At 36.8% G+C, this 144179-nt stretch overlaps 9 protein-coding genes, 1 long non-coding RNA gene and 1 other non-coding gene across 18 annotated transcripts; 5 read left to right on the top strand and 6 right to left on the bottom strand.

Annotated features, from left to right (window-relative positions):
* The first annotated feature begins 11226 nt into the window (after positions 1 to 11226).
* Positions 11227 to 17526, top strand: LOC127523656 (GTP cyclohydrolase 1-like). Its single transcript, XM_051914629.1, has 6 exons — positions 11227 to 13171; positions 14700 to 14809; positions 15051 to 15106; positions 15724 to 15755; positions 16157 to 16241; positions 16538 to 17526. The coding sequence occupies exons 1-6, from the start codon at positions 12865 to 12867 to the stop codon at positions 16665 to 16667; spliced, it is 720 nt and encodes a 239-aa protein (XP_051770589.1). The 5' UTR covers positions 11227 to 12864; the 3' UTR covers positions 16668 to 17526.
* On the bottom strand, positions 17416 to 19670 carry LOC127523660 (cysteine-rich PDZ-binding protein). The gene is made up of 5 exons (XM_051914632.1): positions 19516 to 19670; positions 19212 to 19277; positions 19050 to 19104; positions 18542 to 18645; positions 17416 to 18459 (listed from the first exon to the last, which is right to left on the bottom strand). The coding sequence occupies exons 1-5, from the start codon at positions 19529 to 19531 to the stop codon at positions 18395 to 18397; spliced, it is 306 nt and encodes a 101-aa protein (XP_051770592.1). The 5' UTR covers positions 19532 to 19670; the 3' UTR covers positions 17416 to 18394.
* A 164-nt stretch (positions 19671 to 19834) lies between these two features.
* On the top strand, positions 19835 to 26777 carry LOC127523657 (phosphatidylinositol-glycan biosynthesis class F protein-like). The gene is made up of 6 exons (XM_051914630.1): positions 19835 to 20070; positions 20319 to 20568; positions 21340 to 21431; positions 21514 to 21630; positions 23331 to 23439; positions 26310 to 26777. Exons 2-6 carry the CDS (start codon positions 20341 to 20343, stop codon positions 26421 to 26423), a joined length of 660 nt encoding a protein of 219 aa, XP_051770590.1. The 5' UTR covers positions 19835 to 20070; positions 20319 to 20340; the 3' UTR covers positions 26424 to 26777.
* Positions 25773 to 47057, bottom strand: LOC127523659 (rho-related GTP-binding protein RhoQ). The gene is made up of 5 exons (XM_051914631.1): positions 46543 to 47057; positions 45915 to 45973; positions 31425 to 31589; positions 27528 to 27623; positions 25773 to 27348 (listed from the first exon to the last, which is right to left on the bottom strand). The coding sequence occupies exons 1-5, from the start codon at positions 46682 to 46684 to the stop codon at positions 27193 to 27195; spliced, it is 618 nt and encodes a 205-aa protein (XP_051770591.1). The 5' UTR covers positions 46685 to 47057; the 3' UTR covers positions 25773 to 27192.
* Positions 47058 to 51033: 3976 nt separating this feature from the next.
* LOC127524174 (uncharacterized) lies at positions 51034 to 66125 on the bottom strand. 3 transcript variants are annotated; one of them, XR_007933016.1, is made up of 5 exons: positions 65309 to 66125; positions 59713 to 59796; positions 56288 to 56412; positions 56047 to 56084; positions 51034 to 51194 (listed from the first exon to the last, which is right to left on the bottom strand). It is a non-coding gene; the product is annotated as an uncharacterized LOC127524174 (long non-coding RNA). The 3 variants fall into 3 exon arrangements; XR_007933015.1 differs by lacking the exon at positions 51034 to 51194 and adding an exon at positions 53722 to 53868; XR_007933014.1 differs by lacking the exon at positions 51034 to 51194 and having other exon boundaries at positions 55957 to 56084; positions 65309 to 66122.
* On the top strand, positions 52336 to 60225 carry LOC127524173 (kelch-like protein 10). 2 transcript variants are annotated; one of them, XM_051915577.1, is made up of 8 exons: positions 52336 to 53267; positions 53417 to 53909; positions 55172 to 55591; positions 55835 to 56032; positions 56265 to 56414; positions 59313 to 59429; positions 59729 to 59820; positions 59936 to 60225. In XM_051915577.1, the coding sequence occupies exons 1-8, from the start codon at positions 53119 to 53121 to the stop codon at positions 60066 to 60068; spliced, it is 1752 nt and encodes a 583-aa protein (XP_051771537.1). In that variant the 5' UTR covers positions 52336 to 53118; the 3' UTR covers positions 60069 to 60225. The 2 variants fall into 2 exon arrangements, with proteins under 2 accessions (XP_051771537.1, XP_051771538.1); XM_051915578.1 differs by having other exon boundaries at positions 53146 to 53909.
* A 15656-nt stretch (positions 66126 to 81781) lies between the features above and the next one.
* On the bottom strand, positions 81782 to 83747 carry LOC127524060 (cytochrome c oxidase subunit 7A-related protein, mitochondrial-like). Its single transcript, XM_051915388.1, has 3 exons — positions 83564 to 83747; positions 82752 to 82886; positions 81782 to 82384 (listed from the first exon to the last, which is right to left on the bottom strand). Exons 1-3 carry the CDS (start codon positions 83633 to 83635, stop codon positions 82244 to 82246), a joined length of 348 nt encoding a protein of 115 aa, XP_051771348.1. The 5' UTR covers positions 83636 to 83747; the 3' UTR covers positions 81782 to 82243.
* A 1680-nt stretch (positions 83748 to 85427) lies between these two features.
* LOC127524129 (potassium voltage-gated channel subfamily G member 3-like) lies at positions 85428 to 92568 on the bottom strand. Of its 2 annotated transcripts, XM_051915510.1 has the most exons (3): positions 91691 to 92568; positions 87495 to 87568; positions 85428 to 87416 (listed from the first exon to the last, which is right to left on the bottom strand). In XM_051915510.1, the coding sequence occupies exons 1-3, from the start codon at positions 92311 to 92313 to the stop codon at positions 86923 to 86925; spliced, it is 1191 nt and encodes a 396-aa protein (XP_051771470.1). In that variant the 5' UTR covers positions 92314 to 92568; the 3' UTR covers positions 85428 to 86922. The 2 variants fall into 2 exon arrangements, with proteins under 2 accessions (XP_051771470.1, XP_051771469.1); XM_051915509.1 differs by having other exon boundaries at positions 85428 to 87568.
* A 1618-nt stretch (positions 92569 to 94186) lies between these two features.
* LOC127523621 (metastasis-associated protein MTA3-like) lies at positions 94187 to 132807 on the top strand. Of its 4 annotated transcripts, XM_051914537.1 has the most exons (19): positions 94312 to 94542; positions 96443 to 96510; positions 98465 to 98558; positions 100719 to 100845; positions 103380 to 103443; positions 103655 to 103772; positions 111123 to 111225; positions 112039 to 112138; positions 112239 to 112427; positions 115343 to 115417; positions 115563 to 115621; positions 115797 to 115918; positions 116375 to 116532; positions 119120 to 119342; positions 122948 to 123040; positions 123116 to 123298; positions 123389 to 123420; positions 125525 to 125649; positions 131607 to 132807. In XM_051914537.1, exons 1-19 carry the CDS (start codon positions 94515 to 94517, stop codon positions 131770 to 131772), a joined length of 2127 nt encoding a protein of 708 aa, XP_051770497.1. In that variant the 5' UTR covers positions 94312 to 94514; the 3' UTR covers positions 131773 to 132807. The 4 variants fall into 4 exon arrangements, with proteins under 4 accessions (XP_051770495.1, XP_051770494.1, XP_051770496.1 ...); XM_051914535.1 differs by lacking the exons at positions 122948 to 123040; positions 123116 to 123298; positions 123389 to 123420; positions 125525 to 125649; positions 131607 to 132807 and adding an exon at positions 94187 to 94305 and having other exon boundaries at positions 94477 to 94542; positions 119120 to 119590; XM_051914534.1 differs by lacking the exons at positions 122948 to 123040; positions 123116 to 123298; positions 123389 to 123420; positions 125525 to 125649; positions 131607 to 132807 and having other exon boundaries at positions 94275 to 94372; positions 94477 to 94542; positions 119120 to 119590.
* Positions 132808 to 133836: 1029 nt separating this feature from the next.
* On the bottom strand, positions 133837 to 136343 carry LOC127523622 (oxoeicosanoid receptor 1-like). Its single transcript, XM_051914538.1, has 3 exons — positions 136325 to 136343; positions 136145 to 136225; positions 133837 to 134877 (listed from the first exon to the last, which is right to left on the bottom strand). Exon 3 carries the CDS (start codon positions 134857 to 134859, stop codon positions 133924 to 133926), a length of 936 nt encoding a protein of 311 aa, XP_051770498.1. The 5' UTR covers positions 134860 to 134877; positions 136145 to 136225; positions 136325 to 136343; the 3' UTR covers positions 133837 to 133923.
* Positions 136344 to 137354: 1011 nt separating this feature from the next.
* On the top strand, positions 137355 to 137448 carry trnai-uau (transfer RNA isoleucine (anticodon UAU)). The gene is made up of 2 exons: positions 137355 to 137392; positions 137413 to 137448. It is a non-coding gene; the product is annotated as a tRNA-Ile (tRNA).
* The last annotated feature ends 6731 nt before the right edge of the window (positions 137449 to 144179 follow it).

Below are 144179 nucleotides of genomic sequence, written 5' to 3' on the forward strand. Positions count from 1 at the left end.
GCAGCCCACTTCGTTCTCATGCTGGAGAGACACTCTACACAGTCATTTGAAAAAAATATCCACATTCCACACCAAATTCAGTTTCTGTTCACAGACAGATCTTGCCTGTATACATGCCTGAGCTCCTCTGATAAAAGTCTAAGCTCCACATGAGATTGAGAAAGAGCCCTATCAACCACATACACGTTCAGCAACTGCAGAGACTACTTGACGTAAAGTATGCCCTTCTCAGATGATATGAGAAAACACATTAAATGAGAAAAGCATCTATATTATGTGAAATATGAGTACACTAAGTGGTAAAGTCCTACTGAGAGTTTATGACAACATTCCACACCCTGGATGGCAGACAGACGGAGATGATTGTTCTTCCCTGCACAATAGATAAGACAGATAAAGAGCTACTGCACTGGTGTGTTTTACTTTAGGTGCTCTATGAAAAAAGCAGCATCTCGGTTCAACACTACACTAGTCCTTTAAACCGCTAGGAACAATAAAAGCTAAAAGCCACAAATAATACGAATCATGATCCATGTGATAAAAAGAAAACCAAATGTAACCACAACTGTTTAAAAGTTTGGGGACAGTAAGATTCTTTTTTTGGAAAGTCATTAATACTTTTATTCAGAAAGAATGCATTAAATTGATCAAAAGATCATCAACCGAAGATACCTTTATAAAGATTTCTATTTCAAATAAATGCTGTTCTTTTGAACTTTCTATTCATCAAAGAACCCTGAAAAATTTATCATGGCTTCCACAAAAATATTAAGCAGCACAACTGTTTCCAACATTGATAATAATAAGAAATGTTTCTTGAGCCCCAAATCAGCATGATTTCTGAAGGGTCATGTGACACTGAAGACTTACGGCTGCTGAATATTTTGCTTAGCCATCAAAGGAATACATCATGTATTTAGAATGTATTAAAAACAGCTTTTTATTGTAATAATTTCACAATATTACTGTTTTTTTTTTTATCAAATAAATGCAGCCTTAGTGAACATGAGACTTTAAAAAAGTAAAAAAAAATAATCTTACAGACCCCCAAACTTTTGAATAGTTAATATACATTTTAATCTCATAATTTCTTAAAATAAATAAATAATTAGAAAATAATAATAAAATGTAAATAAATCTATTAGCATTGATATTTGAGACTAGTATGAACCATAAAATAACTTCCAGGTGGCTAAGTTAACTATAAACTTTATATTAGTTACAGCATTAATTTATGTTATGTTAATTTCAACATTTACCAAAATATTTCTAAAATCAAAAGATAATTCACTATGAACTAACATGAACAATTGTATTTTCATTAACAAGCATTAAAGAGGATTAAATAAATGCTGTAAAAAAATACATTGCTCATTGTTAGTTCATGTTAGCTAATGCATTAACTAATATTAAAAATGAGACCTTATTGTAGAACTACAGTGTCACTGATGTACTTAGTGTAGTGAAGCAGCTTTCTAGGAAACGACTGTTGCAATGGCTAAGCCCCGCTCAAGACAACTAAAATATCTGGGCAGGCCTTAACCTCTGCACACGGAAATATGCCAGCAGGAGTTTGCAGTCTCTCACTCTCTACTTATTGTCTTGCGTGTCAAGAGAATGTATTTGTGATACCTTGAGCTAGCAGATTATATTTCAAAAACTTGTATTCAGAATGAAACCACAATCTTCAGCACTGTGTCAAGAAGTCTGCAAAAATAGAAAATATTCCCAGGCATCCTCAATCTCCACAAACCACACTTTTTGGGAAACAGACCTATGAAATCCAGAGCTATAGTTTTAAGGAGGTTTTATGGGCCTGCTGAGGTTACACTGTATATCTTATGCAACAACGACCCACAACTTCCTTTTTAGGACAGATAGGCATTAAGCCTATATTGAGTAACATTTCCCACTTGATAACATATGGATCAACGACTTTTTGTTCATTTGAACATACATGCTGACCAGAATCAGAAATTAACCAGAGCTCAGGGAAAACTGCCTCCGGAAGTTACAAAAATATCCCAGGTATTTAAAATGTGGAGACACAGTAGATTTATCTGTTATTAACATTTGACATATTTTATAATATATATTCTAGGAGGTTCTACTCATAGATTCAGTATGGGTTTTGTTCCTGCACAGATACTGTAGTGACCTGCAGCTGTCATATATTGGTCTCAAAAGCATATTTTAATGTTCCATGTCTTATGATATCTCGTCTTATATGGATAATTTATAGCTTCATATTTAATTTCAAGACCTGATTCACACGTAATGGCCATAATTGAAACAGATTCAATTGAAGTTTTTGACATAAATGAAGAAAATTGTTTTTACATGGTTCGAAATAAAAATTAATACAAAACTTGCCAACATAAAGGTTATATATTTACATTAAACAAAAGTAATTTCTGACAATGATCATGCTCTCTGCTCAAAATTCAAAGATTGCAAATTGCAACCATGATCTATTCTGGTGTGTTGGTGTCCAATTTATCCATTTTACAGTCACAAATGGTTACATGTAAGAAATGTGTTAACAATTACCTTGACAACACAAAGGTTTATGTCATTAAAAGTAATCATACCACAGAACTGAATTCAGGTTGGTTTTACTCAATGGCCAAGCATTTCTATTGTTTGATATGTCATGTAATTTCAGAAGATGTCATGGGATACATCTTATTGTATTTGCCAATGTGCTTAAAAATCGGCCCATGCAAATAATTAGAGGCCGTATTTCACTAATATGCATTAAACTGTGATAAATGGTATAGGCTTTTGCAATAACACAGCAGCGAGTCTAAGTAGATAACGTTAGCCAATCCAGACCTGGAAATAGCGGTATTTTTCTAGATGCCTTCATGATTCCACTCCACATTTTACCTGATATTAAAACTACCATGAATTATATGTAGACCATAAATCTAAGTCTCTGCGGAATAACTCTTTTAAGTGTCTCTATACATTTCTTCTGGTTGCTTTAGTTCAACCGGCTTCGGACATTAGAGAAAAAGGGTCCGACTGAAAAAAAAAGCTAGTTAAAAAGCCATGGAACATGCGCGATAACATAAAATAATCGATGCGCATTCACAACACACGGAGAGATAAACTCACCGATCCTTTTGTCGTGCTCTTTTATTGCTTTTTCGGGTGTCTTCTTTTGTTTGCGAAAAAAATGCTATCAAGAATAGTCGGGTAGATTTTCCCGAGGCTAGAGACGGTGGTGGATAAAACACACGGACGGGAGACGACTGGGACCATAACTGCGATAATCGAAAAGCAAGCAGCAAAACGATGTGTCGATGAAATCGTAAACATTTTATATTTTGTATTTACATGGCCTACGATCCCCTCATCCCGTTGGCATTTCTTTCCCTGACGGCCGATATGGTCGCCAAGTGCAGCAGAGAAGAGAATCAGGAGAGGTGGTGGCAAAGCTGCTTTTGACTGACATCAAGGGACTCCAATTGCGCGAAGTTTTGTGTTCCGGCGGATACGGATGGGGAAAGACTTTGGAAGAAAGCGTCACTTCCCCGCTCGAATTCCAGCTAGTGATGGGAAATCTGAATCAATTCCGCAAATCGGTTCTTTTGAACAGTTGGTTTCAAAGAGTCAGTTCAAAAATGATTCAGACGTTCTTTTACGTAATTACGCCAAAACGTGGTGCCGACATCCCAACCGTAGGCACGTTTTGCAGTTTAATAGTGTTTCTTTATTATGTTTTATTATTAATTGCATAAGAAAACAATAAATAATATAGCCTACTTTGTGTAACTACTATTGTAGACTATTTCCGTTTAGTTTGTTACTTGCAGCCACAATTTAGCTAATTTAATAATTTTTCATTTGCTTTACGTACTAAAACGAATTCACATTTTTACAGGTTTTGCACGTTTTAATTCAATATTAAATTCAAAACTATTTCGTATGTTGATAAAACTAAATTGTAAACATATTTCAGTTCGTTTAATTTGTAAAATGGCTAGTATTAAAGTACACTAACTTACTTTTCACCTCATCAAATCCTCGGTTCACTTTGAGTAGTTCTTATTATCTGCTCAATCTGATCAGTTCACAGTTTACTGCTGCGAATCGGGCATGTCCGAACAATTTGAGTTCCCGGACCTATTCAGTTCGATAAACGAATCGTGGAGACAGCTGTGAACCGGTTCAACAGATGCATAAAAATAGAGAACCGATTCAAAAGATTGACTCGTTCACGATTCAGACGTCACTTAATCCAACCCAGACACAGTAGTGATGGACGACAGCCTCAGGATTTAGCTAGTTGCTTGAGTGGCAAGATATAAACACAAATTAACTGTCTGTACTGACAACATAAAAGCAAACGCACGCGATAGGATTGTAACTTGCATAACGTGTTTTGATTCTTTATCTAGTGTAGGCTAATGTAGGGCGATTATGTAACTAGAGACACGAGTAACCACAGTGACACTTGTAATTGCACACACAGGAAGAATAATCCGGACAAAACTTAAAGATTACTTTTGAAATCGTCGAAATGGTTCTACGTCGTGAAATGGCTAGGCTATGTCAAAAATTTGATTTACTGGATTTTGTTCAGTTGTGTTATATGTGGGATTTGTAGGTGTAATGAAATCTGCTTGAAATTGAAAAAGGGTAATGAAATCTACTCTGTAGACTTCATCATCTTAAAGAAAAAATGAAATTATACTAATAAAAATTAAAAATAGTGAACAAAGGTAATTGAAGTTAGCTGGTTGCCTTGACTGCTCTGGAGAAGAAGCTGAGAGAAAACTAAAGTCTTGACTATCATGTGAGTGAGTCTCCCTTTATCCCTGGTTCACTGCATGCAGTCATGTGACATGGTTGCATGTTGTGTGACAAAGGCAGGCTGTTCTTTAAAATCCCTCTGTAAGTCACAGTGTCAAATGCTGGCCTTTACAACTACATTGAAGTTCATGTGTGCTTGGACTCTAAACACCTCCTTTTCATCTCCTTACAGTAGATACTCAGCATGTGTGGCTTTGATATTCATATGGCTTTCTGGATTACAGAAGCATGCGACTTTAGAAAGTCCAAGTCAGCAATATTCACATGAGCAAGATTAGGCAAAAAACGTTCTCCCACCTTATTACGTGATACAACAGTGCTTAGTACGTATTGCTATATCTTTGGAAACATTTGGAAGGAATGTTTTAACGGTCACACTTTATTACAAGCTTTATTATGCCAACCTAATGAATGGAGGTATATAGAAACATGCATGTGAATCTCATGCAGTAGCTTTCATGCTTTGAGTTTAGTGCATTTAAAGCCCCCCACCTCCCATTTCATGCAAAGTTATTTTAATTCACCTTTATGGAATAATTATAAAGATCAATTTAAAAAGCGATATACTGCCCTCTACTGATTTAATTGGTTTAAAACATAAAGATGCCCCTTTTAACCATAACGCACACAAATCTGATGATGTATCTGTACATTGCATTGTACATTGTATGCAATTAATGATTGGTAGTCTGTTAATTCAGTTTATTCTGAGAAATTGCAGTGTAAATAATAGTGAATTTTGCTATTATGCTGTTGTTGTTTTTTTTGTTGTTGCTGCTGTTGTTTTTTTGTTTTTTTTTGCTATCTGGCAGTAAACCTTAATTTTCAGTTACTACGCCAGTCTATCAAAGGTAGGACTTTTAAAACAGAAAGTGAGTTGTTTTAATAAGATTTTTTATGGATATTTTAGATCAATGGCTGTTAACAGTCATTGCATATGCTTTAAGAATTCATGTGAATGAACTGAGAAATCATAAGATCTTTGGCTGAAATACAAATTCCACTGAATTAAGGCATGACACTAGAGTGAAAGGCAGCATTAAAGTAAGGAAATACAGTAATAGTATTTAATAATAATATTTAATAATATGCCAAGAAGAAACAGAGTCTGTATTTTACAAATGTGTTGCCATGAAACAGGACCAGATTTCTATACACTTTATTGTCTACTCTGTTGTGTGACATTATGATGCTGTTTTGGAATTTACACTTACACTACCTTTACTCTACTATTCAAATGTTTGGTGTAAGATTTTTTTAATGATTTTTTAACAAGAAGTCTCATGGCTGCACTTATTTGATCAAAAATACAGTAAAGAATATTATTGTGAAATATTATTACAATATACAAGTAAAGAACTGTTTTCTATTTAAATATATAATTTAAAATGTTACTTATTTCTGTGATAGCAATGCTCAATTACTCCAGTTTTCAGTGTCACATGATCCTTCAGAAAGCATTCTAATATGCTGATTTGGTGCTCAAGATTTCTTATTATTATCAATGTTGAAAACAGCTGTGGTACTTGACATTTTTGTGGAAACTATGATATATATTTTTTAGGATTCTTTGATAAACAGAAAGTAAAAAAAAACAGATATTTTTAAAATACATCTTTTGTAACAATGTAAAAGTATTTACTGTCACTTTTTTATCAACTGAATGCATCATTGCTCAATAAAAGTATTAATTTCTTTCCCAAAAAAAAAAAAAAAAAAAGATACTGTCCTCAAACATTTGAATGGTAGTGGACATTAAAAAGAATGACCATGATATTCTTCAAAATTCCTCTTTAAGTTAAACTGAAGAAATAGTCATACAGGTTTGGAATGACATTTCATTTTTAATTTTTTCACTTACTAAGGTCATACAGATTTACTCTTGTCTTATATCGCCACGTGCTGAACGTAGTTGATGCTGTATACAATACATGTTCTTGTGAAGGGAAGCTTCTGTTTCAGAACACATGGTTTCTCATATGGCCTGTATCTCAAGTGTGATCGACACAGCTTTCGTTCCTCTCGTCATGAGCGGATAAAAAAAGAGTCCTGTGCGTGAAGAAATTCTCCACGCTGATTTGCACAGATATCTTTTCCCACTCTCTAACATCTCCTGTATGGCCTTACATGTGTATGTAAATTGCAGTTCATTTGTACATCACAAACATGTTTCATAGACCCATTCTGGTCAGTTAAAATTTAATATACACTCTCAGAAGAAATGGTACAAAAGCTGTCACTGGGACAGTACCCTTTAAAAAGGTTCTAATATGGACCATTTAGGTACTAATATGCACCTTTTTTATAAGAAAGACCTATAATTGCCCTGCGATGGGCTTGCCAAGAAAGACATGTTCCTGGATGAACTTATTTTGTTGATCCTGGAACAACATTCCTGTCCGAAAATTTTGTCTTAAAGGGATAGTACACCCAAAAATGAAAATTCTGTCATCATTTACACACTCTCAGGTTGTTTCAAACCTATATAATTTTTTTTTTGTTATGTTGAACACAAAGGAAGATATTTTAAAGAATGTGGGAAACTGAACAGTTCTGGGGCACCATTGGCTTCCATAGTATTTTTTTTTTTTTACTACTATAGAAGTCAATGGTGCCCCAAAGCGGCCTGGTTACAAACTTTTTTCAAAATATCTTCCTTTGTGTTCAACAGAACAAAGACATTTTTACAGGTTTAGAACAACTTGAGGGTGAGTAAATGATGACAGAATTTTAATTTTTGGGTGAACTATCCCTTTAACCCTATCCCCACCTCTAAACCTAACCCTACTCATAAGTTAACCCTACAATCAGAGGGAAATGATAGGTGAATAACACTGATGTAGAAGCTGTAAGCCTAAACTTGACATAAACTGTAAACTTGTCCCTCAAATCTGATTGGTTGATTGGAATGTTGTAGTATTTGGTGAAATAACGTTCACCAACACAACATATGGTTAGAGGTTTGGAAAATGGATGGATGGAGATACTTTACTTTTTAAAAAATTCTCATGCAGGGTAGATCTTGGTTTCAAAAAAAGCTTTTGAACATTTTCACCATTATGGCCCACAAAACAGATACAGTTCATTAAGGACACATGAAAGTCATGAAAACTAAGTTTACTACTACTAAAATTACTAAAACTGAAATAAAAATATATTAAAGCTTAATAGATATAGTAAAAAAAACTAATAAAAATTAAAATAAAAATGACAAAAAATAAAGGCTAATTCAAAATATTAATAAATACTATAAATAAATAAAAATAACACCAATCCTTGTTTTATTGTTCATTCTAGAGTTTTTTTTTTTTTTTTTTTTAAATATGAGAATTAAGAATTAATTAAACAACTATGTTAAATGCACAAAGAAAAAGGTTTTATGTAGCTGTTAAATAATTAATTTGGCAAAATCTTAAAGTGTGTATATCAACCCACTAATGCATGCAGGATTTTTTTAACAATCGGTTAGAAACTCTTCCTCTGTTCATGCACATGGGTCGTGAACAGCCCACAAAGCCTGGGGGGCAAGCATTTTGTTCACCTGGTCTCCAGAGTAACGGCTTATTTGATCTTCTTGCATGGATGCTGTGATTCATGCCATGCTCTGATATCTTGATCTTGTCATACACTGATGACGTCAGGGCTGTTAAAATCAGAACAGCATAACCCTTGCACAATGTCAAAGCAGGTCTACATTAAGCAGAGCACACAGCAGGCCTTGCCACTTGTGATGGGAATCCTGGCTCTTTTTAGTGAGCCATGCAGATCCTTCTTTTTAGCTCATCTATGAGAGCCGATTCTTTTGGCTCCCAAATGCATTCACACTTACTGGCTTTAACAAATCAGAAAAATTTAGAATTGTACTAAACCACATGATTTCCAGAATACCATAATTTTACATTATTAAATAATGCAAAAATATCAAACATTATTACTAAACATATGATTTAAATTGAACTATCCAAAACACACCATTGCAAAATCACACTCAGAACAAAGTGTGCCATATAACAAATAAAACGTAAATAGCCTGTCCAAAACAGCTGCATTAGTATTAACAGTGAACACTGTTGTAGCAACTCATAATGTAATAACAAAGCATAATGTAAAAACTGCACATGATGTAATAAGTATTATTAATGTAATAAAATGTTCATAATGTAATTATTTTCTCAGAACATAATAAATCTTGAGCTCATAATGTAATAACAAGACTAATCGACTTCAATGCTCTGCCATGACGATTTAAGCTTGATGTCGACTAGTCGCTGATTTTGACACCAACAACATGGCCACCTTGCAGAAGACCTTCATACTGTTTTGACTTAAAGGTTTAGTTCACTTTAAAATGAAAATTACCCCAAGCTTTACTCACCCTCAAGCCATCCTAGGTGTATATGACTTTCTTCTTTCTGATGAACACAATCTGAGTTATATTAATAAATATACTGATGCATCAAAGCTTTATAATGGCAGTGAACGGGACCAACGAGTATGAAGCTCAAGAAAGTACATTCATCCACATCCATCCATCACGTGGCTCCAGGGGGGTTAATAAAGGCCTTTTGAAGCGAAGCAATGTGTTTGTGTAAGAAAAATATCCATATTTAACAAGTTATGAAGTAAAATATCTAGCTTCTGCCAGACCGCCTTCCATATTCAACTTAAAAAAAAAGCGGAACTGACGTTGCGTCAGTTAAGCTCTTTTCACAGTTGAATATGGAAGGCGTAGGATGTAGCATAGGTGTTTTGAACTGCGAGAGGCATTACTTTCTTCGTAAGTTGAATAGATATTTTACTTTATAACTTGTTAAATATGGATATTTTTCACAAACACATTGCTGTGGAAATATAGATATCAGACAGTCCATTAAGAGATGAGACATGCTGACAGATAAAATAAATACATGATTGTGATAGCCTACATATGATTTGTCTGATTTCTTCAAGCCGTCGTATTTACCATGGTACCTTGGTAATAGCGCGCATAGTCATAACCACTCCCTCAAGCCCAGGCTGGCCCGCTTTGGACCAAGGTATTCGGCGGGCCGAAAAACCCTGGCCATTGGCCCCAAGGAAGCCCCAACAAGGCACGATCAAGCCCCGGAAGTGACAGTGGAAACGCGACTGGCCCTGGCACGCACTAGCACGCCCGCTTTAGGCCCGATAGTGGAAACACGGCTATTGTTTCCCGTTCACCACAATTATAAAGCTTGGATGCGTATTTATCAATATAACTCTGATTGTGTTCATCAGAAAGAAGAAAGTCAAATACACCTAGGATGGCTTGAGGGTGAGTAAAGCTTGGGGTAATTTTCATTATAAGTGAACTAATCCTTTAACATACTATATATTTTCTAACTGATCAGACTTAATGGTTTTCGTATAAATTACAATCAAAACTCCAAGAAATCCCATAGATTTACATTGGTTGTAATAGGCCTACTAATGCTAGAGTGGGCCATATGATAAGAAATCTTTGAAGTCCACTTTTACATAAGCTAAAATGACAAATAAATGCATACACCGAGAGCGCTCCACATGTTATGTTTGTTTATACCAGCTGTATAGGCTATTGATCTGGTGAATGCACGTTTTAAACAGTTTATTGTACAGTTAAGTTAATCGCCGTTCTAAACTAATGCGCACACATACAGACAGTAGCTCGCACATCACGTGCAGATCGCGTACACAGAAACATTCAGGAGCGCAGAAACTTACTAATAAAATATTTTAAAACTGAAAAGTTCTAGCATATATCCCTTTCGGTTTTTGAAGAATTACTAAAACCCACAGCTTCACTAGTAGAGAGACTCTATTCACACACGCAATCTCTCTCTCGCTAATGCATTCAAATAGTCTAAATGTAATCTTATGCGCTATCTGTATCTGATTAAGAATGAGCAGAAATCTTTAAGAAATATAATTAAGACCCATAGACAATAAAAGAACTGATAAAAAATAAGCTGTTATGTAGGCTAGGAGCAATGGGCAGCACTGTGTCGAGTCCGGGCTCGAGATTCAGGTTTCTCAAGCCATCATCAAAGTTTGTTCACAAACTTTAGCCTCTTGCAAATTGTGGCATGTTGCAAGGCATGTTGACGTCATCAGCGATTAGTCGACGTTGACTCGTCTTTAATCACATAACAATAGACTTCAAAAAATCTGAGGTTGTTCGACATCTACATTGTAATAGCTTTATTAAACAAAAACATTTGTATTCCCTTAAAGTACATTTTTAAAAATCTAAATCCAGTCTTAAACTAATGTTGATATTATTACTGTACATTAGACACTTGAATTAGGCTTTAGTTAAGAGAATATTAAATGTTTTAATTTGTCAACAAAAAGGTATATTATTAAATGAAAAACAATGTACAATACCAACATTGTGTATAAGGTATATGTTGTAAATAAATAACTCACAGTAATGTAATACTTATTACATTATGTGCAGTTATTACAAAATGCCTTGTTTTTACATGAGTTGCTACAATTGTCCTGTATGTGCATGTCACACCTGACCTGAAACGGTTTATCTCTTGAATTCCATTGTGATGTTTCCAAGGAACAAATAATTATTTTGGTCAGTCAGCCACCTTTCCAGTTCACCTCTAAAAGGTCAGTCTAACCAGAGCTCTACATCATCACAAGAAAAAACAAAACAAAAAGGGGTCATGTGACGCAATATATTGATGCAATGAAGCTGCTTAGTTATTTTTGTACAATGCATAAAGGAATAATCTCCTTTTGGTTATGATCTTGGATTGTGTGTTCTTTTGTACTTTCTGAGCAAGTTCATTTGAGTATAATGGAACTTTGTAAGTAAAATTTGCATAATTCCAAAACATTCATGTTAATTTATATAGCATAATTCATTCACTGTTCATGCATTCAATAATTTATTCATTCATTCTTTCATTTTTTTATGAAATAAAAGTCTAGCTGCATACAGTCATGATATAACCCACTGTAAACTATCCCAAGATTTTTTTAAAGCACCTTATCAGCCCACGCCTGACGTTCACATGACTGAATTTCAAGCAAAAATCACAAGAAAACTGACCTTTTTTGGGGAAACGAGCTTTGTCACAGAGATCAGTCTTGGATATGCTGGTGTGAGGAATAACCCTATTTTTAATATTTTTTTAGTCATATGATTTCAACAAATAAGAAAAAATACAACCTTAAAAACTTTTTTCAATGGACGATCTCTTTGATCAGGTTTTGCCTACATTATGGGAACCAAATGATAGAAATATAGGAATATGAGGAAATTAGGACTTAATAAACATACAAATTAATGATTAAATGTTTTAATATTCAAAAAAGTTTTGTGTGATGGTTAGATTTAGGGGTAGAGGACATCAAATATCATAAGCTCAGTATTATACACAATAGATGTCAATTGGAAGTCCCTATGTGTAGGTCTATTAGTGTGCACCTTTTAAATTAATAGGTCTTTGCCACTGAAAATTATAGCCATTTCACAACAACAAAGACAAACAAACACTATTAGGTCGAATTATTATTATTACTATTATTATTTTGATTATCAGGCTATTGTTTTAAACTTTCTAAGAATTTGACATGTCTAATAGGCTACAGCTTATGGGGTCTAGCTTATATGAACACGTGAGGTCATATGCTCAGACGTTTGACGCTCATTTGGGTCTTTACATTAAGACTAGTAAATCATGAATCAGTTTCCGCCGTTTGCATGACTGTAACGTATTATTAAATTACACCCCATAAAAAGGGTGTGACGTGTAAAACATAACGGAGCGCGTGCTCACACTAAATACCGACGTGCTCAATTGGACACAGCGATAGTGAAGGGCTCCTATAAATGCCACACTGAGTGGGAGAAACTTAGACTGCAACTGAATCTCAGCTCAGAGCATCACGACGATCACTCGCCGGTTGCAAATTTGAAAGAATAGACATCTGATTTCATTTACTACTATATTTTTCTTTTGAATTAAATATTAATAGTAATAATTTATTCTCTTTTAAATAGTAGCCTAATTTAAAGTACATTCAATGGAATACCAAAAGGCGGCAGAATTGAACGGTTTATGCAATGGTAAAATTGTCACAGAGTATCTCTGCCGTAATGGCTTTAGCGAGTTGACAGTCGACACGAAAAAAGTCGCTGTCCAGCACAAAAACGAAACATCCCGGAAAGAGGCGGAGGATGAGTCGCGGTTACCTGCTCTCGAGGCGGCATACACAACCATCCTGCGAGGTCTGGGAGAGAACACTGACCGGCAGGGTCTCCTCAAAACCCCTCTCCGTGCAGCTAAGGCAATGCAGTTCCTGACCAAAGGCTACCACGAGACCATCTACGGTAACTAGGCTATTATTTGGCATATTGTTATTATTATTCAGAGAATAATGGTATTATACAGTTTCACTCGATTTCTACGATTTCGTTTTGCATACAGGGATTTCAAACGGCGTTTTAGCAATTACAAAGTAAGATTACAAGTTAGCCAGCAGACACCGGTTTCGAAATCACTTCCACCGGAGGAGGTTACTATAGCAACAGCAGCTATGCTGCTTGAACACTTCCAGCTAGGATAGGCTACGCTCATTATTTGTTTCTTTATTATACGATTACACTTCAGAAATACACCTCAAAATAAAAAAATATACCACGTGTTTAAAATGTCTTTGAAGTAACCATGAAGTCAAAATGGCTTAAGGACTGTATTTTTTTCTGTGAAACAAAAGTTAAATGTGTCTAGAATTGTTATCCTAGTTTCCAGTAACGCTGGGATAAATTATAAACCAAGTATGAAAAATGTCCAGAGTTTTCATGTTATTTGATTTTTAACAAAAATTTAATTTGCCCCACAGGTGGGGTAAAAATGCCCCCACCCCACTCTGACAAAGCAATTTGCTTTCTACATTTACACCAAAATCAAAGTACAATCAGTTTTAGCTTAAAATTAAAAAGACAAGACAAAACAATTGATAAATATTAATTTATTAATGAACCATGCTGAAAATAAACTTATTTGAAAAATATTGTTAGCTTATGTTTACTGGCTAGCTAACTAGATAGCTGGTGCTACTGCTAACTTGAGGTACTTTTTAAATATAAAGTCCAAATATTTTTATTCAACCACCTAGTTAAATTACATTTGATGGAAAAACAAAGGATGTGATGTTCAGAACATGGTAACTACAGTAATTAGGATGGGGGCGTTAAAGTGGCTGGGGGCATTTTACCACACAGACTAGCTTTGAAAAAAAAAAAAATGCCAATAGCAATAGCAAACAACAATGATCCAACAATCCAACCAATTCCTAATGGACAAAATCAAGTCCTGCCCCAAATTTTCTTGTTTGAGAAACTGTTTCACTTAGATATACATCACAAAAGTAAGAAAAGACTATCGCAACTTCCCTTTCATTCCCTTTCATAGCTAACTGTGCTAGGGCCCCACATAATGCCAGTTATTAGCTCATCTCCAATTGGGTTTTTATTAGTTATATTTATGTATTTGAATGTAGCCCAAAATGATGATAACATTGATTAAATAAAATTGTTTATCATTCTGATCCAAATACAGTATGCAATGTTTAGGCAGTCTTTTTACCCATTAGTGTGTCTGACAATTCCACTACTTTGATGAAGGGTTGTATAATTTACTTATACGTCATTCTGGAATTACTCAATTAGTCAACATCAGATGCTGAAAGCAAGAGCTTCAATAGTCTGATTGGTGTTAAGGGCTACTTAAACTAATCACTTTAGTATTTGCCTCTCTCCTGAACTGACCTGATTTATGAGAGGGTTTTAATGTGGAAATTGTGTCTGGTATGTGTTAAGCAATTAACTTTTGTATATATTTTTTCATATTCTACAGATGTACTAAATGATGCCATATTTGATGAGGACCACGAGGAGCTAGTTATTGTGAAAGATATTGACGTGTTTTCACTTTGTGAACATCATCTAGTACCATTTTTTGGCAAGGTATGTCTCAATATCTGCTGATAACGTCAATGATTGTAATGCTTTTAGCCACTCAGTTCATCATGTTAATGTTATGCTTGATGTTGCAGTGCTAGACAAGGCTGTTTCATGGGTTGTGAGGGGATCATTGATGCATACATTTGTCTAGGCCTGGGAGAGTGCTTATAGTGCTGGCAGGTCAATGGGTACTTTTCAATGAGCAATAAACTGAGTAAATTTTTTTATGTTAATTAATCTGTAGGTTCACATAGGATATCTGCCAAGTAAAAAGGTTGTTGGCCTCAGTAAGCTTGCAAGGTGAGTATATATATATAACACACACACACACACACACACACACAATTTAGTGTGCCAGTCTCAGACAGTCTATAAAGGGCCTTGTTCTCACATCAGAGTGGGACTGAAAAAGTGAACATATTAGTTACAAGTGGCTGAGTTCTTCTGTTATCACAGCCCATTCACTTGAAGCTTAGATCCAAAGCCTGGCACAGTATCCTGCCCCATCTGAAAAACGCCAGACTAGCTGACCTCTGGCGCTGAGGAAATCCCCCTCAACTCCCACCTCCACTGTTCGGTGGTTGGGTTGTGGGAACCATTAACATTGCTGCCCTCACAAAATATCATGTGCAGCTTAGTGCTTCCTTTGCCTGAGTAAAATATGCCCAGACTTCATTTGCCACTATTCATCAGCTGCATTTATATCTATTACTAATCTTAATCACTAAATTGTCTAGAATATTTACCAATTACACTATAGTTATATATAAAAAAAACATGCAAGAATATTCTGCTAATATTGTCATTCCTTGCTCTTAAGGAAATAGCTACCTATTAAAATGGCTGTTTGATAAGTGCAACATTTTTGGTTGTTGGTGTGTTTTAACTTGCGCACTATTAATTTTGTCCCTCTTTAGGATCGTTGAAATCTACAGTCGCAGACTTCAAGGTAATTATCAGAAGATATCTAGATACTTACCAAAAGGGAGATTGACCTACACTACCATTCAAAAGTTTGGGTTTTGTAAGATTTCTATTTAGAAATTAATACTTTTATTCAGCAAGGATGCATAAAATTGATCAAAAGTGACATTTGTAATGTTACAAATAAATCTAGTGCTGTTTTATATATAAAAATAAATAAAATATATCAAAAAAATATAAAAAATATATCAAAAATCTTACTGACTTCTGAATGATAGTATAGGCATCGTTACTTAGAAAATGTTGCACATAGTCCTGTATTTTCAGTGCTAGCATCTCTCAGTCTCATACCTTACTATTGAATCCATGCTGCCCCTCATCTGTGTTTCTTCCTCAGTGTTTTACTGTTAATTTTGCTTATTGCAGTTCAAGAACGCCTAACAAAGCAAATAGCAATGGCAATCTCTGAGGCCTTGCAGCCTGTCGGTGTGGCAGTCGTCATTGAGGCAGCGTAAGTAGACCTATTTGAAAGACAAAACACTGTCTTATAAAACATTTGATCAGATTATGTACAATTATCTGTATGTAAACACACACCTAATACTGTAATATATCCTAGTCTCTCTCAAATATTAACACAATCAATGCAATTAGATTCATGTAACTTCAAAGCTCAGAATACAGTACTTTGATTCAGCTTCTGCTAAGTGACTGTCATGGTTGATGATTTATTCATACAATACAATGAGCATGAAAATGTGTATTTCAAATGTTATTTGTGACCTGAATGGAGGTTTGTTGTTGTAGTCACATGTGCATGGTCATGCGTGGAGTGCAGAAGATGAACAGCCGTACTGTGACCAGCGCCATGCTGGGTGTATTCAGAGAGGACCCGAAGGCCCGAGAGGAGTTCCTCGCCCTGACAAAAAGTGCATAGTGATCACACTTACCTGTGCCAACTCCATCAGTGTGTTTACAGTCAAACAGGTCAATGATTTTTCTCTACGTTTGAAACCCTCCATGGTGCTAAGAGAATCTCACTGAGCCCGAGCTGTAGATCTGTCCACCAGCTGCTGAAGCACAGCTGTATTGCCAACAGCTGAAACTCACTGTTTGCATATACTGAAATATAAAATGTGAATATTGAAGGATCAGTGTTACTACATGAACTACTACTTTTGAGAAAAAGACCTGCCACTGAATCATTCACACAGTTGCCTTAAAACTGATAGAATTAGTATTATATGTGTCATTTCTATTATCTCACTTGTTATTAACAATTACTAAATTAACATATTGCCTCAGATACTTGTTTAACATTATTAATTTTTGCAAAATGAAGATATTAGAACTAATTTGTATATAAATTTTAAAAACATTTTTTGTCATATACTCTGATTAGATAATATTCAAAGGATTATAAGCCAACATGATGAATAATTTATACTTATATAAGTCAATGAAAGGTTCTTTGTGATATATCTGGGGAATCATTTGTATGTGGTTAGAAATAATCAACATTGCCACTGAGATATTGCTTTTTTTTTTTTTTACATAATATATAGGTCTGAATTGTATAAAACAAAACAAAACATTTGTCAACTATGCCAACTAAAACATTAAAGCACCATTTATGGAATGCATTGGTCTGTTTTCTTATGCAAAAGACTGATTTCTGCAAGATGTCACAATTTTATTTTGCATTTTATTTTGTATTTACAGAGGCAAAAACAGTCTCACGTTGGTACAGGAGTCAATTCTTAATTTATTTGATCTTAAGGGAATGATATTATACAGTATCTAAGTATTGCTATGTTGTGCCTTCTTGCACTTAAAAATATGGCAAAACAATCAAACAGACTGTAAGAAAATCCGCAACGGTCTGGGTGGGTTCAAGAGACATCTAAAAGAAATCCAAAACTATATAATTTCAAATGATAACTGAAAAAGGAAACGACAAACAGATTTCCAGAAAACATCTGCAACAGTGTTCACAAAAAGAACCAATGGCGGGACAGTAAGAAGTGGAAACAGGCTATAAACATCACTGTACACTGAGCTTGTAGCGGTCTTATATTGGCAGGTCACTGTCTACTTGTTTCATATTTACATTAGAATCTGCTGTAGTGACACTGCCTTGGAAACGATAGAAAAAAATATAACTTCAAACAAGAGAGATAATATCTATATTTTTCTTAATTGGGGAAGAGGTGACATTTAAAAGTCAAAGTCTAAAGTTGAATAAGGTCCAATGACTAATAAGCCTAAAAAGAGAAATAAATTATCATGAAGAGAACTGATTTTTTTCATTATGCTTGGTAGTATTAAAAATGATAAATTATTTACTAAAAAAATGAATAAGAACATTTACAAAACATGTTCTCCAGCAAATATACTTAAAGAAGGCATCTACATTGTTCAAACAGTGCAAGCCAATATATTGCTCTAAGGTTAAGTGAGAGAAAAATACCATGGACATATTTTCAAATAAATACAGTCATAATCCAGTACACTTCTTTGGCAGCACTTTTACACAAAACACTGCAAATTAAACTCTTTTGTGAAGTTAAATGATCATTCTCAACACATGGAAGAGTCAACATAATCATTCACAAACATTGCCTTCTCAGCTAAACACGAAAACCTCCAGAAAAAGATAATAAATCAAACTGAGGTCTGTTTGTAGTTCTTGGTGTCAAGAACCTTCTTCCCACACATGGCACAAATTCCTGCAAAGTAGAAAGAGAGGGTGGTGAGAACATATAGATGTGTGGCGGAAACAAAACCGCATCTCAGCGCTAGCCGTCTCACCTTTCTTGTAGGCACATCCCTGGCAGTAGTGTGAACCAGACTGATGGACAGAGCTTTTGCATATTCTGCAAGTGGCAAATCCAGATTTCCCATAAGGATCAAACCTGTCAAAATGACATACATATTTTCACGATGTTCATCATAACTCACATTTAAGGTTGGCATGAAATGGAAGTTGTGATAGTGTTTTCTTCCTTATTGTAACATATCTGAGTGGAACAGCTTCTTGAACAAGACTAAAAATTATGAGGGAACTTAAAAAAATTATGATGTGCACGGATAAATTATTTAGAATAAATCAATTTTGATTTAATGGGGACTAAAGATTATGAGGGAACTTAAAATTATGATGTGTACGGATAAATTATTTAGAATAAATACTGCAATATCCCGTAAAAAATAAGAATTGTCGATTTTGATTTCATGGTGACTTTGCATGCATTACAATAAATACTGACCCAATAATACAATAAATATTATGATTTTTAAGCAATTCCAAGCAACACACCTGGCTTTCTTTGATGTCAGCATTTTATTTTCATTAAGCTTTCGACCACCACTCTCTGTAATATAATAGTTTTCAGGTTAGTATTCGGTGTTGACGAAGCATAAATACAAATGCAAATGGGAAGATCACAAAAAGCATGATCCAAGCTTTAATCCAACTTGCCTGTTGTGTTTCTAGCCCCATCTTTCCACGTATCAGGGGTGATGACTCGCCCCAGTTTCTTCTCACCTGCGGGGAACATCAAAACATGCTTGACTTGACGTCAGTTTATACATATTAATTGTTATCATCGTCGAAATACAGACGACGTTCATTACAGCAGACTGTTTTGTTTCCGAGTTCTCTTGCTAGTGTGATCTTGCTAGCGACCCAAAGCTACTGACTATACATACGAATTACAATATTAATGACTTAGACATTTGTGTACAATATGATTTACAATATGATTTATAATGGTACTACTTACACTTCTCGCAAACCATCTTCAAATGTGTCACAAAATCGTAGCTATCACGTCTAGATACTTCGCAGTTGTAAAAACGAAGCTAGACACACTGCTTAGCCTTCAGTGACGTATTATGAACTATTGTCAAAATAAAGGTCCTGACAAACGTCGCTCAATCTAGTTGTCTTTAGTAGCAAGAAGCACGTAAAATAGTGTGTAAGATGTTGAGAAGTAATAATAATAATAACAAAAAAAAAAACTAAATATATATAATAAAAATAAATATTATTGGTTAAATAGTTTTTATTAGTAGAATCTTTTATTATGTTTTGGAGTTTTTGATTGTTGGTGACTTCATTTTCCCGGAAATACACGTCTGTCATGTTTTGTAAATAAGTACTGTTTACATGTATTTGCAGTCTTATGGTATTCTGTCTACAAAGGTAAAACTTGAATTTGTTTAAACGGTTTAGGTGCTGGAGGAATCCGGTGATTCATTAGTTTAGGAAGTTAATTTATTGGATATAAACTACAACCAGGCACAACACTCCACTGGTCAGTCTTCAGTACTTCAAAGTAAGTCGAATTAATCATTGAATGAATCGCTCGTTTTAGTTGTGTGCAATAGTGTCCTTGCTTTTCTAACGTTTACTGGAAATGATGCTTTTATTGCCAGCCTCATTATTACGTTTCGTTAATATCTGTCTTTTGTGTTCTTTCTTTGACCTTAAATGAAATCATTTGAAAGACACGCAAATGGCTTTAACACTTCTTTTGCAATTATTAATTCATCCCATTAATTGACTCTAATTATTCTTTAACAGGTACCTCTATTTAACTTCCATAATGTGGGATGTTGAGATCAGGGGCATGGCATCCTCTCATGCCATTATTGCCTCCTCCGTCTTCATGGCAACTGTGATGCCTGCTGTGTTTTTGGAAAACTTCTCCGTTTATGGGACCCACATGGTTTGGCTGTATTGTGTGGCTGGGTCTGTTGCTGTGGTCAACATTGCAGTGTTTTGGCTTCTTGGCATCAGCCCACCAACAAAGAAGAACACACTGAGCTTCAAGGTAGAGATGGGCAGAACATTCTCCAATGATATGCAAACATAACTGATGACTATATAGAATGAACATTAAAGTCGGCATGAAATGTGATAGACTTTTCTTCCCTATAGAGTGGTGCAGGGATGACGTCAACCTGGGAGACTAATTCGCTGTGGTTCCTTCAAGATTTTCCTGTGGGTTTTTATAATGGGTTTTTTTCAGTTTATGAGTAAAATAAGGTCTGTGGTAAACGATTCTTGGATGTTTTGTTCTACAACATAAATTACACACACACTCCAAACGTTCTTATCTAGGTACTTAATAGAAACATACTAAACATAACGGCTTCAAAATTTGCATTATCAGTATGGATGTGTGTAATTTATGTTGTAGAACAAAACGCCCAAGTATCATCAACTTATGTTTACCACAGACCTTATTTTACTCATAAACTGAAAAATCCATTATAAAACCCCATAGGAAAATCTTGAGGGAACCAGTGGTGAGTTAGTCTTCCGGGTTTTGATGTCATCCCTGCACCACTCTATTGTGACGTAAGTATATGAGTGAAACGGCTTCGCAAACAATAAAAAATGTAAGGCGGGACTTCATTTTGTCCTTCAGGAATTGATTGGATTGTTGTGTTTTGCTATTGCTGTGATCTTATGAGAGTGAGGATGTCCTGTCCTTGTGCCTAAAAACACATCAGAGAAGAGATGTCATTGCACTACAATATTCCATAAAAACAAGAGTTGTCCATTTTGATTTCATGGTCACTTGTTATTTCATTCACAGATCAACAGATTGTTCAGATCCTGTCTGTACTTTCTACTGTCATGCCTCTTTTTTCATACTGTGGTGGTAATGTACGGCGCACCTCTGCTTGAGTAAGCATTACAGTACATGTTTGTTTGTTTAGTGTCCAAAAATGTGAAATACCAGATGTATAAGTCACATATCATAATGCAGGTCTGCCCTGGAGACATTTTCTCTGGCCGTGCTGCTGTCGACCCTCACTACATTGAGATGTCTCTGCATACTGGGCCCTAATGTACAGGCGTGGATCCGGGTTTTCAGCAGAGATGGGTAAATGCAGGATAAACTGTCTACATGAACCACTTGAATCATTGCTTGCACCATTTATGGTGTGGAAGAGGCTTTGCTGAGCAGTTTGTGTTATTGCTTCAGATACAGCCTTTAGTGGCTGTAGTCCACTAGATGGAGACCTTGGCCAACTTTGACAAATGGTGCAACAGATCTCATAGAGTTTCACAGACAAGGGATTATTGTAGGATGAATGATATAAATATAAATCTATTGATATAAAATAAATGACGCAAAACCATTTCGAAATGGCAGTCGCATTGCCCCAATCCCCATTTATGAGCAACTAGAGTTGAGTGTGGCTTAATGCGTTTTCTTCTCTGCAGGGTGGGGCATGAGCTGGGTTTCTCATTTTGTAATTGTATATATTAGTGTTTAATGAATAAAATCATTAAAGCTACTCTGTATGTAACATTTTAGCTTAAATGAACTATAGCTTCACATTGACTGAGGTGTTTTGAAACCAGACCTCAGAATGTTTGTACTAACATTTAGTGATGTTCCAGTGGTATGACAGTCAGAGATACTGTGTTTATACAGCTGCAGTATCTCTGCTTAAGCACTGCAGGAAATTTGCCTCTCAGATGTGAATACGCAGTTGTGCACACTTTCTGTTTTCATCGAACATTCATAGTCCTTTTGTATCCTACATAACTACATTGTATACCAGCCAAAAAGCCTCATATTTTATAACCTACATACAGTATTTTAAACTAAATTTGTCAATTTCATTTTTTACCATTCAAAAGTTTAGGATTGGTAGGATTTTAATGTTTTTGAAATCTCATGCTCAAACCACTGTTTTCTATTTGAAAATATTTTAAAGGGTTAATTCACCCAAAAATGAAAATTCTGTCATTAATTACTCACACTCATGTCATTCCAAACCCGTAAGACCTTCGTTCATCTTCGGAACACAAATTAAGATATTTTTGATGAAATCCGAGAGCTTTTTGGCCTCCGATAGACTGCAACGTTATTACCACTTTCAAGGCCCAGAAAGGTAGTAAAGACATCGTTAAAATAGTCCATGTGACTACAGTGGTTCAACCTTAATGTTATGAAGTGATGAGAATACTTTTTGTGCGCAAAAAACAAACAAAAATGACTTTATTCAACAATTTCTTCTCTTCCATGTCAGTCTCGTATGCTGTTCATGTTGTAAACACAGTGCTGCGCTTCCAGGTTCTATATCAGAACGCCAACTCCGGATTGGCTAAAGTATTCTCGTCACTTCATAACATTAAGGTTAAACCACTGTAGTCATATGGACTATTTTAATGATGTCACTACCTTTCCGGGCCTTGAAAGTGGTAATAACGTTGCAGTCTGTCAGAGGTCAGAAAGCTCTTGGATTTCATCAAAAATATCTTATTTTGTGTTCCGAAGATGAACCAAAAGTTCAAAAGAACAGCATTTATTTGAAATAGAATGTTTTTGGGAATTTGGGTTTTTTTTTTTTTTTTTTGATCAATTTAATGCATGCTTGCTAAATAAGAAATTAGTAAGAAATTAATAAAGTATTAATTTCTTAAAAAAAAAAAAAAAAAAATACTGACCCCAAACTTTTGAATGGTATATTCATATGAACACTGATTCTTGTGAAACATTTGTGCTTTATTCATATTAATTTGTTAGCAATAGCAGCAGCGTTATGATCATTAAGCATGTGTGAATTTCAGGGCGATGTCAGTGTGGGACACCTCTCTTCAGATTACAACTGGCTGTAGTGTGATTGGGGCCTGGCTGGGAGCTTTCCCTATTCCTCTTGACTGGGACAGACCATGGCAGGTTAGTGTGATGACACTATTGCAAAAAGAAATGTAGCAATTAATGCACATGCTTCTAGCTCGAGACATGTTGCTCAAGCGGGTGATGCAGGTTTGAGTCCCAATGCATCTCTCTTCCCACCCCCCTCTCTTTGCATTTCTCTTCTTTTCTGTGACTCTCCATTATATCTGTCTAGTAAATCAAAAGCCAGTCAAAATTTTGTCGCTATAATACATAGTTATGCTCAGTGAAGAGAGCAGATTTCTGCCGTGGCAGCAGAATTGCAGGTTCCTTGTTTCAAAGCTTCTGCTCTTATTCTGTATCAAACTTCAGAAAGGAGGAACATGCCAGAGAAATGATTTTGCTTTGTATAAATATTATTTTGGTTTAGCTTTCCTTATGTTTTTGCTGTCTATTAATAAAATGTGTTTTTTCAAATTCATATTACTCTGTATGCCAAAAATCATCTATTTTTGTCCAACATGCCTTAAAATTATAGTTCACCCAAAAAGTAAAATTGTGTCATCAGTTCACACAGAACACGTTTTTGCTGTTAAAAACATGAGACGCAGGTCAGTGGAATGCAAAAAAAGTGCAAGATCTAGAGATCTAGTTTTTTTTTAAAAGTTGAACTTCTTTTAACTTGAGCGGCACGTTTTTAGAAAGCCGTGTCATGCAAAAGACCAGCAAATGGTTAAAGACGTCCATCTAGCAAGTTTACATTGAAAAACAATGGAAAAGTAGTGCAGTGGAATGAAAAAAACACTCTTCTTACTCAGTCCTTCCAAACCTGTGCCTTTCTTTCTTCTGCAGAACACAAAATGAGACTTTGATGAACTATATTTGTCTATATAATGAAAGTCAATGAGGTCCAATGTTGCTTTGGACTCCATTGACTTGGATTAAATGGGCAAAAACCATAAAAACATTTTTTTTTTTTTATCATGTGTATCATGTCCATTATATATCGATATCAAAGGACATTTATCTCAGTATTTCATTATACTAGTGATCAGTGTTAAATAGAAAACAAATGATGTGTAGTTAACACCGAGAGCCTTTAGACAACATAGACATTCCTCAACCAAGCATGCAGGACAGCCATATACAGGTTTTGTTGGGAATGAACCAATCTTCATGAAAAATTTAATGTTCTCAAAGCATAGAAGGACTGCACTGGTACTTCAATTATTCATGTGTTGTACAGACATTGATCAGAGGCCAGTGTTTGCCCTCGTTTTGCCCTCAAAATGTCACACTGAAGTCTCCCATGTGTGCTTTCTGACACTCTCTCTACACACAGATGTCTAGACGAGGCCAGAGGGATGAGACTGACTCATTATGGGAGTGAGGAGGGAGGGGAGTGGGGTTGGCGTAGTGATGATTCCTAAGCACATGATGATGGTATTGTGAGCTAATGAGAAACTCTGGGGTGGTTGAATCCAGATGCTTTTCTTTAGAGAAAGGAACTCATGACTCGTGACTTCTCAGTGCAATGACACTCTATATTGCAACCCGTATCATAGTCTTGAGATAATTGAATAATCAATCTTGCTGACGTTTTTTAATTCTGAGCCACTCTGCATATCTTCAGTCATTTAAAGACCAAGTATGAAGGGAAGAAATCTCACTCTGTAAAAAGACAATAGAGGACAAGAAAAGGATGGATAGTGTTTATCAAATATTTTGTTCCTATGTTTCATATATGTGTGTATTTTAAAATATTATACACTGTTCAAAAGTTTCAGGGTCAACTGGGGAAATTAATACTTCTATTTAAAAAGGATGCATTGAATTGATCAAAATTGAGAGTTCTATTTCAAATAAATGCTGTTCTTTTGAACTTTCTATACATAAAAGAATCACAAAAATATTTATGGTTTCCACAAAAAAATTAAGCAGCACTACTGTTTAACATTGATAATAAGAAATGTTTCTTGAGCACCAAATCAACATATCAGAAATGATTTCTGAAGGATCATGTGACACTGAAGACTGGAGTAATGATGCTTAAAATTCGGCTTTGCCATCACGGGAATAAATTACGTTTTAAAATATAATAAAATAGAAAAAAAAGTTATTTTAAATAGTAATAATATTTCACAATATTACTGTTTTACCATATTTTTTATTAAATGAATGCAGCCTTGGTGAGCATAAGAGACTTCTTTCAAAAACAAAAAAAATGTATTGACCTCACTTTTGAATGGTAGTGCATATATTTTCTGTCCGTATAATTAGTTAATAAATTATTATAACAGAAAAATTGCATATTTTAAAATATTTTATGTGCAAGACTGAAATAAGGTATTAAAAAGCTATAAGAAGAAACAAGACTTAAAAAAGACAAAATATTAGAAAAACTTTTTTTTATAGTCAGTAAGCATTTTGAGGCAAGTCATTAATTTTACATTTTGTATATCCACTGCACATTGGGCACCAACAGCAAGTTTTTAATCATGAATTATGTTCACTCATAAAACCATTGTGCCTTTTGATTTTTAGATTTGCATTCCATATATCTACTGTTTATAAAGGCTTTTTTTGTTGCTCACAATGTGCTGGAAGCTTTAAAGACCACTCAGACCACTCCACATATTTGCATGGACTGCAGGAAATTCATTAAAAAAAAAAAAAAAGGATCAAATAACATTTGAAATCACCTTGATCATATGAAGCAAAAATGCAAAGCAGTCGGCACAGACCTGAGAGGCAAGGCCACCAATACATTACACTCAAAACTTTGTTAAAAAAAGAAAGAGGAAGAAAGCAGTTTAAAATACAAAATTTGGTTGGTAAAACACCACAGTGATTCTGTAGAATTTGCAGTCAGTCACTTGTGCTCCCGCAATATGACAGTTTTGATCTCATTTTGTGGCTCCTCTGTGCAGGTTTGGCCCATTTCCTGTACCCTCGGGGCAACTACTGGATTTCTGACTGGCCTTGTCGCTGCCCCTGTCTGGATCCACTGGCATCGCAAACAGCTCACCTACAAGCTTAAGTGAGGAAACGAAGGACACAGGCCACCAGAAAAACGGACAGAGAAAAAGAACCAGGCTCGAGTCAAAAACGACTGTCCATCCCAGTGCGTGCTCCAAATCAAAGAAATGACTCTGAGGTCACATTTACAACAATAAAACTTTTTTTTTTTTTTTTTTTTTTTTTTTTTTGAGAATAGATATTTAATTTGTTGTATGCTCATAATGGCAGTATATTTATTTGAGAATTCCCCTCTTCCTTCTGTAAATAAAACCAGTACTGACTTGAGACATTTTGTAAAAAGCAACTGTTTTGCAACCCAAATTAAGATGCCGAGTTTCCCTTTTTGAAGTTGAATAAAGTCTTACTTCTGTAAATGACAGATGGGTTTGGTTGTGCTGTTTAGGCTTGTCTGAGTTTCGTACTCGTGCTCGCTGATCCAGACGCGGAAATACAGTTTGATTGTTCATTAGAAAGGGTGTCTCAGACATCTTTACATTTCTTTCATTGTCTATTCTCTGTGCTTGTATGTTCAGTAAGTCATGTTGTTGTTTTCCTAGTATTCCATCTCAGTGATTAGTGTTCTTGTGTCATTTCTCCCTGAAGAATGTATCTTTTTGTCATTCGCCCATAACTTGGACTGTACGGCACCATTGTTCATATTTCACTTGTAGGTGACTGCGTCCATTGGTTCTCCTTACTTTAGCTCAGAAGTCAGATTGTAATCTGGTTGGTTGTCAATTGGTCACCATCAGTTCTTGCTTTCTTTCACCTGGACGCCCCTGAGCTGGTGTATCATGTGATGAGGCAGCAGTTGATGCAGCGTGGGCCCAGTCTTCGCTTGAGCGCGCCTTTCTTAGGAGCCAGAATGGCTATAATGGCCTCGTCGAACACAGTTTTCAGACCTTTCTGTGTCAGTGCTGAGCATTCAACATAACAGCAGGCACCAATCTGGAAAGGCACAGAAGATGAGACACCTTTTTAGACATTCACTGATAAAATTTAGGACAATTAAATAAAATTTAGATAAAATTTTTTCACTTTCCCTTTGACCCATGACTTAGTTTTCTCAGTACAAAGTTTCAGTTTTATTTTAATCTTGAGAAATAGGAAGTATCCTTTTCCCTCACCTCCTTTGCTAGTTTCTGGCCCTGTTCTGTCACAATGGGCTTCTCCTTCACGTCGTTCAGCTTGGCAATAGTCTTGGGATCATCCCGCAGATCAATCTACAGCCAAAAAAGGAGAAGGAGAGAGAGAGAAAGTCACAGTTAAGCAGACCCAACGTGAGGGGTTAACTGTATAAGGATGGAAGATGAGATTCCATACGATAGAGTTTGTTTTTAGAGCAGAAGGCTCCAGGAAATTCAACCCAAGACCAGATGGTGGCAGTCTGCAGACTCCCCTTTCACCTAAAAAGTACCACCGCAGTTGTCTAGGAGGGTCTCTGCCTTCCCTGTTTCCAATTAAAATTCCACTTCATCCAAGTTTGACTTTTTGCCAGCTACTCTCCACAAAAAAACCTGCTCTCCATACATCCACTGAGGTATTACCAAAACCACTACAGAGAGTTGTACATCCTTCACATCTTCCATTTAGACACATTTAAAGGTTTCCTTTAAATATGCCAATGTTCATGGGCTGGTTGACAGCAAAAGTGAAGCTTTGTAGGATTCAGGGTAGGGCTGCATGATTTAGGAAAAAAAATCTAATTGCAATTTTTCTAAAAAAAAAAATCTGACTATAAAATAATTATTATTACTGTTGTTGTTGTTATAATAATCATAATAATAATAATAATAATAATAATAATAATAATAATAATAATTAGTATTAGTAGTAGTAGTAGTAGTAGTAGTTGTTGTTTTAGTACTTAATAAACAAAAAATACTTTGAGCATTTAAAGGGGACCTATTATGCAAAATTCACTTTTGCATGGTGTTTGGACATAAATGTGTGTTAGCAGTGTGTGTACACAACCACCCTATAATGATAAAAATTCAACTACTCCTTTTTTTTAATCCCCATAAATCATAAGCAGTGTCTCAGAACAAGCCGTTTACAAGTTCCTGGCAATGTGACGTCACATTAGCCACAGGCCCCGCCCATGAATGTTGAAAGACACTGCCGTTTTAACAAAGAACCACCCTGAGCGAGTTCACAGCGAGTTGTACACAGTCTGCCATTGCTGCGCTGATGAGAATGTCTCCCAAGCGTTTTAGGTGTTCTGTAGCTGGATGGATTAATCCACATAGCACTCTCAATTTACTCCCGAAATCTGAGCCGCTGAAGACGAGGTGGATTCATTTTGTTTTCGAAGAAAATGCTCCCTCAACTCTACTGAAATTTGTTTATGTCTGCACGAATCAATTCACACCGGACTTCTTTATGAACAAATGTCAATACAAAGGGACAATACAAAACAGGGCTTGTGCTAAAAATTTGTTACTCAAGGATAGATCAGTACAAACTGTTCATGATCCAGCTTACAGTCTCCAGAGTGATACTGGATACGGCAGTAATGAAGGTAAGAGCACTTTATTACAGTTCATCGGATTTGATTTACGGAAATAAAGTTTACCAGTTTATTAAGCACCACCAGAAAAGGCATAAGGTCTTTATATACTTGTTTACTGTAAGTTGTAACGAGTGTTTCTGTGTACTTTGCTATGTATGTTGATGATAATGCAAGGGAGGGAGCAGGAGAGGGAGAGAGAGAGGGAGAGGGAGAGGGAGAGGGAGAGAGAGAGAGAGAATGGATAATATTTTAATGTACACTTGCACTGTGTTTTATTAAGCTCTTAAAGAGATTTTCTAGAGTGAATACAGACGCTTCATATTTTGTAAAGTACAATAAACGTTATAAAACTCATCTGTAAACAAGCTTGTACTAATATAGTGGATAAAAACAAGACAATATAAGTTATAATTAAACTCAAACTAAATTATACCTGTTCTATCTCCATGTAGCATATATTCACAGTTGCTGACATTATAGTGCGTCCTGACTGACTCTTGACACCAGAGAATGAGCTCTTGAAGCTCCACCCTCTTAGGCCAAGCACAGCAGCTCATTTGCATTTAAAGGGCAGACACTGAAACGACACGTTTTTGCTCAACCCCAAAAAGTGGCAATTTTTACATGCTATAAAAAATTATCTGTGGGGTATTTTGAGCTATAACTTCACATACACACTCTAGGGACATCAGAGACTTATTTCACATCTTGTAGAAGGGGGCATAATAGGTCTCCTTTAAAGACTAATAATATAATTTAAGTTTACATTACAACTGTAAAATTATTTTGACAGAAAACCCATAAAGCTTCCATTTTGTTAATAAGTGTTTCTCATTACAAGTATGAGAAGATGGTTGCTGCATGTTGCACATTGAGCTGCCCATGTGTAAGAAAACAGTTCCATGCTTCACTGAAACATGCAGCACATATATTTATTTAATCAAATCATAGCCTTTGTCATTTGATACATCGCACTAAATCATATTGCGATTTCAGATTTCATTTTAATTATTTGTGCAGCCCAAGTTCAGGATTCTTGTTCCCGGGACTCTCTCTGGCCCCCTTTCTTATCGATTGCGCTGCATTTGTATTCATCTCACTTCTGTGGTCTGATTAAGACAGAATCCTTACACACAGCAATAAACATGACCTGACAGGACTAGGGCTGATATCAAACCCTCACTCTTAACGCACATACACAGGTTATAGTAATTACCAAACCACAAGCATAAGCCGTCTGAACAATTTCATTGACCATATCATGTCATGAACACTTGAATATCATGATTGAACCTTTTACGATAGCACACAAATCAATATGTTCAATCCATAATATTACCACAAACATAACCACACATCAGTTACAACCATAATGCATTCTCACAGATCATAAATATCTCTGAAGCATCAGTAATTCTGACAGGCAACATACTAGGGATGCACAATATATCATATAGATAATGAATGATTAATTGTGCATGCGTGTTTAGATTAAATTTTTACCATCCATTTTAACACTCACCTAAAGTTAATCTTTGAAAACAAATAATCTAATAACATTGTTAAATGTAATCATCAGCAAATCTCAAAAAGATATGCATTTTTTTATACTGTACATTTAGTGCTGGGTAGTAACTGATTACATGTAATCTGGATTATGTAATCAGATTCCAAAAATTAAGAACTTGTAATTAGATTATTTTACATTTTAAAATACTTGTAATCAGACTACAGTTACTTTCTAAAAAAAAAAAAAAAAAACCCTACTGCTTATAGATGGCCCATGGACTGTTGTCTGAACGTCTGATGCACACTTAACTGGAAACAGTTCAGGATTTTCAAAGTCGTCATCTGGTTGGTTGAATTCTACAGAATGTCAGAGAGACGTGTGTGTCGCGTTCTTTAATAGTCCGCCTGGAAACAAATGGCGTCACGCCAAACCCCCTCATCAAAAAAATAATGCCGCCGTGTTTACAACTGTGACAATGACTGCTTTCCAGGATCAACTAAACGCTGGTTTTTCAAAATTATGTGAAGTTCACGGTCTGTTATTGTAGGGACATCGACTTTACATTTTCACGCCCCTAAACATGACGCGGAACAAAACGAACTGTGATTGGTTGTGTTAGAGTCCAGACCTTCTGCCGTCAGTCTGAGGGTCTGGCTATGTAAGACTAGATATATATCCAAATTTGCCAAATTAGTTGGGACATATATCCACATTTGCATTGAAATAACAAAATCAAACACTTTATACTTGCTATATAGTATATGATCGCTTTACATAAGTGTACTGCAAGTATGCAAATAAAGTTGATTATTTTCTTAATTATTTAATCAGACTGCCAAAAATTAAGAATTATTTATTAGACACATTTATGGTTAAGATGATAACCTGACACCAATATAGCAACACTGTAGGCATACTAGTGTTCCGAATAATTTTATGCACTGTTTTACATATAATTACCAAAAGTAGGCAGTATACAGAATAATAATAAAGTGTGTGTACCTGAGTGCCAATGAGCAGGTAAGGGACGTTGGGCGCGTACTCCTGCAGCTCAGGGACCCACTCCTCTCTTACGTTCTGGAAGCTGGCCGGATTCACCACGGAGAAGCAAATGAGGAAGACATCTGTCATGGGGTAGGACAGGGGTCGCAGGCGATCATAGTCCTCCTGTCAGACCAGAAGACACTGGGTAAAAACAAGTACAGAGCCTTCTACTGATAAGTAAACAATGGTTTAAAAAAAAAAAAAAAAAAAAAAGCATTAAGAATGCACTCAAAAGCTCAGAAACATTTACTAAATTAAAATACCTTAATATGAGTTTGCTTTGAATAAAGTGTAATTTCCTTCTCCACAAATCTTAACTAATAGCATTCACCACTATATTGAATCACTGTCCACAAACGCTCTGCAATGGAACATTATCAGCAATCACTTAAGCAGCAACCAGAAATTACACTGACCCTAATGATCGAGCAGAGATTAATATGATTTAGATTATGACTCGTGACCCATAAATCCATATTTCACTCAACAGCATTTCCTCCATCTCCTCATTCGTCCTCTAAAGCAGCACAGAGGCATCGACATGTCCTCTGGAAACCAGAAACCCCAGACACTACAACAGATAAGCCTGGATTTACTGGGGACATGTGACTGATATTTTTGGGAGCTTGTTTTTTCCAACGTGTGTTTGTGTCTCTCCACATGCAGTGTGTGTGTATTGGTATGCAATCATCCATGGTTATTCTTTCTAACGAGAGTGTGTCTAAACTATAACAGCATGTGCCTCTGGCCATGCGTTGCAGTACAAACATTTCATTTGCAACAGGATCCACTCAGGAACAGTCCTGGGTTTCCAGGAATGAAACCTCAGAAATGTGGAGCCGGAGTCTCTGAGCTTCAGAGCTTAATTTACCGTGACGTCTCTCATCTAGGAGCACCTTTGCATCTGAACCGCGAGGGACGTTACTAACATCTGCTGACTGAAGATTGTGAGTGAAAAAGTACTACTGCAAGTTTGTGTAACTTGGAGTCCTGATGCTCTTCAGGGTTGCATAAGCCTTTATGTGTGGTCACATTAGAGAAATTTCAGTGAAATTTTGTGGGCAAAAAAAAAAAAAAAAAAAAACCTTTCACTGTCTTTTGTCAATAGCATAGGGGTTTAATATGGAAGCTTGTTTCCACCATGAAATAAAAAATAAAAAAGGTAATTACAACTTTTTATCTCACAATTCTGACTTTTTTTCCCCCTCGCAATTGCGAGATATAAAGTCAGAATTGTGAGTTAAAGTCAGAAATGCGAGATATAAACTCGCAATTGCTTGTTATGTGCAATTGTGAGCGAAAAAGACACTTTTTTTCCCCTCACAATTGCGAGTTTATATCTCACAATTATGACTTTATAACTTGCAATTGCATGTTATAAAGTCAGATAAACAATTCTGTGAAAAAGTTGGAATTGTGAGTTTATATTTCGCAATTCTGAGAAAAAAAGTCAGAATTGTGAGATATAAAGTCAGAACTGTGTGATAAAAACTTTATATCTCACAATTCTGACTTTATATCATGCAATTCTGACTTTATAACTCGCAATTGTGAGTTTATATCTCGCAGTTCTGAGGAAAAAAAAGAGTCAGAATTGTGAGATAAAAAGTCGCAATTACCTTTTTAATTTTTTTTAATTTAGTGGAAGAAACAAGCTTCCATAGTATAAAGCACAACTGACACAGAAGTCACTTTCAAATCAAGCAGCTTTCTGTTGGTCAGTGTGGTGAATTTGTGGGACCAACTTGAACACAAGCGAAATCTGTGTGGGCAATGTTTTTGCCCTCATGTCATACTCCAGATAGCATGAATTCCTATTAGAATTACTGGATTTCACCCACAAAATGTCACTGGACAGTGGTAAATTTGACATCAGCTTTGGGTTGCTGTAGGACACTGGGAAAGCTCACTGTTAGCGACTTCAAATACGCACACACACAACACAGCCAGACAGTCGCTCATTCATCAAAAAGATTGGCGAGCGATATAAACCTTCTGTTTTTACTTGCAACTGTCAATGTTTCAAGGCTAAATGTTCCGTTCTGTGGCTGAGATATGAACCTGCGATATATAACCTTAAGAATTACAGCCGAAACGGTTTGCTTCTGCTGTTGGGAGATCATCCTGTCCCTGCCACATGACAAATCAGGATTTGTTGCAACAACCTGACAAAACAAAGTTGAGCAGGTGCATCTGTGGTGTAAGTGAGACTGTTGTGTGAGTGTGTGTTGCCCCTGTGGGCTGACTGCGTTATAAATACACTTCACTGCCCATCCTCTGGCCTGTTCAAACATTCTACAGGGGGCAGGGTGGGAGGGATGGTATTATTTACAGCTGCCCTTTGCCAAAACTGAATGTAGAATAAGCCAACACATCATCCACCCACGTCTCCTGCATATCTCCTGCTACCACCAGAGAACACACATTTAACACAAGTTTATGTCCATGTTGAGAGTCGCTAATGAAATGTAGTGATTCTACCAACTTAAAAGGTGAAATTTGTAATTTTCAAGCCACTAAAAAGAACTGCATTCTTTTTGTTCAAAAGGCCCAATCTGGTTGAAGATGACAGAGCTGGATCAAACAATGGTGTGAGGTTGGGGCGGTACTACCTGCTGTCCAAACAATGGCAGAAGGGTGGAAATTTATTATTTTTACAATTACAAAGCCTGTTCCTGCTGGAGAGAATGGGGAGTAGCAAGGAAATATGAATCTGTGTTAGTTTATTTGTCATTTGCACAAGGTACACCGGGATTGAAATGCTTATGACAAGGGTCAGGGTCACAGAAACAATGTACAACAGTGGTTCCCAACCCTGGTCCTGAAATACCCCCAACTATGCATTAATCAAAAACTCCTGATTCAACTCATCAGCTTGTTAGTAAAGACTACAAGACCTCAGATGGGTGTGTCAGGTTAGAGAGACATTCAAAATGTGCAGTGTTGGGTGTACTCCAGGACCAGGGTTGGGAACAACTGATGTACAATATGATAACAGAGAAACAAAACAGGCATATATGAGGACGGACACACACACACACACACACACACACACACACACACACACACACACACACACACACACACACGGGCTGTCGATTTAACACACTAATTTAATTCATTAGGTTATGAGAAAAAATTACTTGTTAAAATTATTAATTTAACGCACCTGCCCCGCACCAGACCTACGTAGTTCATCTTACATTTCATTCAGTTGATTGGTGATGAACATGAAGCAGGGCAACTCACTGCGTGATGAAGCCTAAGAAGTGTAGTTAGAATGGCCCTAAAATTCAAGATATCAGGGCAAAAATGCCCCTGAATAAGTTTGTCTCATATTTATGATATAGTTAAGCAATATCACACGAGTAATGAGAGCAATATCACTTGAGTGCTGTTTTTGTCCCAAATAGCACGAGTGCAAATGTGATATTGATTTTATACAACAGTTCAATAAATAAGAAGTTAATATTGTGTTATATTTTAGACACAATATTGTCAGCTTTTTCCTCAACTTTCAACAAAAACATTACATATAAAGCCAGAGCAGAACTGTTGTGCATCTCCGTGCAACACACAGCGGTGCTTCATTTCTGAATGAATCCGTGTTTTGAGCGAATCGATCGGGTGAACCAATGATTCAAAAGCCCATTCATAAAGAGAGCCATTTACTTCCTTCCTGAATGAATTAGTAATTTATTTGATTCGTTCAAATGGCTAACTCAATGACTTCCTCATTTAGACATTTATCGCCACTTACTGGCAGTTTTAGTTTCTTATTTAGAGTACAATGTCATTTTTTTTTTTTTTTTTTTTTTTCATATTTCCATATTAATAAAAAACCCATGCATAGTGTAAATGTATAGTTCACCAAAAGATGAAAATTCTGTCATCATTTACTCACCCTCAACCTAAAATCTTATGTGCAATAAAGTCTATGTTGAATTAAATAAAATATTTTTTTTCTAAAGCTACATTTTGTAATTTCTATTTGACGCTTTACTCATTTAACACAATAATGACTTTAAATTATCTTATCCCCGTTCCTCTTCTTCCTAATTAACTGACAGAAACACTGACTTTGAATTCTTGCACCCAGGAACAATAAAAAGTCGAAACCATTGTGACAAAGTTTGCCAAGAAGTATTTCCTACTCAAGCAAGGTGGTTTTTGACTCTGGTCAAGCCTATCTTAACAGAGTGGTGCAGTGATGACATCAAAACCTGAAAGACTAATTCACCACTGGTTCCCCTCGAGATTTTCCTATGGGGTAGGCAGCCAAGTTTTATTGAAAGCCCATTTTGTCAGTGGTGAATTACCCCTTTAACTAAAACTGGCTACATAAAAATACAATAATAACAGTTCTGTCAGGACCACTATCATCAAAGATGATTAACAATTAGCATACAATTTGGAATGGTGGTATGGTTCCATTCTGGGCAAGAACTCCCTCCCTATCCATGCAGCCTAGCATGGATAAGAGCAGGGAGTGCAGTGATAACCCCCCTAGGGTAAACAGAACAGAACCAACATAAGTGTATTGCCGATATCATTAACGTTCTTAATGACAGTAATTTAATGTGACAACATAAATCAAGATAAATGACAGTCTGATTTGAAGAGGAATATCAGAAGGCCAAGTCCTGACTGTGGACGAGAGGTGGAGCTGGGGATGGAGGAGGGTAATTAGCTCCTAAGCAATGCGATAAAGCTGCTGATAATACTGAATGGACATACACACATATATACATATATACATATATATTAGGGATGCTGTGGTAGGCATTGTATGTCTATAGGTAGATGTGGATCAGATGAGAATCAGCTGATGCGAGCATGACTGACGTGACCTGCCAGAACTAACGCTACGCTTGATTCTATAACACCACTGATAGACTCATGAGAGGACAGCTAAAACATTAAAATGTCAACCAAAAAAAAAAAAAAAAAAACACAGTCATTTCATCATTTTAGCAGCAGATGTGCTTGGAAGACACTGACAATAATGGGGTTCTAGATGGGGTGCTAGAACTATCGTTTGCCCCAAGACACACGTCACTTCCACATTCTCCTATTCCAATGGAAGTCTATGGGAGTGTTGCAACAGTCTTTTTCAACGGCTCAGGTTTGACAGTAGTAGAACTAGACTGAAACTATAGCTTGGCAAGCTATAAGCTAATTTTGAGTAGTTTTCACTATATTGGTTCCTACTGTAGCATCAAGAGTCAGTTGAGCTAAAACAGGCTGCTGGTTTGTAATTAAGCTAAAATACATTTTGATTGTTGCCAGTAAAAACCAGTTGATAAAACAGGTTTTTATATTAGTGCCTCATTCCCTTGAAAACGCCCTGTGACGGCTTATCATGATCCAGAGCTTGTTAATAATGAAATATGTGACATTTCTGGGGAAACCATATGTGTTTGCGTGTGTTTGCTTGCGTGTGTGTGTGTTTGCTTGCGTGTGTGTGTGTTTGCTTGCGTGTGTGTGTGTGTGCGCTTGCGTGTGTGTGTGTGTGCTTGCGTGTGTGTGTGCGTGCTTGCGTGTGTGTGTGCGTGCTTGCGTGTGTGTGTGTGTGCTTGCGTGTGTGTGTGTGTGCTTGCGTGTGTGTGTGCTTGCGTGTGTGTGTGCTTGCGTGTGTGTGTGTGTGTGTGTATACCTGTGTGTACGTGAGCGCCCTGCTCTTTTAAGAGCAGAGGGAAATGGATTGAAAAAAAGCAAGACAGCAGTCTAATGCAGTGAACCTGGAAACACCCTTTTCTGCTGCCTGCTGATGTTATTACCATACAGCTCTCCCTCCAGCTGATACCACTGACAACAGACAGCCTCTGAATGCACGCATTACTCCTAGAGTATGAACACAGTGACAATACAGTCAATTGTGCACAGCTTCTCCTCCACACATAGTACTGTATAAGACAACTCCTGCTTCTGTCCCTTTTCTATTCTTTGCTTCTTACAAAAGCAAATATCTGATATGCGATGGAGGAGGATGTTTGTTATCTGTACTGAGATGCCTAGTCACTGTCCTTACACACACACACACATATATATTATATATATATATATATATATATATATATATATATATATACACATACACACACACACACACACACACACACACACCTTCAACCAGACACACACACTCAGTTTAAAATACATTTTTTGTGTTGGAGTTAGGGTTGCAAAATAAGAGACACCCATTCAACACCCCCCCATATATATATACACATACTACTGTATATATTGTATAATATATGTTTCATATACAGCGCATCAGTCAGAATTTGTAGCAATATATTCTATACTGTTCTGTGTTCCAGCCGTACAGTGTTGACTGTGTCTGGTTTTATTGCAGCACAATTTACTACACTGGGCTAATAAAGCAAGAATCCATCCATCACTCAGAGTGCAATTGCCTTGCCCTTTTCTCTTCCCTCAACCCTTGTCTTTCAGATCAGATTCTGATCTGTCTATACAGTGCTGCTGTAAGATTCCCACAGTCACACAGATGAGTTGAGAGAGTGAGAGAGACCAATATTGTAGAGAGAAAGAAAGTGTTTTTACACTGCTGTTCCTATGAAACATTTATCTCCAGAGCCCCTCTGCTCTCCATTTACTGCATGTATGCACGTCTTCCTGTACTCCAAATTCAATCAGATGTATGTGTGTGAGTGAGAGATACATTCTGAGGTCCATCTTTGTCTGTCAATCTTCTGTATAAGTATGTGTGTTATGTTTATCTGCATGGATTTGCTGTGGTGAAATAAGTGGGTCAATCTGCAGTTGATAGTCTCTTTGCTGTTAGCACCTCATTTCTTACATAAGACAACAAGAATCCGAGGGAGAGAACGAAAAATCAGCAAGCTAAAATTACCCACAAGGCCCACTTATGCAAGTTGAAGAAGAATAGAAGTGGGAATGTAATGGCTGGGTGATTTTCTACAGAAAGTTTTATATTCAGAATATATTTAGCAGGAAGGGGACTTGAGGATGGGAAGGAGATGAAGAAAGATAGAAAGAGGCTCCTGTGCCGTTATCCAAAGAGAATAATTCATGGCTATGTTTACTCAGGCGATGCAGATTAATTGAAGCTTGCTGTGCGATGCAGTGAATAAACACACACACAGGCAGATTACTCAGCACAGATGAAGCTCAGTCAGGTCTTTCCTTTCACACTTCCTCCACGAGTTGAATCAGACTCTGGGCAGATGCTTTATAGGTGGCTTTCTGCACCTGGGACAACCACCAAGTAAAAAAAAAAAAACTTGAGCTAGGAGCAAATGTGGTCTGTAGGGATACATATATATCCCTATATATATCAGTGAACTTATTGGTATCAGTCTGCTGCTTCGATCCAGAATGTGGCAGAATGCTTGGTCTCAATCCATTGGCTCCCTGTAACTTCCACCATCAAATTCAAGGATCTGACCTGGCATTAATGACTGACTCTGGGGCTGTATTCTCCTACAGGACTACGCTCCCTCCTCTGAGGTCAGAGAGTGAGTCACGCCTGGTGGTACCATCACAATAAACGCACACACTCATTTACAAGAACCTTCACTCTCTGTACCGCTGTGGTGGAATGCTTCAAACCTTTACCTGATCGTCTAAGACCATAAAAATCTTTAAGAAATAGCCACTTCTGAGAGCAATTATTTCATAACGATTATGAATTATCCTTTTCTCTTTCTGTCTTTCATTGCACTACTGCTGTAGCGTTTATACTGCTGTGATTTATTGAAATTCCAACCCAGGCTTAAATGGAAAAACATGCCTCTACCTAAAACGTACCTATAGATACATTCCACTGCAGTTTCCAGCTGAAATTAACACTACAGGCAACAGAAACAACTTTATTCCTTTTCACACAAATTATGATATCAGAGGCAGATTATTGATTAATAAAGACTTATTTTCATGCACTTGTTTGCATAATACCATTTTATGACCTCAAAATGCTTGTACCATAGTGGATAATATGTAAACAAATACATTTTGAAATTTGCATCACATAGCCAGCTTCATATGTAGAGCTTTTTCTGACTTGATCGGTAGCTCAGCATTGCATTTTTCGTTTGTGGAGCGCTCAGGTACGAGTCCTGTGAAACATAAGTCATGATAAAAGAGCTCAAAGACTTCTAGAAGCAAGCTAAAATGGCATGGTTTACTCAGCAAACACATTTTTTTATCTCATGTTTGCTTTGTTAACAATCAGTTAGGTTAAGGGTAGGGTTTAATGTAGGTGCGCGCTATGTTATTTTCTCACGCCATAGAGAATTAACCATTTAGCACCATTCACCGGACATTTCATTTCCCAACTGCCACAATACGTACAAAAAGTTGCCAGATTCACGTTCATCAGTTTCGAATAAAACTGAATGTGGTTTTAGCCCCATTTACTGGATATTTAATTTTGAAAACATGCAGGAAGCAACTTAATATCATTTTGCAGTAATGCTGCCTCATTTCCAATGAGCACGGGCTGTAAAATTTGGTTTTCAGTGTTGTTATTGTTAACTAATACAGCTGACTCTCAAAGACCACACTGCTTCAACAACACAATCATGCAGGTTTGTACTGTACAACATTGGGAAGATCAGGCCCTTCCTTCTAAGCATGCAACAACTTCCCGTCCAGGCCCTTGTCATTTCCAGGCTGGACTATAGCATGTGCAATCAAACCTCTTCAAATGATTCAGAACGCAGCAGCTCAACAAGTCTTCAACAAACCCTAGAGAGCCCACGTCACACCGTTTATCTCTCTGCACTGGCTTCTGGTTATGGCTCACATCAAGTTCAATACATTGGTGCTTGCCTACAGGATGGGCATGGGCTCCGAACTCTCTCTCTCTCTCTCTCTCTCTCACAAGTCTACAAGCCCTCCAGGAGCCTGTGGTCAGGAAATGAGCGGTGACTCGTGGTACCATCACAGAAAGGCATCCCTCCCTATTCTAGCTCGTACTATCCTGAAAGTTGGCTGAAACTTTGGATTACTTGCACTTCTCGTGTTTATTGCCTCTTTTAAGATGAATCGCTTTTTGCATTCCTCAATTGTAAGTCATTTTGGATAAAGTGGCTAAATGAATAAATGTACTGAAGCTATTAAAAATCTTTTTTATTGTTTTGGAAGAAAAAGGAAGTTCCAACTCTTAAATTATGGCTGACAGAATTGTCAGGTACACTACATCTGGAGAGAATTAGATATACCCTAATAGACAAGACTGTTATTTGAAAAAATGTGGTCCCCTTTTATTTCCTTTTTGCAAACTTGTGATTAATATGTTTATCATGCCTACATTACCATTGGATAGCACTTATGGGTTGAGTTTTTTGGGTGGGGGAAAATTTATTTATATTTTCTGTTAAACTATTACCTCTATGACTATTTGTTTGTGATTTTTTTTCCCTTCTTCTTTTTCTTCTTTTTTATGCCTATTTGTTAGAATTTAAGTTTTGTTTGCATTTAAAAAAAAAAAAAAAAAAAAAAAGTCTAATTACAATTAACTTGCTGTTAAAATTTCTAATAAAATATTTAAATGCAAAAATCTTATTTATTAAAATAAATCTGAAATAAAATATACATATTAGATGAAAAACTTAAACGAAAATGTTGCTTTTGCAACTAAATGAAAATACTAAGTTGAAGGACTAAACTTCAAGTACTAAAACAGAAATAAAAATAAATTAGGTAAATGGAAATATTTTTAAATGCAAGCACATAGAATGAATAAAACTTAAACTAATATTAAAATGAAAACTGAAAACAAAAATAAAAGCCAATAATTCAAAATATGAATAAATACTAGTATACAACTAAAATAACACTGCAGTACTGCTAATATTGCTGTATAATAAACTTCTTGTGCATTTCCTTGTTTGGATAAAAGTGTCTGCTAAACGATAACCAGTTATCAGTCCCAACATAAAAGTAATTATCATAAGCCAAAGTTTCATTCAGTCTGCGATTTGTGTGCTTTTTCAGTCCTGTCTTGACTAATAAAAGACATAAATATGTGTGCGTTTTTGTGTGGCTCAAACTCAATGTCCTTCTTTCATTCCAGAAATAGACTCCAGTAAGAATTCAAAGCACTTGCGAATAAAAGGAACATGTTATGTGAGCACTTCAAAAATATAAAAAAAATCTTATGGTTTAAAATCCCTTCTAGTTATCTGGCTGGTCACGACATAGACTGAGCCCCAGAAAGGGCAAAAGGCATTCGGGTACACCGGGGTGGGAGGGTTTCCTGGATTGAAAAAGCAAAGCAAACTGCAGCTGTGCTTCACATCTGGGGCCCAGTTCCCTTTCTGAGGCTTATTAAGAACCAGTCAACTCAAAGCCCTGATAAAACATCACCTTAGTGAAGAAAGAAAAAGGTGAAGGACTGAGAGTAGAGGACAAAAGGTCAGGATTAGATGGCTGAGATGGAGCTGTGAGACAGATGCCAACATCTGAGAGTTTGCCCCTTTACTGACACTAGCCAGCTTACTCTCTGACTCCTCCTGAGGCAATTAGCATGTCAGGACCAATCAGACGGAGATCCTGTGAAGACAACCAACTGACATGTATCTGCTTATGAGCCAAGCGACGCCCTCCTTCTTAGCAACCACAGGCTTGAAACTATTTTTAACAGATAAAATAGAACAAACACCTGCCTATACTTCCAATATTGATACCATTTATTCACTGCATAAAGTGTACCAGAAAACCCTCTGTCCTTTCTCTGCTTTCAGTGAGGTTTAAAATCACATGGCTACGGAGCACACACTCATTAACACACATGTCTGAGAAGGGCAAGTCACCCTTTGTCATACAAAGGGAATTCTGATGAGGTCTTTTATCTTGTCAATGCAGAAGGGAATGTTTATGGAATATATAAATTGGAATATTGCAGTCAAGTGCACAATAATACTGCTGGAAAAATGTAATTATAGATTTGAGATGTTTAAGGCCAATTCACACTGCACCGACAGACGCCGACAGTCACCAGATTACAGTACGTCACTTCCAAGACCCAACAAACGGCAAATGAATGGGCGAAAACAAGAGCCGACCAACAGCGACAAAATCCGATGAAGTTCCTGTTGCCGTCTGTCGATGTAGTGTGAACTGGCTTTGAAAATACAAACAGCTAAATAGTTTGGTCTTTGGACAATATTCCAAAGCAACGGATCATTAAAAACCTATCAAACATTTCAGGTTCAAAGTACTAAAAGACAAACACAAACTATTTTTTTTTTTTTTTTTTTACTGGTCCCAAAGTACATGACAGTTTTAGTGCAATGTAATGTGGATGTGATCAGTGAAGGTTCTGATCTTTCTTCACGCGTGTGTGTGTGTGTGTGTGTGTACTAAACGGTGTTTTTTTTTTTTTAAATTAAAAAAAAATGCAGACAGTTTTCTGTGATGGGTAGGTTTAGGGGTAGGGGTAGGGGTAGTGTAGGGAGATAGAATGTACAGTTTGTACAGTATAAAAACCATTACGTCTATGGAGAGTCCTCGTAAACCACATATACAAGTGTGTGTGTGTGTGTGTAGCTCAATCAATCCTGGACATGAGGAGACATGATTTATTAGGCCCTATTATTTTAAAAATTAATAAAGTTTTATGAATTCAATTGATTAGACATAGATTGAGTATTAAAATTTAATTAAACCACTAAATTTGGGAAAAATTTCATAGAGCACTATAAATCATCATAAAAGCAGTCCATATGACTCATGCACTACAAAGTCATGACAAGTTTGTGTGAGGGACAGACTGAAATTTAAAGAAACACTCCACTTTTTTTGAAAATAGGCTCATTTTCCAACTCCCCTAGAGTTAAACAGTTGAGTTTTACCATTTTCGAATCCATTCAGCCGATCTCTGGGTCTGGCGGTACCACTTTTAGCATAGCTTAGCATAGTTCATTGAATCCGATTAGACCGTTAGCATCTCGCTTAAAACTGACCAAAGAGTTTCAATATTTTTCCTATTTAAAACTTGACTCTTCTGTAGTTACATCGTGTACTAAGACCGACGGAAAATGAAAAGTTGAGATTTTCTAGGTCGATATGGCTAGGAACTATACTCTCATTCTGGCGTAATAATCAAGGAACTTTGCTGCTGTACCATGGGTGCAGCAGAGGCGCAATGATATTACGCAGCGCGTTTTTAAGCGAGATGCTAACGGTCTAATCAGATTCAATGAACTATGCTAAGCTATGCTAAAAGTGGTACCGCCAGACCCGGAAATCGGCTGAATGGATTCGAAAACGGTAAAACTCAACTGTTTAACTCTAGGGGAGTTGGAAAATGAGCCTATTTTCAAAAAAAGTGGAGTGTTCCTTTAAATTATTAACTCAAAATCCTGCTTGAAAGCAATGATCACCGTACACCATTTCATTGTATAGAATAAATAAGCTTGGCTTGTGGCACCATAAACATTTTCTTTTGTATTCGATTTCGAAAGACAGATTAAATGATTTTCATTTTTGGGTGAAGTGCTTCTTTAAATCGGTCCTACCACACTGAACAAAGCTTTAAATTTAACCCTCTTTCCTGTTCTTCAGCTAAATGAATCCTCTTGATCAAGTGATCAGTCATGGTTTCTGTACGGTACTAACTGGTGCCAGCTGTGGAGAGAGACTGGACGTAGGGAGGGTTTTCTGTGTTTGAACTGCTTCAAAACTAAACCCCACCGCTTGGCCCTCATTGACACTTCTACACATCTGGCCCACCACTCACATTTTTTCGTCTTTTTAAATGACGACGCTCAATGGGAAAAAAGCCAACCGTGTCAGATGCACTAGGCCAGTATGTTTAAGAACTAAGAGCTTCAAAGTGGATTCTACCTCATGGATTTGGTATGTCCTGGCAATAATTTTGTCTGTTTCATGATCACGATTAAAATAGCATGAAAAATAAGAGGATTTAGTTTTCTATATCACATCTGAATGAAACTATACTAACACTACACTACGCACACTAATCGTACATGGCAAAAACACTCTGTCGTCTTTATTGCAACCGCATGGAATGTTAATTGAAATCAGCCATCTTCAACTGTTCAAACGAAACAGTCTGATGCTTATTTGGTTGTAGAAGGGCAAAGAGAGTTTCACTAGACATGGAATCTATAGTATAAATAAATCATTCATCAGAGATCAAAGACTATGAACGCAGACAGATATTCAGCTTTCAGACTTTTTTAACAGTTCAAGCCCATGCCGCATCTGAATTATTGGCCCTGGGCGAGAAGGCATCAGGCTCAGAGTTTAATCTACATTTACAGCTATGTGCTTGATCGATTCATGCATACCGACACATATAGTGCACATATTGTGGAAACGATCTCAATAGACAGTCTGACATACAACACATATACTTAAAAGTTAAAATCTAGATGTGGCTGCATTCGAATATGCCTACTTCCCTATTACTGTATATATATATTAGGCAAAAAAAAAAAACAGTATGGGAAAAGAGTAGTGTGTCAGCATTATTCATAAAATAGTAGTAAAACAGTACCCATGTGGCCTACTACTTCCGGCGAGATTCTAAAGTGTGCATCCAATAGAAACTTTACTATGCCATGAGGCCACAGAAGAGGCTTTGTGAATGGCAGTGAAGTGCAGCTGATGCAGGTCACATGACAATGACAACATGATGAATATAATACATCTGGACACACATTCACACTATATAAAACCTATTTTTATGAAGTAATTGCTTATTCAAAAGGACTACATAGTACACAGAGAGTATGAGATTTCGGCACAGCCTTTGCCTTTCAGGTTACAGGTTTTAAACTTTCTATTTATACTGCTAAACCTCCAGATACTGTTCAAAGGCCATATGGCAACTTCAGATCTTCTTTCATGATCACTTTCAACATTAAAACACAAAAACAGAGAAAGTAAAGATTTTAGATTGATGTTGCACTCCCACTGCTTCACATGTTGATCTTTCCTCTGAGAGACGCCAGTGTGTACTCACCTGTTGAGTTTGGCAGAGGCTTGGTGATCAAAGGGACCGTTCGCTCAAAAATGAAAAATCTGTAATCTAACCCTCACACTCATTTTGTTCCAAAACCATATGACTTTCTTTTGTGAAACACAAAAAGAGACATTAAGGCACAATTTTTGGCACCGACAGCCTTTCATTGCATCTTTTTCTATATAACGAAAGTGAACGGTGACTGAGACGGTCAGCCTGCCTGACATCATCTTTTTTGTTCCATAAAAGAAATTAAGTCATACGGGTTTGGAACGACATGAGGGTGAGTAAATGATGACAGAATTTTCATTTCTGGATGAATGATCCCTTTAAATCAGACGCATACGATGCCAAAAAGACTCTGAATGGATCTGAACAGGCCACCATGTACTTTGCCTGTATTGATCAAGTTACTATTGCTAATGAAAAAGCCTCAGGCCAAAGAGAGAAAAATGGTTTAACCCTACCTGACCTGCAGTGTCATACAGCCCCAGCAGGTACTGTTTTCCCCCAACGGTCACACTCACTGAAAACAAAATAAATTATCATTTTAAATATGATTAAAGATCATTTTAAATAGGATTTAAGACTCAAAATAGCATATGATTAAATACACTATCATTTTGATTAATAAAAAGGCTGTTGGTCATGTTTTAGTTATTTTTGAACAAGTAAAAGAAGAATGCAAATTGATATTCATTTCTGATCAGGTGAAAGAGGGATGCAATTTTGTTTTATGTATTTATGATCAAGTGAAAGTACTCGATTTGGTTGCATTTATTTCTGTTCAGGTGAAAGAGGAATGCGATTTTGTTTTATTTATTTCTCATCAAGTGAAAGTGGCACTCAATTTGGTTTTATTTATTTCTGTTCAAATGAAAAGGGTGATGAATCGTGCCATAAGGATGCTGATGTGCACCAGTTGCATCCTCAGCCCACAGGTGGTTTCCATTATAGAAACACAAGCGCGACACAATGCAAGTGACTTCGAGGTCTTGTAAATACCACTAAATAAATGTTAAATACATTTATACATCAAACACACACTGAAATATTGATGTTCATTATGTCGCAGTAACACGCTGGTATATTTACCTGCATAATGATCAAAGACAGTGGGAACATATTCCTCTGGAAAGGCGTCGTTGGCATAGCTCATCAGCAGACAAGTTTTTCCAACGGCGCCGTCGCCGACGACCACGCATTTCAACATGATGCTGCCGGTTCCGTTTGCCATGACGATAATAAAACACTTGAATTCACCATCTTCATCTGCTAGAGATATATCCCGCTTTATTCGAGCTCCCTTCAGGCGTCACCACCAGCAGCAGCGCCGCGCTCGGTCTGCAAAAACAGCTGAAATGCCATTTCCTCCACCCCGCTTCACAAATTTGGCATTGAGTGAGGTGTTCCCCCTTTAAATACTGGCACACGCCGAGCGTGTGCCGCTCCCGCGAGATGGAAGCCAGTGATAAACTTCGCGTTGTAAAGACATTAACCTGAAAAGCGCGTGCACAACACTATACGCCCTCTCTCTGCTGTCCCACTTTTCCTACTTTCCAACCCCAGTATCACCTCCTCTGACTCTTGAGCCCAACGCGGATTGACTTGCGACATAGGCGGGGTAATAACTCTGGATCAAGGGATCAACTATAAAGATTGGTTATTATGTCTGAATCAACCAGCCATGATTAAACAAATACCAGCCTGCATCTTGTGGATCAGACAGAGACTAATTCAACATTAAAAGGGCATGAAGTTCAGGAACATTTGAAAATACTTTTGAAAATACCTCAGAAAATGATGATTTATTGGTATTTTCCAAACATATGTGGGCTCAAATAACACATTTGCAGTAATACAGTAGGCCTATTTGTACGGACTCACTTCTTAATACTTTTTAGGCCATTTCACTCACTGTCACTCCCCTATCCTCTCAGTCTCATTTGTCTGTATCCCTCATGATCAAAACGATTTAAAGGTTAAATTATTGTGATTTAGGCTAAATATGAAATAAACTGCTTTTATTCACTGCTGTAAAAACATGACAGCTGTTTGCTGCGTAATGTTTTAACAGTGTATTTATAATGACAGAAATTTACAATCTTTAAAGAAACATGGACTTCACTAGGCCTATAACTTGCTTTCATTTGGTAAAACGGATTTTTATTAGCTAGCAGTTGGTATTCTTCTTTATAAGTTTATACGTTGTTGCTATCACAAGCAAGTCATATTTTTCGTTTCTGCACTTTCTAGATGATCCCTAACACCTGATCGCAGTCCAATCAGCTGGAAGCGGGCAGGCTGGTCAAGGATGCGCTGCTGTATCACTTTTGACAGCTACTGCAGGAGTCACGTGACCAAACAATTACCTCATACCTTGTGAGCGAGTGTGTGCGTCTCTCTGCTCGGTGTATATGGATTTGTGTGGGCGCGCACGTGGGCGCGCACCAATAAAACGGTGTGGTGCAGACGCGCCCATTCGCTTTGACATCAGTGCCTGTGCAGATTTTCATGTCATAATATTTATATATTTTTTAGACTGTTTACATTTGATATTATTGTGTTTAAAAAATATCTTGGGGGAAAATGAAGAGAAAAAATAGGCTACCAGAAAAAAACTGATTCTAGCTTATTTAGCAATTAATTACTGAGATTTTACGATTGTTCCCATTGCTTAAAACTATTTGTTGCATATCATTCAAAACTAGGAGTTTACTGATTCATGTCACAATAATTGTGTAGTTCATACTTAAAGCTTCATAATTTAAATGCATTTTCATGAAGACATTTAGGTATTTAGATTTAATGATAAAAATCCTATTCCTAGCTGTAAATATCCAGATGCAATGATGTTGTAATTACTGAATGGGTTTTCATACAGAAATGTAAACCTATCTGAATCACTAGAATGTGGTGGGAGCCTACTGCTTCTTACTGGACTAATAAGAAGCTTTTTGGGTTTAATGATGATAATATTTCAACTGACTGGGTCACTGTGTCATTCATTTAAAGGTACACTGAGTCTTTTTTTCAGCATTAAGCGTTTTGCACAATTAAAAAGAAAGTATATAACAACATTTAAAATGATAAATATTTACATGACTCTGACCAGTGATTACAGAGCTTAGGGTCACAACACCTGTTCCTGAGGAGTCAGAAGAACTTGTCAGATTTTGAGTCTGTAATAAGACTGTAGGTTTCTTCAGGCTTACTATATATAGCTAAGAAATTATCTAGAATTGCAGATATGTGCAGAGGAAAAAACTCAAAATTATTTAACTAACTTTTTTTTATAAGGAGGTTTTGGAGATCCTCCACTAGATCTCATGCACAATGATCTTTGAAACCGTACTAACTGCAATAAGAGCGATAAAAATTGTATTGTATCTCCCTCTTGTGGATAGTTGAAGTACTTCAGTGCGGATGACAGGTTCTCATCGGGGTTTTCAAACAGGGGTCCGGGGGGCCTGCAAGGGAGTTTTAGGGAGTCCATAGAAAAGTTTAGACAAAAACAGTGTAAAAAAGAAAAGAAAAAGTAAAATAAATAAATAATAAAAAATAAGATTAAAATTAAAAATTAGATTAAGATATATAAATGAGTGAATAAATAAAAATTTGATTATAATAAATAAAATATAGCTGCAAGCAGCGATGACAGGCCCAAGCCCCGGCGCCACCACCACCCCGGTAGCTTCAGGGCAACTGTGCACAACGGGCAATATGCATTTAAAGTGGGTAAATGTCATTTGAATACACCACAATTACTGCAGCCAGCTTGTGCCACTATGATCGTGAACCACAACAGCCACATCCATGAGATCATTTAAATTTAGAAAAACTGCATGTGACAGGATGTCATAGGTCAGTTTCAAGTAATTGTAAATCAAGTAATGATAAATCAAGTAAATTTATCAATTGCATCTTAAAAGGTTGTACTTCTAGAAGCATTTATGTGAAGATCATTTTATATTTTTATTAACCTAATAAATATACTAATTATATAGAACTATATTGTCAGGGCACTACAAATGAACTGGTTATATGCCTTTATTTGGTTATTCAAACTGATATTAAAAGATAAGGCCTAAGATATTTCTTATCCTGTAATGCAGACAGCAATGAAAGGGTTAAATTGTAAACCAGTAAGAACATTTTGTAAGTCCAGATGTATTCATCTTAAATTCTTTTAAAATTTTTATTAACCTAAATATTAAACTAATTAAATAAAATTATGTTTTAAGTGCACTATAAATGAACCGTTCTATGCCATTATTTTTGTCATTCAAACAGAAAAATAAGACTGAGAGATTTCTTATCCTGTAATGCAGACAAAACTACACAGCAATGAAAGGGTTAAACTCTAAACCATCAAGAGTGTGAAATAGACTCACACAAACACACAGGGATCTAAGGATCAGTTGTAAACGGTTTACCAGGCAGTTAAAGGTGCAATATGTAATATTTTTGCAGTAAAATATCCAAAAACCACTAGGCCAGTGTTATATATTTTATCCCAAATGTTTACAACTATTTGTAAAACGTGAGAAAATTGCAATTTTAACCAAGGCTCGGGGACGTGTGAGGGGTCGCCTGTCAATTGCGTCAAGCCCACGTTAACCCTCGGTCTGCCTTGGTTTCCAGTTTTATTTTGTAGAAACCATGGAAACACCAAAGACGCTTTAATATATTACACGTTTTAATAGACAAGGGAACAACTGTTTTGATATATTTATAGACAGAAAACAAATTATTGTTATATAGCTCAACACGTTTAGTCTTATTGTTTAAATGTAATTTTCTTGATTTTTTGCGAGTACCATGCTTTACCATGCCTCAGAGAAACTGTTTTGTGACGTAGCTAACATAGCATAATCAGATGCAGCTTTATTTTTAGTAACAGTAATAAAGAATTTTCTCCATCATACAATACGCTTTCAAATGAATTGCATGCCATTTATCGACACAAGCCATCCAGCATTTAATATGATATTCTAAAATCGATCTTACTGCAGTGTGTCTCAAACAAGTGTCTCACAGCAGCCACCGAGCGAACCTACAGAGTAACGTTATAACATCATTTTCAACACTCTCAAATGTATCTAATATGATAAACAGAGCTGCGTTACCTCATACTCATGACCGGAAAAGCGGAAGCAGCGCCGGCGACTGCAGCATAATAAAAGTTCTGCTGCTCGTGATGCATGTGTTGCACAATTGCTCCAGCGGCCTCGTTCAGCTCCCACAACACTCGGTCCTGCTCTGCTTCATACTACAATAAAGTTAATAATTGCATCCATGAACATGATTTCTTCCCGAGTCCTATCCCTATTCTTTTGCACCGTCCGTTGAGGTGAAGACCACATGTCCCAAGATTCCGCGCTCAAACCTGCCATCATCAAGCTACGCCTTTGTTTTGAATAGGCCTCTAGCGACCTCTAGCGGACAGAAATCCTACATACTGCACCTTTAAGCCAGAAAATTTTGTCAGAAAACATTTTGTCAGAAAAAAATAACTCCAGCAGCAAATGCAGAGAAGTCAGTTTATTTAGAAACAGAGAAATATTTAAGCAAGATGGTCAGAGTCCTCGCTAGAAGATGGTGAATGGCAGGCCTTGGAAGCGAGGAGACTACAACGGGCTGAGCGTCATCTGCTGACAGTCCAATGAGAAATCCAGTGAAGTGAAGCAGAGACAATTTAAACAATATCAGGAACGAAACAAACGGCACAGGGAACTGGAACAAAACTGGACAGGAAAAACAGCAGGCATGAGCACCAATGATCTGACAAAAGACAAGAGCAAATACACCACATAAAGGCAGAACTGATGAGCTTCAGGTGTGCTGAAAGCTGAGAGCGTTGCCCCAGCAACGTGAGTCACCAACAGGTGACAGAAAACACAAGACAAGCAAGATGAACACACAGACCTGCAAACCATGACACATTTTAAACAAAAAAAAAATCTAAACTGTGACAGAAAGTTGTTTTTGATTATGTCTAAATATATATCCAAATGCAATCCCTGATAAAAGGATTATGTCTGAACAATTTTGTTATCAGTCTCAACATTATGTTTTCAGCAAAAAGAATTTGCTCAACCTTGTTAAAAATACCTATGCTGCCATCTAGTGGTTACACTAAATATTAAATTTGATTTCTTTCAACCAGATAGCACTAATCTGCATATTTTAACTTACACATGCTGCTTTAATTGAAAAAGTAAAATAAAATGTTTATTTAGAATATTTGTATTATTTTATATAGAAATAAATGGTGTATAATATATTGTTTAGAAGATATGAGACTGTTTCCCTTTTTGTCATTAATTTATCCCTCACCATGGCAACACCATTTGAGATATACATTATCCATTTGCAATTTAGCATCCTCAATGTGTTGACTTCATGCTGACTGAGTTTGCTTGCGATCGGATGAATCCCCTAGGAGAAGTATATATAATAGCCAATTTCCTGTTGGGCTGGCGTATGACTTGCACAATGAGATCTATAACTATGAAGTTTGGTTACTGTAGATGAATAGGGTGCCCTATAAATACAACCCTGATGGCTGATGATTCCAGTGTGTGTGCAAAGTTTCAAGAGTTTTTGAGCATGTTAAGGGCCCTAAAAGTGCCTGAAAGTTTGAAAAAATAAAAATAAAAAAATAACCTAAGGAAAACAATAGGGCCCTTCGCCTTAGGGCTTGGGCCTTAATAATAGTGGAAAAAACATGCCAAAAACATGCTCGGGCCCTAATAATGACAATTTCACACAGAATGGCTATAACAAGGCTGTTTTAAAGGTCACCGAAATCTGTTAACCCCCTATATTTCACACATAATAGCTGTAATATCCTTCAGATTCACTCTGGTGATATCTAATCTCCTCTGTTTCATACAGTAAAAAAACATCCAAACCATTTTAGGTGACTCACTGTATTTTTCCTTCCTTCAAAATGAGTAAAGGAGACATGCTGAATTAAAAATGGCACAGCAGAAATAACAGCAGAAATGCAGCCGTTACCCCGGTAACCCCGTAAACAGAGCAGTTGCTACTTTCTGTTCTGAACAGTATTTGAATGTTTTAAACAGCCATTCAGATTTTTGTATTTGCAAAGGTGTTCATCTCAGCACTAAGTACCTAAATAATTAAAAACTATTTATTTTCAAACTTAAACATTTTTACATTTTAATCTGGACTACAGCATGCCCTATATTGATTGAAAATTCAAGTTCTGATTATTTATGCGTGACCTTGTGTGACCTCTTCATACAGGCCTCTGTTAAACTTGTTTGGGGTCACACTATGCAAGAAAACTCTGTCCTGCTGTCAAAAATTGTGTTTTGTGCAATCAAAATGGTGACTGCATATTCAAATGAATAATTATCCCATGCTTTATAGGTCACTAACCAATAAAATAATTTATTAGATGAATTTCTTTGCGACTGTGAAGATGTTTCATGCAAAAAGAATTGATAAAACAAAACTCCATGATAATTATGTGGCCAAGACACAGACTGATATTCAAGCTCTGCAACTATGATGTCACAAAGACATTCTAGAACTCTGCTGAGCATTGGGTCTCCACAAAGACACAAACCTGAGATTACTTTGATCAGAGTTTTGAGGTGAGAAGACTAAATATATTTAAAGACCAACATCAGACAGAACATGGAGTACACTAACATAAGTGCCACAGCCTTTAATTTGTTTGATGAAGCACGTTCACTGGGTGAACACACCGACGTGGTCATCAGGGCAAACGACACCGAATTTCGAGCGCACAAGATCATCTTGTCTGCCTTCAGCCCTTACTTTAGGTAAGGAGAAGCATTTGAACTGCAATTGTGTGCAAATTACTTAGAAATAATAATAATTACATACATAATTTCCACTGCTAACATCATATTGTTGAAATTGCCTAAGCGGTCCAAATATATAAATGCATGAAAATGAATTTTGTTCACAGGGCTCTTTTCTCCAACAACTGGAGCAGCACAGAAAAACATTTTTATGAAATTCCAGGAATGTCCCAAGAATCCCTGTCTCAGATTATTCAATACACGTACACAGGATCTGCGCACATTACAGAAGACAATGTGTTAGAGCTCTTGGTGGCGGCTGATCAGTTTTTGGTGTCAGGTCTTGTAGATGCCTGCTGTCAGTTCCTGGAGGAATATTTATCCTCAGAGAACTGGACTGGCATCTACAGGTTTACCGAGGACTTTTATTCCTGCTCAAAGCTCCACCATAAAGCAATGCGCTACATCCTGCAGAACTTTGAGGAGGTTCTGCTCGTACCTGAGGAGTTCCTGGAGCTCTCGCTGAAACAACTAGAAGAAATCATTGATAAGGATGAGCTGAATGTCAAACAGGAGAAGGTGGTTTTTGAAGCAGTCCTCCAGTGGATTTATTATGAACCTGAAAACAGGAAGAAACACATTGCTGTGCTTCTGCCAAAGGTAAAACAGAGTTTTGTCTTGTTTTCCATTACAAATATCAAATAACTCTTCAATCAAGATACATTTTCGGCTATAATTTTAATTTTAGTTAAAATTGTAGCAATTTTGTTTTGTCGTTTTGTCGTTTATATTAATTTGGTATCACTTTGGTATGGGAAACACATATTCACTATTAACTACAACTTTTGCCTCAATAAACTCTTAATTTACTGCTTATTAATAGTTAGTAAGCTAATAAGTAACCAGTTAAAAGTGAGAATTGTTCCCCATACTAAAGTGTTACCATTTTGTTTTGTTTTTAAATGTATCTACAATTTGTATTTAATTTTATTTCAGTTTCAGTTTCTTATTTTAGTATACATTAGACTAAATGAAAATGAGAAACAGTGTCTTGACAATTAGTTTAAGTTTTTTAACATTTTATTTCAGTTAAAATTTATTTTATTTTAGGGTTAGTTTTAGTTTAACTACAATAATCCTGGCATGGTGTAAGAAAATATTCTTAATTCAAAAAGCAAACAAGTTTACTTTTCTTCTGTCTTCTGACAGATATATTTTTTTTTTTTTTTTTTTTTTTTTAAGCATAAACTCACTTTAAAGGATTAGTTTACTTTAAAATAAAAATTACCACAAGATTTATTCACCCTCAAGCCATCCTAGATGTATTTGACTTTCTTCTTTCTGATGAACACAATCGGAGAAACATTAATAAATATCCTGACGCATCCAAGCTTTATAATGGCGGTGAACGGGGAAACAATGAATATGAAGCTCAAGAATATCCATATTTAACAAGTTATAAAGTAAAATATGTAGCTTCCGCCAGAGTGCCTTCCGTATTCAACTTATGAAGAAAGTTTAACGCCTCTCGCAGTTCGAAACGCCTTACGCTACGTCCTACGCCTTCTGTATTTAACTTACGAAAAAAGCTTTTTTCATAAGTTGAATATGGAAGGCAGTCTGATATTTTACTTTATAACTTATAGCTTGGACGTGTCAGGATATTTATTAATATAACTCTGATTGTGTTCATCAGAAAGAAGAAAGTCATATACACCTAGGATGGCTTGAGGGTGAGTAAAGCTTGGGATAATTTTCATTTAAAAGTGAACTAATCCTTTAATTTTAATACATTTTACAGAACACAAGACTTAACATCTTAAGAAATTTTTGAACTTTGAACACCATACAACTGCTTAGCAACAGCCTTGCAACAGTCTAGCAGCTCTGAAAGTCTAAAATCTCCCTTAACTGTGCTTCAGGTTCGATTGGGCTTGATACCATCAGACTACTTCATCAATAATGTGAAGTGCAATGCACTGGTGATGGAGAATGAAGCCTGCAAGCCTGTTATTATCAATGCAATGAAGACTATGTTTGACCTCAGCATGGATGAACCCACCAACCAAGAGCTCATACATCAACTGACACGCCCACGTCTGCCCTCAGCGATTCTATTGGCCATCGGAGGATGGAGTGCCGGCAATCCCACCAATGTGATTGAGGCATATGATGTGAAGGCAGACCGCTGGGTCAGTGTAACTCAAGACGATGAGCATCCTAGAGCCTATCATGGTACAGCAGTCCTGGATGAGTTTGTTTACTGTGTTGGTGGTTATGATGGTGTGGAGTATTTCAACAGCGTGAGGAAATGTAATCTCATCACTCACACTTTTCATGAGGTGAGTAATGTTGTAGGTCAACATGTAACTTTAATTCCGCTTCCTTTACAAAAAAGTACTGTGGTACAGTTGTGGTATCAGATTTTACTTTGATATGGTCATGGACAGTAGTACTGAATAATGGTACTCCAAGTACTATTAAAACATGTTAATACCATTGTAATGTTTCCAACTGATAGGACAGAACCAATGCAATGGTCTACTGATGTGTGTTTGGACACTGATGTATCTGATATGTTTCAGGTGGCCCCCATGTATGAACGCCGATGCTATGTTAGTGTGGCTGTTCTGGACGGGCTCATTTATGCAATTGGTGGTTTTGATAGATATCAACGACTTAAAACAGCAGAGCGTTATGATCCAAACACCAATCAGTGGACACTGATAGCACCCATGAATGAACGGAGGAGTGACGCCAGCGCCACCTCACTGCAGGGCAGGGTAAGAACACTCACCCATGACTACATACTCTTCTGCTGGAGACTCTTAATTCCTGTAAAGCAGAAGGAGAGGTGAAATGGAGATATGGTGGACTATAGCATGCCAATAGTGTAAATAAGAAAAAAGGAATATCATATAAAATATACTGAGTGTTGTAAACGTTTTTTTTCTGAACAATCTGTAATGATTGTGCACAAACATCATGCATGTTATGTTTGTGTGTGTTTGTCAGGTTTATGTCTGTGGTGGTTTTACCGGGATTGTGTGTCTCTTTTCCGCTGAGAGCTATAACCCTGAAACAGACCAGTGGACTCTCATCGCTCCCATGAAAAGCCGTCGCAGTGGTGTTGGTGTGATCGCTTATGGAGATCTAGTGTATGCTGTGAGTATTTAACAAACATATCAGTGTTATGTATCATTGGCATACTATTATAGTTTTTATATTTTAATATATATATATTTTAAAGATGCACCAATATATATACACCGGTATCAGCCGATAAAAGCAAATTTTCACACTATCGGCTATCAGATGAGAGTTTAAAAACAGCTGATAGTCAGGGCCGATATATCCTGTCAATCAAAAGAGGGCAGGAAAATGCACTGAATTTGTGCTGTGTGTAAAGAAAATGCTAAGAAACCAGTTTGATGTTCAATATTAATAGTAATTATGTGAATTAATAATGTTCAGAAAGTTAAGAAATATTAATTTAATCTTCAGAATTTAGTTAATGTGTTAGTATTAATTTGAGTAATGTTTATAACTGATACCAGTTACTCTGAAACAAGTTGATGAAATGGAGAGAATAACTGTAACATAAGGGAGTCCACTGGAGGCGAGCGTAGGTAGAACCCAAGTGCAGTTTATTAACAATAATCCAAAATACAAACACTTGACTTGACTTGACTTGACTTGACTTTTTTTTTTTTTTTTTTTTTTTATTATGCAAACAGATAATTACAATATTTACAGAAAAGAAATTAAATGCAAAATACAAAGACCAACAAAACATACATAACCGCCAGTATGATTTGGGTATGTGTGTGTGTGTGTGTGTGTGTGTGTGTGTGTGTGTGTGTGGGAGTGGAAATATATGAATAAAGGAGCATGTAGGAAAGTACAACAGACATAACCAGAATTAAGAAAAAATATATATCAAAAAGGAGGAAACAATGATGAAGATAATAATAGTATCACACGCAAAAAATGAGGAAGGTGACAATAGCAACAGTATTAATAATAAATAATAATAATAATAATAATAATAATAATGATAAATCCAATTAATAAGAAATGACAAATAGTAATAATAGTATTAGCAGTAGTAGTAATGATAAATATTAAGAAATATACTCATTTCATCCGGAATGAGGGGGAGGTTAAAGGATCAGGAAGAGGAAAAATAAAGATAACAGTAATAGCAATAATGATAATAATATTAATAATGGTAATATTGATACAGCCATTAATAGTAATGATAATAGTAGTAGTTGCAATGGCAGTGATAATAATAATAATAATAGTATTAATAATGGTAATATTGATACAGCTATTAATAATAAGATATTATAAAGCTGCCTCTATTCCACTCATGGCCATGGCATAGGATAGACCCCCGTCAGTGTCATGTTGCAACGAGCTATCAAGGTGCGGTGCTGTGGGGCCGAGGGTCCCAAAATCCATTGACTTGACTTGACTTGACTTGACTTGACTTGACTTGACTTGACTTGACACTCACCAACAACGGGTTACATACAAACAAAGCTAGACCAGGTAACAATGGAACATGAGGGCTATTTATACAAAGAGACTAATGACAAATGAGGAACACCTGTGAACAATGAAGACAAAGGACCAATGACAGGACAGAACAGAAATCACAAGACAATGACAACTAATGAGAACATGACACATGAAACAGGGGAAGCACATGACATGAACACATGAGGGCAATGGGAAATCACATGACGAGAGCACATGGCAAAAACAAGGAAAACAAACATAGCAAAACAGTAAAATAAACCAAAACACGTGAACATGAAACAATACCAAAACAAGACATGACAGAATCCCCCACTCTAAGGGCGGCTCCTGACGCCCAACATGAAACAAAAAACTAAAGTCCAGGAGGATGGTCTTGGAGGGAGGGATGGTGGGCCAGGCCCGTGCAGGGGAAATCGGAGGACCTGGGCATGGCAGTGGTGGGCCTGGGCCGTGGGGCATGGGAAGACCTGGGCGTGGCAGAGACGGGCTTGGGCCGTGGAGCATGGGAGGACCTGGGCCGTGGAGCGTGGGAGGACCTGGGCCGTGGAGCGTGGGAGGACCTGGGCCGTGGAGCGTGGGAGGACCTGGGCCATGGAGCGTGAGAGGACCTGAGCCTTGAAGCGTGGGAGGACCTGGACCATGGAGCGTAGGAATACCTGGGCCATGGAGCATGGGAGGACCTGAACCATGGAGTGTAGGAAGATCTGGGCCATGGAGCATGGGAGGACCTGAGCCTTGGAGCGTGGGGTCCAGGTGCACTGGAGGACCTGGGCCATGGTTCAAAGGTGTACCAAGCTCCGCAGCCGCAGGAGCTTGGTACCTATAACCCCCTTGACTTGACTTGACTTGCATTTTTTTTTTCAAAATATAATAATTAAAAATATAATGAATAATTATTAATTATAATGAAATTATCATTAATTTAAAAGAGGGTATAAAAGGCAGAACCCCCAAACTATCTGTATCGTTACTGGTATCAGCAGATATCACTCTGAATAAGGTATCGGTGGAGAAATTATGTATCGGTGCATCTCTAATATATATATATATATATATAATATTTTTTATTAGTTTTTTATATTTTTTTATTTTAATTTTATTTTAATTATATTTTAAATAATATTTTATTAATGTAATTTTATGTTTTTGTCATTTTTGTCAAAGTATGTAGTTTTTAATAAACAAATTATATATATTTTTAAACTTTGTTTTGTCATTTTTATTTATTTATTTATTTTAAATATGCCTAGTTTTTATTGATTAAAAAAATATAAGTTTAAAATAAACAAGTTTTTTTTTAAATATTTTAATAATTTATTTTACTTCAGTTAAAGTTTTTTCTATTTTAATTAACTGAATGTTTTTTTTTATGGATTTAGTTTATGATAACCCTGACACAAATACAGAAATATGGAACAATCACAGTTTAAAGGTTGCGCATATACGTAAATAGCGTGCATGGATGTGCAGACAAATGCACAAAATACATAAATAAAATGTTTTATTTATTTAAAGGTTGGTGGTTACGATGGCGCCAGTCGTTTGCGGAGTGTGGAGGCCTACAACCCGCTGACTAACATCTGGCGTGATGTTGCATCAATGTACAACCCACGCAGCAACTTTGGCATTGAGGTGAAGTGTGGACAATTAATATTTGTATCTGGTGAAATAATGAAATGACATTACAATAATGATTTTATGAAAATGAATATGAAGGAAAAAATCTGGTCCCATATTGACAAAAAGTGGAAAGCTGCACCCTTAATTTGTAGAAATCTTCAAAGATCAATGTGTTTGATTAAGAAAACATCTACCTAATTCCAATAGTCAAAAAAATCTACCATGTTTAATTGAAGTGTTGCATCTTACTAAGACTTATTCATGTAAAGTTAAACATTATTTATTTTCCTTTTACCTTCCTCAAAATCCAGGTAGTTGATGGTCAGTTGTTTGCTGTCGGAGGCTTTAATGGACTTGGCACCACCTGTGATGTAGAGTGCTATGATGAGAAGACAGATGAATGGTAACTTCCACAAACACTAAATCTCACAGATCATTTCAGACTGCATTAGATATAAGTCTGTAAGTATTATGTAGGATATATTTCATTGCATTCACTGCATCTGTTTCCTGCACAGGTTTGATGCAAATGAAATGACCATTTACCGCAGTGCTCTGAGTTGTTGTGTAGCCTCAGGATTGCCTAACATGGCACAGTATGCTGCCCCACGAGACGCCGTACAGACACAAGACGAGTCTGACAGTGAATGATCTCCTTCTAGCAGATCTGACAGTCTGATTACAAATGGAGTGTCATGTTTCCTGAATAAATGCATTCAAAAAAGAGGCTGTAATCTAATTGTTAAACTTCCTCTCAGGTGTAGTGTTGTTCATTAAAAAGATTGTAGGTTCAAACCTCGCAAGGGATCTCTGCAGCTCAGCAAACCAATATCTAATATTGAGAATTCTGTTTACTGAGTAAACTATTTATTACTTTATTAAACTTTATATTAATTACTGTCATTTACTGGCTTCTTTCAGGGTGGCCGGTGAATGTGTCTTGGTCCGTTTTATGATTATAGATTGTGTATGATTGATTTAACTCATAAACAGTCTTTGCTAAACTCTGTGAGAAGCATTGATTATGTGGTGTTTTTAGGCATAATCTACACATGAAAATATAACTTTTGTGTTACATTAAACAGTTGAGCCTACAATCATTTTTGCAGTGTCATTATTGACTTCTGAAAATAATAATAATTATTATTGTTATACATACACACAAGCACACAATCATATATACATTCTCATTATGAACAATTACTAGCCTATTTATCTGTAAAATAATTCTAAACGAATAGCCTACCTACAACCCGAATTCTGGAAAAGTTGGGACGTTTTTTAAATTTGAATAAAATGAAAACTAAACGACTTTCAAATCACATGAGCCAATATCTTATTCACAATAGAACATATATAACAAATGTTTAAACTGAGAAATTTTACACTTTTATCCACTAAATGAGCTAATTTCAAATTTGATGCCTGCTACAGGTCTCAAAAAAGTTGGCATGGGGGCAACAAATGGCTAAAAAAGCAAGAAATTTTGAAAAGATTCAGCTGGGAGAGCATCTAGCAACTAATTAAGTTAATTGATATCAGGTCTGTAACATGATTAGCTATAAAAGGGAGGCAGAGTCTCTCAGAAGTAAAGACGGGCAGAGCTGTGAAAGAGTGCATAAAAAGATTGTGGAAAACAATGTTCCTCAATGTCAAATTGCAAAGGCTTTGCAAATCTCATCATCTACAGTGCATAACATCATCAAAAGATTCAGAGAAACTGGAGAAATCTCTGTGCGTAAGGGACAATGACATTACTAAATGGGCCCAGGAATACTTCCAGAAACCACTGTCGGTAAACACAATCCGCCGTGCCATCTGCAGATGCCAACTAAAGCTTTATCATGCATAAAGGAATCCATATATGAACATGGTCCAGAAGTGAATTTAAAAGGAACTGTTTCAAAATGGAAAAGTGTTCTATGGTCAGACAAGTCCAAATTTGACATTCTTGTTGGAAATCACGGACGCCGTGTCCTCCGGGCTAAAGAGAAAGGAGACCTTCCAGTGTGTTATCAGCGTTCAGTTCAAAAGCCAGCATCTCTGATGGTATGGGGGTGCATAAGTGCATACGGTATGGACAGCTTGCATGTTTTGGAAGGCACTATGAATGCTGAAAGGTATATAAAGGTTTCCAGACGACGTCTATTTCAGGGAAGGCCTTGTGTATTTCAGCAGGACAATGCAAAACCACATACTGCAGCTATTACAACAGCGTGGCCTCTTCATAGAAGAGTGTGGGTGCTGAATTGGCCTACCTGCAGTCCAGATCTTTCACCCATAGAGAACATTTGGCGCATTATTAAACGAAAGACGACCACAAACTCTTCAGCAGCTGGAAACCTATATCAGGCAAGAATGGGACCAAATTCCAACACCAAAACTCCAAAAACTCAAAACCTCGATGCCCAGACGCCTTCAAACTGTTTTGAAAAGAAGAGGAGATGCTACACCATGGTAAACATGCCCCCGTGCCAACTTTTTTGAGACCTGTAGCAGGCATCAAATTTGAAATGAGCTCATTTAGTGTATAAAAGTGTAAAATTTCTCAGTTTAAACATGTGTTATGTTATCTATGTTCTATTGTGAATAAAATATTGGCTCATGTAATTTGAAAGTCTTTTAGTTTTCATTTTATTCAAATTTAAAAAACGTCCCAACTTTTCCGGAATTCGGGTTGTAATATTAGCAAAATATTCAACAAGACATGAATACAGATATCTGCAGAAGCACCAAATCCATCATAATTAGCCTACAGATTATAATATTTATACTTCCATGTGACCCAATTTTTCAAACCAAATATATTTAATATCTTCCTTCCTAAATATAAGAAAAATATAAAGTCCCATACTTGGCTGTAAAAGGCTGTTTAGCGCTATCTAGTGTTCGAGATGCAGTGCATTGCATTGTTTTGGTGACGTCGCTTGGGCCCTAATAAATAATTAATTAGTACAGTATGGTAGACTGTGTTAAAACATGTTAAGTAACTTGTGTGTGCATCACACCTGACCCGTGATTTTTGTTCCACATAGCAGTGTTTTCTTAAGTTCTCTTATCTGAATATATCAAACAAAGTCTATTTTTAGGGGTACGAGTTTCACTTTACCATGCAAATCCCTTCAACACTGAATAGCTTCTTGTACTTTTAAGACTTGAAAAGTGAACTTTGATGATTGTGATTTTTAGCCTGTCCTCTAAAAATTGACACTTCATAACTTCGGTCACTTTGGTGTTATTGTGTAATTTAGAGAAATGTGCAGCAGGGTACAGTTGAAACACACTATCAACTGTATCTGCTGTAGAATCCTATTGTCTCGGATGCTGTCGAGGCCTAGACAATTGGGATGAAATGATGGTGGCTACAAGTGCACAATTCACTGATCATTTAAGATTAAGAGTTCACATTAGGAATAGTTAATCTGTAAAACGTTTAACAACCATTTTAAAGTACAAAAATATTGAGCAATTAAAAACCATGTCACGATCATGCTGTTTAATTTAGTTTTCTGACACTGTTTTGCCTGAGCTCTAGTTTATTGTTTGTTACTATAGTTTCTAATTAGTCTTGCACCTGTTATTTGTTCTGTTGATTGTATTCTCTGTGTATTTACTCATTTATCAACTAACTCGTACTCAGGTATGAACAGGGCTATTTACCTCTTAGACGTTCTGCTATTGAACAGCAAATTAACAGTTAAGAACAGGAATAAAATGAAGATCTTAAATCATTTTTTTTAGTTGGTTAGGCTATACTGAGCATTAAAGTTTAGCAATTCAACTGTATCTGACATCACTGTCAGAAAAAAAGGTACAGTGCTTGTCACTGGGGCAGTACCCTAAGGTACAAAAGTGAAAAGGAACATCTTTGTACCTTCTTACCCCTAAATGGTGCATATTAGTACCTTAAAGGTACATATTAAAACTTCAAAAGTGCATATTAGTACCTTTTTACCTTAGGGTACTGCCCCAGTGACAAGCACCGTACCTTTTTTCTGACAGTGTGGGTACAATTGGAACAAGTACTTTTTGTCTTTATGACCTAACTGTGGAAAATATTAACTATTTATAGGTATTATTAATTGTAATTTATTTAGTAGACAATTAAAAGAAACATAAATTACATGTTTTTAAATACTATTTTTTGTGTGGTAATGTAAAAAGCAAAATGTGTTTCTACTGTACTCGGTCTACCCAATAATGAGTAGTAAAAAGACATAATAATGTAACTTAATAGAAACTACATATTTTCTAAATAATATTTTAATAAATTGAGGCTTTATACAAGAAACTACATGCATTTTACATTTTAGGATGGGGGTCCCTTACATGAGGATGATCATATTTGGGGTCTTTGGCATCTAAAAGATTGAAAACCCCTGCAGTACCATTCAACATTAATTATGCCTAATTAGTTTGTCTGTGAATATGAGCTTTTTGATAAATATATGCTTCCTAATCACTGTTCCATCTGCTTCCAAAGCTCTAGATGTTTTATATTTATCTTTGTGTTAGCTTTGTTTTTGTGCAAGTTATAATTCACGATTCTGCACAATAGGTACACAAGCCATTAAAACAAGACAAAACAGGGGCAGGAGTTGCTGAAGTACACAATTTACTAAACAAAATCGATACTGAATAATGCGTGATAACCCTAACATATTAGTGCATGAAAAACATATTATAAATTTGCTAAAAGATCATTAGATTAAAAAAAAAAAAAAAAATGTTTGCTTGTTCCTAAAAACTATTATAATTTAATGGTTTTATAAGAAGTCTCGTTCTGCTAACCAAGGCTGAATTTATTTGAATAAAATACAGTAAACAGTAATATTGTAAAATATTTTTACAATTTAAAATAACTGTTTTCTATTTTAATATATTTTAAAATGTAATTTATACCTGTGATGACAAAGCTGAATTTTCAGCAAGTCTTCAGTGCCATGATTCTTCAGAAATCATTATATACATGCTGATTTGGTGCTCAATTATTATCAATCATTATTAGTGCCCAACTATTAATAATGGCTCTTATTATTATCAGTGTTGAAAAAATATGTTTTGCTTAATATTTTTGTAGAAAATGTGCTATGTTTGGTTTAGGATTCTTTGAAACTAAAGACGGAAGTAATGAGTGCTGAAAATTCAGCTTTGCAATCACATTAATATATTTTAAAATACATTAAAATAGCAAACAGTTGTTTTAAATTGCAATAATATTTCACTATATTACGGTTTTACTGTATTTTTGATCAAATAAATGCAGCCTTGTTGAACATAAGAGACGTTGTTCAAAAACATTATCTTAATTATTCCACACTTTTGACCGCCAGTGTATTTTAAATAATTTTAAGACCTAGGTATAATCGCCCAAATTACGCACAAACTCAAAGCAGTTCCAATGGCAGCCAATAGATGGCGCAAATGATTTATTGTAAGTAATACCCAGTTCCAGATCATACCAACGAGTCAAAACTAGTCTCTGTCAGTGAATCAGAATATTTTGTTAAAACAGACTAAAATATTTTCCACTGTCGAAGCACTCCGATAAAGTATTCATTCACTGTGAATTAACAGTTTAATATCGGAAGATCATAAATTATGAATCACAGCACGGACTTAAAATACTCAATGACACCAGTTTTGAGAACTTGATAGAATATTCTGTTGTAAAAGAGAATTCCGAGTGACTCAATAGCAATAAAGGGTAGTGAAAGAAAGAAATGCAGTGCTGTTTCTCACACGAAAAAGGTACATTGAGTATTAGGACTAATAAATAATGTATGGCTCCGTGAAACATTGCCTTTCCAGCAATGTGGAATGTAATTGGTCGCCTGCGGGCTAGTAGTCCGATGTCAGGCCAAACTAATCTCGAATACACGAATCCTTACCTCTATTCATCTCAGCCATCTTCATACGTCTGTCGTTGACTCTCTCGTCATTTTTTTCACTTGCACGTGGTCTGAGTTTGTTTTATTTTCCTCCCTCCTCTTCAGTTTTATGTGGCATCTTTTGTTTTCTGAAACTTGTTGAGTTCTAAGAGGACAACGACGACTGCGGAGAATGGGAAGGTGGGAGGGAGAATTTTGCATTAATGCTTTTGCATTGCCTGTCTAAGTGGCACTTACCCTTTAAACAAGAGATGAAGCAGCTCTATCTGTTTATCAATTCATTTCTCTCAGGACAGTCGTCGAGTGCAAGGCTATAATTTTCACTCTCATGGATATTGATGAGAATGAGATGTATGGTAAGAGAAAGACAAACAGTAGGAATGAGACAAGGTATCATCTGACTGTAGGCCTGTAATATATTTCTTTGTGTTATATAAAGCTCAGAATTGATTGCCAAATTGTGTGAGTGCTATGATATAGGCCTATAACTACTTGTTATGCTGAATCAAATCCACAGGAGTCTGCATTAATATATCAGCTTGAGCTTGACTGATGAGCATTTTGGGGAGCCACGTTTGAGAAGTTCCCCTACAGCTGCGGGAATGAGAAAGAAACAAGAGCCATTTTAATATTAGAGCAGCTCGACACATTTGACAGTTCTTATGAAGGAATGGACATGAATTTTTAATTTCATTCTGAAATATGAAGTTATATTTTATTGAGGGCATTAAGTTTAGCCTGAGAACATTGTTCACATCCTGGGAGAAGAAAGAAATACTATGTTTCAATCAACTAAGGGAAGGAAATGACAGTACGCAGTGTGACCTGCCAGGTTGCTAGAGAAGCTATAAGAGGAGTGTAAATATTTGCCTTGCCTTTCCTTTCTTTTAACTAGAACAGTTATAAATATTTTATAACTTATGGCAGACCTGTGCAATAATTATTTCAGTATTTGTGTCATCATCGTACACAGCTTAGGTGATTTTTAGGAGAGTGTTTCTGCTGTGTGATGTGTGTCGAAAGCCCCACTGGAGGAGTTAATTTTGTCGGAGCGGCTGGCCCGCTTGTGGGTTCATGGGCCATTACTGGACCATTTAGTCTTTCCAGTGCTCTGGTTTCTAGTAATCTGGTTGATTGAACTCACTTTCTATTACACTGTAATCATTTTCTGCAGGGCTTGTTTCAAAGTAGGGGAAATGACTCTTGTGTTGCCTTGTGTCAATATAAATAATTCTTTGGTTTATCTGGATGTCTGATGCTTGGAAAGCATGATTTTTCAGGGTTGGCTGAAACTGAGAATGTTATAGTTAATGTTAGCGATTCAAGTTGAACCGGAGCATGCGGTGGTTTATTGATTTTTGTCACAAATCTAAGTGGCCATTTTATTAGTGATTAGTAGCCTCAGATTGCTTTATTGAGCAAAGGTATTAAGTCAGTTTTGTGAGGAAAATGAATCCGCTCACAGCAGACATCCTACATTTTACCAGTACAGTATGTGTATTTTCTGCTCGAGATCTGATGAATGCTGTGATGTTCCACCTGACAACATCAATTTAAACCATAATATTGCATTAAACTGTCATGAATCCATTCCTTTTGCCTGAAGACACATGTTGTATACACTGAGCATCTATCAAAGGTCTGGCACTACTGCTGTAAGATATAGTCTTCCCACATCAAAGACACCCTGGGGGGGACGAGTCAAATTTGGAAATATATGAGGTGAGATACTACTCTTGCTTTTACAGTTTTTTTTTTAATTCGCTTTGGTACTATTTTCACAAGTAAGGGGTACATTTTCAAAACTCCAAACTGATCACACTTGTTACACAGCTAGTCATTCATTCAAAACCTCATGCTTTCATTCTAGTTGTACTCATATTTTCATTCTATATAATCACTGTTTCAAAACACAGGATCATTGTGATATGTAATGAGAACATTTGGTTTAATCAGGAAACACAACAGTATGATCTTCTTTCAGTTTAGTACTTTTAACAATCAGTTCATTCAATAGCAAACAATGCAAGATACATGTTTCAAATCACCCTTGTTGCTGAAAAAATTACAGTTACACAGGTGTGATGAAGTTATGAAATGGCCATGAGTTTTTGTGCGAGGAGAGAGTTTGCTGCTGGTACAGTAAATGTTCTCATTGTACCATTTTATAGATGAAACACTTATTTTGTGTTGTGAAAAGGATACTAACACAATTGAAAATATGCTGAAATGTTTGAAAAAGTGCACTTTTGAAGATATTAGTACTAAGACTTTTGAAAATTTTCCAATTGCTTGTGAAAATTGTGCCAAAGCAATTTAAAAAACTGTAATGATGTGGAGTAACTCTTTCTACAGGTTACGTTGTTACACCAGTAGGTGGCGACATGAGTGTCTTTATCTCACGTCCTGATTTTGCAGAGTTAGAAGAGTTCATGGGTCAACATATTTTGTTGATCCTGGAACAACATACCAGTCTGAAAATTTTGTCCTAATATCCCCACCCTTAAAGGAATATTTCACCCAAAAATGAAAACTCTGTCATCATTTACTCCCCCTCAAGTTGTTCCAAATCTGTATAAATTAAGTTGTTCTGCTGTACACAAAAGGAAGATATTTGGAAGAAAGTTTGTATCCAAGCAGATCTCGCCCCGCATTAACTACCATAGTAAATTTCAATATATTTTACTGAAATTTATAAATCTGATTGATCGGACTGTTGTTCTGTGTCCTAATTCAGAGGCTGCATCCTTCCAAGGCTGCATTCATAGGCCAATTGCGTCACAGAGGGGCGACCAAGGCTGTCCCAATTCACTGGCTGCGTACGAAAACTGGAAAATGTTGCCTTTGGAGGACACATTTCAAGGTAGGAAGGCATCAAGGCACGTCCAAATCCAATGTCAGCTTCACTTCCTGTTTCCTGAGATACCTTCCTCTGATCGATTTTTGAAGGCAGCATAGACGTGTCCTTCGCTGCCTTTGATATCCCACAATCCTGTGCTTTCCATTCTGTGACAGTTGAGCTAGAAAAATAAAGATGGCGTCCGAAAGTTGCGTTTGTTGGTCAGTTTGTGTGTAAATGTAGGTTTTTGACCAACACTTTTGATGTCATTTCTAGTGAGAAATTACTACTGTAGTAATTAAATATTTGTTTAGTTCTCAACAAAACTCACGCTATTTTGCGGTAGACCATTAAACCGTTACACTGCCTCAGAAGTCTGTCTGAAATCAGTTTGGTGAGGTGCCTTCATGCACAAACACTGCCTTACAAGTCTGATAGGGCAGTGAGGCAACAAGTCAGCTGCCTAGGTTTTCGGATGCAGCCAATGGCTCTTTCAGATGCAGCCTTGAAATGCGTCCTTCGTTTCAATAGGAAGGATACAACAGATGGATCCTTTGCAGCCTAGCCTATCCCAGAATTCATTACGTACTGGTGACGACAGGATTTTTTTTTTGTTAAAAAATAAAATAAATAAAACTTCAGTTACATTTAAACAATATTCACTACCGCGTGTTACTCGGAAATAGGAACCGTTGATTCTGTTTCGTTTTCTTTTTGATCTATTTTAGCTAGTAAATCAAAAGTAGACAAAGTAACAGGCAATATTGTGACTAAAATATAAGTTTAACACTTCAATTTTAATGTCTTGCTTATAGAACTGTTGTATAAAGGCATGTGCTGTTAGCTTTGAAAATCAGCACTCTTGCTCATGTGAAGTTGCTTAAATATGCGTCAAGGTCTTGAAACAAGAAACAAGCCAAAACCAGTCCAAGTAACTTGTAAAGTAACGCATTACTTTTAAAATTTACAACAAAATATCTGAGTGCCTTTTTCAAATAAGTAACGCGTGTTACTTTGTTTTCCCATTTATCATCAATAATGAAATATGTTAATTGCAGAATGGCAGCACAGCTTGTTTGAGCTGCCCCCTCTACTGTACACCAAGGTCGTAACCATGGGGAGGATTAATTTTATTTCAATAAATTAAGTAATTAAAGGTTAAAAAGGGATTTAAGGGAATAAAGAAGAAATAAGAATGCTAAAAGACTCTATAGGTCTAATTATAGCCTATAGTTGTGAAGTAGTCCATTTAAACTCTGCAAATAATATTTCTTTTAAAAAATATGCACAAATTCACACTTGTTTGTGTCTAATATTTCAAAAATGTAAAAAAAAAAATAAAAAAAAAAAAAGTCTCTCATCTCATAACATTTAGTTATGAATGACTTTGTTTATATTTTCAATTCAAAATGGAGAAATTCCATAAAAAGTTGAGTAGTTTGCATCACTGTATGTTACTTTGGGTTGTTAAAAATATCCATTGTAAAACAGTTGTCAAATATTAAATGATTAGCTGTTATATCTTACCACACATGCACTCATTCACTGTAAAAAATTACAAGCATTGCATAGGAATTCACACTTGTTTGTGTTGGGGGGGGGCTTAGTATTTCAATATTAGTGTGAAAGGGTCTTTACATTTGCCCAAAAATAGAACTTTTTTGTTATATATAAAAAAAACAAGCCCAACCCAGGTGAAAAAAGTACCTAAAGTAACATAATGCATTACTTTTCTTAAAAAGTAACAGAATTAGTTTCTTTTTACGTTACTTTTCAAAGTAACTTATCGCAACACTGGCCAAAACTATTACTAATATATTCGTCAAACTGCCATGTTATAGCTCTATCAAATATTAATTGCAATGAAGCATGCCACATGAGTCCTGAAAAGTGAAGCCAAAGCGTCTCGATCGCCCCCAGGTGGCAAGATGCAGTATAGGTCATAAACCCCGCCCTCTCCATGTCTTCCAGTGGGACATGAGACAAACTAAACAATTAAATTACACTTCAAATATTTTTTCCAAAGACAATTTCTGTCATATTAGGCAGTTTTTATCACGCTGGTGTTAGTTCAAGTGTTCGTTCTTTAAATAAGTTTGATTTTAGTTAGTTATTTGATACCATAAAAATGGGGGTGAGACGTCATGATTGACAGCTGAGATTAATAGCTTCTCTGAGCGAAGGCGCCAACTGACTTTTTTTCTGGATCTTGGAGCTTTAACTTTAATTACACACCGACATAACGAGCTAACGAGCTGTTCTGAGTGTGGGCGGGACCTTGATATCGTGGCTCCACTTCGCGCTCACTACTGCACAGACTCGGGCTCCAAGTCCACTATGCGCAGACTCAAGACTCAACATGTCAGCGCCATATAGACACACTGGCAGCTTCAGTTACTACAATGGAAGAGAGTGAATGTGAGTCGTCCATATTTTTTTTAAAGTCTATGGTTGCAACACAATCTCACAGCAATTCGTAACTAATTTACATTTAGGCGAATTTGTGGCGAATTTGTATGAATTAATTTGTATGTTTTTGTAAAATCTCCTTATGCCCCAGTGACGGACGGTTATGTTTAGGCTTACTTTTTTCTAAACATTGTGTACATACAATATATATATATATACATACAAATCTGCCACCACGTAAAATAATTCACCTGTGAGACTGTGTCTCTGAATTGGTCTTCTAAACTGATTGATCAATAGGGCTCCACTATATTTTTAAAAGTGTGAAGACAGATATAGCGTATAGCAGATATAGCAACAGCATAAAATAACATTATTAGTCAAATCTATCATTATTCTGTGATTTTATAGAATGGTCCAAGCAAGGGACTGCCTCTGCTCTTTGGAGCTACAGGACTTGATTGAGTCCAGCTGCAGTTATTTTCAGCAGAGCCTGTACTGCATTTCACACTGTGGGGCTCGACTAAGACCAGGTCACGTAGGAAACATGAAGCAGCAGAGCTAATCAGAACTGCGATCACGGCCCTCCTGCTTCTCTCTCAGCTCTAATGACCATATTCACTCCCTTTGGTTAGACCAGTTACAAAAGCCCTCGCTCCATTTTCAAGACTGCCTTTCTTCTTCAGAATAAGCAAGTGTTATAGTAAAAACCCTTAGTAGTAGTTTCTTGAATGCATCCTTTGAGAAATCAGCTGCTAACAAAAATGCAGGGGTGAAAAATACAAACAAAGAAAAATCGTGAAGAAGTGTCATTCATACTCAGGGTAATTATAGAGAGGCAGACCACGTATCCATTATCCATGTGATAAAAGGCCAGGAGAATTATGTCTTTTTGAGGGTTTTGAAAACTTTGTTGTGGTTCATTTTTGCTCCAGAACAACCAAAGGCAGCTACCCACAATGATAAGCACAAACAGCAGCACTCTAAAGCATGAGAGGAATACTAATGAAATAAGTACAAGCATATCAGAAAATCATTTCAGTGTAATCTGAAAATTGTTCTCTCTTCATTCTTCATTACACTTCCACAACCTCTAAAGCTAGCATCGATTACACATCCTTCGCTCGAGAGGATTTCCGCCTGGGCTGTGGCTATAATACTTCATCAAGCTGTAAAGAAAAGGCAGCACAGGGAATAATGTATAGTGACCTTCCCCCATGGCCAAGTTGATTAACAATAGGCTGTTTTTTGTGTGTGATGTAATGATTCTGTTCCAGCCTAGTTGACATATGATGGTGGAGCCCCATTACAGAATCCATGCTGAAAGCTGGAGAGCTACAATTATAGTCTAAACACCCTAAGAGCCTGCAGACTCAGGGACAATCAGAGAATAGTGCTCTCATATGGCTTTGCAGAGAAAACACATGTTCTCACCGAAGATCACAGTGAAGGAAGATGACTGTGGCCAACATGAAGAGATATAAGGATGATAAGATTACCTAGAGGGGATATCATGGAGATCACAGACATAAGAATAATTTTAAGTAAAGATCATAGAATCCTCAAGCACAGCCGTTATTAGCCTGCAATGTATTGAAAGTTTGTAACCGAGCAGATCTCGCCCCGCGTTGACTACCATAGTACGGGGGTGGGGGTGGGGGTGGGGGCAGATCTGCTTAGCTACAAACATTCTTCCAAATCGCTTATTTTTGTGTTGTTCAGCAGAACATTGAAATGTATAAATCTGATTGATCGGACTGTTGTTCTGTGTCCTAATTCAGAGGCTGCATCCTTTCAAGGCTGCATTCGCAGGCCAATTGCGTCACAGCGGCGCGACGAAGGCTGTCCCAATTCACTGGCTGCATCCGAAAACTGGAAAATGCTGCCTTTGGAGGACACATTTCAAGGTAGGAAGGCATCAAGGCACGTCCAAATCCAATGTTAGCTTCACTTCCTGTTTCCTGAGATACCTTCCTCTGATCGATTTTTGAAGGCAGCATAGACGTGTCCTTCGCTGCCTTTGATATCCCACAATCCTGTGCTTTCCATTCTGTGACAGTTGAGCTAGAAAAATAAAGATGGTGTCCGAAAGTTGCGTTTGCTGGTCAGTTTGTGTGTAAATGTAGGTTTTTGACCAACACTTTTGATGTCATTTCTAGTGAAAAATTACTACTGTAGTAATTAACTATTTGTTTAGCTCTTAACAAAACTATTTTGCAGTAGACCATTAAACAGTTTCGCTGCCTCAGAAGTCTGTCTGAAATCAGTTTGGTGAGGTGCCTTCATGCACAAACACTGCCTTACAAGTCTGATAGGGCAGTGAGGCAACAAGTCAGCTGCCTAGGTTTTCAGATGCAGCCAATGGCTCTTTCAAATGCAGCCTTGAAATGCGTCCTTCGTTTCAATAGGAAGGATACAACAGATGGATCCTTCGCGGCCTAGCCTACCCCAGAATTCATTACGCACTGGTGACAACAGGATTTTTTTTAGTTAAATAATAAAATAAATAAAACTTCAGTTACATTTAAACCATGTTCACTACCGTGTGTTGCTCGGAAATAGGAACCGTTGATTCTGTTTCGTTTTCTTTTTGATCTATTTTAGCTAGTAAATCAAAAGTAGACAAAGTAACAGGCAATATAAGTTTAACACTTCAATTTTAATGTCTTGCTTATAGAACTGTTGTATAAAAGCATGCGCTGTTAGCTTTGAATATCAGCACTCTTGCTCATGTGAAGTTGCTTAAATATGCGTCAAGGTCTTGAAACAAGAAACAAGCCAAAACCAGTGTTAGGGGTAACGCATTACAAGTAACTTGAGTTATGTAATCAGATTACTTTTCCAAGTAACTTGTAAAGTAACGCATTACTTTTAAAATTTACAGCAAAATATCTGAGTTACTTTTTCAATTAAGTAACACAAGTTCCCATTTATTGAATGACAGCTCTCTTGTCCCAATGTTGGAAAAAATCGTAAGTGCAGAGGCATTGTGTGTAAACATGATGGTTATTGTAGTTCTGGACTAAATCTGAGCATGCGTTTACTAATCGCACTTGCACAAAAAGAAAGATTCAGTGCTCCTTAAAATGAATTAAAATCTGTGAAATGCAAAATCAGAATACTGTGCAAACCTTCAATAAAGAAATATGTTAATTGCAGAATGGCAGCACAGCTGGAAGGTTTGTTTGAGCTGCACCCTCTAAAAAGAGTTAAAAAGGGATTTAAGGGAATAAAGAAGAAATAAGAAAGCTAAAAGATGCTATAGGTCTATATAGCCTATAGTTGTGAAGTAGTCCATTTACACTCTGCAAATAATATTTTATTTAAAAATATGCACACATTCACACTTGTTTGAGTCTAATATGTCTAATATGATTACCTAGAGGGCATATCAAGGAGATCACAGACATAAGAATAATTTTAAGTAAAGATCATAGAATCCTCAAGCACAGCCGTTATTAGCCTGCAATGTATTTCTGTGACTGCTATGAATTAATGAGAGTTCAGTATAGTCACTTGATATGTTGAAATCTGACATGATAGTTTATGATACATAGATACAAGTTATTATGCTTTCACTATTCCTTAATACCTCCTTGTTCTAGCATCTGCTAAATGAATAAATGTAAATGTAGACAGTGACATGATTGTGCTTTATTCAAAATCAATATATTAGAAGAAGAAAAAATGGTAAATAATTTTTTATGTTGACTTTTGTCATCCAAAGATTGTTATTTTACCAAAATAGAAATGCTAACCCTAAAGCAATTTAGTAGCTCAGATGCATACTTAACATTTAAGCATTAGGTTGATTCTTTTTGGCTTTTTCTAATCTAATGAGAACTGATTATAAACAAAATGTCAACTTGATAACATGCTTCAAATGAAAAATGCTACGTTACTAATGTTTTGGGTCTCAGAGACCCCATAAAAACATAAATAAATGCAATAAATATAGAAATAATTTTGTACACAGTTTTATTTATTTATTTAAATTTCATTTTTTTCTATAGTCAAATTGATAATTCTAAAAGTTTATAAGTCAAATTTCTGAAAAGTGCATGCTTAATTTGATATAACAGACTGTGTAGAGCTTCAGTAATATCTGCCTTAAAGTATATTAGTTCACTTTAAAATGAAAATTACCCCAAGCTTTACTCACCCTCAAGCCATCCTAAGTGTATATGACTTTCTTCTTTCTGATGAACACAATCAGAGTTATATTAATAAATATCCTGATGCCAAGCTTTATAATGGCAGTGAACGCGACCAACCAACCCGATCTCACGGCAATTCGTAGGTATTTTACGAGGTGGCTAATTCGTATGAATTCATATGACCTCACTCGTACGAATTCATACGTTTTTTGCTAAATCGTACGTATTTTACGAGTTGACAAATTCGTATGAATTCATACGAATTACCTATCCCAAACCCTGCCCCTAAACCTACCCGTCACTGGGGTTTAGACAAATCGTACAAATTCATACGAGTGAGGTCGTATGAATTCATACGAATTAGCCACCTTGTAAAATACATACAAATTGGTCGTGAGATAGTTTGAGTTTGAAGCTCAAGAAAGTGCATCCATCCATCATAAACGTACTCCACACGGCTCCAGGGGGTTAATAAAGTCCTTCTGAAGCAAAGTGATGCGTTTGTGTATGAAAAATATCCATATTTAACACGTTATAAAGTAAAATATCTAGCTTCTGCCAAACCTCCTTCCGTTTTCAACTGATGAAAAAAGCGTAAGTTTTTGTAAGTTGAATACGGAAGGCGTATGACATAGTGTAAGCATTTTGAACGGCGAGAGGCATTACACTTTCTTTCTAAGTAGAATATTGAAGGCGGTCTGGCAGAAGCTAGGTATTATACTTTATAACGTGTTTAATATGGATATTTTTCTTACACAAATGCATCACTTTGCTTCAGAAGGCCTTTATTAACCCCTGGAGCCGTGTGGAGTACGTTTATGATGGATGGATGCACTTTCTTGAGCTTCATACTCGTTGGTCCCGTTCACTGCCATTATAAAGCTTGGACACGTCAGGATATTTATCAATATAACTCTGATTATGTTCATCAGAAAGAAGAAAGTCATATACACCTAGGATGGCTTGAGGGTGAGTAAAGCTTGGGGTAATTTTCATTTTAAAATGAACTAATCCTTTAAGGGCTTTGATTAAGTCAGAGGAAAACGATTAAAGACTTTATAGGGTAAAATAAAAGTACACCCCAAAACAGGACATGAGGGTTACAAAAAAGTATGTTTGTGCACTAAAGAGAATAAGAACAGATTGTTGTCTTCTTTTCATCATTGCTTATGATTACTTACTATCTGCCAAAGCCAGACACAAATCGTTCCATTACGTCATTGAAGTATTTGTTTTAATTCAATGTGAGATAGATTTATTTTGTGTGTTGTATCTATTGTGAATCATGAAAGAGCCCATTTATTTATTTATTTATTTTTTCTTTATAGGTATGGAGAGGCTTATTTCAGTAGCTATTATCTGCTGTTCTTGAACATTCCTGACAGAGATGTGAAAAACAGTGTATTTAGAAAATCAATAGCATCTAGTTCACCTTCAAGTGTCTTTTCTGATGGATTCACACTTTACACAATGCAACAACACACAGTGTGCTGTGAACAGAATGGAAAAAGAGTTTAAAATGTCTTTTACTATGAGTGATTGGAGATAAGCTTGTTATTTTGTAATATGAATAGAAACAGTCTGTGTTCAAGTCTTTTTCTGATTTCCAGATGATTGTGTCATTATGAATGAAATCCATATCACTTTCTATATCCATCTTTACATTTGAATGCTCTCTTTTATTAACATAATGACAAGTAACCACATATTATAGTCACTGATGAAAAATGCAGAACTAAAGAAGGAATTGTCTGTAGGCACTCTAGGACAGTTGAGAACGAAAATGTGGTGTGCATTTTTTTTTTTTTTAAATAAAAAAAACAAAAAAACAAAGACAAACACAACACATACTTTCAAAATGTTGTCCAACAACTTTATCATATTGGAATATGATGAAAAAAATTCTAAAGATTTTGAAAGAGATTTGTTTTATTTATTGCACCTGTAAGCACTTCAAAGCTTTGGCAATATTTCAGCCCTTTATACAGTCATTCCAATAAAGCTCTATTGACTTTCAGAGAATGAGAGAGAAAAACACAATCAGACTGAAAAATGTAAGCAGACAAGAGAAGGTCAGAGTAGCCGCTGAACAGAACATCACAAAAATGTTTCATCAGAGTGTAATGTTTATCATTTCTAGACTCTGTTTTCCAGAAATACGGTAGGTTATCTTTTCAAACCATATTTCAGTCGCTATCTTTGCGCAGTGACCACAGGAAATATGTTATAGTTGTTCTAGATAACATTGTTCCCTTAAATCCACCAACAGAAACAGTGAACCCAACTAAAATAAGGCTACAATACCAGAAATGTCCAGAGGCAATAAGATAGAAGAGATTGTGGCTAAAAAGGATTATTCCAAATATTTTCCTTTGTGTACAGCATAACAAAGACATTTATACAGGTTTGGAACAACTTGAGGGGGAGTAAATGATTTTTCATTTTTGTGTGAACTATCCCTTTAAGGCAAGTCAGTCCACTTGGCACCCATATTCGTATTGATTATGATTATGATTATGAATAAACAACTATAAAATCATTTTAGTGGTTATAGGTTTTTGTTTTGTTTTGTTTTCCAACCTCAAATAGATCTGACAAGTCTTCCAGCAAAAAGTTACCAATGACCTTTTACTGGTTTATCCATGATGTTAGCACAGGTTTGCACTCAGCTCAAAGTCCCATTGATTTCTCTATGAGAGCAAACAGCTCAGAAATGTGCAGCAATGTGATATTTCAGAGGATTATAGCATGAGATACTGATCCTGTACAGGTTTATTTTGCCACTGTTGTCTTATGCCTGATGTGGATTGTACAATTTCGACTGTACAATTGTCTCCTGAACAGACTCTTCAGGCCTTGGCTTGTTGTATGGTTGTGGGTGTTTGTCCTACGAACAGTTGGTGTGGCCCAAAGCCAGCACAAATGCTGTAGACCGCCGTCCCATCCTCCATTCCTCCAAGAACACTATCTGGATGAGTTAATGAATTCTAGTAGTCAATGTGCCTCAACTGTCCTCCACATTTTCAGGAACTGTGATGGTGTGATTGAAGGATGGAAAATAACCAATATTCATCAAGAGACCAGAAAGAGTTTGTTTATTTATGTTTATGACATCTGAAAGTCTGATGTAAATAAATTGTAAACTGTTTAATTTGCATGATTGTTTAACCCAACATACACCTCACTACTTGTTGATATGCATCTGCAATTAAAAGGAGGGGAAGAAATATGGGGTTGGTAGGATAATTTTACCAAAAATATAAGAAAATACAGTAAAAACAGTAATATTGTGAAATATTATCTGTTCCTGTGATGACAAAGCTTCAAAATGTTGTTATATATATATATGTGTGTACAGTAGTCAACATTTGAAGTGAATCAAAACCTTTCATCAAAGTTGTCCTAAAACCTTCTTCTTAAGACAGCTTAGTTCTTAGGACAACTTTGATGAACTTTTGTGATCCAATATTACTGTTTTTACTGTATTTTCTATATATAGAATTATATATATATATATATGTGTGTGTGTGTATGTATGTATGTATATGTATGTATATATATATATATATATATATATATATATGTGTGTGTGTGTGTGTGTGTATGTATGTATGTATGTGTGTGTATATATATATATATATATATATATGCTGTTTGCTTACCCACATACACCTCTCAATGCTGATTGTTTTCAATCTGCAGAAAAGAAAGCAGGAGAGCACTGTGTGAGGAAAATATAGAATAATCAGGAGAAATAAACTGATAAGACAAAAGAATAGAGGAAGCTGAGACTAATTAAACATTAAACTCTTTTCATGTGTTCCATTCAGTAGGTCTGTAATCAGCAAGAATCAGTTTGTCTTTTAATCCCTTTGTTCTTTTTTTTTTTCATTACATCAATGCAATTTATTTAGTTGACTGGGCAGCTCCGCAGTTTTTAGAGAAAATTAAATGTAACCAAAAAGTCAATAATGTATAAGGGCTATTAAGGAAACCACCTTCTCCTGAACCTTGTGAACTCCAATGCCACATGTGAGAGATAGCCAACACACTGAGAGAGAGCTTTGCTTATAGCCAAGTGAGCAGCAGGGCTACAGATGGAGATTATGCTCACTCGCTTTCTCTCACTCTCGGCTCCACAGACGAGGGTCTTACACCAATCACACCCCCAAATAAACACGCTCCCACCACTGACAGCACACCCCATGATGTCTGCTTTACCCTTGCTAATTTTTCCCTAAGGATTTCATGAAGAGCTCTTTCAATAATCTCTGATTGGTTGAACTCAGCAGTGTTTGAGCAGCAGTGCATCTCTGACTGGTTGAACAAACAGGTCAAGAGCTCAAATTTCAATTGAAATTCAAGAGTTTTGCCATATCAAGACCTTGAGGTGAATTTCTTTTCATGATGTTTACTATATTACTAGCTTAACTGTTAGCTAACTTGCTAACTAGATTTTGTAGGCAAAGATCAGTTGGCCCAGCCATTGTCATAGTTATTATGCAATACTGAAGCAAAGTCAAATCAGCCTGGTCAAAATGTAAAAATTAAATATTAATAACAAGTAGCTATTCTATTATTCATTTTCACATGATCCTACAGAAATCATTGTTTTTTTATGTTATCAGTTTTTGTGGAAACCCTGATACATCTTTTTCCCAGGATTCTTAAACTCTACATTAACATTAAAAATGCCTTTACTAACACTTTTAATACTTTTAACTACTTTGTTGACGCTTTTACACTTTTAAATGTCCTTTTAATGTTCAGTGGTTGAACGGTGAGTGTGTCATCTCATTGTGCCCAGTTCTTTTTTTTTTTTTTAAACATATTGCGGTCATAGAGGGAACATTTCACTGATTCCACGGAAGTATTCAGGGAAGGCGTCATGGGGCATAGGAATAAAGTGGATACCATCATGAAATAAAACCTGCTACTGTGTATATGTACTGTATTGGCCCAACCCTTGTTGTAGTTAGTAAACATACAATTATTAAAAATAAAACTGTGCAATATACTGAAGCTAATGCAGTAGACAAATCAACCTGGCAAAAAAAAAAAATGTAAACATTTAATATTAATAACGTGACTACCTAGAACACCGTTTCAGATGTCTGGCACACTTTACATAATTTAACGAAAAAATCTGAATAATTAAATTTAAAATAGAGACACAAAACAAACACTGTGGAGGATCAAATCCATTATTTATTCATCCATTCAGGCTAAATTAGGGAAACAAGCGAGATCAAGAGAAAGGGTAAGCAAGTGAATTAAAGAAATGCACGTCATGGAGAGATGAATAGTAAACATAATTAACTACATCCTATGAAATATGTGGATGCCTGGAAAGAGTCTTGTGGTTGCCATGTCTTTTCACGTCACAGGTTCATAAAAGAAAATATTAATATTGATTGTCTTGGAAAAAGTCTTACCCACGAGGCTATTACTAGAACAGCTGTACTTGGTAGAGATTATTGACCTCTTTAAAATGAACCGTGCAGTTGCCAGAGTCTTCAGTAGTAAGCAGAGCGGCTCAGAGATGATGCCGAGTGAATCACAACCTCTCATTGTCATAGATTGTTTCACTTTGCTTTGTGCTCTGACAGCATATCAAATGCCAGTCTGCAGTTAGACAGTCTGTCAGCCTCATGTTGTGTTATTACCTCCGACTATACAGAAATGTGGAAAAATAGGATTTCGAAACAATAGAAATTGTTTCTTCGCAATTCTACAGTGCTTTGGTCATAAAAGAGACAGATTCAAAGGGATTTTTTGGAAGTCCTTTTGTGTACAAGGTCTCCTATAGCCTTGTTGCCATGTGAACAGCCTGAGCAGGAAATTCAAAGCTTTTCAAGAGGGATCTTATATACTGTACACATTAGTCAGATATCTGACAACATGAAAATAAGGAAAAACAAGCATGTAATCAATTTATCCTTAATGCTTTGATGTTTTTTCTAAAATATTGCACTGAATATCAGACTTCAAAAAGATAAAAAGGAAGCAAACAAGAATGTTAGAAGGTCATGTTTTTTAATTTGGTTCTATATTCTTTTAAATTAAATGTATATCTCAGTGAGCTTAAAGGAAAAAATAATCCATTTCACAAACAGTTTTTACAATACTTCAGAAAGGGCTGCATATGAGAGGCATGCCAGCATGAAAAATCCTTGGATGCTTTCAATATGACCATACCGTATGATAATATTGCATTCAGTGGCAGAAATGTGCATTTCATCAATTGCATTCACCTCGTCTGTGATTCTTTTCAATATGGTTCCATTTCTGGAATACTCCGTACAGCTTGTACAATTGTTAAAACACTTCATATAGACTTCTCATTCTTAATTGGGCTTCACCGTGAGACACCACTATGCCCAAGTGTGTAACAAACACATTAAACTAATCAACACTACTGAAAAGTGTGAGGTCTCACCCTATTTTTCTTTCTTTTCCTGTTCCCAACATCACAACCCTCTTCAATCATTACCAAAACTGATTTTCACGGTCTGTCAGCCATCACACATCTGAAATAAAAAATCCTGTGCTGATGAGGTATAAATGGAGCTGAGGGGCCGTTTACATGACAACATTTTCAACTAAAAATGGAAAACTTTACACGTTTTGGCTGTTCATTTACACAACAACTGCGTTTTGGGGGCCTGAAAACACAAACTTTTGAAAAAGAGAAAGTTTTGGAAAACCGTACCTTTATCGTCTCAATGTAAGCTACAAAAACACAAATTTGTGAAAATGGTGATGTCATGTGCCTGTGTATTACGTGCTCAGTCTATAGGCGTGTAGTGTTTCTTGACAAAGTGACATTGCCAACTACTGGCCTGGCAGCATAATACAGCATTTTTTGTGGATCCGTGTGAACGGGGATCGTTTTGACAATGTTTAACTTTGTACGTTAAGAGTGAAGGGTTTATTCTATGCTATAGGACTATAAGTATTGGACTCTACAGTGGTTCTCAACCAGAAAGTCTCAGTAAGCTCCAAAATGTCTTAAAAATATGTAATAAACTGTTAAAATTTAACAAGTCAAAAAGACAGACAAAATGATTAATATTATTCAAAATCTTAATTTTTATTTGAACCATTTTTTTTTTTTATCTGAAGAAATTAATGAGTTAAATTAAACAAACAAAAAAAAATATTTACATGACTCATCCAGGTCTAGAAATCACTTTTTAGATTAATTAAAATTTAAGTCATCTTGAGGGTACATCAAAATAATATGTCAAATAATAGCATTGACCGGGCACCAAATATTGACTTTCGGGAACCTTGGGATTACAAAGGTTGAGAACAGCTGTTCTAATAAACACAACTAACAGCATCCCATTTGTAAGAAGAACTGATACAGGACACAAGTAAAACAGCATTGTGTAGTAGAAGCTTTGTTCAGGACAGAGTGTCTGTTCATGGTGATTGATGCTCGGAGGCATATTGCTAATATTCATGATAAATGCACAAAGTTACATCGCTGATGATGTGAGTTGGTGAAAAGAAGATGGGTACAGTTCACTTGTTTTTGGGCTGTGCTGCAATATAAAGAGCCACAAGACAGTAGAGAGCTCCTCCGACTGTCAGAGCCATGGTGGTCCTGTACAAGAGTCTGTCTGGAACACCTCGCTTTAGATGGACAGGAATCTCTTCTGATGCCTGGAAGAAGAAACAAGGAGAGGGAAGAATTATGATGTATGCTCCTTTTTCCTGTTTAATAATGAGATAGTCCACCCAAAAATCTAACTTCTGTCATCATTTACTATTCCAAACCTGTATGAACACAAAAGATGATATTTTGAAGAATGTATGTAACTAAAGAGTTTCGGTTCTCATTGACTGCCACCTTTTGTCCATACAACGCACGTCAATAGGAACCGGATTTGTTTGGTTACCAACATTCTTCGAAATGTCTTTTATGTTCATTAGAAGAAAGAAAGCCATACATGAGGCATGAGGAAGAGTAAATGATGACAGTTTTCCTACGCCTTCTTCAACTACATAGCTTAATACATCACATACTCACCTGAAATATTCTCTGGAGGTCTGGAACCTTGTTGGCACCCATATACTCCACCGCAGCACCTGACTCAGACACCAGTTTAGTTGGGGTGGCAAAGATGATGGTAGGGGATTCAGAAGGTATATTTGACCTCAAGCCCTAAAGTAAGTTTACAAACAGGTTAGGTTGATACCTTTTTTCACTAAGACTACATAACAGTTTTTACTCAAAGCACCCACCCCCCATTATTTTTTTTAAAAATGTGTTTTATTCACAATTTCTACACGATAAAATATATTAGAGCTATAAAAATGTATATTCTTTATAAATGTGTTTTTAATATTTTATTAATTTACATGGCCATCCCAAGTCTTTAATTTTTTTTTTTTTTTTTTTTACATTAAAAATTTTACTTAAAAGAATGAGCCCCCCCTTGGAAGTTTTCCGAGGTCCCCCTAGTGGGCCCTGACTGCCTTGTTTGAGAACCAATGATATATCAGATCTTGTTCTTAATCTTAACTACTGTCTTTTGTTGTAAAATCAGTTTAGGATTCTATAACCAGCGCTGAATTTTGTCATCTGTCTGAAGAAATACTAAAAACATCTAAATAATTAAATCTAGCTCAACTAAGTAACTGTATCCAGAAAGCTCTCAACCGGCTTTTCTTTATGAATAATAATTAGCCTGTATAATCATTTCGGTTACAATACTGCTAGAGAAATGTATTTTACGTATCTAACGACTGTTTAAAAACACATCTGCCTCACATGGAGCAGGTAGTGGCATATCAAGGTCACTGAATTAACCTTTTAAAAACGGAATAGCGCGCACATACCTGAGGGCTGTAAGCGGAGGTTGACACGGCTCCCGTCAGTCTTTGTGTAAACCCACTAAATTTGTAATACATTTTGGTAATTAGTGTGGTAACCGGCGAGGACGAGGTGAGAGTGACCGTCGGGATGTGGCAACTCAACCGGCTTTTTCCTTGTTTAAGGATTTGTCGCGCAAATATGACGTCATTGAAGCTAAAACGCTATGAAAACTTTCCAGCAAAAGCCCTGTTAAAAGTTAAAATAAAATTGCTGGGATAAATATAATTTATTATAATATTTTGTTAAAATCTCTGTGATCATTTTGTAGTCAATGATATGGCTTTTTTTGTGTTTAGAAGGTTATTATTTAGGCCTATTCTTTTGAGCCTGTGCTGTCAATCGATTAAAAACTTAACTAATTAATCTCACGTTTTTTCTGTAATTATTCAGGATTAATCGTACCTAATTTTATATTTTAATAGGCCTTACATAATTTCACACTAAATCTCCAAATTAATGTAGAAACAACATAAAGATGGAACAGGCTATTTCAAATATTTTGATTAATTGCATTTTTACTAAATACTGTCAGTGAAGGCCAGTATCACTAATACCAATATTGCACTAACGACTCTATTAAATGGATTTTTCTTCTCAATTTCTGGGGATGAAATGAATAATTATAGCCATTCAACATTACAGTATAATTGAAAGCCATCATTTTTATCATTTAGTAGAAAAACTCCTTAGCATTGAGCCCTGCTATATTAAAAGCACAGCTAAATGTAATCTCAAAATTGTACATCTGTAAATAACATCTTAAGCTGAACACCTATCAATAACATCTGTACATTCATAAAACTATTATATAGTGTGTGTGTGTGTGTGTATTTCTGATTCTGAAATGTAAAATTAGTTTTAATGGGTTTATGTGAAGACTGTTTTAAGTTAACAAATTAAAAGTTGTATTTTTAAAAATCATACTTGTCCAATTTTTATTGTTCCCCTAAGTAATGTTGTTTATTAATCTCATCTTGACATAAAAAGGCTGCTAGTTTCCACACTTTTTACTTAAGTGAATATTTATTATGGTATGTTCTGGTCAGCTATGAAATCCAAACTTCATGAAACATCAAAAATGCATAGGCTACATAAAAATCAATTTGATGTTTTGACCAGCAGAATTTTTGACCAGAGATAAAATATGCTTATGCTAAGAAGAGAAACAGTTCAATGGCAGATTCCCATTGTATAACTCCATAAAATGTGATAGCATGCCCTGCTATTGTCACAAAAGGTCAACATGTGTTCAGTGAACTATCTTTTCTCCTGTCTTGGGCAATAAAATGTGGTAAGAATATCTTTTACAGCCAGAAGGTATTGTCACGTCTGGTTGCAGCAGGATGAAATAAAAGTGCAGGATTTAATTGCATTGCAGCAGTCTTCTCTTTAGTAAACAAAACAAAATACTCAGAAATCACTATAGACCCACGGGAACAAAACAGCCAAACATAATAAAATGAGAAAAGACCAAGAACTGAACAAAACACAGTATATATCCAGATCAAACTAATCAACAAAATGAGACACAGCTGACATAACTAATGAGTAACCAAGGAGAGTAACTGGAGGTGGGAACAAGGAACAAAAGAAACAGAGCAAAACAAACTCAGAATAAAATTCAAACACAAAAAAACAAGACCTGACAGGTACAAATAGACTTTCAAAAATAAAGCAACCCTGAAAAATATTCACTGGAGTTAAAACTGACACCTAAACCCAGTCATCCCAATTTTAAAACATTCCTAAGTACTTTGCTTTTGCTTAATATATTTCACATTATATTTGTGCCACATTCCTTTAATTAGTTAAATAATCAGGCATGAATCAATAAACATTTCTTTATTTTCTTCATACACATAAATAACCTTGTCTTTACCAATTAGAATACATTTAGATTACAGAATAGAGCTACATAAGATTTCATTTGCATCATTATGACCCTTTTAAATAGCCACAAATACAGCTACAAAATGATACAGCTATGAAGGCATATGTCTCCATACAGATGCAAAAATAAACATTGTGTGGTGTGACATCAACCAAGCAATGTTTCTGCAATTATTCAAATAAGATCCCAACACTGACATGACAATTTAAGCTAAAGACAAATTATGTCATTAGAGGATAACCTGAATTAAACAATGCACTCTATCTTGATTTTGACATTATCATCAATTCAGCTAAGAAAATATCTGTAGGTTATATAACCTATAGTCAATAGATGCTTTTATATAATGAAATACTTCTGTACTGTATTCCACTCAATAAATCATATCATATGCAGCATATCTCATTAAATACAATGCAAAACCCATCTTTGTATTCCAGGATACACAAACTCAGAAAGTCCCTTGAATGAAGAAAAGAGGTTTGATTTTGTGCTTGTATTCAAAGAGGAAGAAGGAAGCGAGTGACAGCCCTCCTACTGGTGAGCGTGTGGGTGAGGTGTTTGCTAATCAATTTAGTTAACGCCTCTTGATTCACACAGTCGTGTATGGACAGGTTGCAGACTTGTCGCTGTCTGGATGAACAGCTGATGTTTGTTTTTTTGTGGCTTAGTAATGTTAACTAGCATTCTATAGACCTTTAACTTTATTTGAAACTGCACATTTGACAGTGACTTTAATGTCAAAGCAATCACAGTATTTGCTTTCTTATCATCTTCAAACGCTTCTATATTGCCACTCTAAAACCTTTTACTCTGGTTTCCCTTGCTTTGCCACTTTATTGGGGGCTGAATTAATGATTTAGCAAGTCGGAGGGACCTCTCCATGGAAACATGAGAATTTGTGTAAGCTCCTTCTAGGCTGGAGCACTGTCAGGACACAAGGTCCCGCCAGATGCCCGTTCCAGGCAGCCTGGCCATCTGTAGTCGTCAAATGCCACAGTTGTCCATTTCGTACACGGAAAAATGCTGTTGGATCGGTTTTGTTCGTTCACACAGGAAGGGGGTTACAACACAAACATTGGCTAATGTATTTCCTTTGGATCGTAATGCTTTATTGTGCACTTTCCAGCTTTGAGCTGGGGATTTGTCTCTTTTGTCCTGTTCTGTTAGTCCCAGGATGGACAGAAATAGTTCCAGATGCCTGTATTGTCAACATCGATGAATTCCAGAATGTGTCCTTGAGTACAGAGGTACTTGTGTTTTTATTTGGATATAATAGAGAGTCTAAACGCTGATTTTTCCCCAACAGATTAGCTTGTCCCTTTGCTAAATTTTAGATCTTGGTACAAAATAAAGGCACAGAAGAGCAGGTGATGTTGCTAAGCTGAAGACCAGCAGGTTCGGAGGATCTCAGGACGAGCTGTGCTACAGTCAGTTGAGAAACTCAGAGGAGAGACTTCGCACGCAGCGTGCTGAGCGGAATTTGAGTTCGTGGTAGCACTGCACGAAGCTGTGGTAGATAAAGGTAATGGGCAGAGCCAGCAGCACAATGCCACTCACAACGCACACACCACCCAGCACGCGTCCCGGAATGGTGATGGGATACATGTCTCCATAGCCGACGGTCGTCATGGAGATAATAACCCACCAGCAGGCTGCCGGGATGCTGGCGTAGTCCTCATTGCTAGTCTCCAGGTCAAGGCCGTGCTCCAACAGCTGTGCCAGGGCACTGAATATCGCCATGGCGACGCAGACAAACACCAGCAGCATGACCATCTCGCGGTAGCACCTGCGCAGCGTCAGCCCGAGCGTCTGCAGCCCGAGGAAGTGACGCGCCAGCTTGATTAGCCAAAAGATGCGCATCATTCGCAATACGCGCAGGGTGACTCCTGCTCGCTGTAGCTGAGGGTTTTCTCCTGTCAGCGCTGTCATAGCGACAGACACATAGTAAGGAGTGATCGCCAGCAGGTCAATAATATTAAGGGGGCGGCGCACAAACTCACATTTGTCCCGTGAGACAATGAAGCGCACTATGCATTCGGCAGTGAACCAGCCGATGCAAACTGCCTCGATGATCCTGTGTGAGATGGGGAGGAGAGAGAGAGAGAAAGAGATGTGGAAAGAAAAACACAAGAGAAAGTTAGAGGGTATGACAGGGATATGATCACAATTTTTCATTTCTGGGTTCAGTATACAAGTTAAGCTCAACTGACAGCATTTGTGGCATACTGTTGATTCGACTTGCTCCTTCTCCCTTCATTCTAAGAAAACAAGGTTCAGTGGGGTTCTGTATAGAACCTTAGGGTTCTTTACTCAATTTTAAAGAACACTTTATGAACTTAAAGGTTCTTTAAGTTTTTCTAATGATAAAGTATGTTTACGAGCCGCTTAATTCATACATTTAATTTAAATTAAAAATTAATTAAATCTAAATGAAAGAATTAAATCAAAATCCATAACTAAATCCTTTTGGAATCCCATAAAAGGTTCTATATATGAAGTGTCTAACAGAACATATATAGAACCTTTTCTTCTAAACCCGCGGTCACTCTAGACTTTGAACGTGCAAAATTTCATCGGATGCTCCAACGGTCGTGTTATACAACGTCTTTTTTTATAAACATGAATTCAACATATAACATAGCCTATAGTAATGCATTCAGAATGTAAAAATATACAACCTACTCGACTTTACTACAAAAATATTATTCTTTTAATTCAAGAAAGAGGTCATCCAATGACGAATCGATCTTAACCTAATGCGAATTCGCAGGTCAGAGTTCACCAAACTCGAAACTTCGCACCAGCTTGCGTTTCCAGTCTGACGCATTCGCATGCGCTTCGTATGAATGGAAGTCAATGGGGCGAAAAGTGCAGTGTGACCGCACCTAAGAGTGTGCTTAATGTTGTTTTCTTTTTCTCTGTGTAAGCGCCTTGAAAAGACTGCTTTAAAGGTGCAATACAATTATTATTATTTAAAAATGTAAAAATCTAGATAACAGTGTGACACTTATAGAATTGAATGGGACCAATCTGTTAACATTAAAACACTCACTGTTTCAATAGTATAGCCACAAAACAAGCAATGTGCATTTTAACATGAATTTGTAAAAATTAGTATGTTTTGTCATTTAGTAAAAAACTAACCTTATCTGTGTAAAGTTCTATCCAATTTTATAACTTTCTCAGCATGACAATGCAACAAAATAAACCTTAAAACCCTAAAAAGACTGTAGAAATGACAATTTCGCAGCTTAAATAATACACAAGTTTTAGAAGATGTAAGTGCTTTTATACAATTATACACTTCACATTTCTGCCTTTGAATCCTCCAAAAATTGGGCCCATTCACTTCCATTGCAAGTGTCTTACTGGAGCCTTGAAGAAAACAAGGGACGATTCTAAAACCTTACGCCACAAATGCTGTCGATTCAGATTAACTTGTATCAAACCTGGAATATTCCTCTACCAAACACTCCCTAGAATATTATCAGTGAATGAATATATAAATAATAACCACTAAAAATGTTGCTAGGTAGCCTTCAAATAAGTTTAAGCTTTGTTATTGTAAATAAACAAGTCATGCAAAGTGTTTAGATCAGATTCCATGCAGCCATGCGGTCAGTGTGCTTTATATGGAAAATGTCCTCTCATTCAGATCGTGTAAACAGCTCCAGTGTTTTGTTGACAGTGGAGTGTCAGTGTCTATGGAAGCTAAAATACAGGAAGTTACGCTTACTCAGTAGTCCTTGAACTGATTTTTTATATTTGAGTGCACATTCAACTTAATCTCCATTTAATATTTGAAAAAAAGAAATAGATTTGTGAAAGGCTGCATAAAAAGAATTTGCCCCTGAATTTGCTCTTTCATTTTGAATGGTTTTACTGTACTGTTCAAAGCAAATTTATAAAGAGCTGTGACAGACTTAGAATTACAGTGCGGACAGCTGTTTCGGCATGAATGCATGTATACAGGGCCAATAATACTGTGAAATAAGTGAAGATGATAATATATGTATATGTTCCCACATATTCTAGAATTCTGGGTTAACAGCAAGTGCATATATATGCTAATCATTCCTCAGTAGGCATGATGAACATAAAAACTATACATCTTTACAGGCAACGAATGAACGGACATTTAAAGATGAATACAAAGCATGGGAATGATATCCACAAAAACATATCTGTGGCATTTTTTGGAAATACTTTAAGACAGCATGCATGAAAAACCTCACTGGGTTTCTTTCCATCTCTTACCAGCTCGTCACACACATATATGAGAACATACCTGAACCCTGAGACAAACAGTGGCCACTGTGGGAAATGGAATCAAAACTGCACTGGATACATAAAGAAAAAACCTTAAGCCCTACTCACAAATGCTTTCAGACAGAGAGAGAGAGACGGGGACAAGGGAATACCCAAAATGACAATATGACCCAAAGCAGGGAATACGAAAACATGACTGAAATTTTTAGAGCACCAGGAAGATGTCATGTTCACATTGGATGATGACGAAATGTGTGCACAATAGAATATAGAGATTTGATTTTAATAATTTTTATAGCCTGTCTAAATGTAGGGAGGGAGTGTCGGAATACGAAGTGTGTTGTAACACCATTAGTTTAACAAATTAATGTAAGGGGTAAAATCACCACCCTCCTCAGATAACAGTATAAGTTTTAAGTCTCTTTGTAAAAATAAAATGAATTGATTTGTGATCACGTTAGTGGATGCTAAATGTCAAAATGTGTATGATCAAATGTTTAGGTTCTGTTGTTTAATTTGATAGACTATATAGCATCCACACAAGCTGAGCAGATGAAGGTTGTAACACTACAAAGACTACACAAAATGGGACTGTTTATCCCTTACGAAAATTAACCATGGTTTTACTACAAAAAAAGGTTAAAGGTTGTAGTTAAACCATGGTTACCACAAATTAACCATGGTTTTGCTATGCTAACCATAGTTTAACCATGGTATTTGTAGTAAAATACCATTACACACGGTAATCAATCTGACACAAAAAAACAAAACATGCTTACTACACTTTTAATAAAACGATGGCTAATTTTCGTAAGGGTATTGAGTGAATGATTCACAAACACGCCGTCTATTAGAGTTGTTTTTGCATAGTAACTATCTATTTTGGACAAATAAATATGATTAACATAATTTAATACATGGACAAATATAAAATCTCCATGTTTTCAACTGGTTTTACAACTCGCTCCTGTAGTGAGATAGTTTGTAATGTAGCCTACTTGCCATTAATTTGCACAGTTGGGTAATATTATTGCATACATTTAATTTGTAGCAGACAAATATGAGGATATTATATCGAAGTTTGAGACATATAGCTCAAAAACATCTTCCAGTTACAGACGCTGAAAAACGAAATGTGTTACAACACTCCCCGGTCTCCCCTGCAGAGCTCATGTTGACGTCAGATATTTTTGGCGACGTCTCCTGGCCAATCGAAGTACGTCAGATAGAAAACAAAATTCACCATCGTAGTACTTTGCAGCCTTCAGCTTGCATTATCACCATACGGATATTGCTAAAATGTCGTTTTTGTATTTTTTTTTCACTATGATAATATTGTTTTTACTGTAATACATTTTAAAAGGCAAATAATCAACAAAATATATTATATAATAATAATAATTTAAATATAAAAATATTTAGAAAACTGGAAATTAGACGATTGCATTTTAATATTATTGCATATAGCTATAAATTATTATATTATTACAGTGTCCTACTTAATCATTTAAATGATTTGACAGTCATTTAAGTGATTTGACAGTCCAAATTCATCCTGTCTAATTTTCTGTAAACCAAGAAAATGTGTCAATGCGGTGTCAATGCACTCATTTCAGTTTAACTTCTATTTCAGTGTTGCTTTCATTTTTAATAGGGAAGAGATGGTCTGAATGGAGCTCGCAAAGCAATTGGGTACAAAACATAGAAAGAACCATACAGACAGAATTAAGTAAGTTCAGAGGGACAAACCTACCGTCACAAAATATTACCTCTGATATGTGTGCAGAAGAGCACGATTCCTTCTATTATATGGAGCTATAGAAGGTGGGCATGCTCATAAAGCTGAGCTGTCCTGTGAGAGATGCACCTAATTTTGCATAAATTGTACGTATACCACAGACCACAGAAGTTGAATTCATGCATATACCTGTGTTCTTCCACTGTATTGTTTTTTGCTGTATCCCAGTCCGGCAGAGTGCTCGCACAGAGGATGACCATAGACATAATGACAAAAACCACTGACACTGATGCCAGGATCTGCGCAGCGATAGAGGAAGCTGGCTCCTCAAAAGTCCTCCGCATCCTCTCCAGCCACCGCGCGTTCCCTGTCTCCGGGGTTAACCTGGTGACCTGATCCTCCTCACCTCTGGACTCCACCTCTGCCTTGATATCCTCCTCTGAAAAGTACGTGTACGTGTCGGACATCCTATCCTCCAGTCGTCGCTGGCAACAAAACTCCAAATGCGAGCTCTCCAAACCCCAGTAGATCATCTCGTTGTAAAAGGAAAGCTCGCACATCTGCGGGACAAACCTGAGCTTTCCAGATCGGACATAAAGCATAATAAAGACAAACGCCTCAGAGTGCCTGTCGAAGAAAAACTCGTTCCTCTCCCGGTCATAATCATCACATACCTCCAAGACCTCCTTTTCAGAGGAGCAGCTGTGGAGTCTGCTCACTCTTCGGAGGGGAAAATCCTTTATAACTTCTCTTGTGAAAGCATACTTGGTGCCACCAACGTTTAAGATGCATATATTCTTCCCAAACTTCATTTTGGATCAGATTGACATCACCGATTCGAGTGAAAAAGAGAGAAACGACGTACAATATGGCTTAATGATAGTCATAGTTAACATCCAGTACATTTCTGTAAGCTCGAGAAAAACAAACAGCTCCAAACTCGCGAGTCCAACACAGTATGTCAGATTATAAAGGGATTTTTCCAGATTGAGCGCGTGTCATTTAGGAGAACCGTGGAAAAGTGACTTCTTTCTTTGTGCATCATCTAAACTCCAGCCTTCAGTGGGCAGCTTCATACAGTGATGTCACAGATCGACAAGCCTATTGCACTCGATCATGGGCTCCCGAGGAACGGGCGTTCCCAAAGGCAAAACGAGTTTTTTCACGACGCATGTCTGGGATTTACAAGTGAACTTGCTTGCTACACTGTTGATAACAGTGGAGTAGACCCGAGGGGGCATGTCATGCTGGGGAACTGAATTAAATGTTCAATAGTAAAAATCAATGGATGTTTTTTTCCCTATTGGTTTTCCTGCCACACCCTGAAACTAAAAAGACACACATGAAAAAATACTATAGTAATTTAGAGTAAATACTATAGTGTTTTTGAACCATACTATTGTAAATTGTAGTATACATACAGTATAGTAGCCTATTACAGCATACTGTAGTTTTAACTATAGTGAACTGAAAAACTGTAATAAATACTGTAGTATAATATATCCTATAGTTGTAGAAAACTTAATATAGCCTAGTATTGGGTAAAGTAATTTGTTTATATTACTATAGGCCTAGTTGTTATATTACCACAAAGGGATTAGTTAATTTCTTAAAAACGATGTAGGTTCTAATGTTTAAGAAGCGAAACTTTTTTATTGCTTTTTATTGATTTTTCCCGTGTTTTTGTTGGGGTGCTTAGAATCAGAATTGGCTGACGAGTCGCGAATTAATCACTTTTCAATGAATCATTCCAACGGGTTACCCAAAACGGTCTGAATTGATTCGCGATTCAAAAAATTCGGTTAAAAAATGCTGTAAAATATTTTGCGTTAGTTCATATGCATAAAGGGTTAGTTCACCCAGAAATTATGTCATTAATTACTCACCCTCATGTCGTTCCACACCCATAAGTCCTTCGTTCATATTCGGAACACAAATTAAGATATTTTTGATAAAATCCGATGGCTCAGTGAGGCCTGCATCGCCAGCAACAAAACACTTCCTTTTTCAATGCTCAGAAAGCTACTAAAAACATATTTAAGACAGTTCATGTGACTACAGTGGTTCAACTTTAATATTATAAAGCGACTAGAATACTTTTTGTGTGCCAAAAATAACATAATAGTGAACAATAGTGATGGGCGATTTCAAAACACTGCTTCGAAGCTTAATGAATCATTTGTTTCGAATCAGTGGTTCGGAGCGCGTATCAAACTGCCAGAGTCACGTGAACTACTGAAGTTTCAAAACACTTATGACGTAACGAAGCCTCGTTTACTGAAATCATGGGATTTTGGCGCTCCGAACCACTGATTAGATCGAAACAAATGATTCGTAAAGCTTCGAAGCTTAATTTGTATTCCGAAGATGAACGAAGGTCTTACGGCTGTGGAACGACATGAGGGTGAGTAATTAATGACATAATTTTTGGGTGAACTAACCCTTTAATATTGAGACCTTATTGTAAAGAGTTATCTTTTTTTTTTTTTAAATGTAACAAGAGTAGCCTTCATGTTTTCCACAGTTAAAGCTATTTATTGACGTGGTAAAAAAGCCTTACATCGGCAAACATTATTATGTTTATTATTTCAAATATTACTTTTTAAAAAAGAAACGTACATGGCCAAGTTTGATTTTATCCTCTGTGCAAAAAAAAAAAAAAAAAAAAAAAAAAAAATAGTAATGAGTGTCAAGCTGAAGGTTCAGGCTGTAGACTTCATTCACCCTCCTCCTTCCCTCCCTCCTCTTTTCTCTCCTCCTCTCTCATCATCAGGAAGCTGCTGCGCTCGAGCCTTTTCTAGCGCGTGAGTTACTGTATTGTACTGTGAATCTCGGGAGGGGGGCTGCAAAAAATCTCCTATTCTTACAGAGGTCCATCCCCCGTATTTATCACATCTTAAGCCAGTTTGCTTTTTAACAGATCACAGGACGTAGATGTCTTTTTGATTCACATATTTATTTTGTTTTTATTTTAGTTTATGGTTTGGTTTTTTAACACTCCGGGAGGGCAGAAATGGCGGCCAACATGTACCGGGTCGGAGGTATGTCCGTCTATATTCTGAATTAACGCAAGTCAAAACACAGGCACCGCCGCAAGACCTGTCTGGTAGGCAGGGGTTCATTTCAGCAGAATTCCCGCAACCGGCCGCTCACTTTTAAACTCTTAACACGTGCAGTGTCCTTGTAAAAGAAAGCGATAACGTGGATAAGAATATTTTGAGTTCTGATGTGGGTCAGGCCTCTTAAACTATCATAGCCGCACTAGCATTTTAGCAAGCAGGCTATGTTGCTAGCTAGCCACATCATAAACAAATAATCACTACTATATGCAAAGCACACGGGAACACTCATATCTAGCACGTTTCTCTTGCCTTTGACTATATAGGAGAAAAGCCAGATATGCTTGCGACCTGGCCATGCCGATTTTTGACGCCGATGTTTTTCTTTGTGATCATTTGTCTAATTTTTTGGCACGTATCCATTAGTTACGGGTCCTCACTCGGCATGCAAGGTAGCAAAGCGAGCTAGCATTTAACAACAACCCCTCACTCGGTTTTCCACAGAGAAACCATATTGAGCTTCTGCCCACTTATTCACTGAAGCATTATCAATGTAGACTATTTTCAGGTGTATTTGTTGTCATACGTCTAATCATAAACATGACTTTAATATAAAACCGCCGCGTCGTTTGTTTGTGCAATTAGCCGGCTACATGATAGTCAGTGCCGCGGAATTTGACAATTGTTTCATGGCGCCGTTAATTCGGTGCCATTATAACAGATTTTGCAGCTTGAGCATACTTTCAATGAATTCACTGACTCTTGAATGTACAGACTGTGTGATAAATTATTACATTGCACTGTTCTAAGGCGACTCGTTTCTTGTGTGCTCGGTTATGCCTAAGATACATGTATCGGAATGTGACTCGTATAGCCATGAACAGAATTCGGTTGTTTGCATGAATGAAGTGTTTGTTTACAAGCATACAACTACATATTCTTAAATTATATTGCTTTTTATGTATATACCAAACCTGAACAGTTCATTTCTTAGTCTCAGTCAAGGCCAAGTCTAAAGTCTTAGCGTTTTGTCTGATCTCAGATCCCATCTGATAAGTTTTCAGTATGTTGTAGAATACAATATTTTGATTAACGCCCTGTTGCAGTGCAAGTAGTGCATTATAAAATGTACTATTTATAGGAATTTTCTTCATTATCTAAAAGTAAGTATTTGAGGTATTACTTGAATCAAAAGGTCGTTTTACCTTTAGTACCATGTACTTTATGAATACTTTATTCATTATCCATTATAACAGTAAGTGAGGAAGGGACCGTTCACCTAAAAATAAGACCACTTGACAACTTTTGGGTGAGGGTTTTCTTATCTTAAAATCCTGGTCATAGCTGAAATCATTTCCCCCCACAGTAAATAAACGGATAACTATGGTAACCAGCTAAATCTGTTCCCACTATATTGTTTTGAACTGTGTGATTTTTAAGGTGCTTTATTTCTAGCCTGCTTTACTTGGCAAACTCTGTATTTACAGAGCATATGAAGACTTGAAAGTCTCTAAGTGCCATCTGAAATTTTCTTCAGGCTCCTATGTTTAGGTTCAGTAATTTCACTTCAGTGGCAATCAATACGTCCTTTTTATTGCTATTAAAGTGAAATAACTGAACATAAACATAGGAGCCTGATAAAAATGATAATTTTAGAAGAAAATATCAGATGGCACTTAGAGGCTTTTGCAATGGAACTCTTCATTTATTTATTGTATTGAGCTTATATATATGTAATGTGACATTTTAAATAGGAGATTTAGATGCAATGTTTTCCTTTTTTTTGTTTTTGTAATGTGAATCTCTGAGTCTTTTAAATGTCATCCAAGCCCTGATATGTGGTTTTCATAAATAATCCAGTACTTTTTATCTTTTTCTACAGATTATGTCTTCTTCGAGAATTCTTCAAGCAACCCCTATCTGATCAGGCGAATAGAGGAACTGAATAAGGTACATTGGCCTCAGGGCTGGGAGGGAAAAGTCTGGGTTGGTGGACGCTGGGTGTACTGGTAGGGTGTCGGCGCAACATTGTCACGACTTCGACACAACAAGCTCAGCCACCTCGCCCGGAGCCAAATTACTTGAATTTCTGTGCGCCTCCAACACTTGTTTGCTGAGAAACTGTATCTGTGATATACGGAAAGCAGCAGACTGCTTCCATGGGTCCCTTTAGCGAAGTAGGATGTGCGGTGAAGCTGTCGTCTTTTTTTTTTTTTTTCTTTTTTTTTTTTTTTATGTACGATATCTGTATTATGATCAAAGATGACTCAGCTCTTTAAATATTAAATGCTGAAGGATTTTATAAGAAGCTCTGATTTCACACAACCCATAATGCACAGTGCAAAAACTTCTCATTATGTCACTCTGCTTTCATGGTTGACATGCTCCACTGCACAGTATTCTCATTGGTTAGTCATCACATCTACTGGTGACGTGACACATCTTTTGACATATTTGTCAAATTAGAGGATTCAGTTGTCAGGCAAATTCAGTTCACTTGCAGGTTGTTATTCTGCTCTGGCCTTTGCCACAAGGTCTGTCGAGCATCCAAACAAATAATCACCCTGTGGCCATTGAGATCCACTCAATGGCCACAGGGTGATTATTTGTTTTAGCATTATCGTTCTCCCGCAACCTCTTCTAGATATTGATAGTCATATACATTAGTAGAAAGCAAGCTTTGAGGGATATTATTGATTACATGCTTAAAGAGTACAATCAAATGTGAAGAAAGAAGTAACTTTGAGCCTTTTTAATGGGTAAGATTATAGAGTGGTGCAGGTATGACATCACTTTGTAGGCCAAAACTCAGAAACGAGTTAGCATTTTAGCACTTCCGGTTCCATCGTCCCAAAGTCAATGGGTTTTTTGAATATGATTTTGGTTAAATGGCTGAAATACGGTCTGTGGTGAACAAAACATTTTATTCTACGACATAATACATCAGTATTATCCAACTTGTGATTTTTTTGCTGTTGCGTGTCTTGAAAAAGGCGGTTGCTAACAAGTGGCTAAACAGGACTACAGAGGCTGTCGTGAACATTAAACATGGTAAACTCAGTCCGCTTTTACAGCCTTGTTGTGCTTATAACTGTGCTCTTATAAACTATTCTAACTCAAACGTTCTAGGAAAATGTTTTTAGATAAAAAATGAAAGAATTGTCGAAAGCTTAAAGTCATGGGACCGTGGTGTAGTTCGTTTATAGCCTCACTTTAGCTTTTTACTTCTGGCGACAGCATTTAGGCTTCAAAATTCATAAAGGTTTTGTTCATCTGTGAAAATTATTAGTAAGTATCATAAACTTTTGTTGATTACAGAGCTTGTTTTTTGTGATTAATCCAAAAGCCTATGGAAAAATCCTGTTGGGTTTTTGTTGAGGGAACCAGTGTGATGCTAACTGCCGATTGGCCTACAAAGTGACATCATACCTGCACCACTCTATAAGATATTATTTATGAGCTGTCAGTTTAACATAATTTAGTGAGATTATTGAATTATCTTCATATCGGGATTTTCTTAGCAAATATTTATTTGTGATTCATTTCAATTATTTCATGTAACTAATTGTATTAGAATTTTTAATTGATTTGCAGCAATAAATATAATTTTATCTCTGTTCATCTTTTTTAACTACTTAGGACCAAATTAAATCTTGTTTCGCAGGTGTATATTGTCACATGGATTTTTTTAAACTGGGCTGCTTGTCGTTTTTCGATTACTCCTCAGAGGAGTGCAGACACAGCAGGTGTTGATAAATTTAACACTGCACTGCTGATTAAACACAATAGACTGCAACCTCAGGTTCAAGCTTTTTCTGTGCTGATTAACGGAGATGTTAGGTTCAGTGTCCCCAGATACTGTATGAAGTTTCCTCAAGGTGACCCTATTTGTCCCTCCTTTCAGACGGCAAGCGGTAATGTGGAGGCAAAGGTGGTCTGTTTCTACAGGAGAAGGGATATCTCACAGAGCCTCATCCAGCTGGCAGACAAACATGCAAGTGAGTGAACATGAGTGTTTTCCAGGGCAATGTGAATGTATCGCCAAGGAAACCAAGGGTGGTCTGTGACGTGGCATGCATGAGTGGTCATTAGCATGATAATGAGAAGTCATTTGAAATTGCTCTTGTATATGTGTATGCGTCTGTGTTCTGGTGTCTGTGTAAGTCAGCAGGGGAGCTGTAATCACTGGAGTACCAGGACCAGATGTCCGTAATTGGGCAGCAGGGCTTCCTAATTTTGTGATGTTTCAGAAGCCCTCAAGAAATTTGTCTTGATCAACTGGTCACAATAGGACCAGTTTTACTTGAGTCAGTGTTTTGATGCTGACTAAATGAAAGACTGTAAGAAAAGGATAAGTGAAATAAATCTGTGGTCTTGTTGTCTAAGACCCCCGCTAGGCTTCATAAGTAGTAGCAGTGAATGTGGTAGTCATCACATGCTTGCATATAACTAAATTGCACCATTTCCAGTAAAGTAAACAAAGCCGCCCTGAATAAGTGTCCCAGTTTCATTTTGGGGACTGTTGATTAGATGGCAGAGGTATATTTCTAAGCTAAAACAGTCTAGTTCACACTGGATTCTTCTCCTCCATTTCACACTGTTTTCAGACAAGTGAAGTTGGTGAGCTCAGTCAACAAATACCAAAATCAATTGTTTGCTGTTATGAAACTGCTCTAAAAGCTGATTGGAGGAGCCATTTTCAAAGTTATTATAAAATAGCCGATATAAGCCCTCCTGTAACCACATGTTGCCTGGCAACTATAAACAGCCATACAGTTAACCTATAAACTATATTAATTGGCAGAAGAAGAAGAATTTTGGTAAATAATGGACTGTTCAAATAATAATTTTACTGTTCAAATAATAATTTTACTGTTCAAAAGTTTGGATCACTAAGAATTTAACCAAGGCTGCAATTATTTGATCAAAATATCAGTATTTTGAAATATTACAATTTAAAGTAATGGTTTTCCATTTTAATATATTTTAAAATGTTATTTTGTAAATGTTATAATGTCTGATTTTTCAGTAGCCATTACTCTAGTCTTCATTGTCACATGATTCTTTAGTAATTATTCTAATATGCTGCTTTGGTGCTTAAGAAACATTTCTTATTAACGTTGAGAACAATTGTGCTGATGAATATTTTTGTGGAAACTTTTTTTTTCTTCAGGAATCTTTAAAGAGCAGAAAGAAGTAGAGATCTTTTCTAACGTTAGAATTGTCTTTACTGTCACTTTTGATAAATTTAATGCATCCTTGCTGCATAAAAGTATTAATTTCTTTAAAAAAAAAACTACTCACCCTAAACTTTTGATTGTTGTGTAGCTGGTAGTTAACAATATGACTAACCTATGTTTATGTTAAGAAATCATGTTATTGAATGTTTCCACAGTATTTTATTTTTATGATTAATATCATTATCATAATTATCAATCGTTATTGTTATTTTTCTTAGGTTTTATTTATATTGCATCTTTCCAAAAACTCTTTGCTTTGCCATAAATTTGCTTTCAGGGTATTTTTACACAACAACAGTGTACTAAAAACAGATGTACAGATGACATGTACAGATGACACACGGATCCACAGAACATGGCAATGTCAATTTGTAAAGAAACTACATGCCTATGGACTGAACATGTGATACGCATGCGCCATTTGCACAAAAATTAGTGTTTTGGTAGTTTACACGGAGAAGATAAAGGTATTGTTTTCAAAAACACATTTTAAAATTTTGTGTTTTCAGGCCCCCAAAATGCTGTTGTCAGTGAATGTAAATGAACAACAAAAACACATAAAAAGTTTTCAGATTTTAGTTGAAAACATTGTCGTGTAAACGGTCCCTCAATCATAGGATCAAATACAGATTGCAAAACAAATTGTCACTGTACTCCAAAGTCTACAACTAGCAATAAATTACACTTTAATCCTTTGTGTTGATCACAACACAGCACAGTAAACACTAAATGACAATAAGAAGGCTGTCATCTTTAACATCTGCTTTGTGTATGCAAAAAGTATTTGCATTTGGCTGATTTGGTTGGTCTCCTTGTGGCCGTTAATGCAGACTGTCTATAAAGTAAATATGTGTTTTCTTTCAGTCATTTATGTGTTTATATATCCCTTTTGACCCATTTCTAATTCCCTGCGTACAGAGGACCTGGAAGAAGAGAAGGAAAGCCCCTCAGAGCCAGAACTCTCTGAAAAACAGAAACATCAGCTTCGCCACAGAGAGCTTTTCCTTTCCCGCCAGTACGAATCCCTCCCTGCCACACACATCAGGTAAACCCCACATGTTCAATTGCTTCTAAATATCCAATAGACCAAAATGTGCCTTTAATCCTCAGTTCAAATTTTCAGGGGGCAGTTGAGGTAAGATAACAGCCCCCATGTTGCACAGCACAGCCCCAGCCCACACCAGGATGTGAGTCACAGTTCTGCATCCATTCTTTAGCTGGCCAATGGCACCCCAGGGCTTTTGTAGCACCCGCTGTGATTCAGGTGATAAATGCATTAGCGGCCTGGAGCCGGGTGGCAGTGGTTCTAATCAAAGGGACGCCTCCTATGAGAAACATTAGTGGTGGTGCCGAGGTTTGGAGAGGCCTGCTGTGCTTACTGAAATTGATACCAGCCTCCAAATAAAGGAAATGTCACTCCCTTTCTTCTTTCTTTGTTTTTTTTTTTTTTTTTCTTTTGGCTTCTGTGATCCATAAATATTGAGCAGCCATTGTAGGAGGCTAGCTGGCCTTTACAGGGGATAATGTATTTTGTGAGGAACTGGACACATATCAAGATTGAGTTCAATTTTATAAATAATGTTTTAGCTCTCACCCAATAAAGGAGATAAATTCAAGTATCAGCTTAAATTCTTCATACATAAGAGTGAATCTTAATTAAGATTGTGCACCAGCTGAATTTGCATTACTAATATGAAATTAGCAATTGTAATTTAAAAAAAAAAAAACCATTTGTAGGTGGGTTTGTTCAACCAATGGTGCAACTTTGGGGGCAATACTATTTGTTGTTTGAGATGTTTTAAAGTGCCAATAGCTCAGCTGTTTTCAAAATACAGTAACTTTTTCTGTAACCAGTTACTTTGTCCAAGAAGTAGCAGTGTATTGCTCCCTTCTAAATAAATAAACTAAAAAATATGTCGTCAGTTTAATATTGTACATCTTTATTTTTAGTGTGTTATTTACCTTTTTAACTAAGATTGTTAATATAACTACATTTCAATAATTCAAGCCTTACTGAGTACCCCTCTAGAAGTTTTCCCAGGGCCCCTAGTGAACCACTATCCTAAAATGTCTCGGTCTCATAAGAGTGGTCTCACAATGTGAAGTCTGATTCATTTTAGTCAATCAGTGCCTCCATGAAGTGCATTTAAATCTTGTAATGCACAGCTAGCCGTGGATTATCCCGCTCATACCATGGTCATTAGCCAGCATTGACGAGTTAAAGCTGTCATTCATGTTTGCAGCACTAAATTTGACTGGAAGGGTTAAATAAGTTACTGCTCGTTAGATCTAGCATTCTGTCCGCATTAAATCAAACACAGAGATAAAGTAGTGAGGTAAGGTTACATTTATTTGATCTATTTGATTGAATTAGCCTATCGAGAGAAAGATGTGTGTGTGTGAATTACCTGCGTCCGTTCAGTGTCTCTCTACTAGCAATGAAGCTGTGAGTTTAATTACTTCAAAAACAGTGATGTTAAAACCTCCTTGCTGAGTAATATAATGTAGTAATTGAGCAGCGAAGTTAATTTATAAATAAAACTCGCAGGGCAGCGTTGACAAGTTTCTGTGCTCTTGTTTCTGCGTGCGCGCAGCACAATCTCTGATCACTGCGCGAGTGATGTTACTGGTGTGTGTGTGTATGCGTGCGTGCTTCAATGAAAGCAGCGCATTAATATAGAACAGTGATTAAATTTACTTGGAACTACCTGTGCATTATATGGTTTTAAATAACACTTTCCAGCCAATTCGAATCGAGTATTCAGACAGACCATGGTGTGTGTGTGTGTAATCTGATAATCAGGCTATTTTAAAAAGTTCTTGTCATTCACTGTATCTGGTAGTGTGGCTAATATATATTGTAACTACTTAGAAGAATAGCTCACCCACAAATGTAAATTGTCATCATTTACTCACCCTTACGACGTTGCAAGCCTGTATGACTTTCTTTCTTTCTGTGGAACACAAAAGAATTTATTTTGAAGAATGCTGGTAAGCAGACAGTTTTGGTTACCATTGACTTAAACTGTGTGGACAAAAAGAGAGTCATACAGGTTTGGAATGACATGATGATGAGTAAATATTTAAATTTTTGGACTCTCCCTTTAAATTAATAGCTTGTAGCTTGGGCAGTTTCACAGTAGCTTCCCCAGCAGTGCAGGTTGGATGTAGACGTGGCAGTGTTCATAGTTAAACGCTCATTCAGACGAGCACAGAGAGATTAGCATCCGTTTTCCACCGTCCAATAGCTCCATAATGATTTTGTTCAGTGCTCTCTCATTGTCTGTGCCTGTCTCTTATCTGTTTCCTCTCTCTGCCCTTTCTCCTTTAATTTCCTGAATTTTATTATAGTCCTCTCACCCATCTGCTCTTTTCTCACCTTTTCATCTTTGCTCATGTCACCATCACACACTCACACATTCTTCTGTAATCTTGCACCTAGTGTCTCCCCCTTCGTCCCCCCTTTTACTGTGCTGTGGATTAGAGGATCTGTGGAGACAGCTGGATGCAGAACATAACACATGGGGCTGCATGTTTTAATCTTTTATTATCTTTTTTCTTCTGGGGTGGTGGAAATAGGGGCAAGTGCAGTGTAGCCCTCCTGAACGAGACAGAAGCTGTGCTCTCCTACCTTGAGAAAGAGGTAAAGTTCTGTCTTTAAGTTGATTGGATGTCTAATTTAAATTATTGTTTAACTATTGTTTTCGCACTCTCTCTCTCTCTCTCTCTCTCTCTCTCTCTCTCTCTCTCTCTCTCTCTCTCTCTCTCTCTCTCTCTCTCTCTCTCTCTCTCTCTCTCTCTCTCTCTCTCTCTCTCTCTCTCTCTCTCTCTCTCTCTCTCTCTCTCTCTCTCAGGACACATTTTTTTACTCATTGGTGTACGACCCCACACAGAAGACACTATTGGCCGATAAGGGCGAGATTCGCGTTGGTCCACGTTTTCAGGCTGATGTCCCAGAAATGCTACAGGAAGGTTAGTTTATTTTATTTATCATAGATGTTAGTTTCTTTTAAATATGAATATTTAGATAATATTTAGCTAATTAGCTTTAATGTTTTTGTCTCAGTGACAAAGGTCAAACTAGAGCATTTGGTGCAACTATAAGTCAGCAATCAGAGTTTTGCTGATACGGTATCTGAGTCCATTTGAAAAGGTGTTCTGGGGCAGGATCTGAAATTAACAGGGGCTTGGGGCATAAATGAACAAAAATGCCCTCCAAATCCAAGATAAGGGAACAAAAAATGCCATGGGAACAAAATTGATTATGACTGTTGCGATTAAAATGAAATTTGAAAATTGTTGATTGCTATTTATTGTTGATTTATTTATTTTTTTTGCAACATTGAGCATTATAACCAATCATAACCATTCATGGACATTTCTGTTGAGCGTTTGAATGTAATGGCCAATCAGAGGCGTGATTAAGAAGTCCAATGGTTAGTCACCAGTGACTAGCGCAGTGGTTGGGAACCTATGGCTCGTGAGCCACACGTGGCTCTTTGACAAAAATCGTGTGGCTCGCCAGGTTATCCACCCTTCACCAGCATATGATCATTAAAATCTTAGACACATTGTCAGTAGGGATGTCACGGTGAGGACATTTTTGCACCAGTATATATAAACTTGCGACAACACCAGTAACATCAGGGGAGGAGGTGAAAGTTTCACTTTTGAACGCAAGCTCCCTTCGCTCGAATTCGCAATTACGCATAATCTCTGTATAAGGACAGGTGGTACTGACCGAACATTTTACAAGAGAAGATATTTGTCATTGATGCTCAGAATCTGTTGAGTACCAAAAACTTTTGTCAACTGTCCTTAATCTCTTCACCTGATAAGTGAAATCTGACTCCTGCTGCACTGCAACTTTGCAGATTGTGCTGTATGGAGCAGATCAGACACTTTCATTTTATAATTGTAGTGTCCATTGTCCAACTGAACTAAATGGTTTTTATTTCTATCAAATAGGCCTACGGCTAAGTTTGTATTCTGTTATTGTGCTTGCCGTGAATATCACCTGTAGCCAACCAGTGTCAGTGATTAAAATATATATCAAAGACATCTATAAAACTGAAAATTATCACCATCAACACGGCATGAGTTTATTATTCAAATTTTAAAGGGTTAGTTCACCCAAAAATTAGCTAATTAATTACTCACCCTCATGTCTGTCCAAACCTGTAAGAATTTTTTTTTTTGCGCAAACAATGTACGTGTCGCTTCATAAAACTGAGGTTAAACCACTGGATTACTTTAATGATGTCTTTACTACCTTTCTGGGGCTTGAAAGTGGTAGTTGCATAGGTTGTTAATGGAGGGTCAGAAAGCTCTCAGATTTCATTAAAAAGATCTTCATTTGTGTTGATTGTGTTGATGAACGAAAGTCTATGGGTTTGGAACAACATGAGGGTGAGTAATTAATGGGAAGGGGTTGACAAGCTTGTGGTGTCAGAATGCCAGTCTGTCAGTCAAGTCCGAAGCAAAAGTGTTGAAGTGAAGAACCGGTTCGAACTGCTCAACACTGCAAAGAACCACCTGGACGAATTATGGCAAAAAATGCAATCTGCAATTATAGAAATGTCGCAGAAACATATACCTTACAAAAAAATGAGAGAAAAGGCTATCAGAAGGAACCGTCAGAACTGCTGAACAAAGAAAGAGAAGCCAAAACTGCTTGGGAAAGAAACAAGGCTAGGAGGTTAAAAGCAGAATTTCAAAGAGCAGCAAAGAAGGACAAAGACATACTTGAAGCAAAGTTTCATGAAATTGGAGGAGGACTGTTGAAAAGGTTACACTAGGGATCTCTCTGTACAGGTCAGGAAAATTTGAACTCCCTTTCAAGCCTGCAAAGGAATCATAAAAGACAAGAATGGAAGAGTCTTTACTGACCAGCAAGACATTAGAGGCAGGTGGCAAGAATACACCAGAGAGCTTTATGCAAGCAATAGAAATGGAGAACAACCTAACAATGACCCAGTGGAAATAGAACCAGCGATTTTAAATGAAGACGTTATATGAGCGATGCAGCAATTACCAAACAATAAGACTCCTGGTTTTTACTGTATCCCAGCAGAAATGCTGAGGCCTATTCCACCTGTGGCCATCAAAGTAATTTGCCAAAAATCTGGAAACCAGGAAGTGGCTAAAAGATTGGAAAAGATCAGTTTTTATACCACTACTAAAGAAAGGTGATGCAAGGAACTGTTGCAACTACTGTTCAATAGCCCTGATTTCTCACACAAGCAAAATCCTTCTATTTTATTTATAATCCTTCTAAATTATTTAGCAGCGCCTACACCCAATCATAGAACTACCTGACTCATAGGCTGGGTTTCGCCGAGGTCGTGGCACACGTGACATTGCAAATCTGCGGTGGATCATTGAAAAATGTAATTGTCAGAAAGCATCTACATGTGCTTCATTGATTATAGCATGGCTTTTGATTTTGTTGAACATGACAAGCTATTGAAGGTACTTTAAGAATTGGGAGTGTCAGCACATCTGACCCAGTTGATAAGATCACTTTGTACAGATCAAGAAGCAGTTGTCCGAACACAGTATGGTGATACAGAATGGTTCAAAATTGAAAGGGGTGTGAGACAAGGTATTCTCTCCCCATTTCTCTTTAATCTTTATGCTGAAATGATCATGAGGAAATTATGTCTGGAAGAGTTGGAAATAGGTGTGAAGATTGGTGGCAGAAATATCAATAATCTCCATTATTCTGATGATACAGCCTTATTAGCAGAAACTGAAAAAGGTCTAAAACAGCTTATAATAAAAATTCAAAAGGAAAGTGAAAAGATGGGACTCCACTTTAAAATTAAAAAGACAGCCAGCTAGAACCGGAGCAATTAAAGTGACCATCAACAGAGAAGACATTGAATGCGTTAATGACTTCTGCTTCTTGGGTTCTATGATTGACCAAATTTAGGACTGCACACTTGAAATAAAGCGCTGAATTTCTTTAGGACGTAATGCAATGCTAAGCATGCATCAAATCAGTAGGAGCAAAGACATCAACCAAATGCAGGTTAATCCAGGCAATTGTGTTTCCTATATCAACATATGGATGTGAAAGCTGGGCTATGAAAAAACTGATCGAAGGATTATTGATGCCTTTGAGTTGTGGTGTTGGAGAATGCTCTTAGGGATACCATGGACAGCGAGGGTTACCAACAGAGAGGTCCTGGAAAAATTACCAAACTGCGGCTTTGGTCATGTGATGCGAACAGCTTCATTAGAAAATGCAATGATGCTTGTCACAGTTAGTGGAACAAGAAAAAGAGGCCGCCAAAAAATGTGTTGGCTTGACACCATCAAAAGTGACCCAGGCCTAGGCATAGAACAACTGAAAAAGAAAGCAGAAGACCAGAAAGCATGGCGAGAGATGGGCCATAGGATCGCCAAGAGTCTGATTCAACTGAATGGCTCATCATCGTCACCATCATATTAAGATTCAAATGCATTTTGTTTTATTGACCACGGTATTGTTGAAAGGGACACTTTTGATTACTTTTGAAAAAAGGGCAGGGCCTTGAGCCCTCACTCTGATTGGCTGTTCAGCTCAACAAACCAATGCACGAGAAGAAAAACATGACGAAAGCAGCAAACAACGAATGACAACACCAGTGCCATATGCAATTGATGAGACATATTTTAAAAAGCTATATTACGAAAACCATCTGTGGTGAGAGAGATTTGGTGCAAAAACGGTATGGAAATGCTGCTTTGTTTATGGGTTGTATATTCGCAGTCCTAGCTCTTCAGAGTTTTCTTTTTGAATGACGAATACAGACTACTGCCACCTGCTGGTATGGAGAGTTATTTCCTTTCAAGCAAGCCAGAATGTACATGCTATTGTTCTGTAGTTTTCTGTTTGTTCAAGCATAACTTTTTAATCTGGACGCAGGTGACATGAGGCAAAACTACAGTCCGCTTTTTACGCCGCTATTTCTTCAATGACAGTTTGGTTTATCTGGGCTTTTAGACAAGATTAGATTTCATAATGAGTTAAATTGAGGCTTTTTTGTAAGGTATCTTTAGCTGCTTTTCCACCACCGGGCCAAACCGTTCTTGTTGCTTAACTGCTCCATTCCGTGCCGATCCAACCCAGCTGGTACGGATATGGTTTCATTTTCCACTGTGGGGCTGATAACATCCGGTCTTTGGAATATAATACAAATGCGTCAGTCGTTGCATTGGTTACGCAAGAGTTTACAGATAATATGAGATGTAAGTAGTGACATTATGGAGAATGATCAAATATTTCTTTTAATTTTATTATTAATTTGCTTGTTGTTCAAATAGAGCGCTTAGCCAGCTAGAGAGAAACTGGTAGCCAGGCAGCAGACAAGTGACCAATTCTGAGTGGCGATCTCACAACACAGTACACACATTTTACCTGCACTATTCAGTACGGTTTGCTAACTGTGCTGAGAATTCCGGGCCAAGAACGGTTTGTAATCGTGTCTTGCCGAACCAGGCTCAAATGGAAACATAACTGGAACGGTTCCTTAAAGTTCTTAGAACCGTTCGGCCTGACGGTGGAAAAGCAGCTTTTGTTTGGGGGCTGGGAGGTTATTTATTTTTTGTTTTGAGCTGTAAAGTTGGTTTCCTCTGGAAATAGTAGTCTCGTTGGGTTGTTGTGTTGCTTATTTGCAGTGTCAAAATGTCACAATGAGTTTGGATCGTGAGCACTGCTGCATCACAAGAAAAACTGCACATTTACAGTATCGCCGTGTTCCACCAGTCAAGTGTGAAATTGCTCTTCTGTCAGTCTGTGACCCCCACTTTGACTCCAACTGTAAGTCTGTGACCCTGCTCCACTCTCACAAACTTACAAAAATGTCCAGTCAACAGCTCCCATTATCTTTAATGAGAGGCCAGTGACAGTGTGAGCGAAGCAATTTGTAGTTCTAGATTTAGATGTCTAGATTTTAGAAGATGGCTACAGAGCATCAACTTTGGTAACACTTTATTTTAAGGTCACATAATTACACATTACTACATGTACTTACTAGGGCTGAGCGATATGACGATATTTCCGTATATCAACGTTGTCTTGCAAGTATCGCGATGTTGATAATAAAAGTCAGTTACAGACGATAATCGCCAATATCGAGAAAAAAAAATACAAATTAATTTAACATAGTCCCGTAGTTACCATTCACATATTTATTCACATGCAACAGCATAAATGAAATATTTTGTAGCCTATAGTAGCTAATTAATAGGGTTAGGAGTAAAAAATCTATTCTGGAATCACATTTACTTAAGGCCAGGAATCGAATAGGCCTAGGCTACTCTTTATAAAATTAAAATTTTGATTTTACTTATTAACAATGTATTTTTATTTTTAAAACATTCAAGCGTGAGATGAAGCAGACAACATCCAGAGCGCGCACAGAGAGCCACCTCATAGGTTATTTCGTGGACAAATACACAGAAAATTGTCAAAATATTCGCGTAAACAGTTTTGTCACGCATGTGTGTGTAACAGACTATATTGGATTTGTGTATTGACATCAACCTAGGCCTATACCCGCTGCACTAATAATGTTAATTTCTGTTTAAACCGACAAGATTGTTAAATTAGAAATAAAAGGCTAAATTAAATTAGAATGGATAGCCAGATGTCTGACTCGTTAAAAATAACAAAAGAAAAAAAAACTGAAGCCATATGCTGTTTTAATTGATTTATTTTTTTTCGACGCTCTCCACACAAACACATTCAAAAGGAAACTAAGGCGGAAGAAAGCGGTACCTGTTTTCTTTATTTTACAAAAACAAAATGTTTTGTTTTTACTGTGAGTGTACACAGATATAATTAAACTCTTTTCAGTTTATGTATGACCAAAAATTAGTATTTTTAAGTTGTTTTCACTGGTGTAAGGAAGCAGTTCAAGTGATCACGCCGGCGCCTTTGCGTGCACACGTCAATAGCACTGCTTGATATCGCAGCCTGTTCCTTATCAAAATAAATGAAAAATAAAATTCACAAACAACATTTGTAATTACTTATTTTTCCAAATAAATAATGATTTTTTTTATTTTTTATTTTGTTATAAGAGGCCTGTAAGGACACATCGGAGCTCTAAAACATGAGGAAAAAATAACCTTTCCGTTTTTGGTCATGCAGAATGAATCAAATTGTTTTTAATTGCTTTTAGACAAATAACAAATACATTATAGCTTAACTACAAGTTTAAAAAACAGCGCTATGCTTCAAAATTAAACAAATTAAACGTATCATCATGAAATTTGTCCGATGTTTCTGTTTCAGAAATGAAAGAGAAACATCGGACCTTAAGAAAAAATAGGCAAGACACATTTGACATCAACATGCATCATTCTTACAATCACCACCAGAATGTGAACCTTCACAATGAACTCCATTAAACTCTGATCAATTCAGCAGTTCTCTGCATGAAACGAAAGTCATTTCAAACACTTGATAAGAGCAGTGTGGAAATGATTACCAACACTAACATAACAACAAAGCTAATGTTTTATATTAAAGCACAAACCAAGAAAAACAAACCTTTAACCTTTAATTAAATTAAGTTTATGCCTACTGATTTGCAGGCTACTGTCAGATAAAGTGCAACCAAACTGATGTGTGTTTACAGTGCGTGTCGGTTATGTTGTCTCCGACGGGGGCGGGGCGGATCGGACGGGGTTTGGGTAGACGATATTATCGGATATCGCGATATTTTTTTTTTTTAAGGCGATTAACGATAAAATATTTTTTACATATCGCCCAGCCCTAGTACTTACTATAGTAATTATGCATTATTACAAGTAACTAACCATAAACCAAACCCTAACTGCAGCTCTATAGTAAGTACATGTAGTTATTTAATATTGCACAGTACTTATTTGAGTAAGTACAATGTAACTATGTCACCTTAAAATAAAGTGTAACCTCAGCTTTTTAAATAATATAGTTAAACTGTAAGGAAGTTTGGTCCCATGGTCCTGACCTTCTCGTTTAGCATACTTTTTTTTTTTTTTTTTTTCATCCAAAGCGATATATAGTTCAGCATTTACACAACGCAGGATTAAGTGCCTTGCTCTTCATTCGAATGACAGGCTGGTGGGCTGATGATGATAATACCTGTCATCATAATCATTCTTCATGATCTTGCTAAGCAGGCTGTCTTCCATCATTACCTAAAGCCAGGTTTGATTTACGTGTTAATTCCCATCGTTGCCACGGGAACAAGTCGCCTGGGTTGTCTTGAGAGATTTGTCGATGGCAGAATTTTCCCAGTGGTTTTACACAACCAGCTCTAATGAAAAAAAAAAAAATCTCTTTAGGAGAACCTGATGACAGAGACCAGTCTAAACTGGAGATGAAGATGTGGGACCCAGAGTGTCCGCTGACCAACAAACAGATTGACCAGTTTCTTGTGGTTGCTCGGTATGTCTTTTGGATGCTTTTTACATTTTATCTATGCCATATTAATAAATCAATGCATCACAATGTGTCATTGAGCTTTAAAACAGTGGTTCTTAACTGTTTTGCTTCAGGGTGAAGATTTTACATTTAAACCAAATTCAGCAGAAATACACACACGTCTATAAAATCAAACTCTAAAATATTACATGAAATATATTTTGATGATTTGCTGTGTTTTATTTTGAAAAAAAAAAAAAACAAGTGGTTCGTCTCTCTAGTTCATTTGGTTTCTAAATGTCTTTTGAGTTATGATGGTTTCATGCCAGTAAATCTTTGCACAAAACACATTGTGATTAAACCATGTTAGTCCATGTATTGAGAATTTTATTTTTTTTTTTTAAACCTTGTATAGTTTTGTTCATGGTTTTTGAGGAGGAGATGAATCTGCCTAACATGGCGAGTTTCTACTAAGAAACTGTAATTTTTAGGGCTGAAATGAGGGGGGGGGGGGGGGGGGGGGGGGGGATTAAACACAGTCTTCATTTGAATGATCCCAATATCGATTCTTGGTAGCAAAACTGATATTATAACTGAAATTTAAACAAATTGAATTGAGACCTTGTTAATGGGAATAAAATCTGTATTGATGCCCAGCCCTACAGATAAATTTTCACCAAACAATTTGATAGTTTTTATATGCAATCCGTTTTTGGGTTGTGACCTGTGAGTTGAGAACCACTGCTGTAGAAGATACTTGAAACTGTCTTTTTTTTTTTTTCTTTTTTTTTTTCCTCTCATCAAATTTGTATGATGAATCTGGTGATCTGTGTACAGAGCGGTTGGTACTTTTGCTCGAGCTTTGGACTGCAGCAGCTCCGTCAGACAGCCCAGCTTACACATGAGTGCCGCGGCAGCCTCACGAGACATCACACTGGTACCCATCCCATCAGCACCATCTGTCTCTGTATATCCACTTGAAGAAGTGAAAAGCCTGATTAATTCTCTCCCTGCCTGTCTATCTCATTCTCTTTAAGTTCCATGCTATGGACACCCTGCATCGGCACGGCTATGACCTGTCCAGCGCTCTGAGCGTTCTTGTTCCTCAAGGAGGGCCCGTGCTGTGCCGGGATGAGATGGAGGAGTGGAGCTCATCAGAGGCAAACTTGTTCGAGGAGGCGCTGGAGAAATACGGCAAAGACTTCAACGATATCCGGCAAGACTTTGTGAGTATGCACATAAAGTTGGGGTGGGGGAAGAATTGATTCTCTAATGCTTCATTTCTTTTTCAAATTAATCTGAATCAGTCCACAAAACATACTTATGGGAGATTTAGGTTACTTTTCAAACACACTGAAAAGAAAAAAATTGTTGTAGCATTTACTTTGAAACAATTTTTACTCAGTAATTGTTAGTAAATTTTGCAAATAATTACAAGGAAATGGAAAGTAACGCATTGAATTAAAAGTCTCTTATGCTTAACAAGGCTGAATTTATTTGATCAAAAATACTAAAAAAAAAAAAAAAAAAAAAACATTACTAAAAAAAGTAATGTGAAATATTATTACAATTTGAAATTTTAATTGGGGTGCGCCAAAATGTAAATTCTGGGCCAAAACTGAAAATTCAGGATCCATTTGGCCGGAAACCGAAAATAAATAATCAATTAATTAATCAACTTATTAATAATAAACACTCAAATAGCTAAAACTGAATTGTACAAACATTTAAATTGCACTTAAGGCAGTTTTTATATAAACGTTTTACAGAATTGTATAACTTGTTTTGTGTGTCCACACATGTTTTACTGTTGTAGCTTTTTCACGTGCACGAAATAGATGCTGAACACAGTCAAAATGTGCCATTGGAAAAGTGCTAATTAAGCACCTGTTTTGGTCACTGATCATTTCAGCCCGAAACTGAAAATAGCCATTTTGGCTGAACATTTTCGGTAGCCGAAATTTCAGAAATTTTAGTGCATTCCTAATTTTAATGTATTTTAAAATGATTTTCCACTTAGACTGCAGTCACACCTTTTCCATTAAAGGACATTATTTTCCCCATTAAATTGATTTTCTGGTGCATGTTTTACCTTTGTTAAAGTTAATGTTTTAAATAAAAAATGTTCAATGGAGAAATATGCAGTGATGGTAAAAACGAAGTAAGTTTTAAATATAAACTAAAACAGTGGCGGTAAGTCACTGCATTACTGAGTGCTTCATCGAGTTATTCATTTAGTAATGAAGCAAGTGGCTGTATTTATGAATGGGTCATTGAATCATTGACTCACGATTCTTTCAAAGCTGCAGATTTGTTCACGAAACACTGCTGTTTGTTGCAGTTCTGCTGTGGCTTTCGTTGAGTCTTAAACCGATCTCTATACACAATCGAGAATGGCAGTAATGTAGCGCAATTTGCTAAGGCAGGATACTCTGCAGACATTCTGTCATATGCACACTGAGGTCATTTGATTGGATGTCATGTATTTGACCTTTTACGGCATTTTGCCTGTTAGAAATACATGGTTTTAATGTTATTTTAAAGTGGGCTAGAATTAAATGAACTGCAAAACTCAGCATTTCACCCTCCGTCACCTCACGTTCCCCAGTTTGGAAACCACTTCTATAGAGGAAAAGAAGAACAGTTTAAACAGGAATGCTATATGTGGTACTAAAAAAAAACATGTGGGAAAAAAAAAACAATAAGAGTTTAGAGGAGCAAAAGCGAAGAATGCCACTTCAAATGATAGGATAGAGGAGTAGCAGAAGAGATGAGGTGAAGACATGATGTTCGGCTGTGCGATGGAAAGATTGGAGCAGCTGAAAGGATTGGATTTGGAGTGTGTTGCTTCTTGACCTAACTGAGAACATTTGATCTTCTCGTTCAGAGACGAGAGTACTTATTTGTATGGGGAATGAAGTGAAAGCTTTGGTATTAGGGTTTGAACACAAGGAAAAGCTGTTTTCTATTGCACTGAGAAATGGGATTTATTACTCTGGGGCTTTACTTCTGAAAATGGAATGAAAAACAACCGCTCTTCTGCTGAGCCACTTTGTTGCACACAATAAGAAGTACTGGTTCACGAACACCAAATAGTCCGTAGAGATTGACTTGGTAGGGTGGTTTAAATGGTAAAGTGGTTTTCTTTTACTCTTCGTTTCCCTTTCTGTCTTAAAGCAGTGATCGATAGTGTTTGATTTGTGCTGTGATTAATAGATAGAAGTGGATGATGTTGAACATTTATCATCAGCCCTGCAGGGTTTAAATACCTAATCGAGCTCATCTGGCCGATTCTGCATTCATTCTGTACATGTGGTTTTAAAGTTTCACAGGGTATTTGACATTTAAGTTCAAGCAGCTTAATTATTGTATAATTGTTATTCATGAAATTGTGTTAAACTGTAGTAATACACTATTATGATGTTACATTTTATCACTCTGACAACCTTCTAAAGTGCACGTTGTCGTCACCTCATTTACAGAATGAGGAAAATTACTAAAGATAAAAAAAAGTTATGTCAGTGATTGTCTCACAGTGTACAAAAAAGGGGCTACATTTCCTCTCAATTTTAATTAAACACATTTGTAATGTCATTGTTTTAATAAACCTAATTTTATTAGGTTTAAACATTTTAATTGTCATTTTTTGTAAAATATAATTTAAGCATAATAGTTAAGAAGAGAAGAGAGGATAGAGAGAAGAAATGTATTCTGATTCCTATCCTTATTCCTTACCGGGTTCAAAAACCGAAAGGAAGGCAGAGAAACCAGCCACTAAAAATACATAGCAGCACCTCAGGATGTTAATCTAAATGTTCTTCATAACACCAGCTGTCAGCGCAGAACACCTCTGTGTTCATTTTTATACTCTGCTCACCCTCGCATAGATACGGGCCAAAAGTGGGGGCTCGGCCAGCTTTAAATTAAGATTTCTTAAATTCTTTGAAACCATTACATGCACGTTTCCTTGCACTCAGCAGGTGCTCATGAATAATCATGCGCGTCTGCATGTGATTCCAGACATACCACGCTCAAACTAAATATTCCATAAATTCCAACGATTTAAAGAATTAAGACAAGACGAGCTGTATCCTTAGTACAACCTTCTTTCTGACATTTTAAATGACCTGTTTTATTTCAGCTTCCTTGGAAGTCACTGACCAGCATCATTGAGTATTATTACATGTGGAAAACCACAGACAGATACGTTCAGCAGGTGAGCAGTGGTTTCAGTTTAAATGCTTAAAAAAAGTTATCCTGTACTTCAATAGAAAAAGACTAATTATCTGGAAATCTCTTTCTCTGTTTGCTCTGACTGTTCTTGATCTCGCTTAGTGCTGAATGTTTATGACTTTGTACAGAAACGACTGAAGGCAGCTGAAGCAGAGAGCAAGCTGAAGCAAGTCTACATCCCCACATAGTGAGTGTGGACATGTTTAAAACAAAAGCATTTCAAAGGCCTGCTCACCATTCGCATGATTTAAATGGTCCTGATATTCACAGTGACCACCTGCGCGCGGATTTTGATTTTGCGTGTTTCTAAACCTGCTGTAAAAGATTATTGTGTGAAATTTAATTTGCTTTTCGCCTCACAGCAATAAACCCAACCCTAACCAGATCTCCGTCAGTAACGGCAAGATGGCAACTGTGAACGGTGCAGCAAGCACAGGCAGTTTCCACACAGCCGGAGGCGGCCGCGCATGTGAGAGCTGTTTTGGTGAGTAAGGACCCTCTTCGCCTAATTACAGTCAACACAGCCATCCAATCAATTCACTGCTTTTCCCGGAGGACATGTCACACCTCCTGTAATCAATGGGGCTGGATACTGCATTTTCACCCTTTTATCTTCCAATCAGATCAATCAAAGCTACCACACCACAATCTATGTGATCAGCAATGATTAGTCTGGGTCAATATTGCTTTTTAGTAATGAACTCGCAGTGGGGAGCATAAAGGCATTTTAATCCCTCTCGACGCCTAATCCTTTCGTTGTGTTGTAGGATGTTACGTAATATTTCTCTTCAGTTTGCCATGAAAGCTTAGTGTTCCTTCAGACAGACTTGGTTATACAGAAATAATTGAATAGGAAGGAGATTTTCCTTGAGAATATGACCCACCAGGCATAATTAAACCTACATTTTTATGTCATTCATTCATTCTTCTCTGTTGACAGGTGTACAATCTGCACAGTGGTACTCTTGGGGTCCTCCTAACATGCAGTGTCGCCTGTGTGTATCCTGCTGGATGTACTGGAAAAAGTATGGTGGCCTGAAGATGCCAAGCAGAGCTGAGGGGGCAGAGGAAAAAACGCCTCCAAGCCCTGCACCCAATGTAAGTACTGTTCTCATAGTTTGGATCTGTGTTGAGGTGCACATATATGTGACCCGTGCTGGCAAAACGAGTCGGAATGCGCACGGGCTAATTTCACGCTTCAGGCAAGTGAAAAATGTCGAAATTGAGGTTTTCACAAAAATGAGTTCATTAAACCCTCATCTAGCAATCCCAATGCTCCAAATAGCAATTAAACATCTAAAAGTATCTTTATTTGTACGTTTTCTGAGGGTACCACCTTTTCTTTGACCATGAAAAATGCCGTTTCCACTTCTCGACTACTGGCGCTTCCTCTCAGCACATGTTTAGTATTGTTGTAACTTTGTGCACTTTGTGAATATTCATCGTGAATTCTCGATAGCATGAACCAATGAAATGTGATTTTCAAACTCATGCTGATGTAAACAAAACGATCTTACTCGCGCTGACTGACAGATCCGAAGCGCTCGCACAAAGACGCCTCGACAGTGCGTAATACCGATATTCACATATACACAGAATTTAAGTATTTAAAAAAAAATCTGTCTTGGCGAGTATTAACACAAACATTATCTGTTATGTCTTAAGTGAACATTTGGTTAACTGTTGGGGAAAAACATCTGATGTGTAACATTAGATCCGTCTGATACAGTAGGTCTTACTATGTAGGCTGTTTCATTAATGTTAATCAAACAATTGTGGAATCATGGAAAAAAAGTTGAATATATATATATATATATATATATATATATATATATATATATATATATATATATATATATATATATATATATATAGATATGGGTTTTGACTTGGTTTGTGCCAAATTAGGTGTTATTACCAGGAATTTTAAGGTATGGTTGGTAGGTGATTTTGTTTTGTGACCTTCAGAAAACTTTAACTTGATTTTTCTCAAAATTGACTTGCTGACTCTGTTGATTTCAAACAGGTGTAGCTCAGTCATTTTTTTGTTGGATTCCAACAAATCATTAATCATTTTGAAGTTTTTTTTTTTTTTAAATAGAGAATGTAATATTTAATATGAGAATAACAATAACTTATTTTTGCTCATTTCAACTCATTTTGCCAGCACTAGTCACATACATTGTTCAAAAGTTTGGGGTCAGTAAGATTATTATTATTATTATTATTTTTTTTTTTGGGGTAAAGAAATGAATATTTACCCAGCAAGAATGCATTAAATTGATCAAAAGTGACAGTAAAGACATTTATAATATTACAAAAGACATCTAGTTAAAAAAAATGCTGTTCTTTTGAACTTTCTATTCATAAAAGTATCCTGAAAATAAGGTATCATGGCTTCCACATCGATGATAATATCAAATCTGCATATTAAGTAGGGACGGGAATCTTTAGGCACCTCATGATCTGATCTCCTCATAAAAGCATTTTGAGATGCAAGTGTTTAACCACTTATACACGCAGTCACACACAGCCGTCTATTGTGAGTGCTCTTCACAAAGCGCACATGAGCATTTGAAAGCAGCCATCTGTCAGTAAGTAAGATTTGTGTTTTATAAATATATCTGCCTACTGCTTTCCAAACGGCATAAGTGCTGAGCATTTTTAATGGAAAACGATAAAATACTGGCGGGCAAGTCTACAAATTTTAAGCGTGACATCAAGCAAAGCATTTTTCACTGTGCATTTCCTGTGCAGTGAAGCCTGCAGTTGGCTTTGTAATTGTAAACCTTTTTGAACTTTGTGGAAGTTTATATACTTGTTTGAGGTTTTTTTTGGTGTGTGTGTGCGTGTGTGTGAAATTGGAAGCAAGAAGAATACAGCTGTTTCTAGAGCACACAGAGTGCCATCACGCATCTGCAGTTCAAAACTCAGAATCATTTGAAATTCTCAGAATCAGTTTATAATCGTTGGAGAAAATCGCAATGCATCTGAGAATTTTTTTTGTTCCACCCCTAATAGTAAAATGATTTCTGCAGGATCATGTGACACCGAAGACTGATGGAGTAATGGCTGCTGACAATTCACAGCAGCCTTCTTTCAAAACCATAAAAATCTTACTGACCTCATACATTTGAACAGTAGTGTATATATAGGGATAATGTAATGAATTTAAACATCAGAATCAAGTATTTCACTGAGCCATGTAATATACTTAATGTTTATTACACAGCTATTCTACTGTTAATAATTTAATGTTTGCTAATAAAATATTAAACTACGCAACTTGAAATGTTAATCTATTTGTAATATAGAAATGAACATTAGCCTAAATTAATAAATTGGAAAGTCGAAAAATGTTTCTTTGTCGTTGTTTTATACAGAATCATATTGAAAAGTGTTACCATAGTGACAGTATCATGTTAAATAATTGATATTCATCTTGGGAGCCAAAAATTCACTGCAAAAAACATTGTGGTTGGCAAAAACCATGTTTATCTTGGTTGCAAATGAACCAAGGTCAGATAGACATCTGGAGGATTGTCTCATCTCAGAATTTTTTTAGAAAGCCATTTTATTCTCCCTCTTGCTTTCTGCTGTTTTCCCACTATACCTCCTTATTTTGATTGTCTTTACATAGTTTTTCCTATATCAATCTTTCATATCCTTGTCTGTCTCTCCATAGGAGTTGCGTTCTCGTGGCCATGGCGCCCGTCAGTCTTCCCACATGGTTCCGATGAGAAACAGCGGCAGCCCCAAATCCTCCATGAAGACCAAGCAGGCGTTCCTCCTGCAGGCCACGCGCCTCACCAAGCTGGCGCGTCACATGTGCCGCGATCTCATCAGGTTGCGCCGGGCCGCGCGCCGCCCCTTTGTGCCCATTAACTGTGGTGCCATAAAGGCGGAGTGTAAGAGCTCTTTAAATTCTTAACTTCAGCCTCGCGTGCAAACGCGCACACACACACCTACCCACACTGTCCCACCCGCTCTGTTCCCCGACCACACCTGTCCACATCTCGCTGTCATTCCTCCCCTCCATCTTCCTGTCTTGTACTGTTTTTATTATTATTATAATTATAATTATTGTTATTATATTTTATTTTGGTTTTTGTATTCTCCCCACCCCATTTCCAATAAAGACTGCCTGTCCTCCATATTTTGCGTTTCAATCATCTTTTCAGTTCAAATTTACTTTTTTTCCCACCACCCTTGTTGGACTTGGTTTAAGAGTTTACGATGTTGTTTAAATTGAACATAAGCACATTTTTTAGCACTTCTCTCAGTTTGTTGAAGAGAGTTTTGTATGCACACATAACACACAAAGACTGACAAGATGCCCTATTATGCTTGCTTCACCCTACATTGTAATAATACTTGAAATGCATATCATAGTCTGAGCCTTATATTTATTAAAAGCTTCAATGAGAGACTTGAAAATATACGTATATATACGTATATATGTGACTAGGGGTACTTTTTTTTTTTTTTTTTAAATGTGCTTTTGCTGAAAGTCTTTTTCCTCTTAAGAAAGATAAGCTGTTTTGGTTTTGCATTCTTTTCCCCCTCAATATCATTCCCTGCACTCATGTTATAGCATTTTTAATGCTCTTGGCACTACTATTGAAGGAAATGGGATATATTTTTGTTGCTTCTAGGTATATTTTGGGAGGATTTTAATATAAATTTGGTCTCAGAGTTGGATTGATACAGGGATTTTAGTGTGTAAGCTTATGCATATTTTATATGTAAATACATATTTGAATAGTCACTATTACACTGGTCAAAAAGTCTTTATGACCTTTAGGGTCGAACGTGTTGGGGCGTTCTCAGGACAGTTCTCAAGATTTCTTTGCTTTTGCACGGAACAAACACCCTCTAATGTCGATCTGGGATCTTTCTCTAATTGTTTAGCTTATTTTCAGAAGATTTTACCCACAACCTCACAATCAAGCCTAAACATACAATTAGTACTAGGATGTACACACATTCAACATATACATGTTTTTACATTTTGCTTTTGGTCTTTTTAAATTTCATTTGTTTATCCATTATAAAATGTGCAATAAGATTTTTTTTTTTTTTTCGACTGAGCTCAAATGATTTACGATTATTTGTTACATCAACAGATGAAAGTACAAAAATTCTTAATGGTGCGTGCCAAGATTTGTAGTCGAAGTACGGTCCCTGTCAGAATAATCTATGAAGATATGTACCTCCTTAGTGTGGAATGTCAGTTAGTGTATATACGTTAATGTCTCAGCTTTTGCCATTTCTACTGAATTGCCTCTAAATATAGACAGTTTCATCAGTGATTGTACCCCAGATAATGTAAATGTTTTTAATGGAAGGTTATGTCTTTATTTTATTGAAGCAGACAGGTATACAAAACAATATTTCATGAACTATGATGTGGAATAGATAATTGACTTGCTATTATGTGTGCAACCAATCAATCATTCTGTAGCTAACACTGACAGGCTGTTCAAAGGCATGCATGTAATGAGATGATGAAGTGTTGGTTAACAAGTAACTCTTCTATTGTGCTTTTCAGTAATGCAAAGATGATGGACTATCAGTCTCATCATTGGTGCAGTTTATGATCTAATTAATTAGATGTTCAATAAGTTGGAAGGAATCATTTACAAAACATTGAGTCATGCAATTGGAACAAGGGTAGACATACATTCCTCTATTTGTCTCTGTTCTTGATTTATAAAAAATGAAGTTTGCTCTTTAAGAGTTTGCACACCAGTCTGCAATTTATCAAAGAGCCAATTTAAAATGCTGAGGAAGTTGGTTCAATGGCAGCAATTGATTAAGACTTTGTGCCTTGGGAAGTGTTACGTTGGCACAGAAAGGAGAAATGGCCCTAGACCAGCAGTATGCGGGAAGGGTATGCGGTTTATGCAATAATTGTAGATTTTTGGGTGTCTTAAATAGTTACTGATTAATTATTTGTAATGGGGTGCATGTGAGTTGACATTAATCAATGAAATACTAAGTTGGACTGAATGTGAAACCTGCATCTCTTATATTTTACAAACTAAAATGCCCCAAATATGCAACAAGCTTTTAAACAAGCCCAAAGATGAGTTTACAGATCATGGTAGCCAGCCTTTGCTTTGAGGACAGCCGTTTCCTCTTGACAGGCACTTGTAAATAGGTCAGTTTTACAGGGAGAGCTCATATCAACAGGGAAAGAGCCAATCACCTGCTCTGCATTTGTCCAATCACACGTTCCTCTCCGTTTTGCATTGCCCACCTCCCATCATGTGAAACTTCCATTTTATGCTTCCATTCCCCCCGTCTCTACCCCAGACATATCTCTGTATGTATCCCCAGCCATAAGAAGTTGTTCTGACATCTGTGTCCTGAAGCACGAGGGACCCGGGTGGGGGCATGCTCTTTGGTTTGTCTCTCTCTTTTATTTTTCTTTGTGTGAATGTCTTGTGGGCAACCAAAACACAAATAAAACCATGGCTGAAACCATCCTATCTGAGTCCTTGTAGTTTCATGTGTCTCGTGTACCTGTCCATCACTCTGTTGCACGCACACCGTCAGGCCGAGCAGAGCGTCAATCGTGTGAAATCTCAGACAGCATGAGCTCCATCGGCTCCTGCCGTCCTTTCATGACTTGTTTACATGCACACACTCATAAGAAGCCGCTGTGAATGCAACATCACATTTGTTTTCCTCTTTCCAATCTCATTCAACATGCTGGCTAACCAGGTTATGTTCAACATCTTGCCTGCCCATCAGAGACTGTGCATGAAAATCATGGAATAATCAAGTTTACTCCATCGAAATGTGACATACAAATGGAAATATGAATCATGAGAGTTTAATAAAACACATTCGCAGCCATGAGGATTCAAAGGTGAAGAAAAGAGTTTGTTACACACATAAAAGTCTATGGAGCACCAATCTTTCAGCACTTCCCCAACGGCACAGGTTTCGTTCAATTTAAAGAATGGATTTTGTGTCAGTAGATAATGCATCACCCAATTCAGCAACGTTTTTTTTTTCTTCCCACATTCGATATGTTGTTGAAGAGGTAGCAAACCGAAGTTATATCAGTACATCTTCAAGACAGCTTCTCTCCAGGTTTGCCAAGACAAGAAGAAGAACTGCCTGAAGAGAATGGCTTTAAACAACTGACTCCTCTGGAGTTGTAATGAATTTTAAAACAAACCGAAGAAAGTTGGAGTGATTTTAATGGGTTCATTGTGGTCAGATCAATGTTCCGGAGTTCAGCGGGAAGAAATTATGTTCACTAGGGCCTAAAGAATGAACAGTGGAGAAAATGAGATTTGACTCTGCTTGCTGCTCCCATGAAAATGGTTGTCCGGTCAGAAAGATTAGTCACCGCAGGGTTGGTGTTTCACCGCAGCATCCATCAAGCCAGCCTGTTCAGTATGCCTCATGTTGGTGTCTAAGTGTGAATGTCTCTTTCTTGCTCTTTGACTTGCTTCTATCTCCGTTTGTCTGTTCTGTACTGCCGGTCGATGAATAGATATGATGCGGGTGTCAGAGGGCATGACAGGGCGACCTATGAAGCCCAAATCCTCCCCGAGGAGCACCCTGACCAGCGTCTTGCAGTACCTTGGTGAGCCACACAACATTAGAGCTGTCTCCACTGATCTGTAACTCTCAGATCACATTGAATCTGCTGTCATTTCAGAGTCTCGTCCAGCAACTCATGTTCAGCGGCCTCACCGCACCCCTGGCCTACAGGTGCAGCCCCCACGGCGCTTGCTGTCCTCTCTTCCCAGCCATGGCCCACTTGGCATGTTGGGAAAACGGAGCTACCATCACCACAGCCGTGTTGAATCCGCAGAGAGGAGGGCTGGTGCTCCAGGACAAGGTGGGTTTACAGTTTAAATACGTTTTTGGATAATATTAAAGATGGATGTCGTTATAATATGCTAATTCACACCTTTTTTTTTTATCATAGAAAATCCGGCTCATATTGTGGGACCAATTCTGGTAAGTATAAATGAATAGATTCACTGGTATCACTGGGTTAGACTGAAGCAGGAAGGTCTCTAGATATTATCGGTGTGCTTTCATCGGACTGGAAGATGCTTGCTGTCGATAACTTTGTCATTTGTGTTGATGAGACAAATTGTCAAGTTTTAATTTTTTAAATTGTAAAAACTTAACATTTCGCCTAGTTTTTATTTGTTTGTATATAAAAAAAAACTTGGTCCGGTTCCCAAAACGCACTGCCACCCTGTCCTCCACCATCTGTGTGAACTCCTCTGCACTGCCTGGTGGTGGCATTGGACAGACACCCCTCAGTGGACGGCCCCCTGACTCTGACGCCTGGTGGACGGCGATGGCTCCCCCGGCTTCAGGCAGCTGGCAGCGAGTCCCCTGTTCCCTGCTCCTCCCCATCATGGTGGACGGCAGCAGGCTCCGGCCTACGGCAAATGGTGGACTCCTCCGCTCCATCTCGGACGGCAGCCGCCACTCCAGAACCCAGGCGGACCGCAGCTAGTTCTTCCGTCCCCCCGGCAAGTCACTCCAGCCCATCGCCTCGAGCGTCCATGGTGGCAGACTCTGCCCAGCCGTGCTCGATGGCGCCGCGTATTTCCCACAGCGACGGGGCTCTTTGACAGCGCGTTCCTCCATCCTCCCGGATTTCGGTTCACTGTTAAAGTTCACTGTCGGCACTCCTCCTTTTATCCTCCCGGAGCTCCTCCGTGAGACTCAAGGCTCATTAGCACTCAAATCACCAGCCTCTCTCCATTCCCATGGCTCTCTGCCCCGCCCTACTTGCCACATATTTGTACATGTATGTACATTGCATAAATCCCATACTTCCATATGCTCACTGTTTTGTTGTTTTGATTTGTTTTGCTTGGTTTTATATGGTTTGTTTTTATTTGGTTTGGTTTGGTTTGGGTTTTTTGTTTGGTTGTGTTTTGTTTCATTTCATTTAGTTGTTTTTTGTGTTGTGTTTTGTTTTGTTTTGTTTGCAAAAGAATCATAAAGATGATTAGGTATGTCCAAAAACTTTTGATTGATACTTGTCTCTCTACCTAGACTGAAGCAGGAAGGACTCTAGGTATTATCATGTGCTTTCATCAGACTGGAAGATAATAACTTACTAGCATTTGTGTTGCTGAGAGAGTGAAATTTCATCTTATAACATATCCAAATGCAGATACTGTTGATGCTGTCAATTGGTTCAGGTGACAGCTTTAATCTCCAGCCTCAGAGGTTTCCCACAGATTGATGTGGCTGGGTAAAATGGAAATGAGAAGTGAGAGACGGCAAAACAAACACAAAGGAAGTCACTGTTCATCAATGAGATGATTAATGTAAATATAGTGGATGGATCTTCACCTCATTTTTGGCCTGTCATTTCTAAAGCTGAAGAATATTAGAAGTTGCTTTATTATTTCAGTTGTGTATGACTCTAGATTTTATTTTTACATGTGGGACCAAACAATTCATAGGTCCCAGGTTGGGTAAACCTAAGACACCAAAATAAGAAAATTGGTTTGTTATTAAGGTTTGTTATTTATTTTGTGCATTTTGTGATTTAAAGTTGCCATATCTAGCATTTGTTGGGGAGTAACTAAGTTAAGGGAGTAAGTTAAGGAGAATAAACACAAACAGGGTGATAATAACCTGTTATCTGTACATTATTCTGCCTATTATATGACTTCTTAAAAATATTTTAATGTAATTATCTTAGTTTTTTAGAATATTTTACAGCTTTCAGTAAAAAAAACAGTCCATTTCAACACAGAAAACAATTGACCTAGCAACAACACAAACACTAATTTTATATATGTGAATTTTTATGTATGTAATATATAAATGTATACATTTTTAATTGCTAATATGCTCTTTCAACTTATGGTTTTATAGATTTATTTTATTGCTTTAACTGGAGACTCCTGAGCTTCTAGGCATCAATCTAATGTTTTATGCTCACTATAAAATTAATACTGAAGTCCTTGGAGTGCATTTTGACTACCGTCGGTAACTCTTTTTGAATTACAAAAAATAAAAAAAGTTTCAATGTTTAAAAGTATTTGGAAGTAGTTTAAGATGCCCATCTCCTTTGCTTTTTTAGCAGCATAATGGAAGCGGCACCGGTGGATCTAACCTTCGTGCCAGTGGCCTGATGCTCCGTAAGAGACGACCCAACTGGATCGATGCTCCCGATGACAGCTTCTTCCTGGTTTCCCGAGAGACGAGGTGTGCAATCCAAACCTCGCTGTCCATTTTGGCACTATTTCCCATGGCATCGCACTTCTCAAACCTAAACTTGTCGTGCCTTGTTCACTAAGGAACACTGAAATACACTGGCCCGTACATAGAGCCTAGAGACAAATTTAATAGAAAACAGCAAGACAGACACACTCCATGTCAAAAAGGAACTTACCTTGTTCTTTCATGATTGGCACCTGCAGAGATTATCCCCTGAGATGGCATGACACATCTGATTACATTTCCATCATTTTGATTCAACCTTCACCTAAGAGTGACTGATCTTGGTGACAGGATTGGCACATGTGTAATTACTGCATTGGTCATACCCAGTGACAGTGGCGGGTAAGAGGGTCTAAGCCAGAGTTGTCAGTGTAGGAAATGGGCCAGTCAATCTCAGACGTCAGGGACAATTTTTCAATAACAAAGATCCTAATTAACAATGCCCATGATCCTATTAATCTGTGGTGGCATAGAGAGACAACTGAAAAATTTTTTGATGCAGATTGAGGTTAGTTTTAATCCAGAGAGATGAGACTCCACAGGTAACTTAACACTTCACAAACACACATACACTACCTATCAAAAGTTTGAGCGCACAAAACTGATTTTTATTATAATCATGATCCTAATACTTGTTATGCTTAAATGCTTCAAATTAGTTTTGTAGACAAATTGTTAATGTTTAGCTTTTAAATTTTATAAAGATTCAATTTTGCCTAGTATTTATTTTTTTATTTATTTGAAATGGATAAGTTGATTAAAAAGTTACATATTTTGTGAAACTAAAATATATACGATTTATTTGTTTAACTTTTATGTTAAATTAAAGGGATAGTTCACCCAAAAATGAAAATTCTGTCATCATTTACTCCCTCTTAAGTTGTTCCAAACCTGTAAGTATTTCTTTGTTCTGTTGAACACAAAGGAAGATATTTGGAAGAATGTTTGTAACCAATCAGATCTCGCCCCCCATTAACCGTCATAGTTGGAAAAAAATACTGTGGGTAGTCAATGGGGGGCGAGATCTGCTTGGTTACAAATATTCTTTTAAATATCTTCCTTTGTGTACAGCAGAACAATGACATTTATACATGTTTGGAACAACTTGAAGGAGAGTAAATGATGGCAGAATTTTCATTTTTAGGTGAACTATCCCTTTAAATTAAATCCCATACTTCCATTTTGTCTTTTCATAGTTTTTCTACCTTTTTGCTATCATTTTGTTTTGTTTTGCTTTGCTTTTTTAAGTTTTGTTTAGTTAATTGTGTGCCCAAACTTTTGATAGCTAGTGTACTTGTCTCACTACCTTGCAGAGATACGCAGATTTTTGTGAATTGTCTTTTTTTATGTTTGTATAACAATGTATAGGCATAGCAAAATATATCAGCAGTGTTGTTTAGACTGAAGATGGTCTCCACAGCCATCCTCCATCAATTCTCAGTAATATGGAGAAAAGATTAACTTGATATTTGCTGTTAATTCTCAGTCAACAAAAGTGAAATATAAAAGGATTAAGAGCCACAGACATTATTGGCTTACTTTTCACCAAATATGTAAGACTGCATGAATTTTACACATTCACATGCTAATGAGTGACATCCCTGTTTGCAGTGAATTTAAAGTACAGACTGGATGTGAAGTGTGTCTGAAGTTACATTTAAATTAATCTAAAGTTAATTAACTACAAATAAAGATAATTTGTTTTGAGCAGGGGAAATTGGACACCTGATTTGCCCTGTTGTATCATGGATCAAAGTGTTTTTTGACTACCTTTTAGTGACTGTTTGCTTGTCTCGTTTTGTTGCTGCAGCTGTTAGACACCTGATCATGGTAAGATTGCATGCACCGTACACAAAGGCTAAACCACATTACCTGTGGAGTCTTGCAAAATGTATGAAATGTATAACCAAAAGAGACACTCAATTAACCTGTACACTTAATATGAAGCGCCATCCTAGTGGCTTTTGACACCTCAACCTGCAAAATGTGTTTCATGCTTAATTTGGATCAGATAAAAAGAAGTCAGACAGTCATAATAGTTCACCCACAGCAGCAAGGGGTTTGGTTTTAATATCTTTGGCAGTGAGAAGTAGATGTGAGCTGAAGCTTGAAGAAAAATGCCTCTCCATTACAGCCACATCCATTTGAGCCATGACTTGCACAGCTCCCTATGGCCTCCAGCACTGGAGCGGATGCTAGGCTAAATTTAGCATCTCTGCTCTGAAAGATTAGCCTTTAACAAGGCAGGAGACCCAGAGACAAATGGGTTCTGGTCTGTGGCTGAGCCTGGTTCTCTTGCGGTTTTACACTATCATCACAGTCTGTCAGGAGTCTCTATTACTGAAATTGCACTGTTTTACATTCAGATGTTTTGAGTTGATGTTAAAATAGACAGTAAATATGAAGGTTTCATCAGCTGAAACCTTTTGAATGTTTCTCACAATATAGTATTTGTAGTGTTAAAGGTTTGCGGTTGCTTTGCAAAAGAACTGATCAAATCCATCAGTGCAAAAGCATGCAGCCTAACCACAGTTATAGTGAGGCTCTGTGTGGTAAAAATATATGTCTTTGTGTTATTTTAGCGCCATTTATGAAGTAAACAGAGATGCTATAAATGCAAGCACACTTGCACAGTACATTCTAGATTGTCTTATATATTTCTTGTCAGAGACCCAGTTAACAGTTCTTTTATTAAGGGCTGTCCCCTGTGGATGCCTGTAGGCCTCATTCATTTTGCATGAACATTAGACCCAGGCGATTCTTTCATTTCTCTTTTTGCTATATTGACCTGATCATGAGTAGAACATTATTTATGTCACTAAGCCATGATGATGTATATTCTTTTACTTAATAATTACAAGCTCTTATATCTGTAACATGCCGAGCTAAACACAATTGTACTGTCACGCACACAGGAAAACCAAAACCAATTCCAGTTCAACTTACTTTCTGTATATATTATATACAAGTAATTGTGTTCATTCTCCCCTCAAACTGCAAAGGTTGCAAAATATGATAGAGCATGTTCTTGTGTTTTTCCTGTCACAATATTTTAGAAATATCCTGTTTGCACACAGATTATTGCACAACACAGTTTCATGAGCATTCTAAATTATTGCAGTGAATCTTTAGGCTGTAGTTAAAGTTTTATTTAAAAAAAAAAAAACTAAGTAAAACTTTGATATAAGGTTTTTTAAATGCTTTTGAAAGAAGTCTCTTCTGACTAAAGGCCCGTTCACACCAAGAACGATAACTATACTGATAACTATATTAGCGTCCACACAAGCGGACGATATTGTTCTGTTTATTAAAAGTGAACTGCAGTTTTGTCGTCTGCCACTTTAAATGCTCTAGCTCTTTAAAGCAGGAAGGATTCTGATTGGTTGTTAAAGTTTTTTATCGTTCATCGGCTGGAAAAACTCATTCTGAAAGTGATTCCAATGATATAGTTCCTCTGTGACGTTGTGGTGAGAAATCGAGTCCACCCTAGGAATCGGATCTCCTTTAGGACCCCGAGTGATAACATTAGTTCAACTGACTTTTAATGTGTAGTGTTTTTAGGGCCTGATTATAATTCCTGCAAAATCACGTTATGACCTATATTGTTTAAAATGTGTTATAATGACCATTAATGTCTTTTAAATTACAGGGTTCATATACTAGTACATAACTGAAACTATAGATTGTGAAATCAAACATTTCTTGTTCTTAATGTTTCTAGTTAGCTTATGTACTAGCATAGCATACATCTACCGGATTAGCCTGTTAGCGTAGCTTATATTATATTAGGTATGTTTTTTTGCTTCCAATATAGTTCCCAATTACATGTTTCAAATTGATGATGTTTGTGTGTACTTAGAATGACAATTAATTTACAACCCGAATTCTGGAAATGTTGGGACATTTTTTAAATTTGAATTAAATGAAAACTAAAAGACTTTCAAATCACATGAGCCAATATTTTATTCACAATAGAACATAGATAACATAACAAATGTTTAAACGGGGAAATTTTCCACTTTTTTTCCGCTAAATGAGCTCATTTCAAATTTGATGGGTCAAAAAAGTTGTCACGGGGGCAACAAATGGCTGAAAATGCAAGAAATTTTGAAAAGATTCAGCTGGGAGAACATCTAGCAACTAATTAAGTTAACTGATATCAGGTCTGTAACATGATTAGCTATAGAAGGGATGTCTTAGAGAGGCAGAGTCTCTCAGAAGTAAAGATGGGCAGAGCTGTGAAAGAGTGCGTAAAAAGATTGTGGAATACTTTAAAAACAATGTTCCTCAACGTCAAATTGCAAAGGCTTTGCAAATCTCGTCATCTACAGTGCATAACATCATCAAAAGTTTCAGAGAAACTGGAGAAATCTCTGTGCGTAAGGGACAAGGCCGAAGACCTTTATTGGATGCCCGTGGTCTTCGGGCCCTCAGACGACACTGCATCACTTATCGGCATGATTGTATCAATGACATTATTAAATGGGCCCAGGAATACTTCCAGAAACCACTGACGGTAAACACAATCCGCCGTGCCATCTGCAGATGCCAGCTAAAGATCTATCATGCAAAAAGGAAGCCATATGTGAACATGGTCCAGAAGCGCCGTCATGTCCTGTGGGCCAAGGCTCATTTAAAATGGACCGTTTCAAAGTGGAAAAGTGTTCTATGGTCAGACGAGTCCAAATTTGACATTCTTGTTGGAAATCACGGACGCCGTGTCCTCCGGGCTAAAGAGGAGGGAGACCTTCCAGCGTGTTATCAGCGTTCAGTTCAAAAGCCAGCATCTCTGATGGTATGGGGTGCATAAGTGCATACGGTATGGACAGCTTGCATGTTTTGGAAGGCACTATGAATGCTGAAAAATATATAAAGGTTTTAGAGCAACATATGCTCCCCTCCAGACGATGTCAATTTCAGGGAAGGCCTTGTGTATTTCAGCAGGACAATGCAAAACCACATACTGCAGCTATTACAACAGCATGGCTTCGTTGTAGAAGAGTCTGGGTGCTGAATTGGCCTGCCTGCAGTCCAGATCATTCACCGATAGAGAACATTTACCGCATCATTAAATGAAAAATACATCAAAGAAGACCACAAACTCTTCAGCAGCTGGAAACCTATATCAGGCAAGAATGGGACCAAATTCCAACACCAAAACTCCAGAAACTCATAACCTCGATGCCCAGACGTCTTCAAACTGTTTTGAAAAGAAGAGGGGAAGCTACACCATGATAAACATGCCCTCGTCCCAACTATTTTGAGACCTGTAGCAGGCATCAAATTTGAAATGAGCTCATTTTGTGCATACAATTGTAAAATTTCTCAGTTTAAACATTTGTTATGTTATCTATGTTCTATTGTGAATAAAATATTGGCTCATGTGATTTGAAAGTCTTTTAGTTTTCATTTTATTCAAATTTAAAAAACGTCCCAACATTTCCGGAATGCGGTTTGTATTAAAAATGTATAATATTAATATTATATACTATATCACATTACTATTATTGTGTAAAATTAATATTAAATTACTTTTAAAGAACATAGTATGCTGAAACAATCCTTATTTTTATTCAAAAAAAAAAAATCGATTTAGTTATCGCTCCTTGGTGTAAACGGGCCTTAAGGCTGCATTTATTTGATCAAAAACACAGTAATACTGTGAAATATTATTATAATCTAGTATAACTGTTTTCTATTTCATTTAATTTTCATTTTTAGCTATTTGCTAAAAACATTATTTAGCAAATTTTAAAAAAATAAAACATCAGGTATTTTTTCATAAATTATTAAAAAAAACAAAAAAAACCCAAAAACAAATTTATCCAGCTCAGCCATAAATCATACCAAAAAAAGTACCTAATGTGTTGTTAAATGTTTGTTTTGCATGATGACTTTCCCAAAGACAATGATATGTTGTTTTATCTTCCTGTTCCTCTCAGGAAAGCCAGGAGGCTGCTCTCCCGTTCACAGTTAAGAAGAGCATGTAGACAACCATGTGAGCAGATCAGCCTGCGCAGGGTCCCCCAGGGGCCAGCGCAGGTACCTGTACTGGCACCCCCTCACCCCAGTTTACGGATGCGAGGTCCAATCGTCATCCATGACTGACCCTCGTCTGCATTGTTCTCCCCAGTCTGTCAGTTTATCATTTCCTTTTTACGTTCGGAGTTTCATTTGCATTTCCTAATTTTCTCATTCCTCATATTCTACTTCTTCTTGAACTTTCGCTTCCTCCTCTGGACAAAAGGCTCACAATAATAAAGCTTTTAGCTAATAACCCACCCACTAAAAAAATTATACTTGTATATTCAGCACCTCTTTGGATGGTAGCCTAAGGCTCTCGTTTTAATATCTTCAATACTGAATGCTCATTAAGTTTCAACACAAGCTCAAATTAAACAGCTTACGGCAACTTATAACGTCGGCTCTGAGCACTGGTTTGATGAGAATCTATGGATGTGAGAACTAAACTTACAGGGTTCCACAAATGTGTATCATGTACAGATTAACGCTGATGCTGACCATTGAACAGACTCTTTTGAAAAGTGTTAGTGTACTCTTTGTAAATTCAGTTAGCTCTGCATTGAATGGTTTCCTTTCTTTCTCTGTATCTTCTGTGCGTATCATGACAAGTACAAGTTTGTGAGCTGTTTTTATATTGTATTCATGCGAGGACTGGATTGTATGTTGAGTTACTGGCTAATTGGTGGTTTAAACTGAAAGCATGTTTCAATAGATTCTTTTAACTGGAGATGTTGTAATGATTTGTGGAAGTCAAAGCAGTCTTTGCAACTCTTAAATATTCATTCAGAACATTATAGTTCTGTTCCTCTAGACATTAAGGACTCTTTCAGATGCCAGTAATACCCTTTGGATTTTTGTAAGGAATTTATTTATTGGCTTGGGGGTGCTAATGAAGCCAATTTTAGCACTTCACCCATTAAAATGAGAAACTGACCCTTGACAGAAGTCATAATTAAAATTTGGCTAAGGGAATATTCATTACCCAGGCTGTGTATATAGCATGTGACAGTGAAACAATAGGCTATTTTGTTTTCAATGCCTCATACATTTATGTTGTATTCATTGTATGTCACAAATTTACTGAAAAATGCTAAATAAAAAAGCGCAGTACAGATTGTACGTCTGTGTAATGGTACAAAAAGCAAATGATGCATGTTGGTTATAAATCCCGATCTTAAAGGGATAGTTCACATAAAAATTAATATTCTGTCATCATTTTCTTTACCATGTCATTCCATATGACTTTCTTCTGATGTATAACACAAAAGAAGATATCAAAAATGCATTGAACACAATGGGGCCCGAAATCGCTGTTTTGGACAACATTGACTTAAAGGGTTAGTTCACCCAAAAATGAAAATTGTCATTATTTACTCACCCTCATGTCGTTCCACACCTGTAAGACCTTCGTTCATCTTCGGAACACAAATTAAGATATTTTTGATAAAATCCGATGGCTCAGTGAGGCTTCCATTGACAACAAGTTAATTTACACTTTCAATACCCAGAAAGGTACTAAAGACATATTTAAAACAGTCCATGTGACTACAGTGGTTCAACCTTAATGTTATGAAGTGAAGAAAATACTTTTTGTGCGCCAACAAAATAACGACTTTATTCAACAATTTCTAGTGATGGCCGATTTCAAAACACTGCTTCATGAAGCTTCGAAGTTTTATGAATCTTTTGTTTCAAATCAGTGATTCGGAGCGTGTATCAAACTGCCAAAGTCACGTGATTTCAGTAAACAAGGCTGCGTTACGTCATAAGTGTTTCGAAACATTTCGAAATTTCAATGGTTCGCCACTGGGGGGCGATGATCTCTGTGAACCCACTGTAGTCAAATGAACTGTTTTAAATATGTCTTTAGTACCCTTTTGGGTATTGAATGTGTAAATTAACTTGCTGTCAATGGAGGCCTCACTGAGCCATCAGATTTTATCAAAAATATCTTAATTTGTGTTCCGAAGATGAACAAATGTCTTATGGGTGTAGAACGACATGAGGGTGAGTAATTAATGACATAATTTTCATTTTTGGGTTAACTAACCCTTTAAATGGACAAAAACAAATTATTGTCTTTAGTTTTCCAGAAAAGAAATGAAGTCATAGAGGTTTGGATGAACATGAGGGGTGACTAACTGAAAATAAATTTTCATTTTTAGGTGAAATTTTATTTGCATCCTCCCATTTGCAATGACTGTAACAAACAACACTTGCTCAGGTAGATTAAGGTTATTTTCTGTTCGTCTTCGCACTCATTTGGAACTTCGTCATCCCCATCGAGTTGGTTGTGCCTTTCAGGGTGTCACGAAACCAAGCGTTAATGTGGCAATAGATGACTGGATCCAGTGCACTGTTCATATAGGATAAAGCTAAAGAGGCTTGAAGACATACTATAAGGAATTCAGAACAGGGAAACACTTGAAGGAAGATGCCAAAAGTCACTGTAGGTAGGAAACACAGAACAAACATGATCACAAGAAACAGAAGCAATCTCACTGCCCGCTTTACCCTGCGGTGTGCCCCCTTAGACTGGCGACTGTGGACGTGAGAGAAAACACGCACAAAACTGAAGACCACCAGTGTGAACGCTAGCAGGACTTCTATCAGCTGTACTGAATTATATATCCTCATTTGAACCGACGTCCATGTCCATGAGAGATAACTATGGCATGTGAGCCTTGACGAGTTTTTCTGTGATGTGAGAACCAGGTTCAAGGCGGGTGGAAGGCGAAGGAGTAGAACACCCACCCAAACTGTGCTAACCAACACTACTGCTTGTCTCACACTCATTCGACAAATGCGATGGTGTGGGTGAATTATCCTGAAGAAGCGGTCCAAGGCTAAAATTGACATGAAAGCCATGCTTGCTGAGTAGTTTACAGATATAATATACATAATGAGGCGGCAAAAGGATTCACCAAATATCCAGTCTTCACCACGAAAGAGATAATCTATGCGGAACGGCAGCCCAGTGAGGAGTAGGAGGTCAGATATTACCAAGCAGAAGAGATACACATTGCAAGCTTTCCATGGAGACTTGAAGAACAAAATCCACAGAGCAAATACAATTCCAGGCAACCCAAAGATGAACTCCAAAATGAGAATGGGCTTTAAAATGGAAGAAACAAGGGTCTGAGGTTCCATGCAGGAGGTGATGTTACTCATGATGAAAAGCAGTGTGACCTGAAAGTACATTAATACTGAGTTAACACAAAGTTAAAGTAAAAACACTGAAAATCCTGATATACACATCAGTGTCGCACATTTATAATTTACCATCAAACTTTAGGGGTGAGCAGGGCACAACCTAATGTGGAGCTAGTTGTACCACATGGTTTAAAGTTTCCACACATGCTAGCATGACAAAACTTGGTGTATTTACTAGTTCCCATATGAGAAAATGGAAAATATCACTAAACATTTATTCAACCATAGTTAAAGTTCATTTTACATCTCAATTTTTAAGTCAAGACAAATCTGCTATTATTTTAATCTCAAATCTGTTATTTAGCAGGTAGTTAGAAGTTTAGGCTAAGCTAATGCTTAGCTAACCAGCAGAAGACACTAGCCAGGTTTAGGTGGGGCATGATGTAACTGCGTTATGTGCCCTGCTATTAGAACTGTGCTGTTCTATGATGTTATCGATATAATTCATATTCATATATATAATTATATTGAGGAACCATGATAAACAGACGAATATAGACAGAGTCAAAGTTCAATAGTTCAATATTAAGAAATTATTATTTCAGGAAATTTAAAGCATTCTAGCTTGTCTGTTTGTGTCCTATAAGAGCTGTGTGTGGAGGGAGGGGTGTATTGTGTTTTTCTAAATGTGTTTTATCTTCATCTATTTGCCCACATTGTTTTGAACTATGCTGTATCTGTGTTTTGCGGTGTGTTTATTGTTAAACTCCAAAATTAGTTTATTTTTACTTATTAGAAAAAGTTAATAATTTTATTTTATTGACAATTTTTTTTTTTTTTAGTTTGCATCGTATATCTTTTGAGTAGCTCAGATAACATTTTAAGTTGTCATACGGTCATGTTACATCGTGCTCCTAATGTTACAACGTGTCCCACCAATGTGGCATGTTGTTACCTTTCACTTCCTTTCTCTCGGGGTAAATAGAGAAAAAGCACACTGTAATAATGAAACAAGACCACATAAATGTACTAGACGTGTGAAATTAATGTGGGGAAAAAAATAAAAATAGGCTACTCTGAACCCCAAGTGGATTTGTGCCCCGCTCTCCCCCTATAGGCTATAACTGCGCAATACAAAGATGTTGTCCAATTCTGCTCAGTTAATTGTGAATTCTAGAGTAGCCTAATAAATCCCCCCAAATTATGTTTTATTCATTCTTAGTCATTAATTAGTCCATCTCTGACAAAAGAATGAAGAATATATAATCAAAGTGGGCTAAATTAAATGAATTTTCGGACTTACCAAACGATCAAGGCAGGAGTTGTCGTGGAGGAGAGAACAATTTTGTAAGTTGCTGTAGCCTACATTGAGGAAACGATACCACTGTGGGCAGTCACAGGAGAAGAAATTACCTTTACGTTTTTTATGAGTTATTTGTTGTTGTTATTTTATTTAAAATAAAGTTCGCAAAGCAGTATTCACATCATATTCTCTGTATGCGGTGAATTTCTGACCCCATGATCATGCTGGTAAAAGATCATACATTTTTATATAAATGTGATGTCACCTCAGGGCAGAGCGCGTGCAGTCATGAAACCCGGAATATCCCAACAGTATTTCGCCTGTGCTTCCCTCGAGATTTTGTTATGGTTTTTATGATGGAGTTTTATCACCAATTTCCTTCTTTCTCGGGGATTGTGTCTTTGTGATTGTGACATCTCACCACCTTGCACCTGAAAGACATTTATTCTGAAACTTTAACTATCCAGAAGACTTCTGGACTCCATGATCCTTTTCTTGGGAGTGTAATAAGAGTCTTGGGAGCCTATTCTCCTATAATAATATACAACACGCTAACGTTAATAATTCTCCTTGTGAAGTTTAATTTAGCCCAAAAAGCTAATGTCTATACGCCGTCATTCGATTTTCTCTATACAGATTAAAAAAAATATTTTATGACTCATTGAATGCAATCACTAAAAATAAGAAATGTAGGCCTATAAAACATCCATTATTTTGAAAAAAAGTAATTTGTAGAATCTAATGCTTTACCTTGTATGAAACAAGAAAATATGTAGGCTAAATTGATCATTGAATTGATGTCCCCGAAAACATTATGAAGAAATAGAAAGGTCTGTTATCCTCCATGTCTTTTTGGTTATGTCTGTTTATGTTTTCTGTATGTTTCTTGAAAGTTAATGAAAATATGATGCAAAACGTCCAAGTATCGTCAAGTTATATTTATCACATACCTTATTTTACTTATAAATTGAAAAAAAAAACAAAAAAACAAAAACAAAAAACTGGCGAATAAAGTCTTCCGGGTTTTAACTGGGATGTATGATACGAATCAAAATAGTTTATGTTATGTTTTATTTTAATACAAAAGTTAAAGTAATATAACTGGTCGAACAACACCCGATGACGTGGGATAACACATTACTATCTTATTTACATTTGAAATAGGGTACACATTCGTTTATGAGCTGTGTTATTGCAATGAGTCGCCGAAGCTCCAGTGGCGCAATCGGTTAGCGCGCGGTACTTATACAGCAGTACAAAGCAGAGCAATGCCGAGGTTGTGAGTTCGAGCCTCACCTGGAGCAGAGTTTTGCACGATGAAAAAATAGGCTGAGTCTCTGCTCAACGCGTAATAACGATGGTGGACAGTTTCACATGGTCACTTATCTAAGCATATGTCGAAAAAAGCTCTCGTGTGCCATAACTCGCAGTGCTCTGTTATTGAGCAGTAAATGTGTAGACATTCAAAGGTAGTGCGTTGTGTGTGAACAAACAAGACGATTAGGAAGTAGGCTACAATGTATTTGGCGTTAATGGCAGGAAGAAGCCTCTAAGGGGCAGTATTGACTTAGTAGACATTCGCCACGTGTTATAACGCTTTGGAAATTTACTCTGAATATTCTGAGAGGCCTAAATATACAATTTATAAATGTACAGTTTATTTTGTTTTATTATTTTTTTTTTTTCCACACTTTATTTTACATCTGGTTATAGCTGTATGTTTACTTCACAGTAAAAATGCTTCATGCATTTATATAGACAGTTAAATTCAGTGTTTTCATTACCACATTTCCTTTTAACTTCATGATTATTTAACTTTACATTGTTGTCTTTTTAAAAGCCTATTTTTCTTGACAGGATTTAGAGGTGTGAGATGGATAATGATTTAGCCTTGCTTAGTCACAGAACCTGATTTCACCAATTGCAACATGTTCTTGGATCAACATCTTTGTTGGTCCTGGAACAACATTGCAATCAAACAGTCAGATTTGAGGGACAAGTTTATGTTAAGTTTAGGCTTACAACCAGGGTTTGGTGCTTCTACATCAGTGTTATTCATATCATTTCCCTCTGATTTTAGGGATAACTTAGGTTTAGGGATAGGGATATGGTTATAGGATTACATTTTCGGACAGGAATGTTGTTCCAGAATCAACAAAATAGGCTATGTTGACCCAAGAACGCGTCTAACTCAGCAAAATCAGGATGTGCATTTTAGTCATCCAGAAACATCTCATCACATCAGTGGTTTCATATTTTTCTGTTTAAATTTATGTTCTTGGTGCACATTTTCCATGTAAACATCACATTTACACATAAACAGCACAGCCTTGTCAAATCTTTTGGTCTGATCAGATTTCATCTTAGCTCTACCACTGCCAAAGCTGTCATGTCAAAATCCCACAAAACAACTGCTTTTGGTTCTTTATTGAGAAAGTGTCAGAGCAGAATTCTGGAATAAATTATTTCACATGGTTTTTGATTATAGCCTCTTTTATAGCAGGAATCCAGATTTATTAGGGTATTGACTAACAAGCTGCAGGCTATCTATCTATCTATCTATCTATCTATCTATCTATCTATCTATCTATCATCTATCTATCTATCTATCTATCTATCTATCTATCTATCCCTCCATCCCTCCATCCATCCATGTATCTAACAAACTACCTATATGAAAAGCAATATCTTAATTTCTAATTATTATTTATAAACATATTTAATATTCAAAACGCCGTATGTATTCATTTTTGAAATGACTGACTTTGTTTCTCAGTATAAATGCTTACAACTTGTGAAAGCCCTGAACTCAACTGGGGGGATGCCTTTATGTGCGGAATGAATGACCATATTTAACTTCTCAAGTTTCATCTAAAAAATCTTGGATTATTTTATTCTAAGTCCTGGGTTGAGCCTTTTGGGTCATTTTTTTGGGTTATTTTTCCAGTTTTTGGGTAGTTTTTTTGTTACCCAGCTCCTGGGTCAGACATGACATGGTTTTTGGCGACCTCTTCAGGAGAGAGCAGTGCAGCTCCGTCAAATTGGTGCATGTCTTCGGTAAAATACATGTTTGTGTTTTATTTGATCTAAAACTTAGTTATTGTTCTGTATATCGTTTAATTTTATGCAAAGCAACATACAGGGGCGCGATGTGAGTCACCGAGTATCGCATCGGTCTTTTCGCATGATGAAAACGCCTGATGCCTTGCTTAAAATTTTATTTTATTCAAAAAGATACAGAATATACATACTTAGGACGTTAAAACATGTTCTCAGTATTGTACACTGATTATTTATGGACAGGTTATGTAGCCACTCAGCATTTTCCGGCTACGAGTGAAACGCAGGCGGCGGTCTGAAGTTATCAGTTTCACCGCCGAACGCGAGCCTTCTCCAGCACGAGATGCCGTTACGGTGGAAACAGGACAACAGAGACTGGTCGGTTACACTTGAATTTCTTCTAAATGTTTAATCTTTTACTTCTAATATTTGTTAAACGAACTTAAATGTAGGCAATATGTATTTTAAAAAAAACTATATAAAATATGATATACTATAAAATATGATATGATACGAAAATAAAGAGATTATAATGGATTTAACCCATTATGCTGGGTTAAATAAACAACCCAATTTGCTGGGTAAAATGAACCCAACATGTGTTCTGCCCATAGACTGTAAAAAAAAATAGGTTCTGTCCTATATTTACCCAGCCCTTGTTATTATCACAACATGTGTTGTGTCATATTATTTACCCAACCCAATTTGGGTTGTTTTTAACCAAGTGTTTTTTAGAGTCTATCTATCTATCTATCTATCTATCTATCTATCTATCTAACTATATGATAAGCAATATCTTAATTTCTAATTATTATTTATAAACATATTTAATATTCAAAACACCATATGTATTTATTTTTGAAATGACTGACTTTGTTTCTCAGTATAAATGCTTACAACTTGTGAAAGCCCTGAACTCAACTGGGAAAAAAGGGAAGAAAAAAATGGCTTTATGTGCGGAATGAATGACCATCTTTAACTTCTCAAGTTTTATTTTATTGCCTTGTCACGGCTCATGGATTACCATTAAAGTGCAATCAACATGAGCGCCTGTGTATGAGTGTGAACCTGCGCTTGTAAAGTGTGTGAGTGTATGTTTGAGTGAACACATTGAGTAATCGGTGGTTAAAGAAAGGAGAACTTTGTGGGAACAAAATGTGAAAAATAGGTTTAGGCACATTTTTGGAGAGAAGAAGAGAAAGAAAGTAGATAAAGGAAGCAAGATAATGGAGAGAAGAACACACGCACACACAATGAAGGAGGCTGAGTGGATTGTCTGGATCAGATTTCTGTGGTAATGGTTGGGTGGGTCAGTGGTTAAACTGCTCTCACAAACACATTCCAGAGCTGAGGCAGAGCGCATCTGGTGTGCAAGTGCAGACAAGCAGAGCCAAGAGCTTCCTTGCAGCACCTCTCTCTCTCTCCCTCCCTTTCTCTTTCTCTCTCTTGCTCTTGGGCTCTCTTTCCACATCTTTCTTTTTTTCTTGAAATATTTAACACCATGGTTAACCCTCAAATTCTGATTGAGGTCTCAAAGACTCCAGGGCCATTTTAATAGCTAAAAAAACATACATGACATGAAGTACAATGTTGACTTTTCCTAATCTTATCAGAATTTATTATAAGCAAAATTTCAAATTGATAGCATGCTTTAAATGTCCTTCATTAAAAATGTTACATTTCTTATGTTATTAAAAATGACCCCAAGCAGAAACAACATTACTAGAATGGATACCAGACTGAAAAGTGTGTTCCCACTTTGTAGTAAAACATAGGCATATAATAATAATTATATGAATAATAAAAACGAAATATTATTATTTTTAAATATTAAAAAACAATAGGTAACAAGTCATAATAAGTATACAGTAATAAAGTACTTCAATCAGTAACAAAGCAGTAGTTTATAGTTAATTCATAGTTAATATATTGTAGTCTCTACATTATTAGGCTATATAGTGAGTTATTCATTCATTGTTGTCACGAATGTGGCTCTCGCGCCTCCTCCTCCGCACCACCGGAGGGAGCCGTCACCTGAATATTGACTGGTTAACATTCGGACTACATTTCCCATAGGCCCTCATTCCTGGGACTGATTGCACACACACCTGCACCTCATTACACTCACACTATATAAGACACACACACGCACACACCCTTTGCGAAGTCTTGATTTGCCCCGGTGATTACTACTGAGCGTTTTCTTGTGGATTGTATTTCTGTTGCCGTTGGACTGTTTATTGGACTGTGTTTGTTTGCCGCCTGCCCTGATCCTTGCCTGTTATTTGGACTGTGTTTGTTTGCCGCCTGCCCTGATCCTTGCCTGTGAATCTACTGTGTTTGTCTGCCGCCTGCCTCGACCATTGCCTGCCCCTGTTTATGTCTCTGCCTTTGCCCCTGTCTGCTTTGGTGTTTATCTTAATAAAGCTGCAAATGGATCTTCATTCTGCCGACCCGTCATTACAATTGTTGTCACAGGTGGTTGCAGGCAGACAGATAAAGACAGAAGAATAAAGTTCCGAAGTTTTAATAAGAATAGGTAACTTAGGCAGAGCAACACACACTAGTTGTAAACGTGACCGGACAAACAATGAGTGAACAAGAGGAACTTAAATACACAATGGTGATTAACTAAAAGATGAACAGCTGTGATGATAGTTAGTGTCCATGGTCTTTTCTGGACTAGTACTTTTCTGGACCTTGAATGACGGTGATTATGTTGCTTTCTATTGGGGATAAAAAAAAAATACCTCTAGGATTTCATCAAAAATATCTTAATTTGTGTTCTGAAGATGAACAAAGGTCTTACGGTTTGGAACGACATGAGGGTGAGTACTTAAAGTATTAGTTCACCCAAAAATGAAAATAATGTCATTTATTACACACTGCTTCAGAGCTTTGTGAATCGAATCAGTGACTTGGAGCGCCAAAGTCACGTGATTTCAGCAGTTTAGCCGTTTGATAGGAGATCCGAGTCACTGATTCGATTCGCAAAGCTCCGAAAGCAGTGTTTTGAAATCGGCCCATCACTATATTGTTGAAAAGTCGTTGTTTTGTTTTTTTGGCGCACAAAAAGTATTCTCGTCGCTTTATAATATTAAGGTAGAACTACTGAACTCGCATGAACTGTTTTAAATATGTTTTTAGTACCTTTATGGATCTTGAGAGAGGAAATGTCATTGCTTTGAATGTAGGTCTCACTGAGCCATCGGATTTAATCAAAAATATCTTAATTTGTGTTCCGAAGATGAACGAAGGCCTTTACGGGTGTAGAACGACATGAGGGTGGGTAATAAATGACATAATTTTCATTTTTGGGTGAACTAACCCTTTAATGACAGAAATTTCATTTTTGGGTGAACTAACCCTTTAATAAGTTGTTAACAAAGCATTAAAAAACATTATCTAATTCTCTACATATAAGCTAATTAAACAAAAAATAGTTTGGTTAATTACAGTGACAATGAATGGAGAACTCACTATTTGTATAGTCTATTATATTAACAAGAGACTACAATATATTAACTATGAATTAACTACAAACTAATAGTTTGCAAATGATATGTGAGTACTTTATTACTGTATACTTATAAATTGTTACCAAATAATATTATAAAAAATTAAACAAAAGAAGAGTAAAAATTAAAATAAAGCATGATGTTTAACTAAGAAGCTTATAAGCGCTTTGTTCTGGTTGCCCATCTGTGATTCATGAAAACTTGGTTCTCATAAATCTTCACTTGAGATTTAGTGCTAGTTAACCAGTTTGGTGCATCTGTTATTCATATGTGTCCTTCAGTGGTATATACGAGCCATTTACACAATGCATGAGATCAGCTTTAGCTCCTTTACACAAACACACATGTGCCATTACCCATAATGCCCTGTCAACAGGCTGCTGGAGTTCCTGTCTGGGGAAATAAGGGTTTAGATCAGGAAATTGATGCTTGGGCCTGAATGTCTGTGCTTTTGTCGATTACCAACCAGCTTAAAACATGACTTTGAACTACTCATTTGAACACTAATGTATAGTGCAGATACCAGTTACTTACTCATCTCAGTCCTCGCAGCAACCTTCTGCATTTTAACTGATCTTTCGATATGACTTGTCTCAAGATGTTTTTCGTTAGGTACAGTACTTTCATTTGACTGAAGGACATTATAGAGACATTCTCCACTTACTTGTTTACATTGCCTATGTTGTGTTTTCTCTCAGCAACAGTAATGAGACCCTTGGAACATTTCACTTCTGTTTTTTCTCACTTTGGCGGAGTCTCTAACAGCTGCTTGGGTGATTTGTACATACAACATTCTGTTCCTCCCCTCCTCCGCTGAGACACTCGGTGCTTCTTCTTTTCACGCTTTCTTAAAGCATCATAGTTTTTGAGTTCAATTTCCTTATTTTCACAGATGAAATCTCTATTCAGCCACATAGGGGGGCATCTGGTTTTCATTTTAAGTGTGACTCACAGATAAATTGGAGTGCTATGTAGTGAAATTCCTGATTAAAACCTTGGCAGTCTTTTTAATTCTCTCAGAGCCACGAATCTTGGATAAAAAACATACCATTTTCACCTTCAACCTTCAAAGTTGAGTCTTTTGACCACATTGTCTAGGATTTCTGCCTTCAGAAAATGCTGAATTCTTGGCCAAACATCCAAAAAAAAAAAACAAAAAAAAATGACATGACATGACATCGTCCAAACCACCTTGCGAAAAAGAATGTTAGAAGTAATTTAATATTTACACAAAGTAGTGAAAACCGACACGCCAAGCTGGCTGGATTAAACTTTGAGATGTACCTAACGTTGCTTTCTGCATGATGGAACTGACATTCTATCATAATCGCTCTCTTCTTATCTGTTTTTTTTTCCAATGACTGAACCTCATTCCTTCTCACCCTTATTTGAGCCAAGATAACCTGCGTCAAACATATCACTGAGGAATGCTTCTGAGAGGCATTTTTAATCAAAGC

Source organism: Ctenopharyngodon idella, chromosome 12 (assembly GCF_019924925.1).
Source record: "Ctenopharyngodon idella isolate HZGC_01 chromosome 12, HZGC01, whole genome shotgun sequence".
Classification (NCBI taxonomy): domain Eukaryota; kingdom Metazoa; phylum Chordata; class Actinopteri; order Cypriniformes; family Xenocyprididae; genus Ctenopharyngodon; species Ctenopharyngodon idella.

Bases quoted from the DNA above. Each gene is read 5' to 3' on its own strand.
- LOC127523621 (XM_051914537.1), top strand. From the start codon at position 94,515: ATGGCGGCCAACATGTACCGGGTCGGAG. The intron at 100,846-103,379 runs GTAAACCCCACA...TGGTGGAAATAG, and splicing joins CTCCCTGCCACACACATCAG to GGGCAAGTGCAGTGTAGCCC. The intron at 112,139-112,238 runs GTACCCATCCCA...ATTCTCTTTAAG, and splicing joins CCTCACGAGACATCACACTG to TTCCATGCTATGGACACCCT.
- LOC127523659 (XM_051914631.1), bottom strand. From the start codon at position 46,684: ATGGCAAACGGAACCGGCAGCATCATGTTGAAATGCGTGGTCGTCGGC. The intron at 31,590-45,914 runs GTAGGGTTAAAC...CTGGTCTGACAG, and splicing joins TGTATGACACTGCAGGTCAG to GAGGACTATGATCGCCTGCG. The intron at 27,349-27,527 runs GTGAGGGAAAAG...GTGCCTTTCCAG, and splicing joins GCCAGAAACTAGCAAAGGAG to ATTGGTGCCTGCTGTTATGT.
- LOC127524173 (XM_051915577.1), top strand. From the start codon at position 53,119: ATGGAGTACACTAACATAAGTGCCACAGCCTTTAATTTGTTTGATGAA. The intron at 55,592-55,834 runs GTGAGTAATGTT...GATATGTTTCAG, and splicing joins TCACTCACACTTTTCATGAG to GTGGCCCCCATGTATGAACG. The intron at 59,430-59,728 runs GTGAAGTGTGGA...CTCAAAATCCAG, and splicing joins GCAGCAACTTTGGCATTGAG to GTAGTTGATGGTCAGTTGTT.
- LOC127524060 (XM_051915388.1), bottom strand. From the start codon at position 83,635: ATGTATTACAAATTTAGTGGGTTTACACAAAGACTGACGGGAGCCGTG. The intron at 82,887-83,563 runs GTATGTGCGCGC...AACTTACTTTAG, and splicing joins CCTCCGCTTACAGCCCTCAG to GGCTTGAGGTCAAATATACC. The intron at 82,385-82,751 runs GTGAGTATGTGA...TTCTTCTTCCAG, and splicing joins ACCTCCAGAGAATATTTCAG to GCATCAGAAGAGATTCCTGT.
- LOC127523657 (XM_051914630.1), top strand. From the start codon at position 20,341: ATGTGGGATGTTGAGATCAGGGGCATGGCATCCTCTCATGCCATTATT. The intron at 21,432-21,513 runs GTAAGCATTACA...ATCATAATGCAG, and splicing joins TACGGCGCACCTCTGCTTGA to GTCTGCCCTGGAGACATTTT. The intron at 23,440-26,309 runs GTTAGTGTGATG...TCCTCTGTGCAG, and splicing joins ACTGGGACAGACCATGGCAG to GTTTGGCCCATTTCCTGTAC.
- LOC127523660 (XM_051914632.1), bottom strand. The intron at 19,105-19,211 runs GCAAGTTGGATT...ATTATATTACAG, and splicing joins TGGGGCTAGAAACACAACAG to AGAGTGGTGGTCGAAAGCTT. The intron at 18,646-19,049 runs GTGTGTTGCTTG...TCATTTTGACAG, and splicing joins CTGACATCAAAGAAAGCCAG to GTTTGATCCTTATGGGAAAT.
- LOC127523622 (XM_051914538.1), bottom strand. From the start codon at position 134,859: ATGAGTAACATCACCTCCTGCATGGAACCTCAGACCCTTGTTTCTTCC.
- LOC127523656 (XM_051914629.1), top strand. From the start codon at position 12,865: ATGGAATACCAAAAGGCGGCAGAATTGAACGGTTTATGCAATGGTAAA. The intron at 14,810-15,050 runs GTATGTCTCAAT...ATTAATCTGTAG, and splicing joins TAGTACCATTTTTTGGCAAG to GTTCACATAGGATATCTGCC. The intron at 15,756-16,156 runs GTAATTATCAGA...TGCTTATTGCAG, and splicing joins CTACAGTCGCAGACTTCAAG to TTCAAGAACGCCTAACAAAG.
- LOC127524129 (XM_051915509.1), bottom strand. From the start codon at position 92,313: ATGAAGTTTGGGAAGAATATATGCATCTTAAACGTTGGTGGCACCAAG. The intron at 87,569-91,690 runs GTATATGCATGA...CATCTCACACAG, and splicing joins AATACAGTGGAAGAACACAG to GATCATCGAGGCAGTTTGCA.